This window comes from Ambystoma mexicanum, chromosome 5p, assembly GCF_040938575.1.
Source record: "Ambystoma mexicanum isolate Mex_15411 chromosome 5p, UKY_AmexF1_1, whole genome shotgun sequence".
Taxonomy (NCBI): Eukaryota; Metazoa; Chordata; class Amphibia; order Caudata; family Ambystomatidae; genus Ambystoma; species Ambystoma mexicanum.
Genome location: NC_090930.1, coordinates 203,037,928 through 203,182,106, shown reverse-complemented (window position 1 = coordinate 203,182,106; position 144,179 = coordinate 203,037,928). Strand labels below are relative to the sequence as shown.

General features: G+C 45.0%; 1 protein-coding gene across 1 annotated transcript; it reads right to left on the bottom strand.

Annotated features, from left to right (window-relative positions):
- Positions 1-77,814: 77,814 nt before the first annotated feature.
- IRS4 (insulin receptor substrate 4) lies at positions 77,815-138,736 on the bottom strand. Its single transcript, XM_069612626.1, has 2 exons — positions 135,292-138,736; positions 77,815-80,418 (listed from the first exon to the last, which is right to left on the bottom strand). Exons 1-2 carry the CDS (start codon positions 138,560-138,562, stop codon positions 80,411-80,413), a joined length of 3,279 nt encoding a protein of 1,092 aa, XP_069468727.1. The 5' UTR covers positions 138,563-138,736; the 3' UTR covers positions 77,815-80,410.
- Positions 138,737-144,179: the final 5,443 nt, after the last annotated feature.

The following is a 144,179-nucleotide window of genomic DNA, read 5'->3' as shown; positions in this document are numbered from 1 at the left end:
TGCCTGTTGTGTGTGTTCCCCATGATCTGATCCTCCATCCCTCTCACCCTGGGCCGTGCACTCCCATGAAGTCCCTTCAACTGTCCTGGTGAGTTAGAGTTTGCTGTGCTCCCCCTCTCGTTACCGGTGTGTCAGTCATTGTCAGACCCTACGTCCATGTTACTACAGAAATCAATTGAAAAATTCAACTTCCGTGATGTTAAGTTGGCGTTAGGCTCTAACTCAAGATCAATATCAATTAAGTTATACTTGCTCTCCCCTTTCCATGGGCATATACGTGTGGCGCCACTTCCAGTTGTGCTACCCGCATGTGTCTCTGTGTTGCTCCTTTTCATTCTCTCCTCTTCCTCCCTCCTTTTCCTTCCCCATTCTAGCGCAGCCTGTTTATCCGCCGCCCTTATAACTGTCTCATCTCTCTCCCTTTGTGCCCGTTCCCTTGCCAGCCTGTCCAGCTGTAACTTCCTCTGTTTTCTTTCTTCAAACTTGCTTGTTTTTTGCTCTATTATCTGCCTTATCCACTCTGCCAGCTCTGCCTCCTTTTCTTCTTTCCCCTTTTACTCCCACTCTTCCCTCTGCTTCATTTCCCTTTCTATTCTCTCCTTCTTCTCCCTCTCCATTATCTCCAGCTCCTTCTCCCTTCTCTGTTCCCTCTCTTCCCGTTCCAATTTCTCTTCCCTTCTCCTTTCTCTGTCCTCACATTCTAACCTGGCTTCCTTGTCCCTCGGTCATTGCTCCTCCTCCACTTGCACTGCCCAGTCAAGCTTCCCTGGCTCCCTTTCCAGGCCCTCTGTGGCCTGTTTTGCCCCTTCTGCTACCCCTGTTGTCTTCCCTTTAAGCTTCAAGAGTATTTGTGCTGCTATCCATTCCTCCTTACCTATGCCCTCGAATTCTGGTTTGGCGCGCTGCAGTCCCTCCTCGTTTGCTTCAGGGCTGCTGGCGGCTTGCCCTGCACCTCCCGATTTCTCCTCTTTGGTATATGGTGGTGGTTTATAGGTTAGATTTGTGTATCCCTCCGCTGCCCGTAGTTAGCTTAATGGATATATTCCCTGTTCATCATCTGTGCCATCGGATATTACACTAGGAGGAGCAGGGGGAAGTGCAGAAGTGTCAGACCCCTCCAGCTTCGCCTCCTGCTGGTTCATCATCCATATATGCTCTATTTTACCCTCCTGAAACATGCACCATAGTTCGAATATGGCCATGTGTTTTTCCAGCTTCTTCCCCTTGTAGGTGCTCTGTATGTGTGTCAGTAGTAATTGCTGCACGTCTCTGGAGAAACTTCCGTTAGGCGGCCATGGCCTCAGTATCTTCCCTTCTGTGTTCCTGGACCACTGTTTACTGTATTTAAAAATCTTATCTTTAAAAGACATTGTCCTAGATCTTCAATCAAAAGAAGGAAAACTAAGGGTAAGAAAACCAGGTTATGTAAAACCACAGCTGCAGATTACTGTCAGGGTACTGTCAATAATACCTGCTGGTCACTGTAGCTGTCTCTTTGAGAGCTCACAATCTGATAAACCACCATTAGGAGGAAATAAATAATTTTTGTAAAGTATGGAAAATTGAGTAAGCAAATAAATGTTATAACATATGGAAAATTGAACCTGGAAGTCTGGGCTTAACAACAGTTTTGTTTACAAGTTTTAGTCATCTGTTATATGGCCTGTTGGAGGCTGTATTGTTACTGATCAAAGATTATACTATTTACATCAAACGTAAAAGAGACTTGTTTATAGAAAAGGATCCATATTGAAGTCTTCATTGAGCCCAAGTGGTGCCAATGAGTCAGGTTTATGAATCCAATATAATTCTCACTGTGCAAGTCGTTTTGCAAGGTCACCTCCTCTTGGTAACTGTTTCATAATTTCCAAGACAACCCATCTGATTTGGGAAATGTTATGTCTGTTTTCATTAAAATGTCTAAAGACTGGGGATTAGTGATTGCATGTTCTTATATTGGATTTGTGCTCTGTGAGTCTCTCTTTGATTTTTCTTGAGGTCTTGCCTACATAATATTTACCACAGGGGCATTTGAGAGCGTAATTTTTTTTTAAAATTTGCTAAATGAATCCCTTTACTGGATTGTTCTTAGGTACACCTTAGATTCACCCGCTTAACTTGCCGGTCATTACTACTTGGACGCAATGACTTTCCCCATTAGAAATGTTCTTCATGAAGAAGTGATACCTTCTCAATAGACCATCTTCTATAATTTACTAACGACTAGGTGGTAATTTATCACCTTATTGAGCCATAATTTATTTTACGTATATTTAGATCTCTTCTCTTGACTATTCTTTCTATTTTTACTTTTTATTTTCTGAACAGTTTTTATTTGACAAGGGCTACACAACTTATTCAGCGCGTTTGTAGAGGAGACTTGCAGCTTTTTTCCTTGTGATGAACAGCCAGCTACTCGTGACTAATGGTAATATTTCCATAGGTCATTTATTTTTCAATACAGAAAATTTCACCATGTTGTACAATGAAGAATACAAATAATATCAAAATGTTTTGTACGAAATGTACGGTACGATCTGTTTGACTTATGTCCACTTATAAGGTGCTTGAACTTTTGGAAATTATATTTGAGGTTTTTCCATATGGTGTTTTGTTTCTCTTGAAATTATGAAATTGATTTAGACTATTGGGACTAATATGTACTTGCTTTAATATTATGTTTTCCAGATTTCTTTAAGAAAAATTATGCAAATTGCCCTTGAAGAAATGAATTCTTTCACGAAACGTGTTGGGCTTCCAATAAATCATTGGATTTATTCTTAAAATACTTAACTGTGTCAATGTGTATTGATATATGTTACTAAGTAAATCACCTATTCTTTGTGCATATATATTTATTTAAGATCACCACTAAACAATTTATCAAACATATATAAAAATAAGGGCTCCTCACAGAGCCACCCATAGAGTGCAGAGGACGGGAGTCCCCACATTTGGGAACTTGTTCTATTGTGTACATTTTTGCAACCCATATGCCAGGGTTGTTATTTATCTCCTCCGCACCTTAAAAAATTCAATTCTCAGTGTACAATTCTACAACTACTATTGCGTAAAAATCAGGAGTGCAGTTTGATTTGTTCTTGTTCAGTCCTGGACAGAAACCAGACTAGAAAGGATTAAAAAAAATAATTAATCTTCAAGTAAAATACAAAAGTAACATGGTGACAAGTGATTCCAAAAACTTCTTCAGAAAAGTAAGAAGAGATGGGTTGATAATTTGCAAGCAGAAGAGGCTCAAAGGCAGGCTTTTTCAACATTGTTATTACCAATGTGTGTTTCAACACTGAGGGATTAGAGCAAGAAGAGATTGAGTGATTCACAGCAGGAGCAATGACTGGGGCAAAAGTAAACATGATCAATTTCAGCACTGAAAGAGGAATCAAATCCAAGGGAGAAGTTCTCAACTTGTTTGTAGCTTTTATGTCGTCAATGGAATTGAAAGGAGGAAAAACAGATCAGGAAGGAGATTGACCATTCAGCAAAAGTGGGTAGCAACGTTAAAAGAGGAGACTGATGGATTGCCAGAATTGTATCAACAAAAAAGGAAGAGAGTGTGGCAAAGGGACTGAGAGAGAGCTACTGAACTGTCAACTGAGATAGAAGATAGTAATTGCACAAGCCGAAATAGCTCCGTCAGTTGATTCAAGGCGGCTTTGATGCGAGGAGTAAAATACAGGTGCTTGGCCTCAAAAATAGCATTATGGTAAGTAGAGAAAGCTTTGCAAAATAAAATCCTTGTAGGAGAGCAAGCGGTCCACCATTTTTACTGTGCCTGTCTGCAGAGGAGCCATAGCTCAGTTAGCCGAAGAGTGAACCAAGGCTCAGAGGGGCGAGAACATGATATAGAGGGTTTCAATGGAGCTAATTGGTCTGCAGTGGATGTAAATACCTGAGAGAGTGTCTCCAAATTGGTAAAATTTGTTGCTAAAATTCCATAATCTGTGCACCAATATCAGAGTGCCATTTGAGCCGAGGAGGGAATGGGGGGGGCAAGAGAGCACTGTGCGCTAAAGGTTTAGCTATGAGAAAAGGTACAATGAAGTGATAAGTCCATAAAACCTGAAAGCATGGAAACACAGTCACTAAGGAAGTAGTGGCGAAAATAAGGTCAAGCGTGTTGCCGAGTTGGTGAGTCAGTTTGCTGACAATTGAGGAAGCTCAAGGTTGCCCATAGCTGAAACAAAACGGGTGATGTTCTGGTCAAAAGGGTCATTAAGATACACGTTAAAATCACTAGATATGATGAGGTCGGAAAAACAGTTTTAGATCATCAGCTAATTCAAGAAACAACAGGGCAATAGAGGGCTCAGCAGCAGGGGAGTAGTAGACTAACAACAAGTGCAGAGTCTTTACAGCAGATATGGAAATCCGAACTAAGAAGGCCTCCAATTAAATATTATGAGATAGAGGCAACAATTAACAAGTGCGGGAGGAATGAAAGATTACTTAGACCAGCACTGGGTATCAATAAAAGGGACCACAATTCTCAGTCCAGGAGAGAGGCTCATTGGCTACCCATACAAGCGAGAATACTTCACAAAACGCTAACCACCACAAACAAATGTATCACCCATAACGCCCCCATCTATCTCAATGATTGTATTACCCGGAAAACCTCAACCAGACTCCTCAGATCTAACACTAGCACTCACTTACTCATTCCCCGCTTCAAGAACGTCGGAACAGGTCAGTCCAGCTTCCCGGTAGCAGTCCACAGAATATGGAATTCACTTCCCAAAATTATAAGCAATGAGCCCTCCTATACCCTCTTTAAGGAACTTTTAAAAAACATGGCTATTTAACAAAGTCTAACTTTTCTGTTCCTTATGACTTGTGCATAACCATATGGCTGATGATACTAACCCGCTGTAACTGCTAATGCATACAATTGTCATCCTCTTGTACTGTAACCACAATGTAATTGTTTTGTCCTGATACTCAGAATGTTTGTTTTACTACAATTCTGTAACTACGCCGTGATACCTCTGGGTTTGGGCCTATAATCAAATGCAATAAATAAAAATAAATAATACTGCAAGCCCTTTGCCCGGCCCAGAGGATCCTCTGTCTTTGTAAAGGATGTTATAGTTAAGGCGCAGGGCTTGAACTAGATGTGGGACCATGTCTCAGTCATGCAGATTATATCAGGCTGATGTTTGTGCAGTAATTCATAGCATTGGGTGGCATGTGCTACCAGGGAGTGAGCGTACACTAAAATACATTCTTCAGGTTTGAGAATAGACTCGTGGGTAGCAGCAGTATTGACAGGGTCTAGGTTAACATTCTAAGGGAGAACAGTGTAAGGAGGGTCCAGAGGCAACAGCGGGAAAGGATATTAGAAGAGGAGTGCACCGGCGAACATGATGGCGCTGTCCACAGCCCACCTGAGGCACAGATGAGCACGACTTCTGCATTGGAGGCCCGTCTCCACTGCAATCGTCCACTGCACTTCCGGGAAGAAATCGGTATATGTAGACATATTGTATCGCCAGGAGCAATCGGTGATGACGTCAAAGCGTCATTCACGTTTGGCCCGCCCCATTTGTAATTTAAATGTGTTAATGGCTCTTAATAGCTGGCTTCATTGCAATGCAAATGGTTTGTCCTTGGGAGGTGATGGTCACATTTTTTAACTGCAATCCTAACCACCACGACCCCAGGAACAAAGCATTAGCATTGGAATGAAGACAGGTGCCAGAGCGTTAGCAGCTCGGCCTGCCAGCTCAAAAGGAGCTGGAGCCGCAGAGCCGCACAGAGAACGCAATCAGCAGGTTGCAGCGCCGTGCTGTGTAGACGGCCACTTCAGTTTGCAGAGTGGCTGTGCGGGACGCAGGTTGTCCCAAGTTGCTGTCTCCAGAGAGTGTAACTCCAGGGAACAGATCAAGTCGGGACAACCTGCGTCCCGCACAGCCACTCTGCAAACTGCGGGACAGAGTCCCCAATTACGGGACAATCCCGCAAAATACGGGACAGTTGGCCACCCTAATCTGACCCTACTCAGCCGGTCTCATCGCTCCTCCTGCAGTCCAAGCCTCCTTTCTGCCATGCCCAAATCAGCCTCATAGCAGCTCCCTTGACCAGTGCGGGCTTCACTGTAAGGTTGTCCGTTGTTGGATTTTATTTCATCATGTCTCCGAAGGCGGCGGGGCCAGCAAGCACCATCGCGCAGACCCAGGAGTGCTGTGGCACTTCCTCAGAGCAGCGCCCTTGGCCAGTGAAGGCTCGAATCATGTCCGAGTCCCAGTTTAAAAACAAAAAGAATCTTTAAATTATGCAGAGAGCTTTCCATTTCACCAGTTCAGGGTTCCTTAGGGATACCTTTAAACTATTACCCCGACGGTGCCTACGTTCAGTCAGCATTCCTAAACGTCTATCTAATTTAAGGAACAAATAATGGAGGCTGATGTTTTGCCAATCAAGCCACCTCTCCCTGGAACATTCTGCCATTACATATCACATCAGATCAGATCATTGTGCATTCAGAAAATTGCTGAAAACTCAGCTCTTCTCAACCTAGAATCCCTTATGGCTTCTGTGTTTCCACTCACTAGTAGCACCACAAAGTCATTCCAGAGTTGTTATGCTCAATACAAGAGCATAGACCAGTGAATGCACCTTAAAAAGTGATTTAAACTAGTTAAAGCCCTCGAATTTCAGGCAAATAGAAAGAGTTTTACCAATTTCACCAAAATAAGTTCCTAACGTCAAAGGGCAAAATTATTTAATTCATATGATCCTTTATTTTAACTTCTTCCACTGTTCTCATGGTAAACAAATGACTTTTTATTCCTATGATGAGGGGTTATCATATACTGCTGCCCTTGTGTTGATATTCTCAAAATTCTTGCCACACGTGGCTACGGATACTGAATATGAACTATTCCTTTCAAAAGGGAAACGTTAACATGCACTATCACTGACAGATGTGCCAACAGCAGGTCAGAAAGAAGACAATAGCAGTGCACCAGAAACAGCCATTAGTAAAGCCTTTACATAGCCTTTATAAAAAAAGCTTGGGCCTCATTACAACTCTGGCAGTAGCTGTGCCCTTAATGAGGGCACGGCTGCCGCCGGAGTTGCATTTTTTCCGGCACCCGCGAATGGGCAAGAACCGGGTCATGCTGAGCTCGGCGGACCCGGTAATTGCCCATTTTCGGGTGCTGGAATCAAGGGCCTCCTCATCCCCATTCTGCAACATAGGGCTGAATGGGAATGGGGACGTCGGATGCACCGGCACATTCAGAATTGTGCCGGTGCATCTGACGTGCTCTGCTCGCTAGTGCCGTTACACCCGCCAGGAAAAACCTGCCGGGTGAAACGGCACCCGCAAGCAGAGTGCGTAGTATGGCGGTCCGGGAACTACGGTACCGGCATGCTTACCGGTACCGTAGTTCCCGGACCACCATGGTTGTTATGAGGGGGTCATTACGAGTTCGGAGGCAGCTATGGTGCTATTAGCGCAATGGCTGCCTCCAAACTCGTGTCCGGGTTCTTTGAATTGGGACTTACCGGGTCATTCCAACCTTGGAGGACCTGGTAAGTCCCCATTCAAAATACCCATCCCCATTCCCATTCGAGCCCCCATAGGGCTCAATGGGAATGGGGAGGGAGCTAATAACGGGCCCGTTATTAGCTCCCTGGTCCCTTAGCGGCTCCCGTTAAGGGCGGCTGGTAAAACCAGCCGCCCTTAGAGGGACCCGCTAAGGGACCTCGTAATACGGCGGTAAGGGGTTAACTGCACCGGCATCCTTTCCGGCGCTGTTAACCCCTTACCGCCGCACTCGTAATGAGGCCCATGGAATATATTGATTTGACAACGATCATAAAAATAGGTCAAGTGTCAGAAATAAAACTAGGCAGAACTGTGGACATTGACTAGTAAAGGCCAGCGGTGTGGGTTGCACACCCTTAATCAGGCTCAAGAGCCAGAGCAATGTACAATAATGGTGTCAGTTTTCTTGTTGTATTCGTAGGTTGAAAAAAGTACATAACTACAGATTATTGTTGAAGCAAAAACAATGGCAAAAAGCATCATCAGGACCCCAAATAATCAGTGGAGCTAGGGCAACCCCATGCTGATAACAGAAAGATACATCAATAGTGAACCGAGTGGAAATGTCGCAAAAGGCATTTAGTGGTTACATCCCGCCACCGCAATTACATATTCACTATGTCAAATAGCATGGTTAAAAAGAGACGTCACGTAAATGTCAGTGCTCACATGGTCCAATAAGACAATAACATTGTGTAGTGGGCATCAATAAATCAAAGCAATGAGAACAATGGAAAAGGGAAGTGAAATGGAAGGTAGAAAAAATAAACAGAGTGGAATTATGCAATGAACCATACAAATGTCACTGCTGTAACTGACTGGAAACGAAATGCACAAGTGTGGCTAATGTTATCAATAACATATATTGCAAAATTTCATCTACGTGGCACATAGAAGGCGCATGGTGGTCAGGGTGTCACAATCATCAGCTTCCCATCTAGCTGCGCACCCAGTGGCGTGTGCTTGCCAGTGAGAGCAAAAGGTGAATCCTAGCGCATGTCGTGACTAACTGCTTCTACTGCTGCAAGTAAGGTAACAACATTCCACAATGTTATTCATACAGTGCAACCTGCACTCAAAACTAATAACCCGTTCCGGGTACGACATAGCTTTGCCGGTGAAAGCAGTGGGGATGTGTACATCCGACTCGCCAACAGAGAAGTGCCTCACCTGTAACCTGCTTTAAGTGTAAAATGTGCCTAATCACGTGATCATGAGGATGACTCCGTAGTGGCTGCAAGGTCCCCTTGAGGGAATGCTAAGCAGTGCCGGTTCCGTGTGCACATGTAATCATGAAGGTGACTCGGTAGACACTGCAAGGGTCGCGTGAGGGTGTCTTCAGCAGGGCCTGTCGCGTGTGCGTAAGATAATGTGCATGGAAAATACAATGCATATGCGGATAGTGTGGAAACCACAATGGTTAGAACTGAAGGCTGGAGTGAACTAGTCAGACTGCCAGTGCAAATTACGTGTAGGATTTGTGCAATTATATGCCCAATCAACTAGTAGGGTATCTGAATGAGTCAAAAGGTGCCTTATCTTAGAATTAGATTGGTATGTTAGTGCCTCATATGCAGACTAAACTGCTGCTCGAAGGTGCAGTGGTGGGTAACCTAACTCACTGAGGGTGGAGTAAATAGTGGTTAGGGCATTTGGTCAAACTTTGAAGTACCGGAATAGTTTTTGAAGGTGATGTCTAGTTGGCACAAAGTCTGCTCACCACACTGTGGTAAGGGGGCAGATTGTCAACCTAAACAAACATATTCTGTGTGCCAGGAACAGAGTAATAAATCCCCAAACTTATGCTCAGTACATTTGTGTGAGGACGGTGACAATCAGCAAATGTATCACTGAATAAAAGATGCATATTACAGAAAACAGTGTAAGTTCAATTGTTCATTCATACCCCCAGGTGCTAAGGACTCAAGCCTGTTCACCCAGTGCACTCTGTGCTCTTGTCTGGGCAATGTCTCCTCGATATCCTTTAGTGCCTATTACTTCTGGCACCTCGAATCTCATTTGCGCTAGGGTTTGTCCTTTCTCATTGAAATGGCGGGTTACGGATGAGTTTGCGTTCTTTGTGTGCATGTTCAACTTGTGCTCGTTCCATTTGATTCATGCTTGTCTCTTGCTTTCTCCAACGTAGTAGCTTCTGCAGGGACACCTAATGCAGTATATAACATTCTCAGAAGCGCAAGTGTCAAAATGGTATTGGCATAGTTGACCTAATGCCAACTTGACCTACTCCCATTTGACTGCATGTTTTTGACCTAATTCAGCAGGTCAAATGGTACACTTTAATCAAAAAATAGTTGTGCAGTAAGGAAAAAGGTTGAGGTGGAGGCGGAAGTCGGGGGCGCAGGGGATACCCCCCACATTAGGGTGGTTGCGGTGGTGTCCCGCCACAGTAAGTCAAAACAAATTAGGTCAAATGGGCAATAGGTCACTTTTTTAGGTCAAACAACCCATATCCGGCAAAATCTCTGAGTTTGATGCGTTCACATGTGCGTGGGTGAAAAACGTCAGTGCCTTTCATGATGTTATTGCAATTCCCACAATTAAGACAAGGGTAGGCATCCTGCCTTCCTGTACTGGTATTGTTGGATTTGGGTTTCCTGGTGCTCACTAGCATGTCTTTCTCACTTCTATGGTAAGCGAAGATAGGTGGTTCAGGGAACGGTTGCTTAGTTCTCTCATCAGGATGTTCTAGTGTCTGTTTATACTTTGTCTCTAAATTCTCAACTCAGAGCAACAAAGTGAAACAAAGATCAACGAGGGAGTCGTCCTCTTAGGTCTGGTCAGCAAGAGTTCAGTGTGTGGTTGCATGGCTGTTCTGGTGATGGCTGCCTCAAGATCTTCTGCTGGGTAACCCCTTTGTCGGAATTTGTGTACAGGTTTACTGAATTGCACCCTGCATTAATCAGGATCGCTAACGATCCTTTTGATCCTAAGCAGTTGACCATAAGGAAATTTCCTAAGCGTGTTCGCTGGGTGGAAACTCATACGGTGGAGTAGAATGTTTCGGTCAGTGGCTTGGTGTACAATGTACTAGAGATTATGTTAATGACCTTGATGTTAACGTCCAAGAAATCTACACAAGGTGTCCCTATCTCGGCCATGAATTGGATCCGAGAATTTATCTCATTAATGTAGGTAAGGAAGTCTTGTCTATGTATCAGATCCATTTGACCAGGTAGTTCCGCCAGACCGAATGGTGTAAAATTTGTTGGTATTCAAATTGATGCAAAAAGCAATTGGTGTATGCAGTAGCCCTTGTGGCACCTATGGAGGTTCCATTCTGTAGAACCATTCTTTGTATTTAAGTAAGAATTCTGAACAATGAATTCTAACAAAATCACGAGGAATTCTTTTGCAGCGCCTATTGTGTTAACTTGTAAAAGCAACCATTCTACAGCCTCTTGGCCTAAGTCACGGGGAATGCAGATATATAGACTGGTGACATCAATAGTGAATATTAGGTCTTCATCTGTGAGGTTGATGGTTTCTAGTGTCTGGAGAAAGTGTGTTTCACATATGTTGGGGTATTTTGGATCAAGGGTTGTAGAAAAGGGTCTATTTGGTGCCTAAAGGTTGCAAGAGACCACCTGTGGGAGCAACGAAGGGTTTCCCAGGGGGGCGAGATTGACTAGTCTCTTGTGAATCTTGGGTAGCAAGTAAAAAAATGGGTACACATGGATGAATGGTTGTCAAGAATGCTTTGATTCTTTGTGTGATCCATTCAAGCTCCTCGGATTTGTGTAATATGCCATCTCTATTCGATTTGATATCTGGTGTCAGATCGTCCATAACGAGAGAGTACATATTCCAGTCGCTAATGAAGAGGGGTGGGGAAATTCACCCCCTCCTCAACCTCCTATAAGATACATGACACAGAGAAAGGCCAGGCTATACCGTGAACGCCCATACTATTGTGGATCAATTCCTAGTGCTCCAATGATAGATAAGTATGTCAAAAGGTACCCCCTCAGCCAGCCTTACAGGCCAGGTGCAGTACAAGTCTGCCTCAAAGTGGATTAGGAGCCCCAGCTGCAACTAAAGAGACCTCAATTGACAGTATTGATTAAAGAACCATGAAGCCACGTTACTGATGTCGTTAGAGACACCACGACTTAGCAGTGTTAGACATGAAGCGCACGTGCCATCCGCACATCGGGACACAAACCCGCATACATGAATAACACGAGCATACAGTTATATAGTTAGAGGACAGATACATATACATACTGTCATTGCTTTTATTTTATCATTAGCTGAACGCAGTAACGCAGACACTGCAAGAGATCCTGAGTAAAGCTTGCAGATGCTTAAATGCAAGTTCTGTATTTGTTTATTATTTGTATCGCTCTCCAAACCCTCAAGTAACTGGGCGCTGGAAAACTTAAATGTTACAGGCATAAATAAGTGACGACAGAGTTGAGATGACCCATGGTTACAGATAGGTCTGACAACAGACATTGCAAATGAAAGCGACAGTAGGGGAGACCAATGGTTACAATTACGTCAGGGGACAAACATTACAAGTAAAAACATGTGAATTAGACGATCCTAGGAGGGACAGCCTAGAGGGGCAAATAAGCATAGCGTCAGAGGTCAGTAGTATCATGGGAGAGGCTTGTCGTTAAGCCAAGTTTTTACACCAGTTTTGAACGCAAGGAAAGCTGGTTGTAGTCTGTAGGAGAGAGGCAGGGAGTTCCAGCATTTGGCTGCTTGGACTGGGAAACAGGCTCCTCCTGCAGTTTTTAGGTTGAACCTTGGTAGTGAGAGGCAATGGGTGTGAGCAGATCTGGTTGTCCGAGATGGTTGTTATATACTGAATTTATCAAACAGATATTTGGGGGCAGTGTTAGACAGGCATTTGTGTGTAATTGCTAGAGTGCGAAGAGTAATTCTATCGCGAACTGACAGACATTTGGCTTCCCGTCTGATACCTGAGATATGGCTGGATCTAGGAAGGTTGAGTACTGCTCTCAAGGAATTATTTTGTAAGACCTGTAGCCTATTTAGGTTTTGTTCAGTGGTTCCTAGGAAAAGTGTGTTGCAATAGTCAATCTTTGACAGTGCTAGGGCTCTGGCTAACGTTATGCAACTGCTAGTGGAAAGATAGGGTTTACAACTGTAGAATAACTTGTTGGTTTAGGCTGTAGAGGACACCACAGAGCTGATTTGTTTCTTTAGGGACAGCGTCAAGTCAGGATAGACTCCCAAGGTGTTTATTTCCTTGGCAACTTTGATCATGTTCCCATCAATATTAAAGGCTGAATATCTCTCGTCTAGTTTATTAAGGCGAGCTTCGGTGCTGACCAACAGGTGCTCTGTCTTTTCATCATTGAGACAGAGACTGTTGGTAGCCATCCAGGCCTGGATTTCTAGGTAGATTGCATTAATTAACTGACTGATGTTGAATAAATGAGACTCTGAGCCAATGAGTAGTTTGTTTGGATTAGCAAGAGAACCCAATTCTTTTATTAACCAGTATTTCTTTATTTTTCTTTTGTTTTTGTTTTAGGCAAAGGATATGTCTTCAAGGAATCTTCTGTTCTCTGCAACTGTAGAGTTTCAGGAAATGTTCAGGTAAGTTCTGTGTTGCTTTCAATGTTTGTTTGTTTGTCTGTCAGTCCTTATTTCTCCTGAGGAGTCTTCTTCTCTTTGTTTTCTGTCTATATTTCTCTTTTCACCTTTAGCAAGCCTTAGGATCTTTAACCTTGGTTCTCTCCTGTTGTCTTTCAAGCGGTGCCTCAATACAATTGTCTTTTATTGTATGAAGGGGGTCTTCTAGAGGTAAAACTAAGAGTGGCACATTTTGTATTCATTTCGCTGAACGACTTCCTCGTGGTTGATGATTGTACTTTTGATTCAGGCTAAAGCATGCTTACACTCAATTGGGCTTCTGTCTTATCCCATTCTCCCCTCGGTGAACACACACCTGCTAATTCACTATATAAGAAGTTCTGTCTTCAGTAACTTTAAACTTGCAACTTTCAATCTTTCTCTTCCCAGCTCTTCAGCAACACTGTCACACGCTCTGAGGTGTTTGACTCAGCCCTGCTTCACTTCGACTCCTCCCCTTTCAGTTCGTATGAAAATTATCTCGTCTGTAACGTTATATTCGAAGCTAGTGCGCACTTACAGTATCTGCTGATGTTGACATTGAGCGGCTGGTACTGTGGGCGCTAGGCTCTCTCGAAGCGCAACGGCTCTTCACTCTCTGACGTCCGTCAGGCAACAGCAGGCGATTGTCTTTCACAGGACGATCCTTCTCTTTCTCCTCCGCAACGGCGCTCTTTCTCTCAGCTTCGACCGGCGACAACGATCGCCTTCACGGCCTCACTTCTATTTCATTAACGAGCGCAACAGCGCATCCAGTCTATAACGATAACATGTGACAACGATCACCTTATAAATATTCAATTTAACTTCTTTTGTTAGCACAACAGTGCAGTTCGGTCATCTGCTCTCAGCTGTTCAAGGCTTCTCGACCACACTTCAATAAGCCCAACTATAACCGCCGTTTTCTCCTTCGTCTGCCTCATTCCCCGTCTCCTAGCAACAACAACAAAGCAGAGCCAAGCTTATTAGAAAAGAGAACCTACTACAGTGCTCTCTGCACAAAGACACTAAAAAGGGACTGTACTTCAATAGTACATTCAGCTTTCTACACGTTTCAATGTGACCAATTTATAGATGTAATTACTCACTTCGTCACAAGCGGCCAGTGAGCGAGATGAGTACCTGGGTGTCATCTGCATAGTTGGTGCAGATGACACCCATGTTATCCAGGTGATCGAAGAGGAGCTTCGTGAATATATTGTATAGCGTTGGTGACACGCAGGATCCCTGAGGAAACCCGCAGAGAATTGGTATTGGGTTTGCTGAGGGTGAGAAAACTCTGGTGGTTTGATTGTATAAGAAGGATTTGATCCAATTGGGGCGTTGCTGAAGAAGGCTGCTGCTGCTGTAGTCAGATGTCCAGTTAGGATTTGATGGCCAACTAGATCAAATACCGCAGACAAGTCTAGCAGCAGCAGGATTGCTAGGTTGCCTTTGTCCTTCGCCTCATCCATCTGGATTTTCAAGTCCAGAAGTGCTGTCTCATTTCCATGCCTTGGCCTAAAACCAGATTGTCTAAGGCCTAGTAAGTTGTTTTCCTCCAGGTGCTTCTGGATTTGCAAATATGCAACTCTATCCAAGATATTCAAGAGGAAGAGGACGGTAGTAATAGGCCTGTAGTTTTTGGAATGTTAGGGTCTAGGTTGTTGTTTTTTTTTTTTAGGAGAGGCATGACCCAGGCCCCCAGGCCTCCTTGAGATTGTTAGGTACATGATTAGTCTCGAATGAAGAATTTATGAGTGTGGCAACGAAAGGGGATAGTTCTTTCGCTCCTTCCTTAATGATGGAAGCCGGGCAAGTGTCACCTTGACAGAGTGTTGGTTTCAGGCTCTTAATGATGTCTTCCACTTCTTTTGGAGTCACTTGAGAGAAAGCAAAGGGTGGGCATTGGGGGAGTCTTTGCTCAGGCGCTGGTTTGGTGGGGTGGGTACTCGAAAGCCCACTTTTTTGGATTCTATTTTATAAATAACCTTAAGGAACTGCAGGAGCACCTAAGGGGACCTGACAGAGCCAAGCGTGACTAACATATGGAGAACATAGAATAGCATGGGCACTGTAGGAACTGCATAATAGTTTAGGAAAATTACAGCAGGCTACAAGCGTCTCAGCAAGAGCTGAGCTAACTTTAATTCAGACTGGACAAGAGCAAACGTGTAAGACAGGACCCGCTGCCGAGGCTACCAATTACGAGTGACATTCCATTCCCTGAACAGCAGTAACACCAACTGCAATAAATGCAAATAATTCTTCATAATTCAGAGCTCCAAATAATGGTTTCCAAAGTTACAGTGCAGACACTTTGTCGTCCTTATTACCTTGAGAAGGTACACCAAGAGCTGAGAAACTTTGCAGATCCCTGACGCGGGGAGGTCAGCTCTAGCCAATCACAGGTCAGGCTCCTAGGAGTGGGTAGCAACGGGCAAAAACCAATGGTAAGACCCTCACACTGCAACATTGTTAGAGATAGTAATTTGGGAATGGACCAGGCCAGCCACCTGACATGCGAGAGCCAGTAGATTAACATGAATAGTGTCCACTATAGGTGGACTATTACTCAATACCCAAACCAGTGGTTTGATAGGACCCAGGTTGTGACGTCACTATGACACAACTTTAGGACAAAACTGGCATGCGAGCCAGGAGACCTTGAATGGTCCACGCATTTCTTCTATCCTTGTACTGATCCCTGTTGGTTTTGCTGTAATAAACCGCAGTTTGAACTTGCTGTCTGACTGGGCCTACGTCCCTTTTGGGGGAAGGTGTTGGGCCTTCCAAGAGTCTGTAAACTCCTAGTGGGCCTCAGACCTACCTGGGAGTTCGTCCCATCACTAAGTTTTCTAGTGCATTCAAGGTGGTAATTGCTGGTGTTCTGTGTGACTAATGCTTCACCCTTGTCTGCCAGGTGTATAGTGATGTTGGGGTCTGTGTATAACTAATCTGAGATATTTCTCCTCTGTTGTGTTCGAGTGCTTGGGTTTCCCAAACCTCGGACATTTAAGGTCAGTCATAACCATATTTTGAAAGAAGTCGATTGATGGGACTGAGATGGGTGGCATAAAGGTGCTCTTAGGTGTACACTCTGTGTGGATGTCTTCCTCTTCTGTATCACTTATGTCAGTAGTGCCCTCTATCGGGGGTAACTCTGCAAAGAAGGTTTTCAGCTTACACGTGAACTTGACTAGGGCACTTCTCATTGAACAAGTTGGAGCTATAGGTGGGAAGATATTCAAGCCCTTTCTTCAGTGTGTGGGTCTCGTTTGTGGCGAGTGGTCTGCTGGACAGGCCGACAACTCAGTTCTCTGCATCTGGAATATGGTCTGCATCCGGGGGTTCCTTCAACCGCCTCCTCATCCTCATCCTCTTGTGCCTGTTTCTAAAAATAAAAGACACGTCAGGTTGGTTCTCTCTCCTGTCGTGCCAGAGGTATGAGCCCCTTGCATTGCTGGGGTAGTTGTAGGTCCGTCTGTTTGCTTTGTCTCAGAGCTGCTCAGGTCTGATCATGAATATCCTTCTGTTCTTATAGGTTGTTGCTGATATTTATCAGTGCAAGTGGAGACTTCATTATTAGTCATACGTGTCCCTCTTAAAGTCGAGTTTATGCTCAATGGGCCTCATTACAAGTCAGGCGGTAAGGGGTTAATGGCGCCGGTAAAGGTGCCGGTGCCGTCAACCCTGTACCGCCTGATTACGAGGTCCCCTCGCCGGACCTGGTCTGCACGTCTGGTTTCACCAGTTTCACCAGACGTGCAGAGCGGGTCCCACGAGGGGAAGAGGGAGCAAACAATGGGCCGCTCGTAATCGGCCCTATGGGGGCTGAAATGGGAATGGGGAAGCCTGGGTTCCCAGAGGGAGGAATTACCGGGCCCTCCGAACTTGGAATGGCCCGGTAATTCCTCATTCTGGGAACCCGGACCCGATTTTGGCGGCAGCCATGACGCCAATAGCGGCATGGCTGCCGCCAAAATCGTAATGAGGCCCAATGTGTGAGGATTTCTGTGAATGATTCAGCACTGGTCAGCCCAGTGATCTCCTTTTCTAAGTCGCAGATGTGGCCGAGTTCTTGAATGGTGAGCAAGATTAAATCAAGAGAACATTTGTTGAGGATCTGGTCCCACTTAATTATAAAGTCTCTGTTCTCCTTGCACAGAGTGGGTCAGTTAGTCCTCTGGGAATACGCTGTGCCTGATAATATCTACCCAGTGTTTCAGCATGTAGTTTACAGTTTCCTTATTACATGTGTAGAGGAGGAACCAAGCACCTCTACCAGAAGTCCTGCCCCCATTCTGCCTATATGTTTGCAGCCGGAAATTACAACATGCGCAAAGGCAATAATGGTACCTAAACCGAGAAGGGTCCTTCAAACAAAGGATCCATTGAGAAATCCCTATATGTATCGGCAGAGAAGTGATAGTCTTCTGAAGGAATTCCAGAAGAAGTGTGAAAACGAGTGAAAGAGAAGACTGATGACATCACATAAAGCATAAATGACACACCCAGAAGAGATGCCAATGAAGAAAGAATATAGACCTTATAGAATCTGATGACAAAGTATGATAGGATAGGTCATTTATAATGTGCTTAATACCCCGAGGTTTCTAAGCACGGACCCGGGGTTCGAACCCGTGATGCTCCATGTCGTCTTGCTTCCATGGCGAGCACGTTGCCCCTGAGCTATCCTCCCGAGATGAATTAAGCAACATTTCTGGAGCGAAATGAAGATTGCACGTGCAGAGAAGCAGTGAAAAAAATGCAAAATTATTTTACAAATGTACACAGCAACGCAAGTAGTCAAAGTAATCATGAGGCTGGCTACGTAGTGAATAGATTGCAGGTGGTGCCACCAATGTATGTGTATGTATATATATGTGTGTGTGTGTATACATTACACAGCCATGGCTGTTTCCATAGGAAGAGCACTTTTTGGGTGGCTTATAACTTCGCTCCCCCTGGACGAATCCTCATCAAATTGTGCAAAAAAAGTATAAGGGTATAGGGGCCACTGTGAATTTATTTGCAAAGTTTGGTGATGTTTGGTCCAGGGGGGGAAAAGTTATAGGGGGAGGTCCCAAAACGTCTTTTTTTCCCACAGACTGAATTGGGGAAAATTACCAGGTTACTCACCGTAGTGACCACCTTACTCCTAGTCCATAGTCCCCTTTCCTCCATACTTATGGGACATCTCTCCGTCCTGTGGGATGGGACCGGAGCACTTTGTAAAAAGCATCACATTTTTTTTTTCAAAAATGTGTCCCTACTCTCTTTCCTGCGCAGGGCCCGGCACGCGGCCGTAACCCCTCCCACTTTGGCTCCGCCCCGCGCATCGCCCATCAGTCCTTTTCTATCGCAGGGTCAAAGACCCATTAGCAGTAACAGAGGAACCTTATTAGAGGGGAGGGCGGGCGGGCGTATGGAGGAAAGGGGACTATGGACTAGGAGTAAGGTGGTCACTACGGTGAGTAACCTGGTAATACGCCTACGTCCCGTCCCCTTTCCTCCATACTTATGGGAGATTCCCAAGCACTCCTTACAGGAACTATGGGTGGATGGAAATACCCCTTACTGAAACAGGTTCTTCAGCACAGCCTGGCCAAACTGAGCGTCAGCTCTAGAGCTCATATCAAGGCAGTAATGCTTACAGAAAGCAGGTGGGGAGGCCCAAGTAGCTGCTTTAGTGATGACTCCCAGTGAACATACTTCTGAAAAGCAACCGCGGCTGCCTTGCCACGCACCAGGTGTGCATGGATACCTTTAGGAGGTTTCAGCTTTTGGACGGTGAAAGACTCCGTGATACAGGCGGCAATCCATCTGGAAATAGATGCCTTAAACGCCGGCCTGCCCTGAGGGTTACCGAAGGTCACAAAAAGTTGAGAAGGACTCCGAAGCTCGGAAGTCCTGTCCAGGTAGAACTTAAGAGCTCTTCGGACATCCAGGCAGTGTAGAACCCTTTCCGCCTCCGAGGCAGGATTCGGAAAAAAGACCGGAAGGGAAATCGACTGATTCAGATGGAATTCGGTCACTACCTTTGGTAGGAAAGCTGGGTTTGTCCGGACTACCTTGTCCTTATGAAAGACCAAGAAAGGATGCTCCACCGACAATGCCTGGAGCTCACTCATTCTCCTCGCTGACGTAACAGCGACCAGAAAGGACACTTTCCAGGACACGTACTTGAGGTCAACCGTAGCCATTGGCTCAAAGGGTTTATGGCACAGCGCCGTCAGGACTACATTTAGGTCCCAAGGTGGGTGCGGACTACGAACCGGAGGGTAGATGCGTGTCAAGCCAGCAAAATGTCTCTTCACCACCAGGTTAGTTAGAGAATAAGAACACCGGTCTGTAGAGAGGTAAGCGGAAACCGCTGAGAGATAAATCCTGCAAGACAGAACATGAACCCCTGACTCTGCTAGGGAGGATACGAAGGACAGCACCGTGTCAATCGTTGCCACCCTCGGGTCCAATTCTTTCTCCAAACACCAATGACAGAACCTGAGCCATTTACTCTTGCATTGGGATCTGGTCGAGGGTTTCCTGGCTGCCTGGATAATGCGCATGTTATCCGCAGACAAACCCAAATGCTCTAGAGACTTGAACTCAGGCACCATGCCGCCAAGTTGAGCGATTGTGGGGAGGGGTGCCACATCTGTTGTTCCCCTTGGTGAAGAAGATTGGGAGTTACTGGTAACCTGATCAGCGGACACACCGACAGGTGTTGAAGTTCTGAAAACCAAAACCTGGCCGGCCACCACAGAGCTATCAGTAGAAGAGAACAGTTGACAGAGCTCTTCAACTTCCAAATTGCTCGATGAACTAGGGGGAGAGGCAGGAAGGCGTAAGCTCTCATGTTGTGCCATGGAATCTTGAGAGCGTCCCCCAGAGAGGAGGCTCCCAGCCCCCTTCTGGAGGCGTACTGAGGAAGCTTCTTGTTTACCGCCGTGGCGAAGAGGTCCCCCTCCAGTGTGCCCCAACGCGAGAAAATCCATGAGAGGATCTCCGCCTTCAACTCCCACTCATAGCTGACCACTGTCCGCCGGCTGAGGGCATCCACAGTGACATTCAGCTGGCCCGGGATGTGCACTGCAAGCAGCCAGACCCCATGAAGCACGGCCCACTCCCAAATCTGGATGGACAGGTCCACGAGAGGGGGAGACTTTGTTCCCCCTTGCTTGTTTATGTAATACATTGATACCACATTGTCCGTTCTTATGCGGACCACCTTGTTGACAATGAGCGGTCTGAACGCCTTAAGTGCCAGAAAAATCGCCAGAAGCTCCAAATGATTTATGTGCAGGAGCTTGTCCTGAGGCGACCAGAGGTCCGAGACCTGAAGAAGATCTAACGTCGCACCCCACCCCAAAAGGGAGGAGTCCGTCGTGATCGTCACCATGGGGGCTGGGTCTTGAAACCCTGGGCCCACTGACAGGTTGCTGAGAGATGACCACCAGTCCAAGTCCGCTCTCATGGAATCCGGAATCATTATCCGCTTGGAATCGGGGTCCACAGCCTGACGCCAGGAACTCCGAAGAGCCATCTGGGTCTGTCTCATTTTGAGACGAGCAAGACGAAGAGCCAGCACGCACGAGGCCATGAGGCCCAGAAGCCTCTAGAACCACCAGGCCGACATGCTCTCCGACTGCGCAAACATCTGACACGTGGCCAACAGATCAGCCATTCTGTCCGCGGTCAGATACACTCGGCAGTCGATCGTGTTCCAACGGAAACCCAGGAAAGTCAGGTCCTGTGAGACCGTCATGGAGGATTTCCGCCAGTTCACCGACAGCCCAAGATGGAACAGGAGCTGAAGGAGAGACTGGAGGTTTCCCGCTGCTGCCAACGGACAAGGGCTGCGTAGGAGCCAGTCGTCCAAATAGGGATACACATGGATACCCTGGAGACGAAGATAGGCCGCAATCACCAACATCATCTTCGTGAAGACACGCGGCGCCGAACTGAGGCCAAAAGGAAGCACCCGAAATTGGAAGTGCTCCTCTCCCAAAGAGAAGCGGAGGTATCTCCTATGTGGATTCCAAATCAGGATATGCATGTACGCATCCTGAAGATCCACCACGCTGAGCCAATCGCCCATCTGCAAAGAGGAGCAAATCTGGCCGGGATCTAAGGGAGACAAGGTGAACGCCCCAGAAAGCACACCCTTCTGCGGAGCGGGTGCCTCGGGCACCGGAACATCTAAGAAACTCATCATGTCCAGTACCCGGTCATGAAAAGCTCTGATAGAGCGGGGAAGGTCCTCGTTGTCCTGATCGCCTTGAGGGTCATCTGAAATGTCAGGATCCTGCTGAGCCATGTCAGGCACTGCCTTGTCCACTGGGGACAATGGTGGCAAAGGCGGAAGCGCAGGGGGAGGCACCACGGGCAAGGGAGGCACCGGCGGGACCACCAGAGGAACGGGTGGGGCCGGAGGCATAGGTGGACATATCTCCTTGAAAAGCCCTTTGAAATATTCCCTCATGGGGTCGGTGCGCATAAGCGCTTGAAATTTACCGAAAAAAGGCGTCCTCAGGAGATTGTTTCGGAACCTGAGGAGGCCTCTCATGAGGTGGACAAATCCAGGGACATAACGGGGAAGGGTGCCACACCGGCCCCTCCTCCGACATATCCACATAAATCAAGGGAGCCGCCCCCGCGGGCAACGAAACATTGTGCGGAAGAGGCATCCGGGCGTTCCAATCATAAACCGGCCGGTAAGGATGCGCACAAGGGACCTTAGGTTCACCCAAAGGACCGAACCCTACACCAGGGGCCGATGGCGTAGTTGTAGGGGTAGTACCTAAAATGGCCGCTGTGGTAGTGGCGGGAACGGCCGCCATTTTGTCCTCATCTGAGGAGAACTGCGGCACGTGAGGAAGTGAGGCAGGGGTACCCATCGATGGGTCAGGGGTCTTAATTTTAGCCTTAACGTAAGGAATCTCGGCAGAGCCGGTACTATGAGGCCTGGAATGTTTCTGCGACATACCAACCGCCAACTGAGCCTTCGAAGGAAGGGCAGATCTGGTATCACCACAAGAGCGGGAACGGTGAGCAACCGCTTTCACGGACAGGGCCTTGCCCGGCCCCTCAGAACTGTTGGTAGCCTTAGCCTCTGTACGAGGGACCTCGGACCGGTAGAAGCCTTATCGGCACGGGCCTCGAACATCCGTTCGGTAACCTCAAGCCCAGCCAAGGCCTCGGGCGCGACCCGGTTTTGTTTTTGAGGGAAGCCGAAAGAGCGGCCTCAGAGCAAGCTCCGGTACCCCACGACTCAGTAGAACTGGGCCTACAAGCAACCCCCACTGGAGGGGCCTCGGAGCGTACTCCGGTGAACACAGGCTCCTTACGGAGACCCTCAGAGAAAACTCTGGTAGAATTATTAGGCCCAACAGGCACCTCAGGGCGAACCCCGGTAACAGAGCGCTCAACGCCCCTCCCGGCCCGAGAGGAACCCGGGAAGGTATCCCCTGGCCGGGGTGCTCTGAAAAGTAAAGAACTTACTGGGCGTTTCTTCTTCTCAGCGATGAACGCCTGAAAATGAGAAGGAGGAGTTCGTCCGAACACCTCCTCCCACCACTCCAACCGACGTTGAAGTGCCCGGACCGAAAGGGAGTGACAGTAAAAACAGGAGTCCCAACGGTGTTCCGGACCCAAACACTCTAAACAAAGAGGATGGGGATCCGCCCTCGCGAAGCGACGGTGACACGATGAACAGTCTGGAAAATCTAGTTTAAAAGACAGACAGACTAGTAAACGAATGCTAGCGCGAGCCAGAGAGGAAAACAGGGAAGAAACTCTTCCGAGAATGCAAGTGCATATGGCCCCGATCGTGGGGAGAAAAGAATTGATGGGCGATACGCGGGGCGGAGCCAAGGTGGGAGGGGTTACGGCCGTGTGCCTGGCCCCGCGCAGGAAAGAGAGGAGGGACAAATATTTGAAAAAAAAATGTGGATGCTTTTTCCAAAGGACGGAGAGATGTCCCATAAGTATGGAGGAAAGGGGACGGGACATAGGAGTACTTTGCGTACGTCTACACCCCAAACCGATGGACGGATTTTCACCAAACTTGCGGCAGGAGCAGGACCTTGGTCCCAAAAGCGTGCTTTTGTATAATTTGGTGGCAATCCGTCCAGTAGTTTTATTTAAACAACCAAAAAGTGTGTCTCAAAAACGTAGCGATATCTATGTCCACTCCGCGGTCACACTTCTCTGTTCGCTCCGCGGTCACACTTCTCTGTTCGCTCCGCGGACAAGATAACAATTGGCTATGGGGCTCGCGTCATGACCACGGACACGCAACATGTCCTCCGATTGGCTGGAGTAAGGCATGATGTGGGTCAGATTGTTTGGATGCGCCCGACATCTTGGATCCGACGACAGCGTGGCGCGGACCAGAGGCGAAATGCTGTTTTGGGGAGTGTTTTGGTGTGTCAGAGTGCTTGGGGAGGTTCAGAGAGTAAGAGGTGGGTGAAATACTGTATTTGTTTAGGCGGCAAGTGCTAATGATGTATTCGCCATGCCCGTGCTGTCCGGGATGTTTTTAATTACTGAAAATGAGGGGTCTCATAAGGATAGTATTTCCGTCCCAGCTGTGCGCAGGCAAGTTGAAACTGTTCTAAGGACACGTGTGGTGTTAGCGAATATTAAAATCGAGTACAAGCCGCAGTTAAAATTTTTGTTTCTATGGGTGTGGTACTGACTTATAAGCCACCATGGGTGTGATATGCTGCGGTGGTTGTGGCCAGGGCTTAGAGTCTTGGGTTCATGGCCGTAGGCCATAGGCCATACTCCCAAGACTCTAGGCCCTGGCCACAACCACCGCAGCATATCACAGCAATAGATACACCCATAGTATCGAATATCGATCAGGTGGTTGTGGGGAGGGCCTAGAGTCTTGGGTGCATGGCCAAAGGCTATGCACCCAAGAACAAATTTATAGTTATAAGTTATAAGCCACAATGGGTGTGATATGACTCTAGGCCCTGCCCACAACGACCACAGCATATCACCACCATACAATCGAATATCTATCTGGTAGGTGTGGGTAGGGCCTAGAGTCCTGCGTGCAAATTGAGTATATGCTGCAGTTAAAATGTTTCATTGTATGGGTGTGAGAATGATTTATAAGCCACCATGGTTCTGATATGCTGCAGTGGTTGTGGCCAGGGCCTAGAGTCTTGGATGCATGGCCGTAGGCCATATACCCATGACTCTAGGCCCTGGCCACAACCACCGCAGCATATCACACCCATAGATACAGCTATAGAATTTAATATCTATCAGGTGGTTGTGGCCAGGGCCTAGAGACTTGGGTGCATGGCCAGAGGCCATGCACACAAGACCAACATTCTAGGTACTAAAGTTATAAGCCACAATAGGTGTGATATGTTGTGGTGGTTTTGGCCAGGACCTACAGTCTTCGATGCATAGCCGAAGGCCATGGACACTAGGCCAAAGTTATAAGCAGTGCAGTTATAACCAGTGAAGTTGGAGGCATGGCCGAAGGCCATGCAACCAAGACCAAAGTTATAAGCTGTGAAGTTATAAGCCAGCATGGGTTTTATATAATGTGGTGGTTGTGGGCAGGATGTAGAGTGTTGGGTGCATGGCCGAAGACCATGCACCCAAGACCAAAGTTGTAAGTACTGAAGTTATAAGCCACAATGGGTGTGATATGCTGGAGTGGTTGTGGCCATGCACCCAAGACTCTAGTTATATGCACTGAAGTTATAAGTCAGCATGGGTGTGATGTGCAGTGGTTGTGTGCACGACCTAGAATCTTAGGTGCATGGCCGCAGGCCATGCACCCAAGACCAAAGTTATAAGCAGTGAAGTTATAAGCCACCATGGTTTTGATATGCAGCGGTGGTTGTGGATAGGACCTACAGTCTTGGTTGCATGGCCGCAGGGCGTAGGCCGTAGGTTATACATCCAAGACTCTAGGCCCTACCCACAGCCACTGCACCATATTACAGCCATAGATCACACGTAAAGATTTGAATATGTATGAAAGGTGTGAAATTATACTTACTGTTTAATTTGTTGAGATTCAATATATTTCTTACATGACTTTAGTACTTGGAGGAAATATTCTTTTTCAATTTCTGTGATAAAAGAAAAGAGCATGTTAGTGTTTGTATTTTATAAAGACTTATTATATTGTATAATAGACATTTTAGCTTTTTTTTACCCTCATATTTAGTTTACAAACCAGTGTACTGTGCATTTTGCTCAGTTTCTGTGTTTGTTTTTCAAATCATTGGGTCTGGGGGAATAGAAAATCCTTGTTGGATTAAAAAAAAACTTTCTTTGCTATGCTACAAACTATTTATTTGTTTCCTTTGAGTGTTCACTTGTTGTTTACGGTTAATGTTCTATATGTCGGCTTGTTGCAGATTTTTTAACAGTTAAAATACCTGTTGGCGTATTCTAAATGTGTATTTTTTGTTACAATTCAGTGGTATTCATTTATCTGTGTGGTTGTTATACAATCTTGGGCAGTTAGATACCTGTTGGCGTATTCTAACTGTTTATAGTCTTTTAATTGAGTTTTTGTTAATGTTGAAGTACACATTAGTTATTAAAATTTGGCTTCAAGAAGATTAAAAAAGCGTTTGTAAGATTTGCTGGTAATCTCTGCTTTAGAGTAATGCTACTATCATTACATCAGAACCATCCACATTTCTTTTTAATACATGCAGTATAGTGACCTGCATTGGTTGTGGCTCCTGCGTGGTAGATTATACCTATTGTTGTGAAGGTTTTCTTACCAAGTGACACTTGACCGTGTGTGAATCCAGTCAGCTTGCAGTTGTTTTTGGTACCATCTGCATTGTAACGTAGCAGCATTAGTATTACGTAGTTACTATGTGTTTGTATCAGTAAGGTGGAGCGATTATCTGAATTGCAGATAGTACATAATCTGCCATGGTTTGCATTTTGTACAAGTTGTTGAAATGGATTGGATTCACAATTAGGTATGGATACATACACAAATCGCTCATTAGGGATGTGTTCCTGTGTCACATTGTTGCAGAGAGTGCATGTATGTTTCCACATGTATGAAATCTGGAAGATTTCATGTATAAGTATGTTTTTGTTTTCGAGTACTTGTAGTAAGTACATTAGAAATTCTTGTGGATCTTCTTGTGAGTTTATAGTGAACCTCACCATTCCAGCACAGTAGTCCGATTCTTGTCTTATTCCGTGAACACTATACGTGTTGTCAGGATTGTTTGTTGCGTTTCTATGAAGGACTAACATTTGCAAACACAATTGGTCTTTACTGTGTAAGTAAATGGTGTTAACAATTGGTAGCAATTGAAATAGAATATTCATTGCTACATTTGCGTAGCAACTTACACCAGTTTCATTTGAACATTTGAATGGACCAGATAGTTCTGTGTACGAGTGATTTTTTCGGAGTTTGTGTTCCTTCTTTGAAGAAGTACCTGATTTACTACTAATAGGTTCTTCTTTGCTTGTGGTAATTGATGAAGTATTAGCTTCTTTTACTCTCTTTGAAGGATTGTCGGTCAGATCCTGTTGCATTTCTGTTTGATTTAGTTTTCCTTTACAACGTTTTCCATTTTCTGGAACAGGATATGATTTCAGATGGGGGGTTTACAGTGAACGTAGTCTATTGTATTCTAAAATGAAAGGAATATCAGCGTTCACTTTACTTGCATCAAAGTTGATTAGAAATAGACCATCTAGTGTACGTAAGCATGATAGTGCTACGTAGCTCATGCCTTCTTTAAAGACTGTGTTTCCAATATCTATCAATGCTTTGTCTAGGGTAAGACCTTGGGATTTATGAATGGTGACTGCATATGCAAGAGTTAGTGAAAATTGTTCTCTATGTACATACATGTCTTTGAAGAGAAGGAATCGAGCTGTTGAGCGCCCTATCCTTTTTACGTCAGAAAGTTTGTCAAAGAGAATATTGACAAACTGAATGTTGTTGTCACGTGGGTATGTTTGAAAGCCAACAACTGTACCCAGTGCCCCATTAACTAGTCCTTGCTCTACATCAAGGTTACGTTTAAGCATTACTCTACAATTTAAGGATAATTTTAATATTTTTTCCAACCCAGCTGTGTTGGAGATGGAATTTTGTAAGGTATTTAGTATTGTTGCGGCTTGCTGACACATGGGTAGTGTCATACCATGTACGTCCAGTTTGTCTGTGGAGCAAATTTCAATTATTGGTTGCATTTCTTTTTTTAACATTGTTTCATTGAATTTGGAACAGCTTGCAAGAGTTCGCATTAAGGCCATACAATTGACATTTTTGTGCGCTAATTGTTCCATAACATCAGTAGCACATGCGTTATCGCCATTAAGTGCAAAGGATGTGCCGGTTTTTCAATATTGCTTGTGCTTCTTGAGATAGTACACCAATTCTAATACTTTTTAAAATGTTGGCGTAAGTGAGGTCTGCAGATTGACGCATGTTTTCTGTTAATTCTCTGTATTGGAAATGTTGCCAAAGGTTGATATTTCCTATGCTGCCAACAGTTTTACGGCAGAGTTTGTGTCCTAAGGTTTTAAAAATAGGTTCACCTTTCACTGGTGTCAATTGTAGAAGATCTCCGAAAAGGATAATGTGTTTTCCTGCAAAGAGTTCTTCGTAGTTTGTTTTAAGTACTTCTTGCAATCTGAGGTGAATCAAAGCCAACATTAGGTTGGAGACCATGCTCACATCATCTATTAGTAGCATTTTCATTTGTTTTAATACTCTGCGTAGTTCCATTGCAGCTTCTGTAGAAAGTTTGTAATAGTCTAATTTGTTTTGGTGTTCTACTGGAAGGAGTAGTAATCGGTGTAAAGTGACACCGCCTATGTTGTAGGCAGCTAAACCAGTGGGGGCAGTTACAACAGCTGACAGTTTGTTGTTTGTCAATTGTTGAAGGAACTTGCTGATGATTTTGATTAAGAATGTTTTGCCTGAACCAGCTTCACGACTGACGTACAGCAGTATAGGTTTGTAATTTTGGCAGGTACATTCTTTTTTTTTCGTGTTGTACACCATGTGAAATTTCTTTTCTTACTTCTTCAAAAATGGTGTGCTGGTCTTTGTTACGTTTTGATTGTAGTACAGTTAAGTCTTCTGTATCTTCTTCATAGTGACAGATAGTGTTTTCCACTTCTGTCATAGCTAATTCTGCCTCATTTGCCATTAGTGGCTGTCCTAGTGGTTCTTGGCTTCCTGTTACAGAAGGTTGACTACTGTCGGAAGTGTCCTTATCTAGCTGGGCCTGGAGTTCTTCTTCATGTTGCTGATCTTTGGGCAACATAGATTTGTACTGCGTAAAGTTCACATCGGGGATAGCGCTTTCATTTGCTTTGAAAGGGTCTTCATAGCAGTCATAGTTATCTAGTATCTCTTCTTCTTTTCTCCATGGTTTATAAAGTTGTAACAGGGACATGTAATATGTTCTTTCTGTTGAGGAGTTTTTAATGACAATTTGACATGATTAATTAAGCTTCGTTTGGTAAGTTTCACTAAGCTGCCTTTACAATCTGTCACTCTATATCTACCTTTGCTTTCATCGGGTTTTATACTATTTTTGTATGCAAAGCTTTGGGCTATGTGGTATAGACACATGGTTTTCAAAGTGGTACTCCTGTTCGGGTAGTATGTGTCTAGTAAATTGTGTTTCAAAATGTCTTGGCTGTTGGGATCATTTTTGGCTATTGTTTCTATGCCCTCATATGATTTGAGAACTCTTTTTCTAGATTTAGCAGGACCAAGACTTAGCCATACTATATTTTCAGATTTTCCATACAAAGCAGTACCGGTTAAACAATCTGCAGCTTCATAGGTGCCACATTCTCTATGAGAGAGCATTTTTATACCTAGGCTGTACAATTTCTGAGATAGTGTTTTGTCTGATGATAGGTCATTCCAGAGGTCTTGCAGCTCTGTTTTTTCTGCTTTTGTTAAGTAGGCTTTAACATATCGTGCAACTGCAGTGGAATTGTCTGCAATGTACTGCACATCTATGTTTGGATTCCATAAGTGGGCAATGATTGCATTGTAATCATTTATATATTTTGATTCTTCTGTTCTTTTTTTGTAATACGTGTTCTTAGGTGATTTACCTTTAACACTATGTCGAACTGAAGACATGAACTTGTTCACTTCACCTGTTTCTGTAACTGGTCCAGGGAAACCAAAGCAGCATTTGGTGTAGTATTTCCCTTTGCTTTTGTATTTGCGACGACAATATTTGCCACATTTGTGTCTTTGAAATTGTACAATTTGTCCATGAAGGTCACTATGTTCCCTTTGTGAAGGGATTTCACAAGTGACATATTTTTGGATGAACTGTAAAAACAGTGGCATCACTGTCCTGACCAAATTTAGGTGCACCTTTAATCCATAAAAGCATGTGGATATGTGGTGCTCCTCTGGCTTGGTATTCTTTTCTCCAAAAGAAGTGTTGCACTTCTCCGAGGGGAGGAACAGTTTTATTACAAATAAAGTGTAGCATAGCAATAAAACGATGGTGGAAATATCTTGAAACATTGATTGATTGATTGATATTTTATTTCTATTGCGCTCATACACAAGTGTTTCAGAGCGCGACAAGGCAATGGAGGGGAACTAGGGAGAACAAAACAGCGATCTTACTAGGCCCAGTGACATTGAGAACGTGCAAGTGCATGGGAGAGGGGGTAGGGGAAAAGTGCATGGAAGGGGAAACATTAACAGGATCTAGAGAGCAAAGTTCTCCAGGTGTTAGTATATCTATGTTGGTTTTGTTGTTGTTTCATATGCGTAGCAAATCATGTAAATCTTCCCATGCATATTCTGCCCAACTTAATGTAACAAACCAAGTTGGTGGCCCAAGGTTTCTGATCATACAACGTACATCTCCATGACGTCGGAACCAGTATTCTTTCATACCACGCATGTTTGTAAACAGATTTGTTATGCTTGATTGTAAATCTTTTTCTTGCACTTTTTGTATTAATTGCGTAGCTGACATATTTTGAAAGTGGGTTCCAGATTTCAATATGTGTGCAACTCCGTAACATAGGGTTGCTAGTTCACTTTCAAAGAGTAGGTGGAATATGTATTCCACATTTTGTCTAAATCTGTCATCTTCAGAATACATTCATAATGAGCGGTATTGTGATGCTGTTATTTGAGTGGGTCTATCATCGTATCTTCCTGCTTTGCCAGTAGGAAATAGTAGTGGAAAAGCATGTGCTTCTATACTTTTTTCCCATATGCTCATTGGTGATCCTTTGGTTTGTCGCATTTGGTAAGTTTCTTGTGCATCATCTATGCTCTCATTAGAGTGCAATGGATGAATTGTATAATCGTCCAAAAGAGTGGATACTGCAGCAGTATCCAGAAGTTCAAATTGACCAGTTTTTGATGACTCTTGAATTATTTCAGTTGTTTCCCTTAAGCTTTCTTCAGTATTTATTTCTTTGTAGTATTCATTATTGTCTTTCAGATATTGCAAGGCTTGTCTAACTTTATGTAGGTCCACAAGTTGTTGCCAATATTTTTTGTCTTTTGTTGGTACACCATTTACTAAGACAATTAAAGAATGCTCTATTGGACGTTGCACTCCTAGAGTGTGCACAATTTCTTTCAGATCTAATGGCAAATAAACTACTTTGCCACGAATGCCTTTCACCAATTCAAAGGGAGGTAATTTTGCTGTTTTTGGTTGAAGGCGTATTATTGCATGAAATGGGTGTACTGTTTGAATATGATGCTCTCATACAAATTGAGTTGGTGCAGGGGTTTTGGTAGTGGGAACAATTCCAAATTATTTGTGATAGCACGTGGAGTTTGGTTGTTGTCACGTTTTGTAGTGCAGTAACTGCAACATATTAGGGGTTCACTTATTTCGTATTTGTCTTCTGCTAAAAGGTAGAGAGCTAATTCAAACCATTTGGAATCTTCATTGTCTTCTATTTTGTATGTTACGTTTATAGTTTTTGTGTTACTTTTGTAAAAAGTTCTGCGGCAACAAATACACACATAGTTTGGTACTTCAGCTGACGTTTCTTTTTTGTATGTGTGTAATAGAAGGTTGCCATGTGCAGAATTGTTGCTAGTCTGTTCTAAAGCTATTGCATTTTGTAAGTGGCTTTCACTTCCAAAATATTTTCTCTGGATACGGTCGATTTCTTCTTGTAGGTATTTGGGTGTTCCATACAGAAGAGTGTTATTTAAATTGGCTAGTTCTAAAGCTGGACTTTTAGCATAGTACAGTTTATACACTAGATTTCTTACATTTAAATGATGTGCTGATATCATTTTGATATCATAGAAGGTGCTTTTGCAAATAGGTCCTGAATGCAGGCTAATGAATGTCCTTGTAGTCCTGTGTATTTGCGCACTGGACAGGTATCCATATTTTGCGGCACTTTCATTTTGATTTTGTATTTACCTTTCACATACTGATTGAGGAACTGGCGTAAAGATTTGAAAGATTTGTTGGGAATGTTACACATTGACGTGCAGGGCCATTTGTATACTGGACGGTCTGGTTTAGTCGAATTGAGAGGTAATTCTGAGTTTTCTGGGGATCATTTTGTAAGCAGTGTTCCTTGTTCCATGATGGTATTATTGATTTTTTCATATCCTGGTCCACTACTATGGATGGCAATTGTGTTTTTTTGATTTTGTTTGTATGCTTCTTCATTAAAATATGGTTCTGTGGTCGTTGTGTGACTCCATTCACCTCCACAACTATTTAAGAAGTTATTTTTGTTGACATTCCGTTTATTGAGAAGTTTCTTTTGTAGTTTAGTACTTAGTTCTGTTAGTGGTTTCATCCTGTTCAAAACTAAATTAAATAACTTCCTTTTGAGAAGGATTGCACTGTCTACGAGAGCTTGTAGGATTAATTTTCTACGGTAGGTTTTAAGGGTTGTGATGATTTCGCTCCTCTTCTTATTAGATTCTGAAGGACTCTGTGGTGGAACAGTTTTGCTAAAATACTTTTTTTAATATGGTTTCTTGCTAGTATATGAGGATTTATAGGAGCAGTATTAGGAGTAGTGGTAGGCGAATTCTTGTTAAGCATTTTCTGTTTCGTGCGCATTTTGATAGAGGAGGCAAAGTTTCTGTAGTTGAAGCTTCCTTTGTTTTGCTAGATGACTGCGTTAGCTGTTTTGTTTCAAAGTTTTGTACAAACTCTGGTAGAGATGGATGCTTACTTTGGACACTTATTTTCATTTGCTGTATTTCTGCATTCCTTTCTATGGACTTGCTTTTTGGTAGGCATTCTTTGGGATCTGTGGGAAAAAAATAAGGTATGGGTTGGTCTGTTTTACAATGTATGTGTGCTGTGTGCATGCGTGTATGAGTTTGATGGGGAAGATGTTGGTGGTGGTGTGTGAATGTGCATTGGGTAGTTACAATGAGTTGGGAAGGCTATTTTTCTCTTTGTATGTTACTGCACTGTGCTTCAGATGAGAGTAGAAAGTGAGCTAGTGGTTAGGAGAAGCATTAATAGTAAACGTAATGGTATAAAATTAAAACAGGTATTTGTTTTGTAGTACTAACATTCTAAGGCTTGTGTATGTTATTTGTGTTCCAAAAAAACGGGGATTTGTGTGCCATTCTGCCTGTTAATCTTTGTTTAATAAATGGGTATTTGTGGGCAGAATGGTTCAGAAATCAATGTTTTTTTTTGGTGCGCAAATTACATAAATGACCCACACAGTCTCTTTGAGGAACAGTAAGAATATAAAAGGTAGTATTGTACTTACTTTTTTTGTTGGATGACCAGGTTTCTTCGGATATGTTGTTTGTAGTGCAGATGCTGTTGATTTTCAGGAGAGTGGTCTACACTGCAATTGTAAAAGGAAGAAGTTAGTAATTTTGTGTGTTTAAAGCAGTGATTTTAATGTACACGTTCTTTTTTAAGCTTTCGTGGAAGTATTCTCGTTTGATATCTCAACACAGTGTATGCGTGTATTTCATTTGACTATGTGCAGCCTTAATATGTTATTTGCCGTATATTAGTTGAACCTGCTTCGCAAATGAGTACAATTTTAAGTTCTTGAAATTCCCTTGTTTTTTTGCAGCTGTGTTGTAGACAGCAGAGAGGTTTGGAAGTGATAGGTCATTATAGTAGATGGGAAAAATTTGAATACTTTCATATTATAAGTAGTAGAATGTAAAAAATCAGGAGCACCCGAGAGGGAGATGTCACCACAGCAATCGGGAACGTTTATTTTTCTCATACGATCGCATTGGAAGTAGCATTAATTTAGGCGGAAGACAGTAAAAAATTGTGAGATTTTTTAATGAAAAAATCGAGTTTCCCGTGTAAATCGGGAGGGTTGGTACATATGTATAGGTTATACGGGAGATAGTAAGAAGTAGTGCGATTTTTCAATGAAAAATCGGAAGTCTCGTGCTTAAAGCGGAAGCGTTGGTATGTATGTATTGGCTATGCAGTTTTAGTGGCATTATCTTGTTTAAATGGAATCATAAGAGTTGCACATGTGCTCTGAATAAAATATGCATACCTGTACTTTGTAATCATGCATGTGTGCATGCATGGAGCTGTAAGTAGAAATCCTCGAGACTTGCACAGTAGTTTTTGTAGTAGGTGCTTTGCAATGATATGAGACTTCTATTCAGAGTGATCAACAGTACATTTGAAGTGCGGAACTCTGATGATGGAGTTAGATGTAGAGGTCTTGGATGTGATTGGTGGATGGTTGTGTGACTGCTTTGCTGTGTCCAATGAGGGAATGGATTCACGAGTGATGTGGAAAGGGTAGAAGGGCTGGCTAAGGGTTACGTGCCGCACGGACACCGCGCCTGTTCGCGGGTAGTGTGTGCCACATACAGGGTTTTACAGCAAATCCAGCATGGCAAGGGGACTGTAGGGATCAGCCAGTCAGATGTTGACATTCTTGATTTGTGTAGAAAGAGAGTGTGTGTAGTGAAGATGGTAGAGGTGGAGACAATCAGGGTGCTGGTGCTCAGAGATATTTTTGTCTGTGGTTTACAGCACTATTCTGAATGTAGGCATGTGGCAAACAATTTCGATGTAAGAGGAGTGGAGGTGGTGTGGAGCGCTGCGACTGACTGCAATGTAGAGGCAATTCTCCAAGTTTGCAGAGATATGCGTAGGATGAACAGTCCCCATGTGGTAGTTTTGCACTATGGTGCTTTCCATTTGGGCTACGTGAGTTCACCTACTTTGTTGGGAGATTTTGAACAGTTGGTTCAAGCAGTCATCAACATCTTTCCAACTGTGAAAGTAATTTTTTCTGGCTTACTCCCTAGAGCAAAATGGGACAACAGTTCTGTTTTTTGTCCTGATCAAAGTATTGGTAAGTGTGCAATCAATCACAGCATGCATGCTTTCATGTTAAGAGCTGGTATGTTTTTCTGTAGCCACGAGAACATTGTTTCCAGTAATGTGGCTTATTTTGAAGCAGATGGTGTTTCTTTATCTTTTTTGGGAAATGCCATGTTCTTTTGGAATGTAAAGCTTGCTTTGGAGCAGGTTATGTGATGATTGTAGAAGTATACTAAGAAGAAAAAAAAACCAAAAAATACAAAATAACAGGTGTCTGTCAGGCATCTGCAAAAAGAAACAGCTCTTTTCAGAGCCCACCTTAAAGGGGAAATGGGGAACACTATTTAAATGTACAGTCGTCACGCTCAGATCCTCTACATGTCCGCGGACATGGCGGTAGTCTGCAGGAAGCGCGTATTACATACAAGGATTCTGGGGTGGAGAGGCATGCAAATGAGAATGAGCGGAGCTAGGGATTGGTCAGTAAAGTTCAGTGGGTGTGTTGTGAACAGAGAGATTTAGTGAGAACGTCTTTTTACTGAGAGGAGAAATGACAGCTATGGCTGTGTGTGCTCGAAAACAGATTATCTGGATTTTGGGAGACTCATGGATATATTGGTTGAAGGTGCATGCAGAACGTTGCAGTATATCTGCAGATCTTGGATTCCCTCATGTGGAAGTGCACTGGCATGGAGTGCGTGGAATAAAGTGGCTGGACTTGGCACCTCTATGTGCTACTTCACAGACAGAGCGTCATCCTGATATAATTATCATTCATTGTGGAGGAAACAGTTTAGGGCATATGTCTGGAATTTCTTTGCAATTTGCAGTGAAGGAAGGACTTGAGAAGGTCATGGAGATGTTTCCAAATTGCCAAGTAATTTTGTCTCGTATTGCGCAAAGACAAATGTGGCTCCGTTCTTCTTTATTTGGTCCACTAATGGAAAAAGCAAGGCACAATGTCAATAAGGCTGTTTGTGCCTTTCTAAGAGATGTTGGCATGTACTCTTTCCACAATGAAAATATTATGTTGCGTAGCACATTCATATTTTGCAGAGATGGGGTCCATCTTACATATGCTGGCTATCAGATTTTTCTTCGAAATGTATAAAATGCATTGCAACCTTTTTTGAAATTATAGTCACCTATTTTGCATTACATGTTGTCGAATCCAAGTTTTTCAAACACACAAAACACCACCAAAAGGCTCTTTTCAGAGCCACCACTTACTCCCAGAGAAAAGTGCATTGGTTTTGGTTTTGCTAGGGTTCACCCTAAAATTTTGTCTGTCCTAGGACTGTCCGCTGACTTTTTGAAAAATGCACCGCGGGCCTACACCGTTTACTTGTAGTTCCATTTTTAAACTGAGAAAGGAGGCTCTGAAAAGAGCCTTTTTTTAAAAAACAAATTGTTTTATATTTTTGGGGATTCTTTACACACGACACACTAGGAGAGGAGGGGAAAGGAGGGTAAGGAAGGGACACCAACCACGGGGATAAGCAAGGGCAGGTGGAGAAAGATTTAGGGTGGGCCTTATTTAGGTAGGTAGCAGCCCTTCTGGTGCTCCATGACCGTAGTCTCGAAAACTATCCCCCCTGCAGAGCACTGTGTCGCAGTACATACACAATATTGTAACCCACGAAGGGTAAGGGTCAAAAGCATCGTGAATGGCCTGTGAAGCAGCTGGAGGGATGCGCTCTCCCACAGGAGTGTCTCTTGTGGTGAGAGGATCGGAAACGGAGGATGCTGCGGAGGAACTCAACCTACTACGTTCTTTACATGGTACAATCTTGTGAATGTCCGCACCGTGGAACGAAGTTAGGTGTCGCTTCATGGTTGTCGTACCAAAGATGTAAGCACCAGGTCTCCCACGACTCAGCACCAACTTGCACTGTTTACAGGTGACCTGGTTAGCAAATGCTTTTGGTTCGTTACCATAAATGGTAAACAACCACCACACACCCACGACTCCCGGTGAGTGCTGGTAGTAGGGAGTTCCTCCACCTCATTCTCTTCATCCTCTTTTTCCTCGCTCTCTACATCCTCACGCGTATTCCCCTCTGCAGGCCCTTGGGGAGGAGGTGGTGGTGGTGAAGGGTTTGGTGGTGGTGCTGAGGCTGATGTACCAACAGCAGCCATGGATGCCATCAGAGTTGGTGAGGTAATCTCCGCTAGAGCACTAAAGGCAGCAAAACTCCATCTACAATCGCCAGAAGTACAATGCAGATGAGCTTGGGGGTGTGGCCTTTTATAGGGGTGGATGGGTGCGCCTCGTGACCATATCGATCACTCAAAAGCGTTCAAAAAGTTCCAAACAATATGTAGAAAGCTAGGGCCATTGTATGGGACATGTGAAATGGTGATTTTGTATTGTAAAATAATTTGGCTTGTCTGCATAAATTCTTTTGAAATGTTGCGGAAGCAGACAAAGTGCGCAAATTAGGACACACGCTCAGCATGGGTATGGTCACATGATGACATTGTGAACACATCCGCGAAGGAAATGGGTGCCCGCAGGACACCAAATGCACAGGAACGGTCGTGCACATGTGCGCGGGTGTTCTACAGACAGTGTTAGGGTCCTGAAACTAATTAAAAGTGCGACACAAGTGAGACGGACAGTTGCGTAGATGTTCTGCTGACTGTACGGCCAGGTATAGTGTCCTTAAGACACCTCCATTTTGTTTGACTATGGACATGCCAGACACCGCGCCTGATCTACGGACAGTTTCATCTTGGCTGCAGATGGTACGGACAGGTATAGTGGTCCTTAGGACACTCCCATTTTGTTCATTTACAGACATCCCTAACACCTGGTGTGTTCTATGAACAGTTTCTTCTTGGTTGCAAACAGTACGGAGAGGTATAATGTCCTTAGGACGCCCCCATTTTATTGATTTACGGACAGCTGGTGTGTTCTAAGAACAGTTCCATCTTGGTTGCGAATGGTACGGGTAGGTGTATTGTCCTTAGGACATCCATATTTTATTAATTACGGACAGGCCAAACAGGCGCGCTGTCCGCGGACATTTTAAATCTTTTTTTTTTTAAATGAGACGCAAACAATTCCATTAAAACTACCATAACATTTTTTTTATTAAACACATATACAGCAATTAAGGGAGAGACGGGGAAGCAGACACAAACAAATATAGGGGAATTAGGGGTTTCCACAGGCTGGTTGTGAGGGGATGGAGGTTTTGTCAAAACGTTTATGTTGTTCTTGAGGGTTTGGGGATAGTTCACTAGGAAATGGAGAAGGGGGACAGGTACAGGTAGTAGAGTGGTATCTAATTTTTCCTTTGACGTGGTCCTCCACAAATTGCCTTAACCCATTAAAATTCTCTTTCAGCATGTCCACTTTCTCTTCTATGCGTTTCAAGGTGTCTTGTACTGTGTCTTTTGCTGGGCTTTCTTCAATTTTAGCATGGTCTGTTAAAAATAAATATATATAAGTTAAGAACACATAAAATACTGGCTTTTAATTTGCTTATGCAAAGAAGTGTGCACCATTATTATCGCTATCTTCTGACATTTCGCCATGCGGAAAATTCTCCTCCAGCCACTCCAAAGTACTGCACATTTCTGTGTAAAACAACAGAAATACATTATTTGTTCTGCACCTCATACAAAAAGTATACCAACATATAAGAAAAATGAAGTTCACTTACTACTTTCTTGTAATTTGTATTCGTTGTGTTGTGTCCATCTACTGTCGCACCTAGCTGTGCAGTTTCTGTGAGGTAATTACGTTGGAGGCATATCTTTTTTTGTTATGCTATAATCCATTTCATTATACATGGTATTTAAATGGATGGGTCATGTGTGAGACGTGTAGGTTCCAATGCTTATTTATTACTACTTATGTGTTTATGTGCTGCTTTTTAAACTTGTGCAGTTTTTATATGGCATGATAGAACAATTTCAGATACCCCCTGAGTGTTTGGGTAGTGTTGATCTCTCCGCGCCCGTCCGCGGACATTACCTCAGTCTGTGCCCTTTCAATATCATTAGCGACGGGGTTCAGTATGTTCTATGTTACATGTATATAAAGTAAGGGAATCCTAGTAAAGATCTCCCAAATTCACGATGAAAGTGTATATTCAGTAATAAAACTTTGTTAAAGGTACGTTATGGTTCGAAGTAAAACCGAAAAACCCTTGAAATTCCCCAGTTGTGGTAAGCTAAGCAACTATAACTCGCACCAGCGCTAAAACTAACACCCAGGACATCAAAGATGACATCAGAAATGTCATTGATGACATCACTGATGACATCACATGTACATTTACTTTGAATGAAAACTCTGTAGAAGGTATTCTTATTATAATGTTGACCAAAAATTGTCAAGGATCATTGGAATAAATATCAAGTGCTAATTAGTGCATTAAGCAATGCGTTGATATACGTAGCATTCTATTATGAAGTTCTATGCAGTATACGAAGGTACTCATGTAGAAACATAGGCATTGTGTGCAACATACATGATGGAGGTGCAATATTCATAAGCTTGCCATGTTGAACAGTGAAATGATAACTGTTTTCTCATTAGCGTTTTGGGTACTGTGAAACATGTGATAAGTAGGTAATAAAAACCACTTACTACATAATTGCATCATTATAGACAAAACACAAAGACACAACATCACATACAAATATGAGTATATACACGGAAATTGAAGGAAAAAAAACAGCAGTAGTAGCAGAAAGCGTTCACAACCTAATTACCTTTATGCAGAGAAATGATTGCTCTGTTTCAAAGGTGCTACTTTCCCTATGCATATGTATCACATGATTTGACTGGAACGTAAGGGAATTACTGTAAGAACATACTTGAAGGATAAGTCTACAAATATAGTACCTTTTCTATTTTTAATTCCTGACTGATACTGAAGAAAACCATGTGGCCTAGATATGTCAGTAAAGGAAATAAGGGGGAGGCAGACATGTGATGTCATCAGTGAAGTCATCAATGACATTTCTGATGTCATCTTTGATGTCCTGGGTGTTAGTGTTAGCAGTGCACAGTGGCGGCGCGAGTTACAGTTGCTTAGCTTACCATAACTGGTGAATTTCAAGGGTTTTTCGGTTTTACTTCGAACCATAACATCCCATTAACAAAGTTTATTTTTGGGAATTTCATAGGTTTTTAGTAGCGCAACTTAACCATAACGTCCCTTTAACAAAGTTTTTTTTACTGATATATATATATATATATATGTATAGAATCTGGATGTTCCACTACGCATTTTAGCAAACTCGGATCATGTGAATGAAACGGCTGGAAGTGTGGCGCAGTTGAATACAATAGCTGACAGCGAAGGAATATTCAAGAAGGCTTGCCTGGCCCAGTGTCAAGAGTCAGAGCCGCCAAGTGCTTGGTTATCTACTCGAGAAGATACAGTGAACGTGAAGCGAGCTGAGCTCCTGTTTGAGGTGCAACGGAAAATCACTAGGTTTCTTCATTTAATAGCATTAAATATAACGAAGGAGCTCAAAATATGGTCTCTAGTCACATGGTCAGATGAAAATAGACGTTGGGGCGAGCTACACATAGACCAGAAGATAAGGCCATGCCTTCACTTCCTTTTATTCTCAGGCATGGTAAGCCTTCGCAAGGCCGAGTTCAAACGAAGTAATTGGATGTTAGACCGCAGGAGTGATGATGGATGTTGGGCTAATTGGGGGGGGAGGCATGACCAAAGCCAACCCCCAGCACCTGGGGTACCAGCTTGTGTGTTGCTAGTGAGTGGAACATTCCAGAAAGGTAATATAGTGCCAACCAATTGTAGAGGGCCACGTAGCAAGGAGCCCTATAGCGCGAGAAGCCAATAGAACAATACAACATTGTGTATTAGTCTGACACAGAAGATGACTTACACTTGGGGTGGGCTTAGTTGCCCACCTGACCTTAGAGACCCAATCACGATCCCCAGCCCTACAGAAAGTATACTTAGATGTTCCCTTTAAGCCTATCACATCCCCTACTAGGTTTTCTTATTTTGCCACGTAGTATGACATCACTTATGACAAATATTTAGTCGAAAGTTGTGCTTTTTTAATTAAATGTTTGAGCGAACATCCGTTGATGTCTGTTGTACTCCCAGTTTTAGATAACTGTTAATAAAACAGCTGTGATTTTTGCCAAACTTCCTGAGTTGCTCTGATTATTGATGTATGAGTAAGATACTGTTACCTCGTCTTAAAGGATACTAATGGGTTCACTTGGTAGCAGAGGATGGTTCAGACCCATCGGTCAGTATGCTTTTAGAACTTTCAGAATATCGGGCATCATCCGCCATTTACATGGAGGATCGCGGGAGAGCGGCCGTTATAGAACTCTTGCAAGAAGACTGATACAGGTGGGAAGGGTCTCTCTTTCACCAAATCCCTCCTGGTTTCCACAGGCGCTGAGCAGACCGAAGGCGACGGTGGCTGGTTGGAGGAGACAATCCCAAGGGTCAGGAGCCGAAAGGCGAATGGTGAGTAGATTGAGGGGGCTGGAAAAATAAGGCAAATGGGGAAGTACAACGTAACACTGGGTTGTTTGTTATATGACGAGGAGCATCTGTATAGCCCAGAGTCCTAAGCTCAAGGAACTTTTAGAAGGAGTCATTTCAGAACCCAAAGTGTGTATTTGGGCGGCACATGGACAAGGTCTGTGAGAGGGAATGATTCAAACGCCTATTGCACCATTTTAGGGGTAAGAGCTAGCAGCAAAAAGCACTGAAGCGATGCATGTTAAAGTCGACTAGTTTGCCCGTTTATGTATATTGTGTACTGAAAATGTGAAATGTCGGAGAGCAACAAAGATGTTGAGTAGCGATCAAAAGTTAATATCTATCTTTTTTAGTCATGTCTGCACCGACTGAACAGGTAGATTGGAGCAAACTGAGAAGTAGAGGATTTGCGTTGGTGCGCGCTCATATTTGTTATTTTTCGGAAACGCATTTTGTGTAAATCAACTGTGTATTGACAGTCAATGGAGACTTGTCACAATGGGGGATGTTACTCCATTGATGCATCTTTGCAAGCAACTGCCAAAACGCGCACCCAAGCTCAAGCAGTATAGTGCGGAATGGGTTAAGGGTACAGCAGACAAGATGTTCATGCCATGGCCACAGGGGGGGATCGCTGTCAAAGGCAGTTTTGCAACACAACCACATACTTGTATGCTGCATACACAGGGAAGAAATTGGAGAAAAGGCTAGCTAGTTTAGAGCTCTGGAAAATGTACCATGAGGAACAAGAAGATCCACCTCCTGAGGACTGGCTGCTTAATCAGTGTAGGGAGGAAGGTGTTGAGCCTTCTACTCCCCTTACCTCGCCTGAAGTAAATGGCGATAGTGCAAAAGACGAAAGATTCTATCCATTAAGGGAACTAAAGGCGGAAACAGGATATAGTAATGTGATATATGAACCACCTGCTTATAGCAGTGACGCGAGTCCAGAAAGGAACAAAGGAGAGGAGGTGACCATTAAGGCCTTAGAAGACAAAGAGGAGAAAAGTGAACGACCGAATGTATCTCTAGATATAGAACGGGAGATTAAGAGATGAAAAGGATAAAGCTGACAATGTAATGCTTGTGCAGGACAAATGGATGGGTGGACAGCTACTGCTCAAACTCAATGGGAAGAGGATCGAGGAAGTAAGGCAAGGGGAAGATCAAGACAAACATGATAGAAAAGGCAGGGAACGAGAGAAACCATTGAAAGATGAGCATAAATAATAAATAAACAAACATAAAAGGAAGAGTAGACAAAGACGAGAGCAGATGTATCAGGAGGAGCAGCTAAGAAAGGAAGAACGGTCAGAGGAGCAAAGGAAGTATGACAATAGGCAGAGAGCAATTGAAGAACAAGACAGGTCAGAAGAGAAAGAATAGGAGAAATTACAAGATAAAACAACGCAAAGAAGAAGGGACGAAGAGGTGCATAGAGCAAACGAAAGAAGGGAAGAGAAAAGACAGGAGGAGGAGAGAGTTAGATGGGAAGCAAGGAAGCGAAGGGAATTGGACAAAGAAATGGAACGAAAAAGGAGACAGAGGGCCCACAATATGGTTGCATTGAGAAAGTGCTGATGGAACCGAGTCCTGTAATATCATGGGGCAACAGAGGAGTTTCTCGCGTCGCGAGGAGCAATGCCAGGATCGTCTAGGGTAAACATAGATGAGAATTTCGAGATGGGAAGCATTGCAGATAGGATTGATAAAGCGTATCAGGAGATGAGAACAAAAGGTGAATCAGGAATGAGGGAAAAAAAGAATATCGATCTATGGTTGCCCAGTCACGGGGCAAGGAAGAAGCCCGTTTAGTTTCGGGCATAGAGCCTCGTCTTTAGACAGGCTGACTTTAAATAGGGATGAGAAAGATGAAAGCCATACCAGTTGGGGACTGGAGATGTCAGACGAAGACAGAGAAACATTCCGTGGGGAGGAGGGAGAACGTGCATGCAGTCCAGAGAGAGGTTTGCAGACAAATAAGGAAGTGAGATGGTCGGATTTAGACCAAGCTAAAGATAGGTCGCCAGATCCCATGGCGTAGCCAGAGCAACCTAAAGGACGATCACATAGTTAAGAGGGGGGGGGAATCCCCACCATATGTAAACAGGTTGAGGTCATTGTCAGGGAGAAGGAAATCAGGAACCATTGTCCCCACTATGGATAGGTAGACAATGGGAGCCAATTGCGGATCTGGGTTCACGCAATTCCCCTTATTGGAGAAAAGAGTGGCCAGATTGCAGTATATCCCTTGGCCCCAAATGGACAAAGATAATCTAAGATGTAAACTCCCTAGTTTAATGCCGAGTGCAGGGAAAATTGATTCATGAGTTTGAAATGACAGGAAGAAATACTCTGGCCATAGAAGTGTCTCCTAGCAGCTTTTCTGGGGAAAAGTGCTGATGACATTTGGACGAGAGCAGGTTACTCAAGTGTCTCGGCACAGAATACAGCTCATGATGAAGCACCATTTAATAATTGTAGGGCAGCTGTCTGGAAAGCACTCAGGGTACAGTATCTTGATACATCAGATATGGGTGCAATTATGGCACATAAAATGAAAGCTGGCGAAGATCCACTTGCTTATATTCCAAGTATTCAGGAATGCTGGACTTTGGAAATGAGAGAGCCTTGGGGGAAATAAGTGACAGTATTTTACCACATTCTGTGCCAGGGATTGCCAGAACAGGTAAAGAGACAGCTCAGGAAACTAGTGGGAATGGAAGCGAAGCTATGGGCAGAGATACAATTGACTATCGCACATCGTTGCCAATTGCTACAAGAGGAAGGAATATGCTAGGAAACTCGAGGAAGCTAAGCTAGGTCAGAAGAAATTGTCTAAATATGCCATAGAAGGGCCGGTACCGACAAGTGCTGAACGGTTGGGAATGCAGCAAGCAGTAGGTACATCACAGGCGAATAATTAACGCCAATCAGATCAAGGCGGGAATGGGTACACGCAACAAGGCAGAGAAATGGGCTTCCGAGGAAGAGGTGGTTTCCAGAATAATCAGGGCTGCTTTCAAAATAACTATAGAGAATTACAATCAAAATATGCAAGGAGGGCACATTAGAAGGCTCCGTCCAATATGTTGGACATGTGGCATGACGAGGCAGATTGCGCGTACATGTGGGAGCCAAGGGTCTGAACAGAATGGTAGGGATGGGGGGGGGGGAACTTATCCCCCAGCATATAGCTCACAAAATAGGGATGTTTGCCCAAGATCAGACATTGTACCAAGCACAAGCGCCACGAACACAACAAGCTTTGCAACCTCAGCAAGCACCATCGAATCTGCCACAAGGGCAGTCACAGCACGCACCCATGCAAATACAGCAGAATGCACACACAGGACAGTTATTGACACCTAGAGTAGGGGGTGTCACTGTCATGGGAGGAAGTCCTTTTACAGGTACAGGGATAAATATGTACCCACAATAGGACAGCTCACAGGGTGACTTGAAGTATTCAGTACTATCGGTGACAGCAAACCCTCAAGAGGAACCGAGGGTTGATGTTACCATAGGAGGCACATCTTTTTTGTTTTTAGGAAAAGACACTGAGGCAACTCACTCATGTATACAAGAGGGAAACTATCAGTTATGGGGAAATGCCATGAATGCTCAGGGCTTCTCTGGAGCTACAAGTAGAGCTCCTTTTACGGGTCGCCTACAAGCAGATAGCCAATCACTTGGAAAGCTTCCCAATAGTCAACTCCCGTCAATCTGGCTTCAGAGCCGGGCACAGTATGGAAACTGCCCTACTGGAACTTAAATCCAGGCTCCTGGCTAACATTGATAAAGCAGAGGCCTCCCTGCTAATGCTGCTGGACCATTCCGCCGCTTTCGACCTGGTTGGTCACCAGGCTCGTAAAAGTGGTGGCATTCTCCTCTGAGGCTTCGCATTGGGTAGCCTCCGTTCTCCATAACAGGGAAAGCTGTGTATGCTCAGAAACAGTGGAAGCTACCATGGTGTCGATTGAATATGGGGTTCTGCAAGGAGCAAGACTGTCTCCGTATTTTATAACATTCACAGCTACCTGCTTTACCATGCTTGAACAAGAAGGCATTTGGTTCATCAACTTTGCGGACGATACGCAGTGTATCATTCCTTTGACTGGCGACCATGTGCAGGATGAAGCGAGGATAAACAAATAATACACATGTATTGAAAATTGGATGATTATGAACAATCTGGTCCTGAACAGGTCCAAGACCGAACTCATGATTGTGGGGTCTCACAGTACAATTTCTAAACTGGATTCCCAGTATAGAGGTTTTCAACTCGGTGATGTCAATATCAATACCCTTAAGAAAGTTAAGTCCCTTGGAGTTATCCTAGACCAGCACCTTTCTATGAAGGCCCATGTGGGGAGTGTAGTCTCAGGGGCAGCATACGAAGACTCTTTGCACTTTTACGTCCTCTGATTTCTCAGATGAATGCAGAAACGCTGGCACGGGACATTGTAGGTGCAAAATTGGACTATTGTTGCAGCCTCTTGATAGGCATTAGCAAAAGCCCAAATAAATCGCATCCAGGTGATTCAAAATGGGGCAGTGAGGGTCATTACGGGGCTGGCAAGAAGCGACCATGTTACGCCCACGCGAAGAACCCGGCATTGGCTCCATGTGGAGGTGAGAATTTGTTATCACTTTTTGTTGCCCTTCAAAAGTATACCGGGTATCATGCCCTGCTACTTAAATGATCTTATCGCGATTAAGTCTTCCTCGCAATCTCTGGGATCTAATCAATCGAGAAGGCTGGTGATCCCCAGAAGTAAATCTAAAAGGTGGCTAAAGCATCTTTTGCAACAGCAGCAACGGCAGCCTGGAATGGTCTGCCGCTGGAACTGAGGTTGGAATCCAACATAGAACCCTTCAAGAAAAAGTAAAAAACTTGGCTGTTTGGCTAACCGCGCCACCCCTCGTTTCTTTTCCTCTTGACTTCCGCAGAGATTCCTTGTTGTTTTTGTCCTCTGTGTCATCCACGCCAACATGCCTCCGGGTCCAATGCTGCGCATTATAAATCGATTAAAGTAAAGTAAATGAATTACCAGTATCTATAGGAGAGTGTGACATGTCTGTACCATTATTGTATTCAAAACAGACACTGGTTAAATATGACGATTTCCTTCACTGATGAAGGCATAGTGTGTTCCACTCCAGGAATACATTATCTACACGTGGGTGAATTTATCATGGCGTTTACAGGGCAACCAGCTCTGAGAGGGATCCCATTATAGCCAGAAGTCTTTCAGTACGGGGTATGCATTTTGTTGACATGGCTACCCAGCTTAGTGGGCAAAATTATGAGGATTCCGGACTAGTTCTTGTTCAAGCCACAGGTACCTATGGATGAAGGGGGGTGGGGCAGATTTTTCCCCTAGAGTTACAGGCAGCCATAGTGCGAGGGGAAATTCTCAAAGGAACCGATGACGAGGGCAGGCCATGGAGAACAGTAATTGCTATTGGTGATGGGTATACATTGACTGACGTTACAGATGAAGATATGTTTAGAGATGTTCCGTCAGATGATGAAGTAGTATTCGAGAGGCGCATTACATATTGGATCAGAATAGAGAGAAGGTAAATCCCACAGCGAATGGTGATAGTGCAGTAGCACCCAGCTTTTTTTGACGAGGACCTGGAAAAAGTGCCAACCTCTATATGGACTACAGGATCCTACAACGTAGGCCTATTGAAGGGGGTGGGAGAAGTTAAGATCAAGCTGAAATCATGACCAATTATTTACCTCGAGCAAGGCAGTACCCGATGTCTCGAGAGGCAGATGAGGGTATTTTTAAGATTATCAGCTATGATGGAACAAGGTATCTTAGTGACGTCAGAGTCACTGTCTAATACTGCTGTGTGCCCTGTGAACAAATATAAAGGGTGGGTCATGGAGATTAATTCAGGACACAAAACCAAATAACCAGATTGTAGAGGCAGAGTTTCCTCTAGATCCGAATCCTGAGATGATTTTATGAAGTATCCCCACAGAGGCACACTATTTCACAGTGATTGACTTGTAGAGTGCATTTTTCTCAATCCCGTTGCATAAGGACTCTCGAGAGCTTACATCATTCACGTTTCATCTAAACTGAAGAGTACTTGTTTGCCCCAGGTGTACTGCGAGTCTCCATCAATCTTTAACAGGGTCCTGCAGATGGACCTAAGCAATAGTGATTTGCAAAGTGTTGTGCTGCAGTACGTAGATGACATTTTAGTTTGCAGCATGACAGAAGATGAGTGCAGACAAGATTTGATTCAGTTAATGACTATCCTAACAGACAAGGGATATAATGTAGACCAGGACAAATTGCAATATTGCTAGGAGGCAGTGTTGTACATAGGCAGGTAAAGTAAATCTTGCATGAAGAAAAGAAAGTTACACCTGACAGAGCGGAGGCGATTATGAAAACACCAAAACCGCACACAAAGCAAATGCAGCAGTTTCGGGGATTATGCAACTATGTTAGAGAATAGTTATTTGATTATAGTTCATACACAAGACCCCTTTTGCAGGCTTTGAAAAAAGCCCTAGTGAACAAGGAAAAAAATAGAATGGACTGACAAAGGATGGTTTGCAGAATTGAAAAAAGCTATTTGTACAGCTCCTTCAAGAATTCCCAATTATTCTGAGGAGCTCTTCCTGTTTTCACACACGAATGGGACAGTCATGACAGCGGTGCATACAGAGGACTACACTAGGGTATAAACCTCTGGCATATTATAGTGGGATTCTAGATCCAGTTATGAGAGGACACTTTCCTTGCGAACAATCGCTGGCAACAGCCGCATTCGCTATTGAGAAATCTACAAGCATTGTGATCGGGTGTTCCGAGACTATTTGTTGAGCATGCATTGTATGCGGTGTTGGAGAAACCTAAGGGTACACGGACATCTCAGAGGGCTTCTGCGTATGAGGTATTTATATCGAATCCAGGGATCAAAATAGTCACATGTAAACTAGCCGAACGTATGACAGCGGATGAGCAAGTGCATGATTGCTCCAACTACCAAGAGTTTAATGACGAGATTCCAAGGGAAAATGAGAATGCTCTAGCAGGGGGTGAGGGGTGGTTCTCTTTATTGACAGAACAAATGGGGGTCTGGGAATCTCTCTACCAGCACGAACACAGCCCAATGACTTGTTCTTGGGTGAATAACCCCTGGGAGAGACTCTACCAAGTCTTTAGCTCACTGTCCCTTTCACAGAGAAGAAATTTCCCTGCATATCAGCCTTTGTCCTGCCCAGGGGCAGTCCAGCGCCGAAATGCTAGGCAATTCTCCTCTGAACAAGAGTACCATCAGTAACCCCATACACGTGTTTCAGCCTTGTTGGGCATCATCAGTGAGGTGAAACTTTTGCCTCTCTAAGAACAGTGAGCAAGGGGTCCACGTCTGGATCGCCCTGTTAACTTAGGGTGAAACCCAAAGTTAATTTATTCAAAACAAAGGGGGGTCTGGGAATCTCTCTACCAGCACGAACACAGCCCAATGACTTGTTCTTGGGTGAATAACCCCTGGGAGAGACTCTACCAAGTCTTTAGCTGACTGTCCCTTTCACAAAGAAGAAATTTCCCTGCATATCAGCCTTTGTCCTGCCCAGGGGCAGTCCAGCGCCGAAATGCTAGGCAATTCTCCTCTGAACAAGAGTACCATCAGTAACCCCATACAGACGTGGACCCCTTGCTCACTGTTCTTAGAGGGGCGCAGCTTCACCTCACTGATGATGCCCAACAAGGTTGAAACACGTGCATGGGGTTGCTGTGGTACTCTTGTTCAGAGGAGAATTGCCTAGCATTTCGGTGCTGGACTGCCCCTGGGCAGGACAAAGACTGATATGTGGGGAAATTTCTTTTCTGTGAAAAGAACAGTGAGCTAAAGACTTGGTTGAGACTCTCCCAGGGGCCATCCACCCAAGAACAAGTCAATGGGCTGTGTTCGTGCTGGTAGAGAGTTTCCCAGACCCCCCTCTGTTTTGCTCTTTATTGACAGGTCATCAACAATTGATCAAACTGATGGAGAAAGGCATTCAGGGTCAGCTGTGGTAAGGCACAGAGCTAATGGGGAATTTGAAGTGGTAGCACGTCTACTTTTTGACATAGGCTGCAGAATTGGCGGCGCTTATTGTCACGCTCGAGAAACACGAAGGCCAGGGCATAACAGTGTACACTGACTCCGCCTATGTGACATCAACTGTCCCCACAGAGCTAACACGTTGGAAAAGTAAGCGCATCCTCTGAGCAGATGGCACTCCAGTGCAACACACTGCATTATTGGACAGCCTTATTAAAGCACTACAACTCCCAGTAGCCATCGCAATCGTTAAATGCACAGGACATACTAAGAGAACAGACTTTACTTCACGCGGAAATGAAGCCGCAGACGAAGAGGCCAAAAAGGTTGCATATTCTCCAGATAATTCTAGTTTTGATACTCCAGATGGGAAGGAAAAAGTGGTCATGATTGTGATGCTGGAAATGCATCGAGGGACAGGGCCTCCGCGTCCTTGTCCTTTACTGCTTTTTATCGTGTGTTCCATCATGTTTTCCGCGCAGGAATTCATGTGGGACTCCTGGCGGTGTAGCGCTCGCTCTCTTTTGGTTTGGTGAACAGATCTGTGGGATACCCTTATGACACCCATGGTTAGGGGTACAACCCTGTGCCCCTAGTGTATGTTTTTGGGCACCTGTGTGTGACCCACAGAGCAGGGTATGGGCTGGTGGCAGCTACATGCTGAAATGACTGGCACCCTGAGCGTCCTCCATTTTGGGATGCCCAGGCCCTGTCATTGGAATCGGTAGATTCCTGATGGAGACAAAATGGCCCCCATGGCCTCTTGCCTTCCATCACCTGTTACCTTGATCTTCCCGAAGTCCTGGGAAGCCCTGCCTCTGTACCTTCCCCCTGACTGGCTATTGGGTGTAAGTTCTGTATATGTTAGTGTGGGGGAGTGCCGACCAGACTGGCTGGAGCCTTCTCAACGACCGTATGTTGTGGGTTCGCCTGTGGGTGGGACCTGTGTGAATGGAGTGTGCCACGAATATACATTTTATGTTGTGGCTGTCTAGTATCTGGTGTTTGACACAATGGTTGAGACAGCCCTGCCCGAAACCGGTATGAATGCAGCTTGGAGTGTTGAATGGCTCGGTACTTGTCCCAATACACATAACTTGTTGTGAGTGTCTGGAGAGAAGTGAATGGCCTTAATACCTTGTGTGCCTGATTGGCTGCCTACCTGCATGAATGCCCGTAGTCGTGATTGGATGTTTGAGTGTGACCCAGCGGAATGAATGGGAGATCAACAGTATATCTGGGGACCTCTCACTGCTAGGAATCGTGTTCAGAAGCTGAAGTCCACTACAATGAGTAACTGAAGATTGATCCTGAAGCCCTGCTGGACGAGAAGAATTGCTGTTGCTCTTCTTCGCAATCTGAAAGCTGCTGTGCTTCAAGAACTGACCCAGAGAGGACCTGGTAAGGCGCCCTCTTCCCGAGCTACGAGGGACCATCGTGCACAGCTGATCTTTGCCCAAGATCCCTGGTAGACAGACCTTCGACAGGCTGCCGAGCCGATACAGGGACTGCTGCGGAACTCCAAGGAGAAGCGCCCGGACTGTTGTCTGCCACTGTCGACGGCCGCCGTCGTGCTCCCGTTGCCTAAGAACTTCATTGATCCAAGGACGCTCTCATCCGCATCGTCGCCGCTGTATCCTGCTGGAGGCCTGACCGTGGACGCGCCGAGGAGCATACACCGGTGTGTTTCCCACCACCCAAAGACCACAGAGATGCCGACGACTCGACGCCCTTGCTGGGCCACAGTTCTTCAACTCTTTGCGGTCCAGAACTATCGACACCAAGGTGCCCCGCACTGTTCTTCCTGGCAGGACGTTTACGCTTCCCCATCAACGAGCACCGCTAGGAACGACACAGCCGCTTCACCATCATAGCTTAACCTGTTCTCCGTTGGACGTTCGACTACCCGTGACTCCTGCCTGAAAGGGAGGACACTCAAGAAGAGTTGTCGATTTCCCCGACTAAGAACGCTACAATGCCAGGTACTTTGGGGTTGCAGAACTATTGGAAAGTCTAGTGGGAACAATATATGGACTGGGCTTGTATCTTTCTCCTACAGGTTGCCCAGGAGGGGGAGGGGGGGTCTCCACACAGAGCTGTGTTAACAGTAGTTACCAGTATTCTGCCTATTTCTAAACCATCTTGCTTTCCTTCCTCTCTCTACTGCTGGTTTCCTCTTTATTTTGATCTGTGTGTCATTCTGACTGTATGCACTTTAAGGAGATCTAATAACGTTAGTGGTACCAATTTAGAATTATACATATTTACCATTGTTGATTTTTGGAGTACAAAGTGAGTTATCATGTATATGACCTTGAATATTAATCATATAAAGATTGTTATAACCGATACAGTGTGTGGACATTCCTTTGTGGGTGCTTGGGGAACTACACTGTACTTAAGAACCAGCTCGCATCACCTCCCGAGAAGCTAGGCCTTGATTGCTCGTCCATTGCTACTGTAATAGAGAATCTTGGCAGGGGTCTCTGTGCCTCCCCTCTACCATATAGAGAGTGGAAGTGCAGACCCCCCCCCCTCCGGTCTTTACAGCTGGTGGCAGCGGTGGGATGCTTATGGTTTTAAGACTCAGTGTATAACCCTGCCACTTACAAAGGATATCTGCACTATGTTAGATTGAGGTTTAGTCGTGTACAAAATAACTACATTACAAGCAATAAAATCTATTGCGAATGGTAAATTGACTCGGATGAGCTTAGAGGCTCTCCAGAGTGCTTGTGAAGCCAGGGAATTAGACTTTGTGGATAAGGCTAGGGCTGAGCTGATAGCTGCCCTGGTGGACTACCAGATCGATTGTGAAACTCTTGAAGGGGGGTATGCAATCAATGAGGACTCTACCCCGGGGGTTGTCGCTGAAACTGATTCTGGGAATGCCACCATTCCTGCTGCCTCTGTTCCGAAACCCAAGCAATTCTTTAGAGCTCGAGTTATGAGGTTGAAGTTAGCCTTTGAATATTGCAAGTTGGAACTAGATGCTGAGCTTAAGAAAGAGGAGTTGGCACAGCAAGTGGAGCTCAAGAACCAGGATCTTGAGCTAAAAGATAGGGATCTTGAACTCAAAGATAAGGACATTTAACTCAAGAACCAGGACACTGAATGTCAGCGAATCCAGCTAGAAAAAGTTCGAGTGGAGACTTCAGCGAAACCAGTTGTGGATGTCAGGTCCCCAGCAACCAAGTTTATGAAAGATTTGGTTGGTGTGTATGCGGAGGGTTCCGATATCCTCCAATGGATTGAAGCATTTGAAATGGCTTGTGCAATTCACAAGGTTGATAAGAGAGATTGGGCTAAGTGTTTGTTAAGCAGAGTACCTCAAACTGGATATGACTGTATTCTGAAACTGAGTGTGGAAGAAAGGGGTCAGTATGAGTGCATGAAGTCTGCTTTAATTGCCAAATTTGGCAAGACACCTACCCAATATCTTAAACGGTTCAGGGATTTAAAAAACCGAGAGAATGGGTCTTGGATTGACTGGGCGAGTGCTGCGCACATGAACATGATGGGGTGGATTGATGGTTACAAAGTGAAAACGTTTGTTGAATTCTCACCTCTTGTTTTTTTAGCATTTTTCAGAAGCCTGTTCACCAGAGCTGCATCAGTATGTTGCTGACCAGAACATTTTAGACCCCTTTAAGCTGGCTAGGTTGGCTGACAAGTGGGTCTCCCACCGGGTGTCCCCTAAGGACTCCAGTGGGAAGGACAAGGACAAAGAAAAGGGGGCCTCTCAGAAGGCTGAGGAGTCCCAAAAGCAATCACAGTCGGGTAAACCAAAACCTTCCTCTCCGAAGACCCAAAAACCTAGTGCGGATAAGTCTGTTGTGGGTGGGAGTAAGAGTAGTGGTCCGCCTGGTGCAAAGCAGGGTCCCAGTGGTTCCAGTACCGTACCCCGCATGCCCGGCACATGTTGGGATTGTGGGGCTATGGATCACTGAAGGAGTGACCCCAAGTCTAAGGGTAAGGCACTTGGAGTCCAGGGTGTCAGCCTGACCTATCCCTACTCCGTACCTGAGGTGGAGGCCACTGTCCTCCCCTCCTCTACTGGGATCATCTTCGGTGCTCCTATAGAGATTTCCTTAGTGTCCCATGGGGCCTGGGACCAGTACGCAGAAGTACTGGCGACTATCCCACAAAACACTTGTAGGTTTTTGAGAAGTGTCCTCTTGAATGGTCAGCCTTCTACTGGTTTGAGAGACACTGGGGCAAGCATGACAGTGGTGGACAGGACACTGCTCAAGCCAAAGGACTATGTAGGTGCTCCTCTGAGAACCACCAGGTTAGCTGGGGGGCCTCCCAAATTATCGCCTGTAGCCTTAGTCAACATTACGATTGGAGACAAGATAGCAAAGCTTCCGGTCCTGGTTCAGGACAACGTGCCTGCAAACATTTTGTTGGGAAATGATTTGGTCGAGTTGGGGGATGATCACGGACGGTCTACCCATGGCTGCTGTGGCAGTCACCCGATCGCAGGTCACACAGGGTCTGGCTGTGAGCCTGGTATCCTTGCCGATGGGGAAACCCAAGGCACGAAAGAAACGGAGGAGTAAGAAGGCCGTCTCTGTGGAGGGAGCCCCTGCTCTTCCCGCTGTTCCGATAGCACCCATTGGGATCCATGCTCCGGACGGGCTGGGTCCAGTGGCAATTCCCATCTCGACTCCTGTGGGAGAAGAGCCAGAAGACTTTCCGGTAAGAGAGGCTCTCAACCCGGAGGATCATCCCGACCTTCAATGCTTGTTAGCTGAAGGGGGACCCTCCCGGGCAGACTTCGGTAAAGGACAGAGTGCCACTCTCTCGAGGTTCTGAGGACACAGGCCCTGTCCCAGGCACAAGGAGAAGTGCCTAGGACATTTCGGATTTATTGGGAGGGTGAGCTCCTTGTTAGTTAGCCCACTAAGCCTGAACCTGGTGCCCTCAAGAGGTTGGTGTTACCCCAGGTTTACAGGCCCTTCCTGCTGCAGTTGGCACATGAGGTGCCCTTGGCTGGTCATCTTGGTACCAAGAAGACAAAGCAGAGGCTCTTGGCCCATTTCTACTGGCCCTGGATGGGAGTAGACGTGGAGTCCCACTGCAGGACCTGCCCCACTTGTCAGTTGTCTGGTAAGACTGGAGACAGAGTCATCGCCACACTGCAACCGTTGGCAGTGGTTGGCACACCGTTTGAGAGAGTGGTCATCAACATCATCAGTCCCATTGACCCTCCCAGTCAGGTGGACATCGGTTCATCCTAGTCTTGGTAGATCATGCCACCAGGTACCCTGAGGCTATACCCCTTCGGACGCTTACGGCCAAGGTGGTTGTCAGGGCTCTCCTGGGTATTTTCACCCATGTTGGATTCCCTAAGGAGGTTGTAGAAGATCCAACTTCATGTCGAGTTACATGAAAACCATGTAGAAAGAATGCGGAGTAACTTAAAAGTTCTCCACCTCTTACCACCTCTGGACCAACAGTTTGGTTAAGAGATTTAACAAAACTCTCAAGGGCACGTTAGGCACTTTGGAAGAGCCCCTCAGGAAGAAGTGGGACCTTCTCCTGCCGTGCCTGCTGTTTCCTACAGAGAGGTACCTCAAGAGGGTGTTGGTTTCAGCCGCTTTGAGTTACTCTTTGGACATCCCGTGAGGGGGCCCCTTCGCCTTGATCCGAGAAGGTTGGGAGGCCACCCCTCCAGGTCCTGCCAAGCAAGTGGGGGACTATGTGTTAGGCCTCAGACAGAGGATAACACAGATGATGGGTCAGGCAACAGCAAATCTTAAGGCCAGCCAGGAATTGAATAAGTACTGGCATGACCTTAAAGCATCGCAAGTGGATTGGACTCCGGGACAGGAGGTCCTCGTGATGGAGCCTACCAAGCCTCGGGCTTTGGCGGATAAATGGACCGGACCGTTCAGGATAATCTCCAAGATGGGGAGGTCAATTATCTGGTTGACATGGGAGCCTCTGGGGTAGCCCCTCAGATATTCCATGTTAACAGGCTCAAGCCTTTCCACAGGCGAGCCGAAGTCTCATGTCTCTTGCTAGCTTCAGGGCAAGAATAGGATGAGACTGAGCCCCTTCCTGATTTGCTGCATAGCAACCCTCAGGATGGCTCAGTGGAGGGAGTGCATCTCTCTCCCGATCTGACGACAGAGCAGCAGAAGGCCTGCTGGGCTTTGCTCCGGCCGTACGCCTCTCTGTTTTCACTGACAGCAGGCCTTACCCCGTGGTGTAGGCACGAGGTTGACACTGATGACAGTGTGCCTGTCAAAAGCAGGTGCTACCGTATACCGTCAAGAACCACATCCAGGCTGAGGTCGCCAAGATGTAGGATCTAGGCGTTATTGAACCCTCAACCAGTCCCTGGTCCAGTCCTGTGGTCCTTGTCCCCAAGGCAAGTTCCCAGGCAGGTACCAAGGATTGGAGGTTCTGTGTGGACTACCGAGGAGTCAATGCCGTCACCAAAACTGATACGCACCCTTTGCCCCGGGCTGATGAGCTCGTGGACACCATAGGTGCTGCCAAATTTGTGAGCACCTTTGACCTTACCTCAGGCTATTGGCAAATAGCTCTGACGGACCATGCCAAGGAAAAGACGGCATTCTCAACACCAGAGGGACTCCACCAGTTTGGAGTCATGCCTTTCGGGTTGAAGAACGCCCCTGCCACTTTCCAAAGATTAGTCAACCATGTGCTCAGTGGGCTGGAAGCCTTTTGTGTGGCTTACTTAGATGACATTGCCGTCTACAGTTGCACCTGGGAAGAGCATTTTACTCATCTGGATAAAGTGTTGCAGGCGTTAAAAAGGGCTTATCAAGGCCACCAAGTGCCAGATAGCTCAGGGGAAAGTCACCTATCTTGGTCATGAGGTAGGAGGGGGTCAAAACCAACTTCTCCCCAGTAAAGTACAGGATGTACATGACTGGGAGACTCCCACTACTCAAACCCAGGGGAGGGCCTTTTTGGGCCTCACTGGGTATTATTGCAATTTCATGGCAGACTATGGAACCATAGCTGCACCCCTGACAGCGTTGACTTCGCCCAAATAACCTAGGAAGGTTAATTGGACTGAAGACTGTCAGAGGGCCTTTGATGGCTTGAAAGGAAGTCTGTGTAGGGCACCCGTGTTGTGCGTGCCCGATTACAGCAAGCCCTTTATTGTTCAAACTGACGCCTGCGACAACGGAATTGGAGCAGTCTTGTCCCAGTTAGATGACAAAGGAAGAGAACATCCAATCATATTCATCAGTAGACAATTTAATGGTAGGGAACTTAGGTGGGCTACTGTTGAATAGGAATGTTTTAGTATTGTTTGGAGCCTTAGGCATTTTAGACCTTACTTTATCGGGTCTACCTTCAAGGTCCAAACCGATCATAATCCCCTGAAGTGGCTTATGCAGATGAAGGGTGAAAACCCGAAACTGCTCAGGTGGTCCATTAATCTGCAAGGACTAGACTTTACCATTGAGCACAGACCAGGGAAGAGTCACGATAATGCAGATGGCGTTTCCAGAAGGTATGTTGACCGACTGGATGAGGGGGTTTATCCCGTGGGAGATTAGGCACCCTCCACCTCAGTCAGGGGGGGGGCACTGTGATGCTGGAAATGCATCGGAGGGACAGGGCCTCCGTGTCCTTGTCCTTCACTGCTTTTTATCATGTGTTCTGTCTTGTTTTCCATGCAGGAGTTCATGTGGGACTCCTGGCGGTGCAGTTCTCTCCCTTTTGGTTTGGTGAACAGACCCGTGGGATACCCTTATGGCACCCATGGGTAGGGGTACAACCCTGTGCCCCTAGTGTATGTTTTTGGGCACCTGTGTGTGACCCACAGAGCAGGGTACAGGCTGGTGGCAGCTCCATGTTGAAATGACTGGCACCCTGAGCGTCCTCCATTTTGGGATGCCCAGGCCCAGTCATTGGAATCGGTAGATTCCTGATGGAGACAAAATGGCCCCCATGGCCTCTTCATCACCTGTTACCTTGATCTTCCCGAAGTCTCGGGAATCCCTGCCTATGTCCCTTCCCCCTGACTGGCTGTTTGGTGGAAGTTCTGTATATGGTAGTGTGGGTAAGTGCCGACCAGACTGGCTGGAGCCTACTCAACGACCGTATGTTGTGGGTACGCCTGTGGCTGGGACCTGGGTGAATGGAGTGTGTGACGAATATACATTCTATGTTGTGGCCGTCTAGTATCTGGTGTTTGACACAATGGTTGAGACAGCCCTGCCCAAAACCGGTATGAATGGAATGGCTCCGTACTTGTCCCAATACACAACTTGTTTTGAGTGTCTGGAGAGAAGTGAATGACCTGAATACCTCGTGTGCCTGGCTGGCTGCCTCCCTGCATGAATGCCCGTAGTCGTGATTGGATGCTCGAGTGTGACCTAGCGGAATGAATGGGAGATCAACAGTATATCTGGGGACATCTCACTGCTAGGAATCGTGTTTAGAAGCTGAAGTCCACTACGACGAGTAACTGGAGAAACTGAAGCTTGATCCTGAAGCCCTGCTGGATGAGAAGAATTGCTGTTGCTCTCCTTCGCAATCTGAAAGCTGCTGTGCTTCAAGAACTGACCCAGAGAGAGCCTGGTAAGGAGCCCTCTTCCCGAGCTGCGAGGGACCGTTGTGCACAGCTGATCTTTGTCTAAGCTCCCTGGTAGACAGACCTTCGACAGGCTGCCTACCCGATACGAGGATTGCTGCGGAACTCCAAGGAGAAGCACCCGCACTGTCGTCCGCCACTGTCGACGACCGCCATCGCCGACTGGAGCCGCCGTGCTCCCGTTGCCTAGGAACTTCATTGATCCAAGGACACTCATCCGCATCGTGGTCGCTGTATCCTCCTGGAGAAGGCCTGACCGTCGACGCGCCGAGGAGCATCCTCCGGTGGGTTTCCCGCCACCCAAAGACCACAGAGGCCGATGAATCGACGTCCTTGCTGGGCCACAGTTCTTCAACTCTTTGCGGTCCAGAACTATCAACACCGAGGTGACCCACATGCCTCTTCCTGGCAGGACGTTTACGCTTCCCCGTCAACGAACAACGCTAGGAACGACGCAGCCACTTCACCGTCGTAGCTCAACTTGTTCTCCGTCGGATGTTCGACGACCCGTGACTCCTGCCTGAAAGGGAGGACACTCAAGAAGGGTTGTCAATTTCCCCGACGAGGAACGCTACAACGCCAGGTACTTTGGAGTTGCAGAACTATGGGAAAGACTAGTGGGAACAATATATGGACTGGGCTTGTACCTTTCTCCTACAGGTTGCCCAGGGGGGGGGGGATCTCCACACAGAGCTCTGCTTACGGTAGTTACCAGTATTCTGCCTATTGCTCAACCATCTTGCTTTCCTTCCCCTCGCTCTACTGCTGGTTTCCCCTTATTTTGATCTGTGTGTCATTCTAACCGTATGCACTTTAAGGAGATCTAATAACATTAGTGGTACTTCTTTAGAATTGTACATATTTACCATTGTTGATTTTCGGAGTAGAAAGTGAGTTATAGTGATCTTGTATGTGACCTTGAATATTAATTATATAAAGACTGTGTTATAACTGATAGTGTATGGACATTCTTTTGTTGGTGCTTGGCGACTACACTGTACTTAGGAACCAGCTTGCATCACCTCCCAAGAAGCTAGGCCTCGATTGCTCGTCCATTGCCACCGTAATAGAGAATCTTGGCAGGGGTCTCTGTGCCTCCCCTCTACCATATAGGGAGCGGAAGTGCAGACCCCCCCCCTCCAGTCTTTACAATGATGATTGTAAATGAAGGGTTTAATCATTTGTCCAAAACACAGTTGATGCAAGTCCAAGGCAGTGCTCCTCAGGAAGAGAAAGAATTTTTTACCCCCCTCTGAAGCATTGTGGAAACAGGACTGCACTGGAAAGCCGGTGATGCTTGTAGCCTTAAGGGTAGCGCTAGAACAGCTAAACTACCCTGCGCATGTAACTAGGGAAAGCCTCACAGCAGCTATTGCGGAGGACGAGTTCATAACAAATTTGTTAGAACACATTGCCTTTTATGTAGTAAATTGCATCCTATATCAAAGGTTTACCACTGGGCACACATTGCAAACAATCAGAGCAGTAGTAATTCCTCGACCGAATGGTCCTTTTCAACTGCAAGCATCTAGTGTATATAGGTATACTATAGTGGTGGTGTGCCCCTTTTCGAGATGGATTGAAGCAGGTCCATGTATAGACCCCGATGCCACTTGCACTGCGAAGTTTGAAGTTCGAGAAGTCTTTCCAAGATGGGTAGTATGTGAGGTTAATATAAAATAACAAGTTCTCTTCTGCTTATCACCCGCAAGTGAACGGTATTTGTGAGAGACTCAACGGTCTTCTCAAAGAGAGAATTGCGAAGTTGAAATGGACACTGAAAAAGGGATGGCTGTATTGCCTACCCCTTGCAATATATGCATTAAGGAATCAGCCCGGGTCGGTCCACCACCTTACACCCCATGAGGTAGTTACAGGAAGGTGAATGAGCACGCCCCTGTCACCTCCATCAAGTAAACGTGATGCCCAGACTGCAGAATTGTTAGGAAATTAGCTACAAGCGTATTTAGATGAAGAAATTAGAGACTACGTAAAGGCCAGTATTCATGCATGTGAAGGAACAAAGTTCCTGTATCTGAAGAACTACAAGTAGTATGTGGGAAGATGGGTTTACTGTAACCTAAATGGACAATGCAGTCTTATGACCTGGGGTGTTGATCAACATGTGAAATCAGCAGGATGCCTCAAGGGAGAAATAAATATTTGGACTCCAAAGAAGCACTTCTTCAGACGAGGATGTGTAGATGAGAAGACTGATGGGAGAGTGGTCGGTAAATCAACCAGAGGGGTGGGGGGGGGGTGAAGAGTGTAGAGGAGGAGCAAAGGACCTCTACCAGATGTCCCGCCCCATTTCTGCCTATATGTTGGCAGCCGGAAATTGTGACATGCGCAAAGCCAATAATGGTACCTATACCGAGAAGGGTTCTTCAAACAAGGTATTCATTTAGAAAACCCTATATGTATCCGTGGATAAACAATCGTCTTCTGAAGGAAATTCCAGAAGAAGTGTGAAAATGAGTGAAAGATGAATGACGTCACATGAAGCAGAAATGACGCACCAAGAAGCGATGCCAATGAAGAAAGAATATAGACCTTACAGAATCTGATGAAGTAGCGAACTAAGCAACATTTCAGGAGCGAAATAGAGATTGCACGTGCAGAGACACACTGAAGAAAATGCAAAAATCATTTTACAAACGTACTGACCCAGTAACGCAAGTAGACGAAGTAATCACGAGGCTGGCTACGTAGCGACAAGATATGGGATACATTACTCACCGTAATCATATTTCTGATGCTTGTATCTGCTTAGATTCGCATGCTGTGCATAGGCCGACATCTAGTGGAAGCTGCGGAGTATTAGTTTGTTTTTCGAAACTCGAAAATGGCCATAGACATAGGGCGTGCCAGTAATACTATCCCTAGTGTGACGTCCACTGTACCCATGATCCCTCACGCGTCTAGGACCCTCAGATTGTATTTTTTCTGACATGAGGTAGCATGAGGAGTAGCGCGAGTACAGATTATCCAAGCAGATAGAAAGATAAGACTACAAGCATCCATGCGCCTTTTCTCAGAGGGGAGGAAGGGTGGGTCGCATTTGAATCTAAGCAGATACAAGCATCAGAAATACGATTACGGTAAGTAATGTATCCCTTCTGAGGCTTGTGGAATCTGCTTAGATCACAGGCTGTGCATAGATTAGCGAATAGTGTTAGAAGAAGGAGGTGGGATGTGAGAAGGGTCATGAGCAAATAAATATCTAAGAACAGCTTGTCCCACTTGAGTATCTGTCTTGGAATGAGTGTCAATGCAGTAGTGCCAAGTAAAAGTGTGAATAGAGCTCCAAGTAGCTGCTTTGCAAATGGTGTCAAGGGGTACATTTGCAATGAAAGCCAGAGTGGCCCCAATTCCTCTTGTAGAGTGGGCTCTTGGCGTGAAAAGCAGAGTTTTTCCAGAAAGGGAGTAACACAGCTGGAAACAATTTATAATCTATTTAGAGATGGCACCTTTAGAGACGCGATCTGCCTCTTTGCCTGTAGCTACGGAGACAAACAGTTGAGCGGCATGGTCTTGTCTACATAGTATGGGATCGCCCTACGCACATCTAGGGTGTGTAGTTTCACCTCAACCGAGCTTTGGGGTTCTTGGAAGAAAGCCAGAAGCTCAATGGACTGGTTTACATGGAATTTAGAAATAAACTTAGGTGAAAACCTAGGGTATGTTCGTAAAAAAACAGTTTAATCTTTATGAACAGTAAAGAAAGGATCCTGCACTGACAGTAGCCATTACATCGATAAGAAGGGTCAGTGAAATTCAGGCTCTAAGAAGGCAGTTTTATATGTCAGGTGTCCGAGACTGCTTTTCTGCATGGGCTCGAATGGGGGGCCCATGAGTTTAGTCAGCACCAAATTATGGTCCCATCCTGGTGGTGGGTTAGAAATTGGAGGGTGGAGTCTTTTTTAACCCTTCCATGAAGGTTTTAACCACTGGTACTTTCCACCACGATACCTTGTTATGGGAGGACGTGTATGCTGACAGAGCTGCCAGGTGTACCTTTAGTGAATTAAATACCAACTGTGCGTCCAGCAGGTGGAGCATGTAGGTGACAATAGTGGAAGGAGTGCAATCAACCGGGTTGATTTGCTTATTCTGGCACCAGATAACGAATCTTTTCCATTTGTCAAAATAACAGTGCCTCATGTTGGGCTTCCTAGATTCCTTTAGGATGTCCATGCACCTCTGTGGTAAGTTGAGGTGTCCAAACTCTGACTTCAGGAGCCATGCTGCCAAATTCATTGAGCTGGGTTGAGGATGCACTGTCTGACCTTGGTGCTGGGATAGTAGGTTGTACCAGCACAGTAGTCTGATTGGTTCGCACGTTGCTAGCCTGCGCAGGTGTGGGAACCACAGTTGTCTCGCCCACATCGGCGCAACTAGGATGAGCGCCATCGACTCCCTGTGCATCTTGTTGACCACCTACCTCATCAGAGGAGTTGGTGGAAAAGCGTAAGCAAACATCCCTGACCAGTTCGTCCACAGGGCGTTCCCCTTGGAGCCTGACTGGGGAAACCTGGATGCGAAGTCTGGGCATTGTCCGTTTTCGCTTGTGGTGAATAGGTCTATAGTGGGGGGAAACCCCACTGTGAGTAGATGTCTTCTACGACTTCTCTGTGTAGAGACCACTCGTGTTCTCTTGGGAGAGGATCTCTGCTCAAGGCGTCTGCTAGAGAATTGAGATCCCCTGGAACATGTCGAGATGACAGGTAAATGTTCCGTCTGAGTGCCCATATTCAAATTTGTTGGGCAAGCTTGGACAGATTTGGCGAACAAGTCCCTCCCTGCTTGTTTATGTAGAACATTGTTGTGCTGTCTTTTAAGATCTACACTGACAGGTTTAACAGGTGGGGCTCGAAGCGCTCTGAATACTGCTAGAAGCTCTAGCAGGTTGATATGATTCTTGGCCACTGTGCGAGACCAGAGACCCTGAGCTGTGTGGTGAAGGGGGTGTGCTCCCCACCCTGACAGGGATGCATCTGTAGTGACTACAGCCTGTACTTCTGGGTCGTAAAAGGGTTACCCCTGTAACAGGTTCTCTCTTGTCCACCAGTGAAGACTACCAGTGTTGGCGAAACGACCACTAGATCGTCCCACTGACCACTTGCCTGAGACTACTGTTTTGCCAACCATTCTTGCATGGGACGCAGGCGCATGTGGGGGACCAGGTAAATACATGACGCCATCATGCCTAGCAAACGCATCGCTTTGCGCACCGTTATCTGGTGACCTGACTGATATTGAGGAATCTGCAGTAGTATATTCAGAATTCTTTCCTCTGATGGAAAGGCCAAGCCCTCTTGAGTGTTTAGTACAGCTCCTAGGAACTGTTTGGAGGTGTTTGGCACCAGGCTTGATTTCTTCTCGTTTATGGAGAAACCCAATTCAAAGAGGAGGTCGATCGTTCTTTGAATGTTTAAACGGCAAATTGCTGGGGTCTCCCCTGTGATGAGCCAGTCGTCCAGGTAAGGGTACACTGGGATTGCCTCCCTGCGTTGGTGTGCCACCACCACCGCCAGAACCTATGTGAATACCTTGGAGCCAAGGCTATACCGAAGTGCAGCACCTTGAACTGGTAGTGCTGACCGTCCACCTTGAAGCGCAAGAATCTTCTGTGCACTGGGAACATGGAAATATGAAAATAGGCATCTTTCATGTCCAATGTTGCCATGTAATCCCCCTTTTTTAGGAGGGGGGATTACCTCTTGGAGAGTAGTCATGCGAAACTTTTGGTGCTTGACATACTTGTTTGCAGGGCGTAAGTCTAAGACTGGGCGCATTGTTAGATCTTTTTTTGGCACAAGGAAGTAAGTTGAATAAATACCCTTGTTTACCTGTTTGCCCGGGACGAGTTCTATCGCATCCTTTTCTAGAAGATTGACGATCTCCTCGAGGAGGATCTTCTGGTGGTCCAAGGAATGTACTTTGTCGTGGAGGTGGTTTCAGGAACGCTCGAGCAGTTCTATGCAGTATCCTGCGGACACTGGACAGCACCCATCTGTCTGATGTGATCCCTTCCCAAGCTTGGGTGAAGTTGGTAATGCGTCCTCCTACTGGAGATGCGTGGGAAGGGACCCTGATCTCGGCGTCACTGTTTTGCGGGAGGCGTGCCGCCTCTGCTGGGGCGGTCTCTTCCCTTATCACGGCCCCTCGTTTCCCCCCTTTATAACTTTGGGTAGATTGCTGGTTATTACCCCATGATGTACCCTGCCCCTGAGAATAGTTGGAGCCTCTGTGAATTTTGGCCACGTGGGCGATGAAAATTGCCATTCCCTCTTTGATTAGGGGGCTTGTTGGTCAACTGTCCCAGGGATTTCAGAGTCTCATACTCGTCTTTGGCATTTTTCAATGGGTCCTCTACCGCCTTACCAAACAGTAGATTAGGCTCCACCGGCATGTCAATTAAAGATGCTTGTGTCTCAGGTTCAAACCCTGGCTTTCTTAACCAAGCATGCCTCTTAATGACAGTGCTCTCTATTAGCCTGCCGGCGTTATCCGCAGCATCAAAGGTTGCCTTAAGGATGCAACCGGACACGGCTCTCCCCTCTGACGCAACCTGTGCCAACTGGCCCTTTAAAGGTTTCGGTGCGGAGTCTATAAGTGCAGCAACTTGCTCCCAGTGGTGGCAGTTGTAGCTGGCCAGCAGAGTGGTGGAGTTGGCAATCCTTGCCAGGCAGGCGGAAGTGGAGGCTACTTTCCTTCCCAACCCGTAGATCTTCTTGCTCTTTGTTGGGGGGGAGCCTCAGACGAAGATAGGGGCATTCCCGCCTTCTTTCGGGTATTAGTTACTGCCAGGGAGTCCGGTTTCAGTTGCCCCCTTATGTAAAGCGGGTCCGATTGGGCTGGCCTGAACAATTTTTTTATTCTGGGGTTTACCGCCCTGGTGAGGTTAGGATTGATGAAGGAAGGATCAATTCTCATCTGTATAGACTTGAGAATAGGGATGGCCTGAGCAATGGCTCCCTTTTCCCCTACTAGTTCCTCAGCAAAGTCCCTCTCCTCCTGTGCTCCCTGGGTGTCTATGCGAAGTGTTCAGCCCCTCTAGACAAAACCTCATTTAGGAGAGGTTGGTTGTCGACTGGAGAGTCGGTAACCTGAGGTTCTTTGCCTACCGGGGAGTCTACTCTGTAGACTGCTGGGTCATCTCCCTCTTTGTCCTAATCATCCCCATAGTAGTCCACTCCAGTTTGGTCGTCCAACGTTACCAAATCTGGATCCTCTTCTTGTATCTCTGACTATACTGAGTGTATGGCTGTACGTAGAAAGGGTCAGAAGATCGAGCTTGCGTTGGTGCCTCAACTCAAGGTTTCTTACCAGGGGGTAACGGGTCCCTAGACCCTGAGGGAGTAGCCCTGTCAGGGGTATAGGAGAGGAAGTGATCTGGGTTCTTGGCATAGAAGTCTGCTAGGGATGACATTCTAGACATAACCATGTCTATATCCTCACTGGACCATTCTTTGGAGCTGGGGATTACCCTTTCCTGAGAGTGTTTCCCTGCTATAACTGTTTGTCATAAGACCTAGCACTGTCTTTATGTACCAGAGGAGTAGAAGAAGGCTGAGAGGATTTCTCCGCTGTTTTCCCCTCTCCCCATGAGTGGAAAAGTGATTCCCTGGTGTTTTCACCTTCTCAGGTTTTCGACGTCTGGCATCAAGATTCAGGGGTAGTGTCCCTTTCCTTAGAGTGAGGACGTCGGGAAATGCTGTCGAGCGGTCTGCTGACACCGACTCCTGGAGTGCGGCCTGGGGATGGAGGTCAGCTACATCTTCCGACGATCGTACCTCCATTACTTTGGTGAGTGAGGCACTCTTGGCAACAGTGGATGGTTGCCTGGTGTCATGCGGCGATCTTGACCGAGAACGCCCAGAGTACACCGATTCGGTGGACCGTTCTTTGCGTGCCTCTTTCCGAGAACTCCACATGCGCGTCGAGTCTTGGTTGGCCTTCGAGTGTTTAGTGAAGTGGTGTGGGTAGCGCTCTCGTCGCCGGGTGTGCTCCCCATAGCTGCCCTGCCAGACAATCTTCCGAGGTCGGGGACTTGCGCTTGGCTGTCTTTTGACGCCAAGTTGTCCTCGCCGTCCGATAGTACGGCATCGATGCCATCACTGAAGGTGCCCTCCGCTTCCATGGCCTCTTGTTGCCTGGCATGGTGGGCCCAACGTTTTGTCGAACGGTCCTTTAGAGTCTTAGCCTTGAACCGGCTACATGCTCTGCAGTTCGCCTCGGTGTGGTCCCTCGGCAAGCAGAGGTTACAGGTGGCGTGTCTGTCAACCCAAGGGTACTTGCAGTTGTACTTGGGGCAAAATTGGAAAGGGGTACCCTCCATACGCACCCTGTGGCAGCGGGCTAGTGTGTGCAGGAATATATATATAAATATATGTGAGCGTAGAGTATGCATCACCCCCCACTCTCCCTACTTGTAGGGCCGAGGCCAGAGGCCTTCCAAGGCCCGGGCCGAGGCCTTCCAAGGCCCAAAGTCTGTTGTGCAGCTCTCAAAGGTCATCTTCTCCGGGCCGGCGTCGAGCTTCGATATTCGGTGACTCGACGTGGGGATGGAGAAAACGGGGAAATATTATAATATTTGCAAAATTATGGCTAAAAGCCAGGGAACTCCACGGAATGCTTCCGACCAGTATGGCGCAAAAAAACAATCTGATGGTCCTAGACACGTGAGGGATCATGGGTACAGTGGACGTCACACTAGGGATAGTATTACTGGCACGCCCTATGTCGAAACCCAATTTCGAGTTTCAAAAAACAAACTAATACTCAGCAGCTTCCACTAGATGTCGGCCTATGCACAGCATGTGAATCTAAGCAGATTCCACAAGCCTCAGAAATATATATATTTGCAATTTTGCCTTGCGGGCAAAAGATTCAAAGTGCACTCTCCACAGCAATTAGCAAACCAAACAGATTTGGAAAAATAGAGCCGGGTCCACACCACTGTAATCCAAAAATGTCTTCCTTTATTCTTTTAACCAGGGAAAAATCATAGTATCGGCAAAACATGGAAATCCATTAAAAAAATGCAAGAGACCAAAGTACATAGGTCCTCCCAAAGTGTACCAATTATATTGCTGAGACGTTCACGCATTCCCCGGCCAACTCACCATTTGCTCACCTATATGGATGTTCCACTACACATTTTATTTTTTATTTTTTTTTATTTTTTTTTTGTTCCTTCCCACTACACATTTTAGCAAATTTGGATCCCATGAATGAAAGGGCTGGAGGTGTCGCGCAGTTGAATAAAATAGCCGACGGCGAAGGAAGATTCAAGAAGGCTTGCCTGGCCCAGTGTCAAGAGTAGGGGCCATCAAGAACCTGGTTATCTACTCAAGAAGATACAGTGAATGTGAGCTGCGAGCTGAACTGATATTTGAGGTGTAACGGAAATACATTAAACGTGCCAAGGTTTCTTCATTTAATAGTATTAAATGCAACAAAGGAGCTCAAAATGGTCTCTAGTCACATGGTCAGATGAAAATAGACTTTGGGGCGAGCTACACCGAGACCTGAAGATAAAGCCATGCTTTCACTCCCTTTTATTCTCAGACACAGTGAGCCTTCGCAAGGCCAAGTTCAAACGAAGTAATTGAAAGGCAAACCGCCAGAGCGATGATGGCTGTTGGGCTAATTGGGTGGGTAGGCATGACCAAAGCCAATCCCCCAGCCAGCACCTGGGATACCAGCTTGCGTGCCGCTAGCGCGTGCCAACCAATTGTAGAGGGCCATGTAGCAAAGAGCCCTACAGTTTGAGAAGCCAATAGAACATAGTGTATTATTCTGACACAGAAAATTACCACTTGGGGTGGGCTTAGTTGCCCACCTGACCTTAGAGACCCAATCACAATCCCTGACCCCTACAGAAAGTATACTTCAATGTTCCCTTTAAGCCGATCACATCCCCAAGTAGGTTTTCTTATTTTGCCACATAGCAAGTCACTTATGACACATTTATAGTATAAAGTTGTGCATTTTTATGAAATGTTTGAGACTTGAACGAACGTCCGTTCATGTCAGTTTTACTCCGTTTTAGATAATTGTTAATAAAACAGTTGTGATTTTTGCTAAACTTCCTGAGTCAGTCTGATTGATGTTTGAGTAAGATATGCATCCCCATCCATCAATACTGTTACCTCGTCTTAAAGGACCCCAATGGGTTCACATACTGCAGTTGTTTGATTTTTTTGTGGGTCACCTCCTTTGGAGAGTCCTGTGTCTTTCATAAGATCGAAAATGGCGATGGCCTCATCAGCTGTAAAGCCAAGTGCGGTAGCCCTTCTATTTGTGAGATGTTCAATGTCTTCAAACGATATTCCACAGTCAACTGAGGGGAGCTGGGGCCATTTAGCTCCTGCTTATAGCCTAGAAGACCCTTGTTAGCTTAAAACCAATGGCCATCAGGAGTTACTTTTGGCTCCCCAGGCTAACTGATGCCGAACAAGCACAGCTATCTGAATTTAATTGTGCATTTGGGGGCAATCTATAAATAAACATTAGGACACAACTATAAAGCATAATGGGTCATACATAATGAATCCAGATATACATTTGGATTTTATGTGCAAGTTATATTTGGATAAAGCTATGTACACTAGCTCCTCGTTCCCCAGTGGTAGCTCCCAGTGAATGGTTAATGCTGGATAGCCAGGAGCTGCTTGTAGCTCCTGCTAACCCAATCTAAATTTCGAGCCCTGCATTCTCAGCATGACACCACTCAGAAAAAATGTGGAACAAGACTACACAATTTCTAGGTGTGAGCAGGCACAGCTATGTTCAGTATTCTCAATTGCTTAATGGTTATTCTGGTAAATGTCAAAGTGAGGGGGTGCATACCCTTTGGAAAATGCCTTCACAAGAGGCTTTCAAGATAATGGCCGAACTGTGGACCGTGGCTAGTGCAAGCCAGCGGTGTGGGTTGCATAGCCTTAGAGTAGCTAAAGAGCCAAAGCAATGTACATTAATGCTGTCAGTGATCTTAATATATTTATACGTTAGTACAAAACTACAGATTGTCGAGACAAAACAATGCTGCATTCAATGTGTTAACCACTAAGCTGCACACAATGCCAAAAGGTTACAGCGCCACATCTGGTACAGGGGGGCAGCCAGAGAGTCTGGGACTTTCCAACCAAGTGACCATCATGTTTGGGGTGATGGATGGGGGGGGGGGGGGGGGGACGAGTCGGTGGGAGTTTTGTTCTAGCCATGAGGCTGCTATCGATTCTTTTGACCTTCTGTTTCTCAGCAGGCACTTTAAATGGCTGCAATAGGTTACGCAGGTTGAGATCTGCATTACATACACCAAACGCTACAGCTGGAACGCTTGGCAAGAATTACAACCAGAAAAATTCCTATGAGCTGTACTGGTTTTACATCACTGTCTTTACAGAAGTGTACATCATATGCAAAGCCCTCTTAGCCCTGCACTGTAACGGAGCAGTCCAGCCAAAACTTCAAGGAACACAAGCACACCTAGGTCTGGTCAAGGGTGAAAGCAACTCCAGACTGTTACAGTGTAAATCAGCCTGCAAAAAAGTTTACACAGCACATCCGTCTCCAACTGCTTGTTTTACCATGCAGAGGAAACATGCCACTGACAGAGTAAGGAGATGGGTGTCGGAATTCTCCAAGAGACCCATCTGGCTACCTCTATAGGCACACCAGGTCCAGTCCAACCTGAGGCCTTGACCTGGCCCTCGCCACACAGCTATGATGGCTGCAAAGGCATGGAACAACCTCCCATTGGCCCGGCGAGCCATGAATGACCATTCTCTGTTCCACCGCTCTTTAAAAACATTGTTCTATGATTTTTGGCTGTCGGGTGCCTCTGTCCCTCTTGCTCCACTAGCGCCATGATGCCCTTGGGCATACGTGCGCTGTAAAAATGCATACAACAATCCTTACCTGCTTTCCAAGAAAAGTCATAAAAGCAATTAAACACCACTTGCTGCCCTCGATCACTCCCAATAGGTACTAATTGCGTTTGAGAATGCAATATACTCATTACAAACCGGGTACACCACCAAGATGTAATGGACCAGTTAAAAGCACATTTGGCATCAGAGTTGCTGTAGCACTACTGGCAGTCATCTTTTAGAAAATTCCTAGATAAATATATACTTGTTGTGGAAACTTTCTCCAAGGGGCCTTACAGCTTTACATGACAACTTGTCTTATGCGTTTAGCAACCACTTTCTTCTCACAATATGTACAAAGGATCACCATACAATGTGCAGTACTGATTATGCCATTGAGCAGTCTTTCCTTAGTCTGTTGGATTTTTGAGAACACTATTGGCCAATAACACTTTGGCCATTTACTGCAAAAACACAGAAAATAGGTACCAACCTTATGGCATCAGCCTTTAGGGTTGAAGGAACGTCAGTGGAGCCCCCACTGCAGTGTTAAAGTAACACTGCAGTCCTGGACAAGCAGCTTTAACAAAGGGGCAGGGGGCAGGTAGTGGCCATAAAACCTGGGGATTATAGGCAATGGACAGTGCAAATACTAGGGACAGCAGAAGAGATGTACACAATTTGAGATAGTTCATTGGAGTTAAGTACCAATTAGTTGAGAGGGGTGGTGTGAACATGTACAGGGATCCGACAGGTGGAGTACACAATGGATCCCAAGGGGAGGGTCAAGCCTTCCCCCTGCCATGGCCAGCATGATCCGCCTTGGCCTTTTGTTGCGCCTGGTAGCTGGTGGCAGCAAGTTGCATACTAATTCAAACAGGCCCACATGGTCCTGCTGCAGAGGCTAACAAAGGAGACGGGAAACCCCCAACAACCATTCATATGCAACTGTCACCCTGAAGCCAGCTCCCAGCCTCCATATTGACAGTCAAATGTCATGTCTGGGACTGTGCGTTTACAGTAGTTGCCCCTGCAGGGAGACCCCATTCAGAAGGTATGTGGTTTGCCAGAGCCAGAAAGTCTGGTCTCGCTGTAGCATCAAGGGAGACCTGCCACTGTAATCAGGAACCCTTTATCCACAACAGACAGGCAGATGAGTGGTACTTCCTATTACACATTTTCACCCCTTTGCCTTTTCTGTTGCAAAGCAGTCTGGTCATGACCTCACACACACAGGAGATTGTTAGTGGGGACCCAGGATAGGTTCAGGATAGCACCCACCTGCAGCTCCAGAACTGGTACCCAGCCAGCGCATGGTGTGCCCTGCAGCAAGTTTCCTAGGTAGGACGTGCCAGAGAGTCTCTGAACCCAAAGGCAAGGACAGAGCAGCTGCCTGCAACACCCTCCTCAGCTTTGGGCTGTCCACCTTAAAGGACGACAAGCCCAGTAAAGTAGCTATGAGAAGTGCCTCGACGAGTATCTGTCAACGTCCACCTTAAAGGACATTTGAGCCAGTCGAGTCCCCCGAGCTGCAACAGACTGCAATGCTGCATTCACTTAAAGACTTCCAAGACACCTCAAAAAGTGCTTCAGAATCACTAGCACAGAGATAATCATGCCTGAGCCCAAGCCGCTTGGTAGGCCAGCCTGCAGCCGCCCGTCCAACTTTGCTTGAACTGCCTGCCGTCTGATACCCACAGCTGTCTCGCATCTGGAACTAAGCTGCAAAATACCCTGAAACTGACTCGACCCGGTCAAGCACCAAGAGTTCTGACAGCACAAGGTACATTTTGGTTCTGTCCCCCTGTTCCGTCTTTGAAGGCCGCTAGAGAAATTTTACAACTGATTGCTCTTTTTGCTGAAAGTAAGTATGCTTGAACTGTTCCAACCCTCCTGTCAGTATCCAGAGTTCATTCTTTTTCCTTCTTTTGAAATAGTTATGTCCTTTGCATTCCTTTACAGGGTGGGTTGTATTTTATAGTGTTGCTAGAACTGTACTGTGATAAAGTAGATAGGCTTATACAACCTTGACTTGACAGTGCCTTTTATTACTGGGTAATAGATTTTTCGCTCTGTTGCAACTAACCAACAATCCACAGCCTTTCATAGAGAAGCCTGCCGTTCCATCCACCTTACCAAAACTGGACAAGGAGGTTCACAATTCGCTTGTTATTCCAAGTTGTTCACATCCCTTCTGGTGTACGAGAGGCGTGGTGCCGATTGATGGTTTATTAACAGCTAGTCAATCCCTGGACCACTGGTGGCCCAGAAGTTTATTAGCCACAGGTGTAATCCACGATAAAGTGGCTGAAAAGTCAAAGTATTGTTAACGTGTTCACAATTCAAAGTTAGAGGCAAGGGAAGTTTCAGTAGAGGGACTGCTGCAAAAACCAGGTTGAAGAGGGTCACTGAGCTCATTACTGTCTAGGCAGTTTGAGACCACTCGAGATAAGGAAAGGAGAAATAGGCCAATATTGGGCAGGCTTATTGGTGCCAAGAGGACTTCAGGATTGGTAGAATATGGTTACTACTATGAAGCAGGCAGAAAATCTCAAAAATAAGTTGAAGTGTGATGAGATAGGATAGGCGCAAGTTCCTTGACAATTTGTGGAGCTAACTGGCCACCAGGGGGCACAGAAGGTTCTGACAGCCCCCAAGATCGAGGCCAGCTCAGAGGCAAGGAGCGAAGTTGGGAGAGGTAAGCCTGGTGGAGGGGTTGTCAAAGATTGCCAATTTTAGATGCAAATTGGAAAGGTCTTCAGCAGACAGTGAAAAGATTACAGAAGGGCGAGTACGAGCCAGCATACACTGTAGAGCAGTGGGAACGGCCAAGTAGGAAGAATCAGCAGAGAGGAGGGCCATAGTGAAGGAGAGGAGGGTGCTCTTATAGGAGGGAGGGGAAGTGGGCCTGACTAAGCTAGATCCTTACACCATTTGCAAAGATTACTTTGTAGGTCAATCTAAAGGAGAGAGATTTGAGGGGTGATTCGGGGTCTGAAGGTATGAGTGGAATAATGTCATGGGGATGGAGGGGTTCAGAAAGCCTGGCTGAGAAGGCCTGGGGGAGAAACAAGAGAGAAGGACAGACCAGACTTGGGCTACAAAATGGTGCCCAGGTTCAAACTTGCACTTAGAGAAAGGTAAAAAGGGCGATGGAAAGACATCCAGGTGAATGGTGCTACTGAAGGGTGCAAAAAGTAAAGTTGCAAGCTACTAGCCAGCCATTAATTAGCCACTTGACACCTCAATTCTATACATCCACACGGTACAGCATTTCTTATTCGCCAAGAGTCAAATGGCACTAGCCAAATGCTAGTGCAAACGTTGCACCCTGCTTAAGTGAAGGATAGAGTGGTCAGATGAGGTGTGCAATGGGGAGTTGAGGAGAAGACAAAGACATGGTCAAGAGAGTTGCCCTTGAAACAAGTGGGAACAATTGTGGAGTGTACAGAAGCTGTCAGAAGGGAATCTGGGAATTAGCCACCTACTCAACTCCCTAACATGGCACTTCGGCACAATCCATTACTGAGCTTCCTTTGTGGAAAGAACATGTATTGTTTACCATTTATATTAAACAGCTTGCATCATAAATTGTGCGTCAGTTATTTGTAAAGTAGGTATTGTCAATAGTCCCCGCTCTAGCCTTATGTGCGTGAACCGTCGCCTTGCTGGCCCTGGATAAAATCTCATTAAGGCCCCAGTTCATGGTCACCAACGCCCTACAGTAGTATCTGAACTGTGTTCTTTGGCCTACTTCTACCCCTCATTCTGGCTCAAGGACACACTTGCATCAATGGTGTATTGGAATATAAAGAATTGTGGTCAACCAAAAAGGAAGAAGAGAAATTGGTTTTAGTAGCCTATCCAACTAAAAAAAAAATCATAAATAAAAATAAAAATGGAAGGTTGGAGAATGGCAAATGTTCGATCAGTAAACAAATTATAGCCTTTAATAGAAGCAAGAATCTAAACGGACCAGATTACACGTAATGTTATCAGATTGAGGACACCAGAACAAAAAAAATTGACAAACATGGGGCATCGCGCCATTAAAGGGTCGTTTGCTATGTGTTAATACTCCTGTTGCGCCCAAACAACGAAGAGTACGGAAGTCGGCATTGGACTAACCAACCCATGGCGAGACAGCCAAGCTTTACCAACCGCAATTCGAAAATGGTGATCTATGGTATTTGGTGCCCCTGCAGAAAACTATACCTAGCAGTGAAACGGTCAGGAGTGAAGTTCACTACTTTTTTCTATTTACCATTCCTCTACTTTTTACAACCATATTCACCATTCTATATATAGGATTTGGACATAAATGTCCTTGTGTAAGTGTAAAGTTGTAAGGGAGCCTTAGTCACTTAAGACTACTGCAATGCCCCGGCCGCAACGTCTTGTCACATGTCTATGCTTCTGCCTGCCCTCTCCCCTGCCGAGACCACAGTTCCACTACTTTTTTCTGTACACTTCTACCACTGATGGGAAAACACCGATACCTAGGGAAAACTGAAAAGAAGATAAAAATAAGAATAACAGAACACAAACGCTGCATAAGAAATCGTGTACAGAATGCATCACACTGGATTGGATTCAATTAATCCATGTATTACAGTAGAATAAATGAAATTGACAGTTATTTTCCAGTTAAAACTAGGACATGACATGAACAACGATAAAGGAAACGGATAGTTAAAGAACAGTTGCTTTTTTTTTTTTTAGCGGAAAGGTCTTAATGAACAAAACTAATTCGTATGAAGATTCCACAACTAAATGACATGTATGGCTAAACAATGCATTTCAAGCTCCCAGCGAAAATAACGTAATAAAATCAACACGCGCGATATAAATTAAGAGAATAACTACAACATATGTAAACAGCACTTCTGTAAATCTACCTCCATTTACATATTAAACTGCATCATAGTTATGACTTTAAATATACAGGGCATAGCGCTTGTGGTGCGGCCAGTGAATATAGATTTGGCAATGGTCCCGTGTTAAGAACTGAACAGAGAAAGAGGACCAACTGGTCCCAGTGGGCTTAGAGCTTGCACGAGTCCCGTGGTCAACACTGGATAAAGAAAGAGGACTAGGGATGCCTTGCGAGCAAATAGGAAAAGGCCACGCTTAAAACAATGTACATGATACATGTGGCCCGTCTGGAAAAGAAAGCTAGAGAATGCAGACAACGGCGCCAAAGAGAGACGCACTGAAAAAAAGAAGCATGACCAGCTAAAGTACACGTCGCTCTAATAGAACGCTAGGCGGACATGCTATAAATGTAGTGACGAGACTCCCAGTGAGATTAGAGCGACAATAGGGGTAGAAGAGTACACCCTAAACATGTGGCCGTTGTAGCCTTATATTTTGTAGACCCACGTGCACCAATGCGCATAGAATTAAAGGAGGAATGCACGCAATTGGCGAACACCACGGCCCAACAAGACACCCAGTGTTAACATAAGCAACAATGTGATCCCCGATCCGATACCGGGAGCAAATGTGTAACCCGGAGCATTTTGGCTTCGGTTAACTTAAATGATGCATGCGTCCACTAAAGCAGTGACGTTATTTAGAAATGAGGCTATCTACACCATTTCATTTTGTTGTTACAGACACGAGACTAATATCCAGGTACCAGAATGCACCACTAGCGATTGGAGAATGAGTGTTCATGGCTGAATCAAGACTGAAGCAGGTAAGAATAGGAACCTGCTGAAATAGTTTATAAAATCGACATGTTTCTAATGTTGAACAAAACAATCCGGTACGCCAAAAACCTGCAATACTTCAGATATAGGGATGCTATAAGCACAGCACTGTAATGTATGTATTCTAAATTAGGGGCATTTCCTATCTAGACTAATTACCTGTTCCTGAATAGGGAAATCCGTACACCCCAAATAGAAAGGGGCACAGTTGTGGGAGCAAAAAGCCAGATTACACATTAGCATTAGACTTAACCAGTTGGGAAGAGTGGAACAACTGCATTCATAATATTCTATAATGCATGACCATCTATAAGCTAAACTGGGAACCTACAGATTCATCCATGTTAAGATAAAAGGTACCTTAGGAGTAGAACTAGTGACAACATGAAGTCGAGACATATATACAAACCAAGTCAATGACAACAGCGAAAAGGTGGCATTCGCAAAGAATCACAATTAAAATGTACATTTGAAGCGAGTACCAACAACTCGTACATTATATTCATAATTAAAAGCAACCCTTGGTCATTTACATCCATGTTCCTATTGTTTCTGAAGAGAAAGTTGGGTCTGTCAGGACCGATTATACCCACATCTATCACGTTGAAGCTATTGTGGGACTGTTCTGATTAAGTAATAATATCTAGAGATTGTACACAAGAAAAGCAGGAGACCGCAACCCCCTGAAAAAGTTCCTGTAGTATATTTTTTAACAATGGGAGAAAGGAATGAAACAAGTTAGGTGAAGCATGCATTTGTATGAGAGGGTAAAATTGAGTTTCTTTTTTAATGAATGCATAGTGTTGTGTAATTAACTATAATGTACTGTAGAGCACAAAGCACTTTTCTTTTGTGTTGTGTTGTACTTTCCGGTTTGTTTTATTTTAGAGAAAACTAAATAAGAAAACGATTAGTATCTTTCAGAATTATTGAATGAAATGAGAATTAGCTTTTATATAAAGGCATGACCCTCACTCTTCTGAAATGACTCGTCTCAGTAGCATTGTTATTCAAGGTTAGTAACCTGCAGAGGGCTCGACTAACTGGGTTGCATAATTTCCCTCAATTTTGTTTAGATTACAACCAGCCGTTAGGCCTGTGCCACCAACTTCTGGAATCTGGCCGACTGACAGGGGGCTGTGCTGGATTCATAGGTGTTGCCGCCAGAGCAAAACAGTAGCCACAGATGAACCACCATTTGGGGCAACAGAGCTGGGACAAAGAGTACAAAGGGTTCCTCCAATTCCAAATTCCTTGATGTTTGAAAACTTCTACACCACCTGGACAGCAGCACTGAACATAGATTCCCAGACAGCCTTTCGCAGAAGTCAGATATTTTATTGCTATGCATCAGCAACCTATTAAGGGAAAGAGCTCCAACTCGCTTCTCAGCTTTCAAGTCAAGCATTGTGATCCAACTTATTGTCACATTCTCTGTTTTAGTTTCTCAGCTGCATCCTTATCAGCAATTCCTTATCAAGGAATTAGGCATGGTCCACCTGTCATTCAGCAACAAGGGGCCGACTTGAATCTAACTTTATAACCTCGGTACAAGATTGTGACCCAGTGGTTGAGGGGTCACCAGGATTGGTAAATCCCTTTACCTAAATCACAGCTCTCCAAAATAACTTCGACTCGCCCCCCCCCCCTCTCTGCTACTTGTAGGCCTAGCTAGTATTGCAACACAAAACGTTACATAAAATATACGTTTTCAGTTAAGTGTTTCAGCCCATTAAGAGTACTCACCTATTTTAGTCTTTAATCCATGACCAGTAAGGAAGAAGCCTAGAAGTACGGCCATGCAACCAAAGTCATTGTTTTGCCTGGCACAGGTTTATGTCCATTATTAGTGCCTAATACCGGTCTGTAACAACACCAATCACTTTTTTTCCAGAATGTCATCACAATCCATAATTGCTGTGAACCTGATAAAGATGGCCTAAAAGGGACTTTGAAGCATGACAGATCACAAAGTCATACTGAAATTCCAGGGCATGTGAAGGAACCTCCAACACAACAGTCTGAAACTCTCCAGATATTTTGGATTATGACTCCCATAATACCCCAAAACTAACTATGCTGGTTAGGGTTATTTGAATTTCTGGATGTGTGTACTAAAAACTCACAACGGGTTGCAGATCCATGCTCCAGCAGATCAGCTTTAGAAAGTGTGATTGTATCCTGACATACTTTTGAAGAACATGCAACACTAAGAAAATATTTGAGATTTCCAAGACCTCATTCATAACCTCTGTACAGTGAGGCATTCTGCATGTAAAAGTCTGAGCAAAAATAGTACAGTGACAGCAGAGCAGTTTCCAGTTATAGGTGGAGGTTGAGCTGGGCAAGCAACAATGTACCCACTACTGTATTACTAGACGTGTAAGATGACAGTAGGTTCTAAGCAGTTTTCCATCAATCCACAAGGTTGTGTCAAATTGCCATAAATAGGGTAATAGAACTTAGTTTTCAATTGTACAGCTCTATAAAGCATCGATTGGAAATAAAAATATGAATTTTTCAGGAAATTGATTATAAAAATGCAACTTAATACCAACAATGACAAATGAGCTACAATATGAATTTTAATATTTGTGAAACTTGAAAATATTCAATATTTACAATTAACAAAAAAAGTGAAAGCACAAAGGTACATGAACACATTTTTACTGCATTTAGCTCTATGAAAAGCAGGTTTCATAAATAAACACTATGCAGAGCTGTTACCCAGTCTCCCAATACCGCAAAAACGGCATTTTCAAAGAAAACAATGTTAACAATATTTACAATGGAAGACCAAGCCAGAGAATTCAGCTCAACTTTGAAACTGATCTGTGACACAAGAATAGCAAAATGTAATGAACAGTATCAACCATTTCTTTTAATTTCAAAGGACAAAACCTGTCCAATATCAAATTAAGGTTACAGGACACAACTTTGCGCCATCATTGGCTATTCCAGACTACAGAGAGTAAACCTGCAGGACGAGAATAGAACTGGCGCTATGTTTGACATATTTTGAAATATTGTTCCAGCACAATACTGAAGAAATTAGCACCCATTGTAAACTACAAATAGAAAGATTGCATATGTAGTATGCCATACCTGCCAAGCTTCCCCACAACTAAGGTTACCCACTGCTCAGCATTTCATTCGATTAGATTGATACCATTAGATCAGTGCTATGTATTGTACAATGGGCAACCATGGGACCATGCTAATGATCAATTCAAAGATGGCACATCTCAAATGTTCCCCTATAAGAAATAAAAACGCTTTATGAAGACTGTTCCACCTTTATATTAATGAAAACAAATATTAAAATGGTTTTTAAAAAAAAATAGTGAACTGCATTCTACGGTCAGCAGGGGCAGCTACTCTAAATGAATGCTTGTACCATATTACAAAAAGGGTCATGTGCTTTTTAACTGTGGGAAGTGGGGCTGGGCGGGGAGTGCAGGGAGATCGCTCTCCACACAGGGACTTGAACTACAAGAGCAAGTCTAAGTTGGCTCTGCCTTCAGATATTCCCTAGGGAGGATAGTTACCCTCCATGGCTGAAGCGGGAGACAAATTACACTTGGAAAACACTGGTGAAATTGAAGATCCTTTAGCACCCAGCTCTACAGCAGTCGCTATGCACCATCCTTTTTTTAGGGCAGTGGAAACGCCTCGACTAGGTGAGATGAATCTGGATTAGGTCATTCTACTCCACTGATCAGTACAAACTAGTTTCGCTCCTCTCAAAAAGAGGCTGCAGGACACTGGCTTAACATCCTCGTAATTCCTCCAGCAGCCAGAGAAATTGTACCGTGGGTTACAGAATAATGTTCCCTATAACGCAGCACCACAAAGATCCTAATCTATAGAGTGGACCCAAATCACGTTACAGAGCTCATATGAGGGAGAAGGTCCCCTACTTAACACGAATATTGGGGCACTATGGAGACTGTATGCAGCTAGGAAAGAGGAGAACCGTACCAATGCGCGATCGTTTAGGGGTCGTGTTGAACACTTTACATTGGTAGTTTTTTTTTTTTTAAACAGCATTTTAACTGTTAAAGAGTAGGCCATCATACACAGAAAATAAAAGCTCAATGGTGGTTCGTAAGTATCGTAGCCCATGCGAGCACGTCGAATATGCAATGTAGACAAATATCAGCAGCATGGTATGCATACATCCAAACTGGGATTTCTGCATACCAGAGTCGAAACGTACTTATTCAGTGTCTTTTTAGACTATACAAAATGTCACCTATAGTGTTTAAAAACCACTGCAGTGATTAAATAAAGTTAATTAGATCCATAAGCCACAGCAGAGCCACTGCTCTGCACAAACTGACGAAATATTTAACAAATAAAATGTTAAGCCCAACATGGTCTTAAAAAAAAAAAAAGAAAAACTTCGTGTGCCATTAAAAGTAACCCAACAGTGACGCTCTTATAATGCAGGCATTTCACATACTTTTAAGTTTATGAAATTGAGGGAATGAAGAAAAATATTGATGTTAGCAGACCGACTTAATTCTTGTGGTCCTACCGTACGTACTTTAATCCAGTTTTGCACATGATATACAGATAGTTCTGTTTAATACCATACGTTCAAACTTTTTTCCATAAATATAGAAGCGTTGAGGTAAAAAAACCTTGTATTAATATATTAGCAAAAATAAAATCCAAAAGAAAAACAAAAAACATTTATCATGTCAGATGGCAGATGGCACTGACTGTAGCATTTTTAAGTTAAAATACGATGACTGACTGAACTCCCAAAATATTGTTTTCACTTTACATGTTCAACGAGCACTTATTTATTTTCGTACCAGAAACCATATATTAAACAATGTACCATCAATTACAATCTGAGAATATACATGTTTCTTCTTAGTCACACTAAAGAAGAAACTCCTCTTGGGCATTCTCGTCTACATTGGCATGACAATTCCATCACCAAAACATTTCAATAGTTATTAGTTCCAAAGTGTTGCGGTCAAGCGGGCTACCCACGCTGATCTACGGGGAAATTAAATTATTGAGTGTTCATGTGAAAATATGTTTGCTGCCAAGGTGGTTTTGCACGTCTGTTTCAAAGACACCAAGGTTCCATAGTTCCAGCAGACAACTGGGACAAGTCCTCCAAAAATGACATCCACAGCAATGCAGTTAGTCTCCTAAAGAAAAAAAAAAAGAAAAACAGTGTCAATGATAATTTTGCACAGCACAAAAATGCTTCTGAAAATATTAACAGTACAAACAATGTCAAAAGAAAGTGCTTGCGTTGTTCACATGTAGATGTCCTGCAGAAATTCCAAAAGGACAAACATCTACATAATTTGGTCATTATTTTACACGACTAGAGGATCCAGGTGACAAATGACATGCCCTAAACCACTGTAGTATATATAGCACACAAACTTACAATCCATTTTAAGTATAAAACTGTATAGTTTATTTCCCAAGAGTAATGGAGGGTCTATAACTCCAAACGAGGGGCCTCATTGAAAACAATAACAAGTGAGCTAAGAAAAACAAACACTGGCAAAGGTTTTTGTAATACAGTATGATCCTCGGACACCTGGAGTAGGTTCCATCAGTTACTTTATTCCAAGTACATTAAGTTGCTACAAGATGACAGTCTGAACCACTGACTCCCATCCCCCAGGAAGGAGCTCTTCAACTGATTCTGGAACCTTCACTCCAGGCATTCCTTCACACACCTGCACTTGTGCGATCTCAAAGTCACCAGGCCTAGTAAGATTGTTGTTTTTGTCCTCCCTCCATTTCCCCTCCCTTGCCTCGCGCCTTGAAACACTTTGTTTAGGCGTGTTATAAATGCCATATCATATCAAAACATTCTGACACCAACATGCTCTCTTGCATCACCAAGCACCTGCATTCACACCCAGCACTAACAGTTTTGTAAAGGTTTGGTCTAATATTTTCCAAAGCATCCACAGGGGCAAACTAGCAACGTTCAACAAATCTCCCCCAAACAGTTCCACTTGCTACAAAAGGACAGCCACAACAGAGCTTACAGTAGGATTCACTCTACACCACAGAGCAGACGGTCATCAGGGGTGCTCCAATGCATAAGAGTTTAGGTAGAGGGCTAAAGCTCCCAAGCCAGACCCTAAAAAGGACTAATTACAAAAACGCCAATAAACATTTGAATTGAAGTCAAGCAAAATGGGCCTCTGAACTTGGCATGTTTAAACTAAACCGAGTAACAAAATCTCTACAATGCAGTCAGTAAATCATCCAAAAAAGTGAGGTTCACCTTGGAGGACCTTAGCATGTCCCACTGAGGACAACGCAGTTTGGCGTGTAGAGTGCTGGAGGAGTGGGGCAGGGGTTGCATAGCTAGCCATTTGGGTGCTGTAGGGGAGGGGAGCGTGGTCAGCTAGGCGTCCAACACATTTCTACAACATCGCATAGCCATTTGTGGGGATGGGGTTTGACGAGAACAGACTATGCAGAAGAAAAAAAAAACGCGAACTTCACTAACACAGGAACACAAATGGTACTTTGCTACATGCATACAGAATAATCCAATTTACATTTGCGGACCATAGTGTGCAGAAAGAATGGGGGAGGGGCAATTGGAAGGGTTTCAAGAGAGAAGCACAAGGGCAATCAGGCGTAGGGTAAGAATAAATCAGAAATTATGAATTTATTGGGGGTGGGGAACGGGCAGGAGCAGCATCATTTCACTACATACTATTATCAAACAGCTAGATACGATTTCTCCGGCACAGCCATCAAAGGGCTATGTGTGTACTGCCATTACCATGAATTGCTACCATGGGCTCAGCTGTCAGCGTTTAAAAAAAATATGGCAGGTATTAGCATATGTAGACTTTCAAAGCAGCAAGCAGACTTTCAAAATCTTTAGCCGGACTAATGTGCTACAAAACAAAGAATAATGAACCATTTTACTACCTTGTCTAAATGTAGATGGTCAATGACCAACAATCTTAAATTTAAGGTAGTTGCATTTAAGACAACGTTCCTCAAGTTCCCGAACAGAGCAATTATCACAGTATTAGCAAGAAAATCCATCAAGAAGGATTTGCAATACTGAAAACCCAATAATACTGAACAAGCAGGGAACAATCTATATTGATCCCAGACCAAAGATTAGTCAGAATAACGAGCCAAGTACAGGATTGCAATAATGTTTAACTGGTAGGAGGAGATTAGCAGTAGTTACGGTTTGCAATATCGTTAATGAAATTTAACGATTAGCCACAAGCCCTCCTTGAAAAGCCCAATTTTTACAACTCTGCACACTAACCAACAAACCACTCCCACAAACATTACAAACCAATCCTACTACACATTCACCCAACAGGCAAAGCAACACCATCGAGTCAAATCCCCAAACATACAACTCCAAATGTACTAGACAACTGCCACACCTGGTATGCCAGTTGGCAGCATAGCCCCATATACCAACAAAAACAATGCATGTTTTGTATGGCATTAGTTACATTTTCTTACAGTCAGAAAAGAAAAAGGATCACCCACAAGCCCTGGACCACTAAAAAGCAGAGCTGCTACAGTCCACTGTGTTCTACAGAGGGGCACAGATGCACAATTTGATGCAATATTTAATGTATAATGGACTTTTCCCATAAAGGAGCTTTGTGACCGATCTTTAGTTGAAAAGGACCCTTTATTCTACTGGGAACCAGCGTAGTCTCCTCTCCTAAGTAAAGGTGATATGGTCCCTTTTGATCTGTTGCGGAAACAGTCATGGCAGCTGCATTTTGTATTAACAGAAGATGGTATATGGTATGTTTCATAGCTCCCACCGAGTGAGTCACAATAAATCTAGTTTTGCCCTATGATCGAGCAATAGGGTCTCAAGTTGACACTGCAGGAAGTGATAGTAATTAGCAACACTCATATGGAATGGATGTGTCCATGATGGGCAACAATCCCATACCTAGTACTAGTGTTTACTTTTAGTTGTTGGGAGATCTCTACAATGATAAACTCAGAATTTATAAATTATAGCTTTGCAATATAAATTATAGACTGTATACATGGATACCAACAGGAACATTTTGGTTCAGAGCATGCCACAGTTAATCATGGGAGTCTTCCACTTGACCCAAGACATGGCATGTGCTCAAGGTGCTGGATTCGCCACCTCCAGCTATGTAGAAAACAATCGGCATAGCTCAGGAAAACCACTCGCAGCTTATTTAAAAAGTGACTGGAGGTGGCTTCATGCAAAACCTGGGCCCTGCAATACTGCACTGGTAACCATTTCTGGTGATGATTTACAAATTCCAATGTTCACTTTGGAACATAATTTTCTAGGAAAGAGTCAACCCAATTGAATGCACCCGATATCGTCAAAACTCTGAAGCAATATGGTGTGGTCAAGGGTGTCGAAGGTATGCTGCTGATCAAGATATTGTTTGCACCCGACAATTATATATAGGAGATTCCCTGATGTCTAAAGGGACACCTTAGACCCCTCTATTTGGGTGAACTATTGCCAGTCTTTAGACTTATGGTTTTCATCTTGTGGTAGTATTGCAAGCCCCCAGGAGCAGGAACTCCTCATCTTCCCGTGTGCTGCTGGAGCAGCGCTCACATCAACTGATTAGTCGCCGCGTGAGGTAAGACTTGTGCTTATTAGCGGAACCCGATCCTCACCATGCTCTACTCTCCGTCCCTCATCTCAGCCGATATAAAATACAGTTGATCAATACCATCGAGAAATCGCCGACACGACGAGCATTTCTACAGTGGAACAGAATCTTTGTTATATCACAAACCGCAAGGTTTGCATCTGCTAAAATGGCCGCTGCCAGAAAATAGCACCTCCAGGGCTGTGTTGATGCCCGGTGCAGCTGATTGGCCTGCCTACAACCCTTAACCAATCAGAGCCGACCAGCAGGCGCAAGCCGGCCCGCAGTTAAGGCACAATAATAAGGCACCCCCCTGACTGAGCCAGACCGAGACGCTGTGCGCCTCGGCCAGGACCCCTACACCAACCGCCTTCGGCTCACCTGTGGCACCTATTACACGAAGAACATGCTCCATCCCCTCCGGCCCGGTAAGCACCCCTACCCACAACGAACCTTTGCTCAGTGCGTGCAACATACCTTTGAACTGTAAATGTCTCTTGGATTACCTCTCTCAGCGTCCGCCAAGCCGCCCAACCTTTAACATTGAAATGCAGCAACACACAACCGCCCTCAAATAATTACTACCGCTAACGAAGACCTCCGCCCCAATAGCTCAGCCTGCATCTCTATCAGGACCATGCCCAGATTTTCACGCATGTGCTCACTTTGTATTGTATCTGCCGTTACCTTTATTTACCTAGTGCCTCAATAGGTTGTACTGTACACCCGCCCTAAACCATATTGTATTGTACCCAATCGCTCCGTTTTACAAATGTCTTTTCTTTACTGCACCCGCGTATCTTGCCTTCTATTCGAACGCACCATTACTAGTGCATGACCTATCCATACTGCACCAGCTCAAACTGCACTATATGTAAACGCACCATTACTAAGTGCCCTGCTCTATTCAATTTGCACCTGCCCCAATTACTTTGTATCTGCCAGCCTCACTACTAGTGACGTGCTAACTTCTTCTGGCACCGGTCCATACTATACTGCACCAGATTGCTTTGTTTGACTGCAATATTACCATGTGCCCCACGTAAAACTGCATTGCATACGCCTAAATTCTACTATTCCATGCAACTAGCACCATGCCCAGACCATATTACACCAGCCTGCCCTATTAGTGCCCTGCTCACACTGCCCTTTACCTGCGGTGGCCAGTTTCAAGCCTAGCACTACATCTAAACACACATCTCTGCCTTTCACGCCTATTCAGCCACTAGTATCCGAGCTATGATGAATACCCCGCGGAGAGAACCGGTCACCATGGCAGATATCCTACCTTCATTCCTCACAACACCCACCAAATTCCTTCCTGCCTTTCAGTCCAACCCACCTCTAGAGACTAAACACCCAGCCACTGCCACACATCTCCCCTGCTGAATGGATCACCAGTTTTGCCTCCCCGTCTACTCCTCTGATCACATGCCCTCTGGGCTCTCGCTTCCTCGATAATATGATGTCACAAACCGCCTCTGTCCCACAGAACCCGCACACCACTAACCCTAGCCACCTACTCAGGAAAAATCAAAACAAGGAATAACATGGCACCCACCAATCTTCAATGTGGTCCGATTAATGCCAGATCCCTCCCAGCACATGTCACCAATCTTGACCTTCACATCTTAGCAGTCAAGGAGGCCTGGCTCCATGAAGCTGGTTGTCCTGCCCTTTCGCTAGTCCTCCCACAAGGACACTCCATCTATAGGCAAGATAGATACACAACCAAAGGTGGGGGGCAAGGGGGAGTAGCCCTCATAATCAAAGACTTCCTAGCGGTTAGAGAAACCCCTTCTAACCTCAGGAAGAACATTGATTCTCCTCGCAGTTAAGATCTCCATCTCCCCCAACACCACTGTCACCATCCACTTAGCCTACCGACCACTAGGTCATATAGCGGACTTCCATGATAACCTCATCCATCTCCTAGGTGAAAAACTAAACAGTTCTCTTATGTGATTTCAATCTGGGACTTAATGAGCAGAATAGACCTTCCAAAGCCCTGGCCCAAGCGCTACAGGAGCACGGTTTCCTCCCAAAAATCCTCACATCTACCATTGCAAACGGTGCACCCTTGATTGTCTGGTAGACCCCAACTGTGACTTAGACGTCAGCTCAACACCCCTACACCTTGGTCTGACCATCTTATACACTTCTTCATACAGACCGTCACCAGCTGCCTATGAGTCCATCCCATTCTTGCTCAGAATCTTGGACAAGGTGGCATACAATCAAATCCAGCTATTCCTTGAAGAAAACGATTTTAGGCAAAAGGCAGTTTGGCTTCCGCCCAGGCAATGGGACAGAACCTGCCCTACTGATCTCAAAATCCAACTGAGCGACATTATGGACAAAGGCAAACCAGCATTATTACTTCTAGATCGGTCGGCTTCCTTGGAGCTCGTCAACCAAGATACTCAAAGAAACAAATAAACGCAGCCCACTTCTCCCCACAAGCCACAGCTTGTTTTGCGTCCTTCCTCAAAGGAAGGCTCATGAGAGTATTCTCTGACTTTGCGTGTGCTTCTCCCACAGAGTATATGTACTGCACCTACCCTGTAGAACATCTTCCCCCTCCCTCTTTTCAATGACTCGGATCGGCGTGACAGCCTACATAAACTATGCCGACGACACACAAGTCTTACTCCCCCTAACCAATATCTATACAGCCATCCAATCATGGATGGCAGCCAATGGCCTCTGTCTCAATGGAGATAAAACAGAGATCCCCGAGGTAGGCACTAAAGAAGCTATCCCCCCAATATAGCACCTTCAAGATCGACAATACCACTATTACTGCTTCTTCAGCAGTAAAAACCCTAGGAGTGTACCTTGACTCCTTGACTATGACACGCCAGGTCAGTGCCATAGCCTCCAACGCTGCCCTCACCACAAAGATAATCAATGCGGTCAAGCATTCCTGTCAACAACAAAACGACCATCAATTGCCAGAGCCACAGTCGGAACCAACCAGGACTACTGTAATGCACTTGGCACATCTGCCAAAAACCTCAAGCTCCAAGTGACACAAAATAATGCCCTTAGAGCAGCATTGAGTATTCCCAAAAGGGAACACATCTCCCAGGCAAGGAAAGACGCACACTGTCTACCGATTAGAGAACGCATTCCCTTTAAAACCATGGCCATTACACACAAGTGCCTGTCACATAACAACCCTCCCTACCTTTCGGAGAGGCTCACCCTCAACCCCTCATCCAGACCCACTAGAACACATCTCTCTAACAAAATCTATGTCCACTCATTCAAAAGGACAGCAAAAGCAGGAGGCTCCAGCTTTCAACACCTAGCCCCCAAAAGCTGAAATGCCCTCCCCACTGCACTTAGAAATGAAAAATCATATACCGTCTTCCGCAAATTGCTGAAAACAAAAAATTGTTCAATTAATCATGTCATTTCTATTTAACCGCCAACACTCTCATTGGCCCGTTATGCTGTTGGCCTGTTATGCTGTTCCTCTGTAACCAAAGAACACGCACCTCTTCTGTCTATACTGTCTGCATTGTTGATCCACATATCCAAGTGTGAATAAGCAAACATTTCTTTAACAGCGCCACGATGGCCCAGGGCCGCTGTGTGCGCTATATAAATTCAAATAAATAATAGTCACAACTTTATCCAGGAACTTTAGTAGAACGGGCACACTGGCTATTGTGCGATAGTTTGCACGTATTGCTGGATATGAGATTTAAGTGCAGTAACGCAAGTCTGCTAGAACACTGATGTGACTTGTGTGGCTAAATGAGATGCTAATCCACAAAGACTATGCCCAGGTAATCTGTGTCGGTCCAATGTGTAGTTTGTGGGATTCAGGCATTTATATAGGTGATGTGCGCAAAGCCAAAGTAGTCCTAGTCTGCCAAGGAGAGCCATTCATGCTATGGGTAATGAAGATATTCTTTGATCAAGGTTTCTCTTTCTCGAATACAGGTTTAACGTTATCCATTAAGATTGGATTTGGTTACACCAACTGGCCAGTGGGCAAAAAGTAGGCGTTACTAGATTTTACCAGTCCTAGGTCAAAAGGCCTTTTTCTTTTTTCTGAACGGAAAAAAACGATTTAAGACCGCACTGAGACCGCTGTGACCGCACTGAGCAGTCTTTCTAAGTCAAACTGTCAGGTCCCTGCCGCACACAAGTGCGCCCAGGGACTGACAGGCTCGGTGTGCCCCAGCAGACTCGTCGCAGCAGTAACAAGTATGTTTGAAAACCTACCCTCCACAAAACACTTCCGATCACAGGTGCATGGGAGCTTAATAAAAGGGGGAGGACGACAGGATGACATTTTAGTCTACTGGATAAATTTCCCTCTTTAGAACAAAAAGGTCTGGGTTCCAATTGGGCTTTTAGACTAAGTTGGGTGATCTTAAGGGAACCATTTTATCTCCCTGCTCTTCCGTTTGTGAGGATGTTCTAAAAAAGGGCTACACTGAAATGACAAGGTTATAATCCGGTCCTTCAGGTCAGAATGTAGATCGAATGTTGTGGCTAAATCATGGGGGCTGCAATGTCCAGCAAGTCGGTACCAATCGCTTTCTACCTAAACTAAAAGCACACTATTATACATCCTTGTTTATTAAAATTATGCAGCTTTAGGCTTCCAATAATTATTAAGGAGCATGCATGCAGTGGCCCATCATTGGGTAAACGTTTTATTTTTTAGGTCTCTTGATATGTCATTCGTAAACAAGGGATAAACGATTTTAAGGCAACTAATGCAACCATTTCTACCACTTTTCCGAAATTGTGTTATTTTGTGCAGATTATTTCCCCATCTGGTTCAGTTCTCTTATCCGATAAACGTGGAACAGTTTCAAAGTAAACTGACCACCAGTAGAAAGTGCCACAGGGAAAAATGTTCAAGGAGGCAAAAGAGAAGAACATTTGGAGAAATTAAAAGTTTGTTACTTTAGGCTGCAAATATCTGGGTATGCGCTGGTTTAACTTGTACTAACCACCACTCCATGCCCTTAGGTCATCCTTTTCTTATGTAAAGTCAGGGGTGTTCAGTGCACATTAGTAGGTAACCATAACCGCTTGCAATTTTCAAGTGGTTCAGTGGCTATCGCCCACTTTTACCATCTGTCATTGTAGAAATGTGGGGCAGAGAGGGACTGCGTAAATCCAGTCTAATTTTGCTCACTCTAGGTCTGTGCTCTCGAATCGTGCAATAATGGACGACTAGCATAAAATCATTCTGATTGGCAAGGTTGGTGCATACATGCCAACTTACTCCCACAATAAGTCGGTTATGGCCATAATAAGCAACCTTTGTTCAGCAACATGCCAGGAAGGGATGGCAGGTTAAGACACCAGGAAAAGGTGGTGGGCAGGCATAGCCGGAAGCAGCTTTCTAAGGCCCAGTTTTTCAAACGTATACCTAGGTGCTGCCTCATGGCCAGATAAAAGGTATATGCCTAGACCAGTCGTGTATGTCTATGCAATGTCATCATGACCAGAGGCAAGGCATAAAATTCTCAGGAACTGCAACAATGGACAAATATATTGGTAGGATTAGGTCCGTTACTCTTAAAAGGTAGCAAGTACAGTCATATGCCCTGGTGCACTCTAATATTGCAGGTATTCACATCCCTGGTAAATGTTACTCCCACCAGTCAGCACCCATCAAAGCCATCTACACGCACACTTGACAAATTGACCCACGTGCCCTCAAAAATAAACTGATGCAAGCAAATACATACCGGCACACGTGTAGGCAGACATTCATCTACGCCAGGGGTTTGTAACCTTTGCTCTCCAGGTTTTTTGGACTACAAAATCAAATCACTACCAGTAGCCAGAATAGTCAATAGTGAGGAATCATGGGAATCCCATTCCAAGCCGCAGGTTGCAGAACCCCCGATTTCCACAGAGTAGGGCATGCTGCACCAGAGACCTGCTGGCATCAGCTAGCTCATGCTGAGAGAAGCTGCTTAAGTTGAAAGATTCACCAGGTCAATCTGGTAGTGGACAATGGAGGGCAGGAGAGGATAGTGCCGAAGGGAAGGCCTAGGCCATTGTCCCAGGTTCCTCCCTTCTCTTGCAATGCTTCAGACTCCCGAGGGGCCCAATTAACTTTGGCAACAGGGGTATGTGGGAAGAAGAAAGAGGTCATCTGTGTGGCAGTTTGTGAACTGTAAGGGCTACCTGTGAAACGCAATCCCCCTACCCACAATCAAATGCTTCTCACAACTGGTTCCATGCGTCACTAGCTTAGCCAAAATAGCTGTCGGGCACTGAAACTATTCAAACCTATGTAGACAGTGCTCTCTTAAATAATAAGGGCTAATTTCTGGTATCTGCTCTACTGGATTCTACAAAAAAATTAGCAGACATGGATATTAAAAAAAAAAGTCTTATATGCATGAATGGGAAAATATTAAAATTGGAGACCATGGCAAACAAAGGACAAACAAAATACTAGAGTGGACACTTGGGAGTCTATTCCCTCCCCTTGAGACAAGGCATCAATCTGTGGCTATCATCTGCTATGAAGAGTTACATGTGCATGGACAGGATGCCCAATTTCGAGTAGTAAATTACTAACCAGGCAGAAAAGTTGCTCGTCACTCTGAAAGGTAGAAGTGGCCGGTTGCTGCCGCTCTTAACACCATTTCCGCCCTCCTGATGTCCCAGTGCCGCAGAGACATTACAAGTCCCGGCCGCCCAGGATATCAGGCGATGGAAAGTGCAAGTCCCCATTCCCATGGAGTCCCCTAGGACTCTATGGGATTGGGGACACAGAGGCACCGGCACTGTGGCCAACTGTGCCAGTGCATCCGTGTCAGCTCCGCCTACCGGGGCAGTTGCCCCCAGCAGGTTAGAACTGCTGGTTGCGATACAGCCCAGGAAAGCATGGTTAGAGTATGGCAGTCCAGAAATAAGCGTGCAGTTGCACTGTACCGGAACCCTTATATCTGGACCGCCACACTTGGAATGAGGCCCAATGTGTAAACATGGTGACGTTTCACACAAGTGCCAGCAATTAGTTAATGTCTCCATTACAAGCATAAGCACCTTTTTGAGACCGTTCGTGGCCCATCAGCCCATCTGGATAGAAGACAGTCAAAAGTAGTCTGTAGGTGCCCCGATTTCCTCTGCCTTGCATACTGCAAACACAATGAAGGTTTGTGTAACACAATGAATGTGTTGACTTTGCTCCCTCTGTTCTGGATCTTTTCTTGTGGCATTCCTTGTTTAGGCCTACTTTACTTCGTTCCTCTAGGCAGTGATTTCTTTGGCTTTCATATTGCGACACTGTATGGTTCCACTGCCAATTGCTGGTTCAATAGGCAAGTGATCAAAACAACCGTCTGTCAGGCTACCTGGCTGTTCAAATACAATTCCAGGGGTGTAAATACTAAATCCAGTTAGTCCAGATAATCACCAGCACACTGTTAAAAGCAAGACAAAATGATGACAGGGATTTTATGTTATGTGCTTGCTTATAACGCGCTGGTAGCCCGCAGGCATCAGGGCGCGGGAAACCAAGAAAGAACTAAACACGTAATTCAACTCATTAAGATAGATAGATAGATATCCTAGACAAAGGAACAACATAGCTCATTGAAACAATGAGGTTTTTAGTAATTTCCTGAAACTCTGGTAATTTGCTTCAAGCCCCAATGCCATCGGCAGCTTGTTCCAGAGGTCTACTGCTTTCGCCGGGAAGGATTTACCTTGCCTAGATGCGGGCTTAGCACCAGGGGTGTTCAAGGTACCCCTTTTGGCTGATCTTAGACATCTTCCGGGGGCATAGAATGAGATGTTTTTTTAAAATAGCTGGGGGCCTTTCCATATAGGCATCTATGGATTATTATCATGGCCTTAAACTTGACTCTCTCCTCCACTCAACCAATGCAGTGCTCTTCTCCCTGTTGACACATGTTCGCTATTCTTTATATTCTTGACTATGCAAACTGTCATTTTGTATGACTTGGCACTTTTGAATTTTCCTTTTTGTAGCTCCTAACAAGAGAGCGTTGCCATAGTCAAGTCGCGACAGGATGATGGCCCTGGCGATAGTAGCAGCATTAACTTCATTGATGAAGGTTCTTATTGCTCTCAGGAGACGTAAATAGTAGGCATTGTTTTTCTGCAGGTAGCCTACCTGTACCTCCGAGGCCACCGATGCTTCCACCATCATCCCGAGAGTTTTGACATGCGGCATCACTGGGATATTTGCGTCCTTGATGGTGAAGGACTTCTATTAATTCCCTAATTTGCATCTGGCCTGTCGCGTGCCGAAAATCAGCAGCTCCGTTTTAGTATTGTTTAAACACATCCAATGATGTTGCATCCAGTGGTCTATGATGTTATAAACATCTGAGATTTTTGCACTGTCAGTAATGTAATCACCCGTAAGTTCAAAAATAAGTTGCGTATCATCGGCGTAATTCGTAAAGAATACGCCAATGTGTTCAAGGAGTTCGCAGAGCCTTCTCAAATATAAGTTGAGCAGGAGGTGACAAACTGGCACCCTGCGGGACTCCATAAAAGATGGGAGCGGCCTTGGAGAAATTGTCACCCCAGTGTATTCTAGCACTCCGATCTTTAAGAAAGGATGATAACCAAGCCAACGCCTTAGGAGAACAACTTGCAATGTTGGCCAGTGCCTCCTGAAGGAGCTGGTGATCCACCAAATCAAAGGCAGTGTTTAAGTCGAGAAGCATGAGAATACCCGTTTTGCCTTCATCTCTCAAACCCAGCATATGCGACTGGAGGTCCAGCATAGCGGATTCGGTGCTGTGGGATGCCCGGAAACCTGATTGTTGATTGTGCAACAGCTTCAAGTCTTCCACATGTTTTTGCAATTGGTTTGTGGCAATTTTATCTAGCACCTTCAATACGAAGTTCGAATTAGTGTTGGGCCGTAAATTCCCAGGATCTTTAGGGTCCAGCCCTGCTTTTTTAACTAGTGGGGTAATAGTTACCTCCTTAATGTCCTTGGGCACCACGCCTTCGCTGAAAGATGCATTTGTTAAGACCGGTGAGAAGAGTGCTTTGTGCTCCAAAATAATTTATAATTTTGGTTGGCAGAATATTCTCTGCACACGATGTCGGTTTCATCTTGTCTAGGACCTTACATAAATCGTCCTCCGATATGGGTAGGAACTTAAAACTCTTTGCTTCCACGTTTGTGGCTGCAACATGGGTAGCAGGTCCGTCGCCCTCTGTTCTGGCTGTGATAATATTGTTTCTGGCCTTCTGGATCTTGTTAGCAAAGGCTTCTTGCACCTTGTCACAGTCTTCACTGGTAAGTGTATGTGGTGGTGTGCTACCAGCGCTCGCAAGTCACTCACCCCATTTAGATTAGATGTGCATGGCCAAACAAAACAAGGATCACATTATCAAAACATATTGGTCTCAAAGCTTTACAACTACATGTTTTTTCTGCGTGAAACAGCTATGAAAGATATTACAACCTGTCAATAGAAATCAAAAGTAATGATGGGTTAAAAAATAAATAAATTAAAAAGCTTTCTACCTGAAATTTGAGAGTAGAAGCCATTTCAGCTAACAAGTGCTTATTAGGTGGCCTATTCTACGAATTAAATAAATATTTTAAACCCACCATAACTGTGTTGGTTGTCGGTAAAGATGCCCCAATGCTCCAGTCATTGAAACTGTGGGGGCGTCCTGCCTGTTGCTGTAGATAGTAGCAATTATTTAATGCAAACTAATTCAACTGTGTGATATAGCAGTAGTAATCAGAAGTACATTATTCAAACATACACTTAACTTAAGTGGTGTTATTCCGCTTTTTATTTTGCTGTACAACACTATTTTTGCAGGGGGGTAGCGTAGCTATTACCCTCTGAAAGAGTATACAATCCAAGTGATATTAAACAAAGGTGGACAACAAAAAATGAAGGGGACGTCGGCAAAGCAATACATCATAACATAGATTGTGGACGTTACGTTGAGTGTATGTTTGAATAATGTACTTCTGATTACTATGTGGCGAGAAGTAATGTTTGCCTTTGGTATATCACACACAGTTGAATTAGTTTGCATTAAATAATTGCAACTACCTATCGCAACATGCAGGACACCCGCACAGTTGCAATATATTTATAGCCCATAGTCCTGTCCTTGGATTGGGCCGTCCCTCCAGTTACCCTCGAATGCTCCAGTCACACACAGGTCAGCCTGTACCACACTGAAGGTCAAGTATGTATATGGTTATCTGAAGCTTTCAGAGCTAGATCTTGGGTTGATAAAGCAACGCATTAAATAGCACTGCCCTATAAGACAAAGACGTTTCTCACATGGAGCAAAAATGTATCCTTTGAGCCAACTTGCATACCCAGAATGCATTGCTCAGTAGTCCAGAACTGGGGGGTGAACTTTCAAGGTTGTTAGTGGTGGCACTGTGAAGCTCGTGGTTGGGAGCTAAAATGGGCCATGCTAAATAAAATAATGGCAATCGTTTTACCAAAGCAGAATAGGCTGTCCTGCGAGTGCAGGTTTAGGGAGTGCTTGTTCTGGTTGTAGCAATGCATGTTCGTGCCACGTTTCTGAGAAACTGGCATAGGAGATGTGCAATTTGCAGCCAGGGCAAGCTTTTCAAATCTAGGCTCAATCGCAGCGAATATCTTTTAATCCTAGGAAATCGCTGTCTATTAGATGATCAAATCCAGAGTGCATAAAACCGGGACCACCAGGAGGTCTTGGTTAAACCAGCCAGTCCATTGTGTGTAATGCACAATGCCAACTCTCAACCGGCTGACCAAATGATGGGACTCTGGAAAAATCACCCACTCTTAGTTTGCCTAGAGTGTCTGGGATCAACACCTTCTGTTTTATATTGAAGAAACCAGATTTACCCAATCCCTTAAACATGTTCCGCTTCAAAAAGGGATTGGAACAATATAAGTTTTAAAATCACCATTTCCAGTAGTCTGAGGCTACCATTGTTCCAATTTATAAAAAGGAAGATAAGGAGCAACCTGAGAATGATCGCCCAATCTCCCTATTGGACAGTGCTGGCAAGACAATTAAGGCAAGGTTTTGCAAACCAAATTACAAAAGTGGGTAGACGAGACAGATGTTACCTCCAAAGCTCAGGCGGGATTTCGAGCATGTAGAGGGATCATCACTGTTTTCTATTGTTCCTCATAGAGAAATATACTAAACTCTTTTGAATTAAGCTATACGTAATCTTTGTTCATTTAAGGATACCTTGATTCGGCCTCAAGGGGTAAATTCTGGCAGTTTTGAGAAGAGGAATGTTCCCCAAACCCTACTGAATACTATTATGCTTCTTTATGCTAACTCCCCTTCAACAGTCGGTTATGGGACAGGAGGCGGACATACCAATAACTTCAATGGGAAAAGAGGGGTTCACCAAGGATCTGTCCTGGCACCCCTTCTCTTCCTTTTATTTAGTCAAAGAATTGTTAATGCATTGGAAGTAGGTGCTATGGACGGCCCTAGGATTGGTGTAACACAATGGCAATGTTTAGGATGATGCTGCAATCCTTGCTACAACCCCAAAAGGGTCTTGCAGCATCATTGGACATTCTTGAGGTTTGCCTGGCATTTCGGTGCTGGACTGCCCTTGTGGGCGGGACAAAGACATATGCAAATGGATATTCCTCCTAAGTACAGTGAGCTAAAAGAAGTGGCTGCAGGCTTTCAGTGGGTCTGCTCCTTTTTTTGCACATTTTTGTGAAGAACATGCAAAACCTTTGGTCTGGCAGTTAATGTCTCAAAGACCAAGGTCATGGTTTTTAAACTGACTTACCAAGTCACATTGAGGGTTTCAGTTAATGACCAACGCCTAACAGGTCAAACAATTGATTACCTGGGAATAAAGTTTAATGAGGTATCAAGTTAAACAGACCTAGTGGTGAAAGCTGGTGTTACCCCATCTAAATACGAGGGTAGAATTATTTCCCCTTTCTTTTGGAGTAGGGGAAGTGGGGCGATCTCCCCCAGCAATAGAACTGTTCAGGAGCCAGGCCCTGCCTGCCACAATGTATGGTGCCGATGTTGGGTATGCTCCCACTAAGGGGCTGTCTGAGTGAGAACATTTTTAAAAATAACTTGTTACCAAAGAATGCCCCTACCTCTTGGTTTTTTATGGATCTGCAAGTCTGGCCTGCGGCCAATCAAATATCCTTAAAACCTGCTCTATATTGGCTCTGTGATCCGTTGCCGTACAACGAGGCTTTAGTGGAATTCTTGAAATTAAATGGGGCTGGAAACTGTGGATGGATGTGGCATGTTAGATCCATGTTGTTGAGGTTGAATGCTAGCCAAATGTGGTCTTCCCCAAGGGAGGGTTGGGCATCTTCGAAACATGCTCTGAAATTACTGGCCAGGGCTGCTTCCAAAGAGAAGCTGGAGTCTTCAGCTATCGCATTAAAAGAATGGGCCGGACATCTGCTGCATTTGCTGGGAAAGGTTTTTGATATGATCCATCCCCCGTACAAACGTCTTTTCGTACAGTACAGATTTGGCTTTGTGCCCGTTTCAAGTTACACTCGTTCTTGGTCTTACTGCAGCTATGGAAAAGATTAACGATCTGTCCTGTTACAAGAACTACTGGTGAGGCAATGCAACTCTTTTCGCTCGGTTGACTGGAAGGTGGTGTACACCATAGCAAGGTATGTCCACTGTGCGCGGCTGCTGCGATTGAGATTGCTTAGCAGTGGGAGCCCTAGTAATAGTGTGTGAGGGGCTGAAAGTTCTTTCCCCCTACGTGTACTAGGATTTGTCCGGTTATACTGAATAAAAACAGCCTATGAGTGTTACAGGATTTTACAAATTTTATGGCTTTTCTTTTTTACAGGTAGCCACAAATTGTCCCTTTGGTATTATGTAGATTCCAGCTCCTTTTAAAATTTTGGCCATTAGGTAGTGTTTTAGTTTAAAGAGTACCCAACCCATTGTTTCTAGTTTTATTTAGGAATGTCATGATTTTTGTTTGTTATTCACAGTAATGGTGCCAGCTGGTGTGGGAACTAGAAACAGTTGTGTAGTTTACAATTGTATGTTAAATGAGCCAGTCAATTTATTGGAGTTGGAAGTGTTGAACTAGATGGTAGACATGGAAGAACTTTAAACATTCCCCAATTTGATCTCCATGAAAGAGACTGCATGGCCTCTCATTTCATGTCAAAAAGTGCATGTTGCACATTAGCAGTTTCTTGAATTCTAACCAATGAAGACTTAGTAGAATGTGTTGGTCGACGTGGAGGGCAGCAGACATATCTATACATCACACATCCACTAAAGAATTCCCGTGGGAGAGCTTCCAGGATGGACATCACTACTGATTTTGTTTCCTCTGAGGCAAACTACCAATTTGTACATAATCTAGTTATGTGCTGCAACAACTACATCTATCTCCATGATTTTTGCTGGAGAGGTTGATATTGGCTCGTAGTGGAGACATTTTCATTCATTTCCGCCACAGGTTTAAGGATGAAGGCAAGGCTGTTCTCAGTTAGTCAGCATCTTACTTGTAATCAGATAACATTTTAAAATCTCTCGAAAGCAACAGACATAGGTTTTAAATAGACCGGATACGCACTTGTTGTTCCTCCCTACACTTCCCACTATTGCCTTTCCGAATGAAATGTTGCCCAACATATGAAGTGCCAAGATGATATTTGGCTCATTTGTACGTTTTTAAAGACATGTGCAGGAAGATACCCGTGTGGCTTTCTATTCACACACCTTTGTACAATTGAGTTGTTACTGTTTTCTATGAGAGACTTAAGGGGTTAATGGGTGAATCACTAGTCCACCATGTAGTAAGGTTACAGGATTTAAGTTTTGAAAACGTTCATATGTTGGAGATTTTCCAATCTAGTAGGCTTTTTTTCATTTATCAGGTTTGATCAGTTTTGTGTGATGACAATTCAATCCTCTTGTTATCATTTGGCATGTGGTAACTCGGTCAAGCAGGAATAACACATGATTTCTACCTAATGTTGTAGGGGTCATTCTTTTTGATCAAACCATACCACAATCCAGACAATGAAAAAGACCGTCAGCAGTGTCTACAAGCCACGGTCAATCAGATCAACTAAAATGTGCTGCTTTAAGTCATTTCCATGTTTTACGTGTGGTATGCTGCTGGTCGTTAATCTGTGGGGTCAAGTAGTCAAGAAAAATAAAATAATTCCAGCAGGTCAGATTGAGATGTTGCTGCCCTATTACATGCTTATGCAGACAGTCTAGACACAGCAGGTTTTGCAAGAGTGTTTGGCATCTGGCCGATCTGGCATTGCAGCCCACATATTGGATTATACTCGAAAGATTGTTGTAGTGTGGGTGATAACCGAGAGGACGTCGGTAGCTCATTAATTTCAAAATGCGGCATTTGATAAAAGAAATGTCCTGTAGATTAAAGAGAAACTATTGAATGCAAAGAGTAGTTGCAATTATAGAACAGCAACACTATCCTGCACGTTGTTGTGGGAGTTCAACATTTTTTAGAGTCTTTATGGATCAACCCTAGGACTTCACTTGGTCAGTCCAGGTCATTTTTAAAACTCGTTGAGACAAATTCTGGGATTAAGGAGCAGGAGTCGGTGATAAAGAGTGTCTCTAAATCTACTTTATTCGATGAAATAATCTCTCTGCTCCATGCTTCATCATCCAGCCTGCATTTAATTTTAGGGCACATTGTGTTGACATTGTATAACAAATGAGGCTCTCACAAGATTACCGTCATTTTGTTTGGAAGGCAATATTACCTTCACGAGAAAATTCAACTGGTATTTTGTAAGGACATGGTGTTTGGAGCACCTGTTCAGCTATCGCTACGCATGGAGTTGGCTATACTGGACTTGCTCTTGCCCTGAAAGTTAACAGCAGACAGGATTTTAAACCTTAGTCCCCCGTTTTAGGTTTAGCCTAATAAGCAACATTGCGAGTGCTGCCTAGAAGCCAAAACCATTTGTGGAAGTCACCTCTGAAATGTGATGACTATTGCAGGGATATAAACCAAGTCCTGGTGTAATAAAAATGGCAGCCTGTAGTATACGTAAACAAGGGTGCCTTCGGCCACTTGAAACGCCCAACAAATTGCTTATAACGCGATTACTTGCACTGAATTCCTGTTAAAACGAAGGGAAATTGATTTGCAAAGCCAACAATGAAGGTTCTTGTACAGGTATTGGACATTTGCCAAGCACCGCCATGATTCTCCCTTTCAAAACATTCGAACTTTATTTATAATGCACTTCTACTCCCATCTGCAGTTGTAGAATTAAACTAAAATGTTATGGAATACACGCTTGTACGTTGTGGTTTACCTTAATCTCTGTTGCCACTTGGCTTTTGATGCCAACATGCGCTATAGAAATCAACCTTAACATCAGTTCACATCACAGGGCGTGCACAGGAGAATTGCAGTCTTCAGCAAATCAGTTTGGACAGGGGCACCGCACAACTTCAAGGCAGAAGGGTTGGCAATCACTTCCCAGTGAAAGAGGCTGATGTTCCATGGATTACAGCAGGTAGTTCGAATGTAGATTCGTGAGATGATCGAAAAAGTGACAAGTGCTCAGTCTAGGAGAATACATACAATGTGATCTTGAAGCATGATAGACCGTAATGACACAAGTGATTTAGTTTTCATATGTGAAGTGAAAAAACCGAAATGGGTGAAGAGTCCTTATTATAGAACCAGATGGGACTGGAACCTAGGATGAATGCAGTTTTGCATGACTATGATAAATGGCTGTAACTTTAACGACTGGACGGAGTGACGTTAAAACGTGGTAGGCAGTGTTAGGATTATTTGGAGTCTAAAGAGAAGGTAATTTGGAGTCTGAAAGAGAAGGTATTGATAAGTTTAGCGGTAGAGCTGCCATTTGGAGGCACCCGTGGTCATTGGGTGGTGCCGTCTACATACGAGAAGTTTACAAATAGTTTTATATTTGTGCTGGTTTCAGCATCACAGCGACCAACAGTGCGGGGATAGGTGTGGAGGGAGGTTTGGGTGAAGTAGTCAGGTGCCCAAAAAGGTTTGAAAAATAGTTGGCGTCAAAGCACAGTTTCGGGTAAATAAAAGAAGTGTGCAGTAAAGTGCTTTGGCATGGGTGCTGGGATGTGGGTGGTGTGAATGTGTGGTATATAGGTCTAGACTACGGTGGTGTGTTCACTGTACAGCTCTGGTGGCTCAGTTAATTATTGCAATACTGTGATTCTGATTCTTCTCCACTCAATCAGCTACAATAAAACGCAGGTCTGATCAGACCAGATGCAGTGATGAAATGGTAGCGTATTGAATTCTTCCAATTTCCCCGACTAACCATCGCCCAGTTAAGAGGAAATAGCTACAGTGCAAGCATTGCCCTAAACTAGGACTGGTCAGATTCTGAGTCCTTATGTATTCTTCTAACCTGCACTATTCACTTTTGCTAATTAACTATTTGCCTGGTGCCACTACAGCGATGACACACTCACTGAAGCATTTTTCAGATGAGTAGTGTGAAGTTAGCCTTTGGGTCTCTCCTCTCACTGTTTAGATCCCTAGTCCTTTTGGTACCCCAACTTACTTTTGCTGACAGACCTCTACTGATTTGGGTTCCAGGGTGCTGCTTCAAGTAAACCACAAGGCTACTAGGGGAAGGCCACAAAGTGCCCCATTTGGTTGCAGGGCCAAAACCCCCCACATCCCGCCCAGTCACAGCTTCTTACTCATTTAGCCGACAAATGGAAGCCATCCTAGAACATAGACCCAAGCACAGAGAATCATTAGGTGCTCGAATATCAGGTCCCCTGCATGAGAGTGAACAGCACCACCACTCCGGCCAGGACCCACACAGCCCAAAGAATTACAGGCCCTCGCGCACAGGGACGCATGCACCCTGCAAGGTCATGAGAAGGGAGCAGCGCACATCTTAGCAGTACCATCCTGTGAGACAGAAAGCAAGGCCTCCTGCCCCCAACTGAGACCCCCGATAGCATCAACCAGACCACCAACCATAAACCCTTTACACCCATCGATCGATCCCTAAAATCAGAAGGCAAGACTATTGCAACTTTAGAACTAGGTCACATGATCTGTGCACCGAAGTGCAGAGTAACAACTAAATTATAGCCCAAAAGTAAGGTGGAGGACCTTCGGAGTTGCATGGGAATAAGTGAAGTGTAGGAGTTAGTGTGATCTCAGCTCTTTTACAGCCCATCGATGTGTGTGCCAGTTGTTTGCAACAAGGTAACAGTGCATAACAGAGCAGCCAATTAGCATTAGACCAGCCTCTCCACAGATGACGAGCGCAGCAGTTGGACCAATGGCCTGGCATCCCATATGGCGCAGAGCTATATGTGTAGTGCCCATCCAATTGGGATGGTAGAATTGTACTGTAGAAAAGGACATCATGAGTGACGCGACGCTGTCTGTAGTTATAACAGCACGTGCTCGCGAAGGGCAGAACGTTCTCGTGCAGCAGAGTCCTTTGCTGGTGTTTTTTCTGTGTGGAAATAAACACTTGTTACCTTTGCAAGCGCATCTGGCATTCTTCGCTAGCGGGTTGTATTTCTGGTGAGAGCCGTTAGGAAAGATTTCAGAATTGTATGCAATTTTCCCTCCATGTTGTCAACCCCAATTTTTTGATGCTGTTAAGACACCATTCACTGACTTTGCCAGAGAAGCACAGCCTTCATCAGCACTCCTCTGGGCTTTCGCTCACTTTTCATGGGGAAACTGACATGCCCTTAAGACAGTCAGTACTGGGAGACTGTTTCCCTTGGTACTTTCCTCATGTTGCAGCTTTTGTGCAACATGTAACAAGTGTGCAATGTATCTTCCCATACAGCACTCTTGGGTTTATAGTCATTTCCTAAGGCCCTAGATACTCTTGCTGGACTTTTTATGAACTGTGTAGATGTGTCATGGACAGGACTGGTGGCAGCTATCTTTTCGCATTCTTTTTAACCCTTTCCTGCCATGTTAACCGCGTTTGGCACAAATAGGTGGCCTGGCTCCAAAATGGCTATGCCACGAGGTTCTTGGTCCTGTCCTTTGGCCATCTTCCCCAGGTCAAGTCGACGCGGGTCCATCCTTATTTGGTCATGCACTTTCCCGCGAATCCCAATGCTTTCGCGGGCTTCTGCATGCCTTGTGTGTGCGCCTCCGGGATGTGGCCTCGAACGTCTGGTTCCAATACACATCCTGGGTGCCAGAGTGCCCTGAATGACTGGGACCACCATGGTCCGTGATTGGTCCACATATGGAGTGTGTGTTTGTGAGCAGATCTTCCATTGGGTCCTCTTCGTTTTGGCATGAAGGGCACTTTGGAGAAGAGGAGGCCAAAAACACCCTTACCATGTCGATCTCCTGAGTTCACTGAACAAAGGAAAGGATCCAAGAATCCTGCAACAATGGGTACTCGAAAGTGAAGGCATCAACGACCAGTGGATTGATCCGCTGTTTTCATGCTGAAAGACAAGAACCATTAGCAGGGGAATCCTCTCCCAAAGTCCTCACCTTTTAATTAACCCTGCATTTGCATCATGCCTTTTGGAATCGTAGTGTTGCCGTAACACAGAAGGCTAAGAGAGGGAGGTGCCATTGCCTGCAAAAGCACCAAAGAACAGCAATATAAGTGTATTGATTGGACGAATGCCGACGTAAGGTGAGAAAATAAAATGGATTTAACCATCCCACGAATGAGCTGGCGACTAAATGTGCACAGGTGATACTTGTTTTTCCATGGTAGAATAGACAACCTTTCAATCCACAGATTGCCCTACTGTCTGCTTTCCCCTTCTCTCCGAAATACAGGACTTCCTGGCGCAGTATCCAGGACCGACTTTGTAGCAGCAAAACAAGCTAAGAGGCAAGGCAGCTACCTCTACACCCACGAATAATGTACTTAATGCCTGGTCTGGAGCCTGCAGATGAAGGGCAAAGACACTTCTCACGCATGCTCCTCTGCATCCCAAATTAATTCCCCATGATTTAAGCAGCACTCTCCTTCGGGGCACATCGAGGTTAAAGCAAGCAGAGAACTTGTGGCTCATGTGTAATATTGACAGCACTACCTACGGTACCCTGTGAAGACTAACACAAAGGCCACAAGGACATACATGCCAACATTTGATAGGGACAGACATACAAATCTGCGGGCCAACTCTTTGGGCTAGGACGCCAGAATGTGGCTGTAAAGTCTGCAAAAATTCCAGCAAATACATCCAGTCCTTGTTCTTTTCTGCATTCTGGAACTTATAGTATCGTTTTCACATTTTAAATTCAGGACTACAGGAATGTAATGAAAAGGGACATCTGGAATACTTGGTCAAAAGTCTTGGGGAAACTCGAGTGCCCTTTGCAAGATTGTCTTGAAAACTGTAAATTAAGTAGTAACATATCTTGAAGTGACTTTTGCAGGAAGGTGCCCAACAAACCATCAAGGTTGTTGTCCTGATAAAGATACCATTAAGAAAGATACCATTAAGAAAGTTCAACATATAAAACATGGCAAACAAAATAAACGTGTTTATAATAGCATGATGAATGCGCATTTCCTTTTGCTCGTCAAGGCTTAGCATGCCGCTTACCCTAGTCCTCATACTTCAGCCCAGAGTCACTTGTTGCTGTGTCTGATTGTGCATGCTTTGCACCCTGTCTTCGTTTAATGCACAAATTTACAAATTGTATATGGCTTTATAACCCTTACAATAAAAACATATTACATAAACCAATGAGTTGGGTTCCTTCAAGACAAACTTAAATTATGATTAAAGCCGAAGTAATGCTCCAAATGTCAAAATGGATTGTTACATGCCATTGCATAAACGTCAGACGAAAAACAAGGTTTAGCTGTAAAACTGGGTTCCTTTTAAACGTGTGCAAACCTGCTTTGGCTAATGCAGATGCTGTCCCTGCACTGTTTCAGGGGGAAAAGTGTGGGTGTGATGCCACAGATCAGTGAAGGCTGACAAGAATATTCTTTTTAGTGTGGACTTGTGTTCATGAAACAATTTCAGGCAACGTGGCCTGTTTCTGCTCCAGGTGCTCAGTTCACCCTTTTTGCCATCTTTCCGTTACTGCTTACAGGTGGCTACTGCGACAGATTCAAGTGACTAGGTCACAGGGGCATCAGGGTCGAGTGGTGTGCCCACGTAAGTAGGTAATTATAATGGTTAAACCAGAAAAGTGAGCTTTCACACCATCTCTAGCGAGCAGACCAGATTGGAATATTTATTCTATTTACAATATTATTTAAACATCAGAAATACTGTTTCTAAGCGCCCGCAGGGAGGGAGGGTACATTACAACACAATATTAAGAGCTCTGGGGAAGAGGGACGAACCTACTATGCCTTTTGAGTATTGAACGTGCAAGTGTAGGGAAGAGGGGGTAAGTGCGAGTTTGTGGTAGAGCCATGGAGTGCTAGGAATGTTGAGTGCTACCCCGCAAAAGTCGCGGGAGGTGTAAGTGTGAGTCTTCAGAGCGGAGGGTGTGCATATGCTAAGTGCTGTGGATACAGGAGCGGGGAGTAATCGGTGAGGGAGGTCAAGGCCTCGAAGATGCATAAAGGCCAAGGACACAGATTCAGCAACCGTGGGACGAGCAGAGGAGAGAAGGTGGGACGGAGGACGAAGAGGAAAGTCTTAAGGAGCTTACGGAATTTTGAAAAGGTCCTACTCAAGGTGCAGGGGGAGGCTATTCCAAAGAAGGGAGCCTGCAGAAGAAAGTGAGCGACCCCCTGCCCTCTTTTTAGCAAAACGCTTTACACACAAAAGTGTTGGTGCCAGAGGAGAAAAGCGTGCTAGTGGGAGAGTATTTCTTGAGAAGAGTTGAAGATGGTGTCCCCGGGCCCAGACAGCCTTGTGGTTGATGCAGAGGGATTTGAATTTAATCCCTGCAGCAACCGGGAACCAGTAAAGACTTTAGAGCAGGAGAGATGTGGTCCCTGGGCTTAAGGCAAAGGATAAGTCTAGCTGATCTATTCTGGATGAAGGGGGGGGGGGGGCCGCTGAGTGGAGGAAGGAAGATTCAGGAGAAGGCTATTACATTAGTTAGGTCTGGAGAGAACTAGGGCATGGGTCATCTTGAGCCTCTGCGGGAAAGTGAGAAGAGGTAGAATTTCTTTGAGAAGGACGAGCTGGTAGTTGGACTTCTTGGCAATATCCAGAGTGAGGGAGGAAGGCGAGAGAGGCGAAGATGACTCTAGCTTCAGTTGAAGGAGCGGGGGGGGGGGGGCTGGGGGTGGGAAGCACAAGGAGGAGGTCCAGAGTGAAGGGAAGAAAGAGGGAGCAGGGGTCCCAATGGGAAGGATCTCAGTTTTACACACGTTGGACTGAATGGCAGAAAGGATGATGGTGGGTGCAAGAGGGTCAGCAGGGAGTCAGAAGTGCTGCGTGTCTTCTGCGTAACACTGGAAGTTGGAGGAGATGAGGCGTGCAAGGAGAGAGGTAGAGAGAGGTTAAAGAGCCAGGGGGAGAGAATAGAACCCTGGGGGACGCCACAGGTGGAGATGAAGGAGAGGAGAATGGGCCCAGGATGACTTGGGAAGAGCAGTTAGGAAAGGACAGCCAGTGTCCAGTGCCAGCTCAGAGATACCAAGTGTATCGTGGAGCCTTTGTATGAGGATGGAATGGTTAATTGTCACATGCAGAGGAGAGATCAAGAAGGATAAGGACTTCTGGGGAGTTGGAGTCGAGAGGCAAGCACATCACAGGTGTTTAGAAGAGCAGTTTCCGTGCCTCTGGGTGCTCTGAATGCAGTGATGGTCATGGAGGCAACAAGTTCAGTGTGAGAGTTAAGTTTGGGCAAGGCCAGCTTCTCAAGAAGCTTGCCAAGGAAGGGGGTGATGGAAATAGGGTGAAAGCAGGCAGGGCAGGTAGGGTGAGGGGAAGGTGTTTTCAGGAGTGCGCACACAAGGGAGTGCTTTAGGGGAAGAGTAATTGCAGAACTCGGCGAGAACCGGGGCAAGAGAGCCAATGTTATCCTGGATGGTCCTGCATGAGCAAGGGACCCGTTTAGAAGAGACGCTCATGGAGCGGGTAACTCTACATAGCCCCAACTGCAAATGCACATAGTGACTTTGTGAGGGCCATTTGTCCCAAGTAAGATAATCAAGCCACACATTTAATGTAGTGTCATACTCGGGTCTGTGCCCTATGCAATGGCATGTTCATATTACATGGCCAGTGGCTTGTTTTTCCCCCCCCCTCTACTGCCATGATCTGAAAGGCACAGCTATCCACTCCAAGCACATCACCTCAGAACCTGACAACAGAAGCCTAATCCATCAGATTTTTAAAATCGAAAATCTGGCCCAACTCATGATACTGCTCTAAAGTGTCAGGAACCTGGCATTTTCATGAGTACTGTGCACACAAAGACCCTGCTTCCTTCACTGCAGGCCAACAGTGAATTTGAAATAAACTACTATGTTGAAGTAGTGCTGCAATGATATCTTCTGGCTCTGCAGTGCCATCTAATCGAGACAATGGGAAGTAATTGGTTAAAGAATTAACGTAAAGAGAGCATAAAGGATACGCATGGAAAAAAGAAATGCTCAAATTCACATGATTTTAGTGCGTAAAGAGGCCCAATACGCCCCATATCTTGCGGGCTGTTTGTGCAGTATGCAAGGGGGATAGATTAGTTTGGAGATTCTGGGGGCACGGGAGCCTCTTATCGGATCTAGGTGCAAAAGGGGCAGGGGTGGAAGATGGTGAGGACATTGTGATACAGAACTTGCAGCAATTTAAGGCAGAAGGCTATGAGGGAAGGAGAAGAGCGACCAGGAGGAGGAATGGAGACCGTCAAGGTGCAGGATGAAGGTTAGAAGAAATAGGAAAATAAAGACCATGAAGAAAAGGTGCAGACCGAGAGAGGGAGGGTGGAAAGGGAAGGGGTGGATGGTTGGCTGAGAAGACGCAGGTGTAAGTTGAGTTGGGTTAGAATGTGGTTATAGGAAACCAAAACCATTAAGAAGCCCAAATAGAACAATGTACCTTGGTCAGGTGAGCAAACAGAAGCTCCGTTAATATACAGAAGGATCCATACACGTGGAGGAAGAGGTCAGGTACAGGGAGAGCTCGGCTGAGTCCTGGCTCAAGCAGAGGTTCTGGACCGCGGGCCTTTCCAGCACCAACAGAGTGCGGCCCTTTGCTACTTTTGCCCTTGGCTGCAGACGCCCGGGCTAGACACCCAGGGGAGAATCAATAAGGGAGGAAGTGTGTCACACGTACCTCTGGGAGCCAATGGTGGCTGCCACACGCAGGCAGAGTCCTGCTTTCGGCCAGTGCTCTCCGATGGTACAGGCACATTATCTTACCACACTTTTTGATGTGCTCTTAAGATTTGCCTGCCTCTTATCCTGCAGATCAAGGCGATGCCTGCTGGTATTGGCTGAGTGGGAGGATGGTGTGCCATGATTACTAGAATAGCAATCATCTGCTGAGCATAGTAGGTTTCCTTTTAGGAACGCTCTCCCTGCACCTCCTCCCACCCCCCATATTGATCAGAAACATGGTTTGTGGCTAGAAAGCCATGTAAAAACTAAAAATTGGAGTTTGGTGATCTAATCAGAGAGAAGCGCTTCACGTGGCCAATCAGTCAAAACATCATGATGCAGTGTCTTTAAAGTGAATAGATTTCTAAATTAGGGCTCCTGTAGGGGGACCTATTCTGCCCAGGAAGGCTACTTCTAAACACGGATACAATTGAACAGGTCAAAAGAAGGAACACCTTCACACTCTCCTGTGTACCCTGTGGTCTAAAATAAATAAACACAGACACTCAAGTAATGGTATTTTACTCATAAGATTGTTTGGACTGTATTATACATCGTGAATGGGATTGTCATGATCTCTGCTTCCAAAAGGTCAGGGTTTTCCCAACTCCCTTGGAAGCAGATCCATAACCCAGGTTCCGAGTGCCAACCAGTCCCAATTGGGACCTTTTGGACCCAGTCCTGGCGCCAGTGGCACCAGGCTCATAAATATGCCCAGTCCCAGCGCTGGAAGCGCCGGGCTCATAATGCTTGGGTGGACTTACCTGCAGCAGACCATGCTGCTTACTTGCCTGCCAGTTGAGCCTCTGATCCTCTTCTGTTTGGAACTACTTTTCCTGTTGGGTGGGGCAGGAGCCACTCCCTAGGTTCAGAACACTGGAACTCTTCTGGAAAGCAGGAACTCTTTTCTTACCTAGGCGTGGCTGTGGAAGGAGACACCTAAGCACTACAGGAGGCTATTTAAACCACACTCGATGGATGAATCTTGCTTTGCGTTATTCTGCATCCTCTGCAGCAGAACGCTCATCGTGTCTTCTGCATCTGATCCTGGGCCTAAGGAAAAAGGCTTACCATCCTGAATCCAGTCTTCAGCAACACCTATAAAGACAAGAAAGAACAGGTTAGCATTACGGTCTTCAGTGACAGCTCTTCACTTACCTGGTCCATCGGCTGTCACCAACGCCTCGCGCTGCATTCCGACATCTGAAAGACAAAGGCTTACCTACTCTTCGTGCGCTCCGGAGGCCTTCGGCGCTGCATCCCGCATCTGAAAGACAAAACAAGGTGCGTTTAAAGACATTGGGGAACTTTAATACTCAAGTGCCATTACTCCTTTCCACATCTAACCCAGTGGGTATTCCGGCAACCTGCAGCCGCTCCGAACGTGTACCTGCAAAATAAAAAGACAGTTAGAGCGCATCGTGAAGCAGGCAACAAGCGCTTACTTACGTGCTTCCAGGCGCTTCTATTCATCACACGGGCTCCATCTTCAACTCACTTCAGCCCGTCATCCACCATCGCCGGAACCCTGCAAAACAAGAGACATCATTACTAAAGACTTTAAAGACATTAGAATTACTCGAAACTTACCGTTCGTGCAGTAAACGACGGACAGCAGTCCTCTGAAGTCAAGAGGCCTGCTCCCCTTATCCAGTGAAGAAACTGGTTACAGCACCCTGCCCCGAGGCAGATGGAGAGCACGGCGTTCACTTACCTAAGGTGAGAGCGTTAACCTTCGGGGTTCTACAGGAGAAGAGAAAGGGAAGAAGAGAGACATTTAATAACCCAGTTCATTAATCCCATATTTTCTATCTGCAGACATCTTACCCTTCGAGTCAGACATACAGTGCACAGAGGTCCAGCCCAAAGAGCCAGCCGTGTGTTACACATCACCTTTGAAGATACGGTATACGCCCAGTCAAGACCGGCGCCTCTACGGGAATCAGGTGAGCGTTACAGGGATTGATTGATGTGTCAACATTTCTTTTCACCAAACATTGCTTTCTATACCACACATATAGACCATGGAAGCAGGCACCAGTGATGCCGGTGAATGCTTCTGTAACAGAACTGGGGACAATTCAGTAATCGTCACAACATAGTGAACAGCATAATAACAAGTACAAAACAAAACGAAAAAAAACAGTGTTCTTGATACAAACAAGGGCAGGTGTATTTAGGTGCTAGTAGGTTTGTTTTTCCTACTTTGATTTTGGTTGCAGCAACAGCGGGTCTTTGTGCGTCTTCTTTGCTGGACTGCATCGCACGGAATCCTCGCGGATCCCAGTCCTGCATGCGAGGAGCCCCGACTGACGGCCTCACACACGAATACCTGGTGGAATTTCTTCCACCCAGCAACCCCACACAGACCACGTCCTGATGAATGCCGTAGTAGACACGAGGCCTATCTAGCCCCCTGAGACGGCAGAAACACCTTGGTGTAGACGCACCGCTTACCTACAGTGTAACATCACTGTTTGTATCAAGAACACTTTTTTTCGTTTTGTTTTGTACTTATTATGCTATTCACTATGTTGTGACGATTACTGAATTGTCCTCGGTTCTGCTACACAAGCATTCACCGGCATCACTGGTGTCTGCTTCCATGGTCTATATGTGTGGTATAGAAAGCAATGTTTGGTGAAAAGAAATGTTGACGCATCAATCAATCCCATTCATGATGTATAATACAGTCCAAACAATCTTGAGTAAAATACCATTACTTGAGTGTCTGTGTTTATTTATTTTAGACCAGAGGGTACACAGGAGTGTGTGAAGGTGTTCCTTCTTTTGACCTGTTCAATTGTATCCGTGTTTTAAAATAAATCGGCCACAATCACAGAGGTCTGCTGTGCATTGTATGTGGTCTGGGTGGGGCACCATTACGTTGGGGCACAACAGCAATCAAGGACCCCCAATGTCTGCAATGCTGATGGGCAAAACGTTGACTGGAGTTAAGATCAACGGAACGTTTTTCAGTATGGGAATAACAAATAATGGGGCATAAATCTGCATTGGCCACTAGCCATTGACTAATGATATTTGACTCTTGGCGATTGAGCAATGGTGTGCTGAGTGCACCTATAGCATTGAGGAGGCACGTGCTGGCGTGTAACTTGAATGTCTGACCCCGGCTAACTGCATGCTTGAGAGGAGGGAAAGTGGGAGGTAGAAAGATTGAGAAGGCAGGTGAGATAGGGATGAGATGGGGTTAAGTGATATTGAATTACAAGAGGAGAAGCAGTAGGGTGAGCACATTGCTATTACCTTGAAAACATGGAGACTGTCTCAGTGTAGAGCGAAAGAGGCATTGCTCAAAAGTGTTGGTTTGATGCATCTTCCTCCTACTCACTAGCCTGAAAAAAACTATTTTGCCTCACAAAGACTGAACAACCCATTTTATTTATACAAAGACTCCCAAGGGCAGTACCAAAACATCCCGGGACTTCACTTCGCCTATATAGATGGGAGTTTTGCAACTGTCTGTAAGGGCAGGAAGAGAGAGGGGTGGTTGGGAAGGGGTGCTCAAGGTCAGTGCGATTGTTAGGTTAGGCACTGTAAACTTGAGCATTTCTTTTTCTTATTTCGCTTTTATTTCTTTCTCTCATTTTGTTTTCGTAGTCAGTAAATAGTCATTTATAATAACGTGAGTGAGCAGCCAGTGGGGCAGTTGCTTAACAATCGTCCCCTTCCCAGCAGGGCTCGAATTGTACCTATTCCCGCTGAAAAGCCTGAGCTACTTTGCTTGGTCTGAGCTTGCTGGGTAATACTAAACTCTCGCCGCCATTGCCGGAGAAGGCGCTGCCTGGCCTGAAAATGTTAAATGCAGACAATGGTGGCAAAGATGTCATTTGCAAACGATCATGTACGTGCATCACGGATGGCGTCTGGGCCTTTCAAACTTTACAGTTGAAATTGGCCATGGACCATGAGGGGGTGGGAGGGGTCAGCAGTCTTATGCCGCTGGCTCTCACTTTCCTCGGGGTACACAGAAATGATCACCTTTTGGTCTACACAGGTTTCTTCACATAAACCCATTTGACTTAGAAGGATATATAGCTTTTCATTCGGAATTTAGTGTTTCAGCTATCTGATGGCTGGGCCGCTCATAATCTGTGGCTATAAATGCCCAGTTGTATTTCTTTGCCTCCATTATAAATTACACACCCCATGGGTGCCTCAGTCTACTGGTTTCCACTGTATGGAACGCCCCCACCAAACATCCTGTGGAAATGGGCCTCCACGAGCCACGGCACACCTTCAGCTTGGCCTTCCATTTGCAAGTGAAGGCTGTGATTTCATGCAAGGTTCGAGATCAGAATGTGCTCTGCATTACAGATCAGCATTATTGCAGATCACATGCGAGTGGGTTTTGTGCATCTCCGACATTAGCAATCAACCATGCAGATGCCCCTATACCATGCCTATCCTAAAAAATAAAATATAAGCTTTCTAATAATGCAACAACTCAAGTTAATTATTCTAAATCATGACAAAGTGAGTGAATTGCTAGCTGCACTTTTACCCCCATAAATTACACAGTGCACCTCTCCAAGATTTGCCTTTTTAATTTACAATTTTAATGTCGATTATAGGGGAAAGGAAGGAGGCATGGTCTGTGCCCCAACAGCTCCGGAAGCCTCTGCAACACACTTAAGGCACAGAGAATAAATCCCACCCATTGGTTAATGCAGCAAGAGTGTGCTGCGCCCAAAGGATTCATCTTGGATTTTTTTGTAGTAGCTTTGTGGATCCATGGACTAGGACCAATAGGGTGTCAGAGCCCTGTGTGGGTAGGGTATTTAAAAGAGGGCTACTTAAGAACATTCAAAGAACGAGAGACACGGTTAATACATCAACACCCGAAGAACAGGGGGTCTTGTAGCCCTATAGTGCACACAATGAAACCCAGTATTGTAAATTCAGAATATCCTTACATTTACAAACGTTGCGTTAACAAAAAATGAAAATTCCAGCAAAACTGCACAAGGAACTGGCATTAAATAAAACACAAAAGGAAAGGGTTCCAGTAGTAAGTAACCCAAAATAGTGCACCACAGTGCACTCGGGAGAGGAAGAAGGGAGTTAGATTTTCTCAAATGCGAAAGATGTCGGCATGTCCTGTTCTTTCCGGTCTAACCGTTATCAAATGTTATGCAAAGGTTTCTTTTTGTAACAGAAAAGCAGGCCTACAAATCGCACTAGCAATTAGCTAGTGACAATTAACTCTTGGCGAGTAAGAAAATGTGTGCTGCATAAGTAGAACTAAGGGGGGGTGAATGACTTTATGCCTGGCTAGTTTGCCAATTTCATTTTTTTCCCCAGAATACAGTCAAAACTGTTGGACCACCAGACCAGTACCAGACTCCGCCAAGATTCAGATTTGGCAAAATCGAACTAAAATAAATGAGATATAACTTCTTGTTTAGGTTTGTAGTGTGTTTTTTGTGTAAATGTCTCACTTTTCAAAACAAAGTATTTAACTGGCAGTGGAATATGAGTTCTATACCGCGATAACCATGGTACACCGTCAATAAGTTAATCATACCATTTAAAAAAAAAAAAAATGTTTTAAAAAAACATACTGTGACATCACTAACAGGCAGTGCTGGTTTTCCCCATTGACACCGCAGAAGGAGATCCCTGCTCGTGAGATACAGTCCAAATCTGCCTCACAGCAATCAGGGCCTTGCTTTTGGAATAACTCAATGTCCAGACTGATTCCAAAAATAAGAAGCTACATTTAAAATGCAACTAGCCCCGATGTAACACTAAAATGCCCTATAGAACTGTGTGGTAACTGGGAATAAGAGTAGTCTGGGAACAAGGGAATACTATTCTTAAAGAAACATAGGAGTGCAAGGATGTCAAGGTTTGTTATTTGAAAGGACAACTGAGATTTAATACACAATACCAGTGGCATTTTGTAATGTATGTTGGTACAAAACGGACAATTTAAAAAAATATATGCAGTTTAGATTGCAGGAGCCATTTAAAATCGAATCCACGTGTTCCACAGCCATGAAGCCCCAAAGCCAGACAGATTTATTAACACCAATGGGAGCCTAGTCATTCGATACATACGCAACAGAAGGTAGCTTAGCAGACTCATTCTAGTATCAGAAAATCACGCAAAGTTTAAAACCCATTTAATACCAGATACTAAAATGCACAAACCCATGTGTTGTGTGAAAAGACAAGAGGGCATTAACATTGTACCTTTTACATTGCCAGCCCAAAACCCGTATAGACTGGAAAGTTGCATACACATGTAGATTGAAAGATGCAAACATGATCAAGAAGTCCCTGCTCCACATTCAGTTTCGACGCTGTAAATCTAATAACAATCCTTATTCTGTAAATGGCGGTCAGCGAGGAAGGTTTTGATGAGCTTGAAAATGTGATCCATTTCATATTAAATGTTTGCGCAGTCAAGCATTGAGAGACATTAATTGATAAGCAATAGAAGTGCATTTAGAATGTTCTTTAAAGCTTAGTATATACACATAGAATTGGTTATGGACTTCCATGGCATAATGCTAGAGACTACCTTGTTTGGATTTGACCAATTCGGTTTACATATTATGTGGGTTTTCATACAAATACCCGTTTATTGCCCAGAATTGTGGAGCAAATGTGTGAGACCAGCTAACATACTCACATGATTTAAAAGTAAAACATTTAAAAGGTAGTTAAGAAGAGCAGAGAAAAGGTTCGAATTACCGTAAACATTGGAAAATATGATAACCCAAAGGAGGCGAAGTGATCAGTGGAATACACAGATGTGTGCATAGTGGGGTATTCGGTGAGAAGCGGTGAACCCGAGATATGGAAAGGGAGGAGGGGGATTTGGTTAAGGTGAAAGGAGTTGAGGCGGGGGGGGGGCAGCGACCTGTAGTAGTGAGAAGATTAAAGCCGGTAGAAATTGAAATAGAAGACAATAGTTACAGAAACTTGAAAGGAAGAACAAAGGGGAAGATTAGCAGAAGGCGAGAAAGTCCATGAAGAGTGAAACTATTCTACCACCTTTATCACCACAGTAGGGAGTATAAGAAAATATATTGAGAAATACATACATTATTGGGATTATTTTATTCATGTGCTCACAGGATTGTTGTGATCATAACCCTGCTAACCTCGACCCCTAAAAGGTGGTCAAAATGCACAACTGAATCTGCCATTCTGTGCAGAAAATAGAGATTTACCCAAACCAAGTCTTGGAATGAGTTGGATCTCTGTGCTTCGTGCTTGATAACCTACTACCCTTGAGCAGCTGGACAGTTTACTATTACACAGCATTTCGTGGCTACACCTAGAGCATTCTTGTACAGAATTATTACCCTTGTGTAAATAGTGATCAAGTGTCATTCATAACGTTCCTACATGTGATCACTAAAAGAATAATTTACATATGCACTATGGTGCCTTTCATACTCAAATAGAAACACCCAAATGACTGTTCTCTAGTTCAGCATTTATATTCTTGTAGGGATCTGAGCATTCTAAAATGGTATATTTAAACAGTAGGCAGTACCCAGTAGCAGCAACAATGTAGATGAACATAGTCCTAGCATCCTACTCTTCCACCACTTCTACAAATATAAAGCAACCTATAACAAATCAATTAGCAAGAATCTACAATATGGCACAGTTAATCATACAGTTATCTTGTTAGGATTGGCGAGTTAGTAAACTGGTGAAATTATTATCAATCACTGAAAACCCATTAAATGGAAAGTGCCAAAAACATGGCTTTGAAGGGCATTTATGTAAAGAGTCTATACAGGTTAAACTCATCTTCTGAGAAATTTGTGGAAGAAAATGGGAAAAGAAGCCCTAAAATATAGTAGCAGGCAAAAATTTGAATTTAAAACTGGAAAGTTTTAGGTCCATAAGATGTTACTCTGCTATGGTAAATTCTTTCAAATAAGTGATTGCTTCTTACCCAATCAGTCCAGCCCGGCAGTTCAGTTGCAGCATTCAGCTGTGGCCAGTTTGGAATCGGCTCACCAGGATACCTCAGGAAGTCTATTCGCTCTGATCGGGGGCTTGCTTTATTTAGCCTGAAAGCAAGCTTATCAGAATCCCACCCATTTCCTTGCCAGGAAATTCTGTCTTGTGGGCATTCTGAATAATCTAGTTTTCAAATTTGAAAACTGCCAGCAGGTGAGATTTCAAGAATTAGCACTGCTAATGGCACCCATGTTTAAGCCACCTCATTAAGGTGCATATGAAGGCTGGTGTTTTGGCTCCATACCCATCTATTTATACGAACAGAGACATCTGTTGATCTCTGCCTTCCCAGACCGAGCAGGATAAACTACTTACTTAGCATCTGCAAAGAAATATGTAGAAGCTGCAATTAAGGCAACAAAAAAAAAACACTTACGAGTCACGGATTGGGGAGGCTCACAAATATAAGTCAAAAGACATTTTTTAAATCTTTAAAGAACTGGAGAAACCGCTGACTATACAACAGGAAAGCATTATTAAAGATAGTGCATGGTGTTCAGATATTAAAGATGCTCGGATGGACAAAGTAGCTCAAATTAAAACCCCCAGCCATAAAGCTAAAACTATAAATTAAAAAAAAAGCTGGCCACTGCAACCGAGGTTGGAGCAACTAGAGAGGAACCACCCGAGGGTAGGAGTATCTCTGAAGAGGAGCTGATAATTATTTTGAACAAACTTAAACCTTCACTGTGTAAAGGAGATATTTTTTCAGCTACAGCCATCAAGGCATGCTCTGAAATATTGATCTGTACGATTACCAAAATTGTTAATGCATCGTTGACGAGAGGTCATGTTACCACACGACTGAAGAGTGCCTGGATTATGCCCCTGTTAAAAAAGCAGGGGCTTGATGACACAATTTCAACTAACTATCGACTAATAACTAACTCCCCTCTCCTGCTCAAGATATTGGATAGGGTAATTTATGAGCAAGTGTTTGAACACCACACCATTCTGAATAGTACAGAACCAGCCCATCTAAAAGTCCAACATGATGGAAAAGATAAACTAAAGACACAGGCGTTAGATTGGTCTGCCACGTTTGACTTAGTTGATCACCCACTTCTAAAAAGATTCCAAGTAGCAGCTAACTTTAGTAATCATGAAGTACCTTGGATGGAGTCCTACTTGGGGAAATAAAACTGAGGGGTTGGAGCAATATTGTAGAAGCTCAGCCGGCTCCGCTGAGCTGCAGAATGCCTCAGGGTGCATGCTCATTCCCAGTTGTGTGTAACATTTTTACAATGCCATTATTCCAGATGCTGGAGGAAAAAAGGATCTGTTATGCAGATGATTTTCAATGCCTCATTCCAATGACCGGGGATTATAAGGAAGTTACAAGAGTGGTGAACAAGACCTACAACCTCATCCAGGATTGGATGCGCACGAGTGGTCTTGCGCTCAACAACGATAAAACAGAACTTGTGGTTGTAAGCTCTAGCCCTAGATTGAGAAATCTGTGTGCCGATTATAAAAGCTTCCGTATTGCAGACTGGGAAATAATAACTAAGGACAAGATGGAAGACCCTTGGGGTTATTTTCAACCCCTTGTCATGAAGGCACAGGTGAGTAGTCTGGTTTCGTCCGCTGCATAATACATTAGACTTTTGTCATATACAACCTTCACTGTCCCAAAAACGTTGACAGTGGCCAGAGCGATTATTGGTTCCAAGATAGACTACTGTAGCGGCTATTGGTAGGACTTGGAAAAGGAGAAATGGCCAGACTGCAGGTTGTACAAAAATAGTACAGTCTCAGCAATAATGGGCCTAAACAAATTCGAACATGTCTTGGTTGCCAGGAGAGGACTCCACTGGCTACTCAGAGGCTAGGATCGAGTTTCGCCATCATGCAGGAATGTCTTTCAGGACAATATCCAGCCTATGTGGCGTATAGACTGAAAAGAAAAAATAATTAGCTTAAACCCCTAGAAGTGCCAAGATTCAAACTGGCCATGGTCAAAAGAAGTGATTTTGGTGGTAGCACCCATGACCTGGAATGCAATGCCTACTGACTTTAAAGTTGTGAATCACTGGAGTGCTTCAAAAAAACAAAACGGCCTATTTAGATAAGCCTCATTAATGCCATAGGGTACTTTAGGGTCTGTGTCGGTTGTTGTTGCTGCAATTCCTCAAGAGGTTATACTAAATAACACATTATGCAATGAACAAACCACGTAAAACGTAGTACACCCATACCTATACCATTAACCTAGGTCCTCAAATAGCACTACTACTAAACAAATAACTTCACTTAGACCATTGTAGGTCAGACACTCAGTCTTGCAAAGATCCTACGCGTAACGTACTGTAAGAAAAAAAAAAAATCACCACACCACTTACAGAACACCTCAGAATTTAAAACAGAACGGCATTGTTGCATGCAACATTCCAAATGTCACCCATGCAGCATCCACGGCACTTCATGTAAGATAAGAGGACCCCTGCATTCTCTCATGCAGCCGCTACTGTCCCAGAAAACAGCACAGAAAGAGCACCGCACACAGCCGTGTCGGCTTCCGGATACTGGCACGTGATCACATGGGGATTACGTCCCTTTCACATGGTCCTTTACTTAAGCCTCAGGAAGCTAGGCATTTTCACAATACGTGTCCGCGGAGAACCGAACCATTCCGCACAGCTCAGGCCACATTCGACTCCCCCATAAGCTTGTATGACGTCACCAGTAGCAAAAGCTCAGCAAGAAGTGAGGATCTCAGACTGACGAACAGTCAAACACAGGAGAAAAGGAACTTCTTCTTAACGGAGATCCCATTAGCTAAGTTCTTAGCTACTCATTTCCAAAATTTCACAAGACTAACAGTCACTGCATGACATGAGAGACACGTTTCTGACTTAAAGAGTAACACCTGTTGCCCTGTGGACAAATAGCACTTTATACCCTCGCAGGGGGGCACCCTTCCAACTGCACAGGGGATTTCCCAGCTAATGGGGCTAGCTGGTCCTTATGCCAAAGACCCTTGTTTCTTCTGACCCCAATTCGAAGCAGAACCAAATACTAGCTTATACAAAGTGCTATGGGGCCTTGCTCCTGTGCCTTTCCCTGCGCCCTGGTACAGCTTATGAAAGCAGGTACTACCAGTGATGGGCCCGTCTTCCTCCATATCCCCTCGCGCCCTGGGTGATGGGACTTACAGTTCTTGGGGGCGGTGTTGTCCTTCTCCAAAAGCTTGTCCTTCCTGCACCCCCCACAGCAGGGTCTTCTGTCCTTCAGTTGAGGCACATAGGTTGCCAAAGACCGACTCGTCGCCATTGTTAAAAAGCAGGTTCCAGGCTTTTTAGGATTAACTTCATGTAAGTTTATTCCAGCTTGTTAGTTACAATCCACATCGAGGACATAAAGCACATAGCTAGTGGACAGACACCGGCTCCCATCACCCAGGGCCAGCCAGCTGTAACCGTCACTGAATAGAACACTCACTAAGAAGATTCTATCATCCACACACAAACATTCCACACGACATCACCAGCTACATCACCAGAGACAGGCACAATACAACAAGCCTCATTAATGCCATAGGGTACTTTAGGGTCTGTGTCGGTTGTTGACTATTTAACATCTCCATTGGGACCTTGATCCTGCAACCCGTACACCTCCGGGCCATTAAAAAAGTAAAGTTTGAGATTTAGAACTGTTCCACACAAAACAAATCCTGGCTAGACATGGTATCGTCTCAGAGTTGGCCAACTGTAGATCAGGCAATCTTAAAAGACTGAAACATGTATTGCCATTGTTCTGCTTTGCAAGGTACACATTCAGCCTTTAAGAAGTTTGCACATTATAATTCTTGTGACAGAGGTTTATTGGACAGGACGAACTATTGTGTTTTCTGTGGTTGGTTTTTTGAATTTTCTAGTTTTTACAGTTGGAAAAAAGATCGATTTAATGGAATTTTGTTGTCGACATTTTATTTATGGACTCCTAGTGCAAAAGTCATTTATTTTAGATTTGTGAAAACATGTTAGGTACTAGGTTTAATCATGTGGTGAAACTCCTCCATATTGTTTGAATAGAGAAGGTTTATTACTTTGAGAACATCATTGTACTGAATTGTGATCAATTTGTTTTTGTTTTGGATCTATTCTGAACAAGGATTGTTAAAGGTTCTTTTTTGACCATATTAAATATTTTAAATAATAAAGTCTACCATGTTGAAGGCTAAAGGTCTTTCCCATAAGAAATGGTGTGCTTAGTGCATATGGAGAGACTTTTCTAGGTCTCCCTCCAGCCACCTCACTCCTATTTCTGCTCACCTCCTTTCTCCTACCCTTATGCTTTAGCTTCCTCTCCTACTCTGCCTCCAGTCTCCCATTTCTGTCAACATTGCCAGAGTTCATATAGCAGGTTGACTTTGCCCCCTGGGTAACAGCATCATCCCTGCCAGCCTCAGTGGTTTCACCAGTCCCCCCATATGGAGCAGAATAGGGAACCCCATTCCATCAACATCAGACTAGTCTACTGCCACAGTGCTCCACATCTGATCTCTGCTCAGCCGCATGCAACAAGTGGAGCAAAATGGGCAACAGATTTCTGATGTTCAGTTTTAAGTCTACAGATTTTGATCAAGACTGTCCCCAAAGGCAGCAGTGCTACGGAGCCAGGGCTTGTGAATGCACTTCACATGATATGGGGTTCACACACATTCAGGTGACAAATGGGAATGGTTGCGCAACAAGGGTGCTAGCCTTCGAATTAAGACTTGAGCAGGAGCTAAAACCAGCTCATGGGTGTCAGGCACCACACAGTATGCAGGAGCTACCGATGGGGAACCTGTAGCAAGTACCAAGAGCACTGTGAATCAAACTTCCACATGAGATGCACATTTTAACTTTCTTCCCATTATTTATGATCCATTACATTTAAATGTGTTCCAATTCTTTATTCACATTCTGAAGCATTAATGGCACATGTACATGCTTGTAAGGCACCAGTTGGCCTGGGGAGCCAAAGGTAGTTCCTGGCAACTGTTGGTTTTAAGCCTAGGAGGTTCTCCTCGGGCAGAAGCAGGAACTAAATGGTGCCCAGCAATTTTGAGCCCGGATTCAAGATGTACTATACATGCTGGTAGCCTCTTTAAAAAGGCAGGGACATTTTCTTTCCCCACACAACATGCCCCTGCCACAAGACCAGGGCATGGTGGAAGTAGGCCCATGTATCCCTCTGCACCCCTTCCTCTATGACCACCACCACATACTTGATGGTGGCAATCGGCCGTCCCATCCACTCCACCCCCCCTCCCAAATCACCCACACCATGCAGGGTATGAAATTGCCAAGAGCTATTTCACTCCTGCTTCTAGCGTAGGAGAGCCTGGTTAGCTTGAAACTAACAGCTACCAGGAGCTACCGTTCACCCCCAAGGCCAACTGGTTAAATTACAAACAATAATATAACATTGAGCATGAGAATGTTAAAGAAAACTTCGAACACATTTCCACTTAATGGATCATACATAATAGAAAAAAGTTGCATCTCATGTGAAGTTTGATTCGCTGTGTGCTGGGTAGCTCCTGGTTCCCCAGCGGTAGCTCCTGCCTACTCGGAGATGTCCGACACCCAAGAGCCGAATTTAGCCCCTGCTCATTGAATCTCAAAATTTCGATCCCCACCTCCGGGTAAGTCAGGGGACTGTCACAGAGTACAGCAAATAATGACGTGACCGCACATCAGCAGTACAGCTACAAGAAACTGAGACAGAATCAGGATTTGAGCATAGAACTACAATTGGCAAATTACTGCCAGCAGTCAGGTTAAAAAGGGTTTCACTCAGCCAGGGTTCGACATGGAGATTTGATGAGCAAGAGCTAAAACCAGCTCCTGGGTACGGACCACCCTCCAGTAGGACAGAGCAGTCACTGGGGTACCAGGAGCTAGTAAGTAGCACCTCAAATCTAAGTGGTCCATGAGATGCAAATGTACGTTTTGCCCTTGTGTGATCCATCGTGCTACCCCAATCCTTTATAAACATCCCGAAATACGCTAAATTGATATAGCTATGCTTAAAGGATACCAGTTGGCCTGTGGAGCTAAAAGTAGCTCATGGAAACTGTTGCTGTCAAGGTAACGGGGATCTCGAAAGCAAGAAGCAGGAGCCAAGTAGCTCCCAGCAATTTCGAACCCTGCTCAACCATTTATGTCTTATGGGACAACATGCAGGAGTAATGGAACGAGGCCTACGTAGGAGAACTGGATTGGGAGGGCACTTCATAACAAGGAAAATTGGGTGTAATCAAAGGATGTATGGGGCAGAATGGGTGCATCATTAAACGTGTCCTGGAAGCAGAGGATGGGACACTTTTTGTAATGGTTGTGCCACACTGAACTGCTTTAAAAAAAAAAAAATAAGTAATTCAATGTTTGAGATGCTCAAGCTTTATACCAGGAAGCAAGTACAACAGGCTTGATGGTTTGCCCTCGTGGCACATTTAGTTTGGGCTCTCCCCTTGTTTTTATTTCCCTTCAAGCCCTGGGCCTTAGAGGGGGACTGGACGCCATTTCTAGTGCACCTAATGTTAGTTTGTTATATCGATTTCCTCTCTCCCCACCTCCCTGCACTGTAACCTGCCTAGTGCAGCCGGGGGGTGCCTGGCCTGCAATGGTGTTTGGGGTCTCATGCCCGGCTGACGCAGGCTTTCTTTTTTCCTTGCATTGCGTGAAGTCATGTCTACTAGGCAGTAGACCATGGATTGGTTTCCGGCGATACCATGTGCCTAGTTACTTGCACACTAGCAAGTGCAGTAGGATTGCACCTTGTGTGCCAAAGTCGCACCGAAGTCTAGCCCATCTGTGTCTATCCGTGTCTTGGACGGGCCCAGACTCCTGTACTACCACCATGGTCAACAGCCCATTTATCTCAATAGGATATCCCTCTACTGGCCCCAGCAATTGTTCTGCTTCCTGTTGGCCTTATATTCCCTTCACTGGGAAGGCATACTTGTCTGCATGATACTCTGAATTGTTAACTGGTAAATGCGCTCTCGCTAGTGGATCAAGCAGCATCTTGCTTCGATCTCCTTCAGGACTTTCGCCTTAATTCGTATGTAATACTGAAACCTGGCCATCAATCATCTTGTCCTTCATACAAGCCCTTCCCATTGGCTACAACATTCTCTGTCCATACCAGATATCGGCCCATCCTGGAGGGGGCAGCATGCTCAATTTACAAATTCCCTTTTATTGCTACCATCCTGCCCCTTTGTTTTAATGCTAGAATCAAAGTACACTTCATATATAAATTTCTGCGTCGGTTACTTTCCACATGCTCATTATTTACCGTCCTCCCGACCAGATTTAGTCCTTCTGGAGACTCTTCTTGATCCAATTGCTAGTTTACAAGTAAGCATGGTCTTCTTACTGCCCGGCTAACATAACTATATTATGTCAGGCCACAGCTTTTTTTAATCACAGCCATTCACGAAGCTAAATGTGTCGATTACTCCAATTCTGTTGACAACTATTAACCAACCCAAGGAACTCTTCAATCTTGTAGGCCCACTGTCCTCTGACTCACCCTCTCACGAAGCAGTTTCCCCTTCACAAGATTCTCTGCGACTCTTTAATAATTATTTCGGGATAAAATAATGCGCCAGTCAGAAAATCTCACTTTATTAATTCAAGTCTGGTAAATCTATCTTGGATACCACAAGTAGATAGAACACCTTTGGTCTTGTTCTTTTTCATCAGCGTTGTCATTACTGCTACTACCAAGATGAAATCGGCCACGCCTACTGATGCAAACACCCCCCCTGAATCCTCTACGTCATTGCCCTTACAGTTGCACATCCTGTTAATCTCTCCTGCCTCATTGGTACCATCCCTCCTGCACTGAAACGTGCTTTGGTTATTTATTTATTTTTAACCTGGACCCTAACACCAGCAAATGCCCATCCTACATCTAACATTCTTAATTAAACTCCCCGCGTCCTCAATATCCCCTTTGACCAGCATGTTTTGGACCAAACTGCTCCCCCCCCCCACTCATTCCAGTCAGAGCTTCGAACTGGCACAAGGACCGGGCATTCTTTCGGTGGTGGAGGATTTGTCCAACCTTTATGATCATGGTGGTGTAGGTGCACCAATTCCACTCGATCCATCAGCTGCATTTAATATCTTCAACCACACATTCCTGCTCAATCGTTGGCAGGGGCTGGCCTTCAGGCTCAGTTCTTTCCTGGTCCCAAACTTTTTTCACAGAACATACTCGGTCTCTTTCTTTGCCTCCATTTGATTTGGCCCCATGTGGAGTTCCACACGGTTCTGCCCCATCCCCCGCCTCATGAATGTACATTCAGCCCCTGGTGCTACGCCTATGCTGCTACAGATCATCATACAGCTCAATCTGTTGCAACCGGACACAGCATCTCAGCATAGGAGTCGCTTAGAGGCAGTGGGATGCCAGATGAGTGATAACCGGATCAAGCTGAATGGCAACACAACTGGGGTGATGGTGGTTGCCACTGCCATTCCTGTCAGCAGCCTCCCTGTTGACTCCATGTTTTTAGCCTTCTGCAATAAGACAATTAGCCACCCTGGTCTTGTTTGTCAAGATTTAAGTGTTAAGCTCTCGTCTTCCCTTTCTTCTGCTGCCAAGATCAGCACAGTCTGCCGTCGCCCAGTGTCTGCCAATGTGGGCTCTCCCAACTCATCTCTAACCCACCACACCTCAAGACTAATGTAGGAAAAACGTGGACTCCTTGCACCCAATAACCAAACATTATAGTTGCCCTTACTGTGGACTGAGCACAATGGATCTGAAAAGGAGTGGGTGCGAAAAACCAGGATAGGGTTTGCTTGTAAAAAAAAGGGCACAGCTGGAAAGAGATCCGAGCAGGATTACTGTCCCCATCCTGCACTTCAGGAAGGGTCTGAAGACCGAACAGCTCCCTTTCTGTCCAAAACCCCATTTTGTAGCCCTAGAGTGCCAACAGGTTTTGCAGGTTACACATTTCATGTAGAGAAGCAATATTGCAGGCCCTGCCGGAAACCACTAATGCCAATCCCACGTGAGATTATAGTTCAGGCTGGCTATTAGTACGGATATTGCGAAGGGTCAGTTTCATCATACTGCTTATGCATGGTCAATACTGCAAATCTCCCATCTGCGGTCAATACGCCCCAACCCCACTGTATGGCCATTCATATACAAGAAAAAGGTATTTGGGGGATTAATGGACAATTCCTTTTAACCTGCTTAAAACGCAATTTTGCGTGCCATTTAAACAGACCATCTTCCGTAGCTTGGTTGGGGGAGTTAAGTTGGAGGACAAGAACATGCTTCAGTGGCTCATAAGCACTGTTGGGACTACAGTAGAGGTGGCGGTGTCTGAATTAGGATGAGGGTCTTGCATTCCCACATGAATTATCCAGACTGCGGCGACTGCCTGGAGAGCAGCTCTGTGTGTTATCTAAATCAAAAGCTTTAGGTCCCGCTACTCAAATGTGGGGCTTCAACCGGCTGAATGCACTCATCTACACATGCTAAAAAAGGAGACTGTTGGCATTGCCAATGCTCATTTTACATTTCAGGCAGAAATGGGATCCAAATGGCTAGACAGCATGTGAACATTCTGCTAAAACACAAGCAACTATTTTTAGTTTGGTCAATTTTCTTGAAACGCTGCTTCCAAGAATGCTGCTCCTTTCCGCAAGTCCGAAATGATCCATTACAACCAAGCCTAGTCTTCAGTCCCCAACAGAGTGGAGGCTCATCCAATAGGTGCAGATGATTGCGGTGGGACCAAAGCAGTCTCTTTTCTGAATTATAGCGGTCAGGAATTAAAAAAATAAAAAAAATTTTAAAAAACCAGCAGGCTCAAAAACTGGCATTGGCAAAGCCAACTTTCTTGGCTTTTCTGCTGCCCATATTTCAGCCGTATTCATATATTTCTCGTTACAACTTTCTGCAAAGCAACCAGTAACACTTCACACTGGCTTTTGCCCTTCAAACAGGAAAAAAAAAACAAAAACAATACGACCTGCCTTTTGTACTTTAATACAGAGCTGTATACATCCCTGCATCGAAGCACCCAATAGAGCAGGACAACTCTGAGACAGTGCTCAGACCATGTGCCAAATTCAGCAACACATTACTCCTGGGACTTGGAAAATCGAAGGAATGTAGAGTATTGGCCAGTGCATAGAAAGCAGAAAGCTTTTGAACTAGGAGGACAGACAGGGAATTAAAAATTCAAGAAGAAAAAACAGCTCGATTTCCCAGCATGGTGGAAGACCTCACAGGTACCTAGCACATAAAGATGCAAAATCAGGAGCTCCAATGTTCGCCAACTCAGATACTGCATCAAGTAGAGAAAGCAGAATAACCCCCCCCACCCCCCCCCCAACCACAGAGAACGTTATCTTCATTTAGCAATACACACCCAAACTAAAGGATCATGCCATGTGTTTCTCCAGTTCTGCCATCGAATGAAACTAATTTCATAAACGTGAATCTTTAGTTGGCAGTGAATTTTGCTGCTTCAAGAAGCATGCCCAAAATAGCCAATGCTAACAACCAAGGGGCTCGTTATGAATTTGGCAGATTTTGAACCACCTTTAGTGCATGCTGTAATTACAGGCGTCACAAGTACGGGTGGGTAAAACAGCGTGGAATCATTAGTGGATTTTGGGTGGGTTGAACTCCAACCGAATTGGCCTGCTCCACCAATTTTGCCTGTGGAGGAAAGTTACTCTTTTAGTTATTTTCTCACCTCGCATTTCAAGGGTCACCTTCAGGAAACAGTCTGAAATTTGTACTTTTTAACCAACAACTTCAGTTGCAGCAAAACTTGTAGGCTGTCAAAAAGGCACAATTTGTGGATGGGAGTGTGGAGAGAAATTGGGAAAATTAAAAACAGCACAAAAACAAAGGAAAAAAAATGATTGGAGGCGAATTTCATTAATTTAAGTTTGCTGCGATTTCGCCCACTCTAAACACAAGCTGCAGTGCTTACGTTATCCACGTTTTTATGGTTACTACCAGTAGAGCAGTAACGTAATACAGGGTGCACAAATTCTAGTCGAAGGCCACTAGCCAGGCATAAAAAAATGGACTTGCCCAATCATTTATATGCAGGCACATAGTACCCCATTCAATACATACAAAGTCTCAATTATCACTAACCAATCGATGGCTAATGGCGAGCGCAAATTTTAAGTTTGAATATAATCCGATATGAAAATAAGGCATGCAATATTACCCAAATACACATTATTCCAAGGTTTTCCCACCCACGTTTTTGGGAATAGTGGCTGAGCATTACAAAATGTCCCATTTTTCAATTATGTACAGATGGGTTAGTGCAGTACATTTGAAAGGGGGAGAGATGCAAGCCTTTTCATTTTTTGGGCAATGCCTGCAGATATACTACTCCTGGAGTGGAGGCATGCACAAACCCATACCCTCCCTAATAGAGAAATTGATTTTTTTTTTAAACAAAATGTTTATGTAGGATATCACCTTGTTAAGATACCATATATGCCATGCGGTTATGATAAGTGTGAAATTTCCGTTTTTACTGTTAACAGCAAACCTCAAATGTGGGGTGCCCAGTGATTACATGGAGATGCTGGGGGGCAGCTGTGGGATCGGTAACAACAATCTTAGTGTGTTCTCAGGTAGTTTCTCACCCCCTGAAAAGTTATACACCCAGTCCCAAAAGGAACCCCAACTAGACCGTATTTTACTAACTTCTCCTGGTACAAAACCTACTAGTGCTAAGTTTTGGGACTAATCGACAAAAAGTAGATACTGATAAGACTTATTTCAGACTCCTGGAACCACCCCGTTGGGTCATCAGTACTCGTCCTTTTTCTACCAGTTACCACGTACCAGTTGGTCAATTACTCGTGCTTTGAGGCGATGCCCTATACAGGTTTACCAAAATCCACCTGGATTCCACAGAACACTGCTTCCTTCTACAACCTACCTGGTAAGAGGCACCTTGGCCTGTTCAGTTCATGCTAGAATGCATCATTTTTAAGGCCGTTTGCCACCAGCAAGCACCCCATTTGTCCAACAAACTAACTTCGTAGCCACACTGGTCAGGCTTCCTGGCCCAACCCAAGAGTCCCTTAATTTAAAAAAGGGTATGTAATTCTAGTCAAGATCTCTCTCGGGACCCCCTCATTGCTCGCGTTTGTAAAGGAGCAAAGAAGGTCTACGTCATTCTTGGTTATATTCCAATACTGTAGGTTTCTAGAGCTACCGTGCATGCAGCGGTCATGAAACACCAGCTAAGTGGCCATATCGCCCATTTTCCTCCTCAGTCCTTGTTTTTCATGCACTGTTCTTATAATAATAGGAGCTTTTGTATTGCAATCCACTTCCACTATGCAAGGCTCGGCACTTGTGGCCAGGCCTGTGCTAAATTAAATACAACTGAAAAATGTCATAATAAGGCAAATATGTTCCTCTATGGCTGGTGTTCCCCTTCACAGCAAGTGTAAAAAATATAATGGCGGTTTGCTTATTCACATTCATAATTTACTTGTTTGCTGATGGTTAGCCTGATTTCAGAGATCCCCAAAGTAACGAAAAAAAACCTATTAAATTCAGCGAAAAAAAACGTTAACCAGAACGTCCTCTTAAAGTTTTCTCATTGAAAATTATATATATGTATACACACACACACACACACACACACACACACACACACACTGCTTGCCCTTTAGTTTTTCTTGACCCTATTTTGGTGAGGAACTTCTCTCACACCGCTTGCCACTACAACCCACTCCTTACTTAGGCAAGTGCCAGTCAATCATTACAGTAGGACTCTTCCCCCATTTACTACCTTAGCACTGGGACCTCTAAATGACCATTAGTGCACGGGGACCCTGCTCCCCACACTCCAATCACTGTCGTCTTTATTGGACAGTGTGTTCCAGACAGGCTGGTAGCAGTTTTTATTAAATATACCATACTGGTGCACTTCTGTGCAATCCAATCCCCCCCCCCTTTTTTTTTTAAACATAAAAGAATGCCCATTGCCTAATACATTGGCCAAAATGTCTACCCTTGTTGAAACCACGTCTTCGTGTTTTTAAGAGAAGGAAATGGACATTCATGGCAATGCCTCCTCGTGTGCTTGTCCAGGCACAGAAGGGCAGGTTTGTGCGTGGAACTAGGGAGAACTAGTTTAGGGTCTAGACAACATAACACACTCCTTCAACTTGGCCGATATCAGGAGTGCTGCTGATATGGCTACACAGGCCTGGATAACTTTGAATGGTTGAGGTTTCCTGATCAATGGGCTGCGGTCACTCCCAGTCCAGCATTGTTCATCTGGGCAAGTTTTGAAGTTGTCCTTCAATCACTAGAACAATAATCCAAAGCACTGAGAAGACATTGAAGGACGTTGGGATTGATGCCGAGACCAACCACCATTGGCATATCCAAATCCTAGAAAGCAAAAACCTGCCACTTCAACCCTGGAGAAGCCTACCATAGGTATCTCTATCCCTTGAACCAGTGGGGACAACAGGTTCTTCAACCTGGGTGTGGTAACTCCCGTTCTGTTCTCTTGTAGGCACTGCACATACTCCCATGTTGAATCTGGACACAAAGCTGCTGCTGCACCTGGTGCTACCTGTGTGACATCACTGAGGGACGACACCTTCGAGAGACTGCTGCTGATCTTGGCCATGAGACTGACTTAACCCACAAGAGAAGGTCCTTGATATCATCCTTGTTGCCAGTCTCCTAATGATTCACTGACATTTGCATTGTTTATCTCCTCCTGAAGAAGTCTTCTTTCACAAGTATCCAAGTCAAGCTACAAGCACCAAGCGTGATCCCGTTCAGAAACGGGACTGGTCCACCAGGATCAAAATTGGAATTCATAGAGCAAGGGGCTGGGGGGTGTTTGAAGAACCTGGGCGTCAGTATTTTCCTCTGATCAGAAGTTTCTCGTGACCGAGGAGCAATTAAAGTAAAATCTCTTGAATTGACTGCCTGAAAATAGAAGATCTTGCCTTTTTATTCCAACTGCTGCATGCTCCCAAAAGCAGACGTGCCTTGGACCCCTCGTATTGAGTTATGGATTGCACTCTTGCCGTTTCTGTTGAATCCTCTTGTTACGTTGCTTTAGGTCTTCCTTTTTCACATTCTCTTTAAAATGCTTTCCCTTTTATTTCTTCTACATTTCAGTAAGTTCTTCCCATCTTACTGCCATCTCATTTAGCCGTTGCCTCATTTTGCTGCAACATAACTGCTACTACAGGTTACAGCATTAAATCGGTAACTAGCTCTACTACCATCTCAGTAATGTGCCATTGCTCACTCACTATGCTGCTGCAAAATGATGCCCTAATACAGGATAGACAAAGAAAACACCAACTTTCAAATGAGTGGCACCTATAACAGAGTACAGTACGTGACAATGCCAGCTTATGTTATGTTAACTGATTTGTATTGCGTCAAAGCCCAAAGGCATCTAGGAAAAGAAAGCTGATGGGTTCCAAATATTACTCAAACAAGATGGTCTTACACAATTTCCTGAACACCAGGTGTTTTTCTTCCTTGCGCAGATACACTGGTAAGGCATTCCAGGCCCGCGCATGAAAGGCACGGCCGTTTCCACTGGCTCTTTTTATGCAATCAACTTCTAAGCAACAGGCCTTGGCAGATACAAGATTTCCTTTAGGGTGATCCTTAAGGTATATTGGGGCATTACTGAAGAAACATCTATGACAGATGGTCAACAACTTGAACTGGATGCTTGCTGAGACGGGCAGCCAATGCAGATCCCTCTGTGCCGCAGGGGTAGGTTCAACACGGCTCATCTGATGTGTAATGCGTACTGCAGCATTCTGTATTTTTTGCAATTTCTGAACGTTTACTTTGTCTGCCCACCTAGAAGAGCATTACAATAACCCACAAGTGGAAGTATCACAGTTCTGACCAGATTCACATGGTTTTCGTTAGAGACCAAAGGGGCAACTTGCTGTAACACTGCAAGATGGTAATTCGCGTTTTTCACCATTGCCTCCACATGGGCACTGCTATCTTGGCTGGCCGCCAGATAAGTACCCAGGGTCTTCACCTTAGACATCACTGTAATCTGGCTCCCGATCATGAAACTTACGAAGGCCTGCATCAACTTTTCTCTGGCATGCAGGGGCCCATAGAGCATGAGCTCGGTCTTTGCTGCATTTAAGCATAGCCAGTTAGTGGTCATCTAGCCCTTTATGGTCCTATACACCAAATACAGCTTTCTCTGATCATTTATTTTCGTAGTCCCCACTGATCTAGAGTGTGAACTGAAAATTGTCTGCATAGTTACAGAAGAAACGACTCACGTTCTCCAAGTCCATATGCTATGGCATTAATAACCTATACACAAGTGTTCCAAGGCGCGATGAGGCAAGGGAGGTGAACAAAGGGAGGATAAACAAGGATCCTTCTGTCATTCAGATTGCGAAGGTGCGTGGGCAGGGACAGTGCAGTATACAGTAATAGATAAGTTAAGTAACAGCCAGCATGTGGCAAGTGCATGGGTAAGTGCAGACAGCAGGGGTCAAGGGCTGGTAGGGGGGACTGTAGGGATACAGAAACAGTCCCCGAGTGCAGGGGTTGCCAAGCGGGCCGTGCAGGTGTGCAATGCTGGCAGGGGAGGGACCTACACAGAGGAACAATGTATATAAAGTAGGGGAGAGACATGGTCCCTGGGTTCTCCACTGGTGGTAATTTCTATTTCAAATGCATTTTCACCCCAGTAAACTTGAACGACGTCTCTCAAGGACTTTAGCCATTTAATCGCCTCTACTGGGAGACCCGCTACAGTGACCATCCGGTCAAGCAAAATCTTGCGATCCGAAGCAAATTCTTGCGATCGTGCAAATCTAAGGCCCGATGGATCAAACAGTACCAGCATCCCTGATTTGCTCAGTTGTAAGTTGGATAGGGTATGGGTTTGTAAATCTAGTAAAGCACCCTTGGTGTCATGAAAACTACGGAAGCCAGGCTAAGATGCCTGCACCTGAAATAGGTCTGTAGTTGCACCGTGGCAATATGTCTGTAGTTGCACCATGGCAACTTTATCAATCAGAAAGAATATCAGTGATAGGTCTGAAATTTGCAGCATCATTTGTATCTAAGCCTGTCTTCTTTAACAGTGGGGTGACCGCTACATCTTTTATAGACTGCAGGCTTTAACAAACCTACAGAGAAACGGAGCAAGAATGTCCTTATGTTCCAATATTGTCTTAGAAGGGAGGAGTTCTCCCGAGCAGCTAATGGGATGCATAGTTCTAAGAATATTGCGAATTTCTACCGTAGTCATCTTGGAAAACCTAAAGCTCACAGCGGGTGCGGGTCCCCCAACTCTGGGCTCTAGGGATCCATCTTTGCATTAGCACCACCCACCTCCTTATTAATGCTTCCAGTCGTAGCTACTGGATATAGATCCTGCCTGGTTAGCTCTTCCCTGATCCTTTTTTGTGCTAGTTGCAGTGTGTCTAAGAAAACTTTTTGAACTCTTATACAGTCCTCCTTTGTAGATTTGATAGCGGGTTAATGACTGGGTTCCCCCCCCCCCAAAGATCTAAGAATTTGGAAGAGTTCTTTAGTTTGGTTTCCGGCCTGGTTTATTTGATCATTATAGAAGCTACATTTTGCTTCTATAATCATAGCCTTCTATTCCTTTTCCTTGAGCTTCCAGGTTTTCTGGGGGGGTTTCTTTCAATCAGGTGTGTTCCATATGTCTTTTACTAGCTTTAAGTTTTACTAAAGCCGGGGGAAACAATTTGATGGTTAGGTGTAAGACTGTTCTAGTTTTCAAAGGAGCAGAATTATCTAACATACTTGTTATCTCCTTATTATACGTACTGATAGTCTCAGGGTCACCAGAATCCCCAGTTTTATTCATTAGGACATTCAGACACTCAAGAGATTAGGTGTGGTAATAGCTTTAAAATTATAACAACGCAAAGGTTCATGCGTTTTTGTAAAGGGGATGGGAGCTGCAATTTGCATAGGATGGAAGAACAGACCATATACATGGTGGTGTGATAAAGTCTGTAAGGAGGAGGTTTCCACTCCCCACCCAGTCTAAGGTGTGTCCTTACGTGTGCATAGGATCAGAGTTATGGATAATTATAGTATTTTTAAGGTTTTTCCTCGAGCTCTAATGCTTTTTTGTCTTTGGGGCGTCCTTTCCAAAGATTTAAGTCTTGCGCGACCACTGTGGAATTTACAATTAACATGGGAGTTACCACATTTACAAGATCCTCATTGAATTTAGATAATTCGTCATGTCTTCTAGATCTTACTAATGTAACTTCTATGCAAATTCCAAGACACAGCCATAACATGTGTGGCACCAGTTGTTTTAGGGAGTTGTTGCAGGCAGCGATTGGTGTCAAGCTAACCAGGTTCTTCTGGGCCCTACCCAGGAGCTAAATGGCTCCCAGAAGTGTCAAATCATGCACCACAGAGCCAAACCTGCTGACCCTTAAACTAAAATGACAGCAGGTACTATTGGGCCTTCTCCACTGCAACCATCAGTCCTTCCCAAACTCAATGAACTGATGGCCTTCCTCCTTGGCTCTGACTGGACTGGGCAGGCTTGCGTGCCTACCTTTTTTGTCCCCACACTTACCCCCACCCCCCCCCCGGCCATGAATACTGCAAAAATTGGTGGCAAATTATTATTTTTTTTTAAACCAAAAAAAAAAAAAAGCACCATTCCCGGACCTCGTCTTTGGGGGTGCAATCTGGAAGCAGGAATCTACTGTGTGGCCCCGTTGACTCCCTGGATTGGCATCTACACACTTATTCTAGGAATCTGTATGTAGATAATGGAACCATTCATAAAACTGTAACCCAACTTACCTTTTGACTTTACCCTACGATACTCTATGGGAAACGTGTGTATTGTCCAAAAAGCCCCTCCTGTAATAGTTTTAAACCCTTTCCACCCCAATTTCAACAGTTTACCCAAGTATGTGTTTTTCCATATAAAGTTTTAGTTGCGTCGTTTGCCGTAAAAAGATTTTCCAGTTTTGCATGTCTTAGGTGGACTAACACATTCACTGGTGTAGACTGCATGGACAACAGTTTTAGTTGAAGCATGAGAGTGATATGTACTCTAGAACAGTCTTTACTCTGAGCTTAACCAGGGCTCTCAAAAAAATTTAAAAAAATAAACACTGACTAGCCCATGAAGGGCGAGCACCATTTGCAGGATACTCGACCTTGCTGTGAGTATGGGGATGTTAGAAGCGTATGCATTTACTGCAAACACACTTTGCCAAAACAGTCAAATGCAAGTTACTGTGCATGCTTGGCAGTGATGCACTAACGGTGCTTATGGCGATATGCACCATTTAACAAAAACCACTGGTAAATATTTTGTCAACAGTCACCTATCAAGCATGTTAACTAAGGAACTCGCCCTGCAGGTCTAGTGAGATTTTTAATAATTTGCCAGGGCTGGTTCTCGCTGTACCAGTGAATTGGCCTAACTGTAGGAGAAAGCATGAAGAGCCCTTAAAGGTTGATCTCTCAAAACCTCAGTGACAAAGAACAGCCCTCAAAATGTACATATGCCACTGTCTAGTGATAATTGACTCGACTTGTAAGAAATGCTGTGTGTATATGCCAATCCAAAAATGGCACCTCCAAGGCATCACAGGGCAGCACTACATAAACCAAGTGGCTCCTGCAAGTATGCGTTAAAAAGATTGTATACTGCACCCCTCTGTAGGGGTTTTTCTGTGCCAGGGGAGGTTGTGCGGAAAACAACAGTGTCAGTTATACAGACCTTGGTGGTGAGAGTACAGGTAGTAAAACAGACCAAAAATGGACATGTGGTGCAGTAAGTGAGGAGCCCAATACATGGCAGAAAATGATTATCCACACATCAGGCGTAAACTGGGAAGAGGTGGTAATCAGGGAGTCTACATCACTGGTGCATGACAACTCTAGACACAGATTTTGATTTAACTAGTTCGCACAAAAATCGAACAGCTAAGCTTCGAAGTAAACCGTCAACTCAAATGCTCTTTGAATCACAGGCGGTAAAGGGGCTTTAAATAATCTTGTTTCGTTAAGTAGCCTGCGTTATAGCAGAAGTTGTAATAAGTAATGATTGATGCGCCTAACAAATTGAAACAAGGCTTTTCCTTAGCATTGGAAGTTGGTAATTGCGTGCAGGCTTTAAGCCCCCAACTTCCTGATGAAAACAAGTGAATGGTGGCAATCAGGAAAAGATTTTAAATGCTTTCGTGTGGTAAAAGGGTAGCTTTGACTTCATGAACACCTTTCTAATGAGGAGGCCATATAAAAGCGATCTCCAAGTGGTTTACGCACGAAGCAGGTCTTACATACAAAGGAATTGGCATCACCCCTAATGCACAAAGTGCAGCATGTTGCCAGTTTAGGAAACTCCCGTGTATGCTTGCCATTTGGTAATGTTTCCTTTGGTGTTTTGCATGTTTCAATACACCAAACACTCGCTCATTTCTGGCAAGAAAACGGTATATAGAGCCTACAATATTTGGTGATTAACATCAGAACGCCATGGCAAGAATACGAATACTCACGTGGAAACCTTTCTTGGGTATAAAAGAACAAATACCATTTTTGTTCAAATCCACTTGGAAAGGTATATGCTGCACTTTCGCCAGAGTCCCCCAACCAGCTCTAAGGTGCCAAACACCAAGCCTCTTCATTTTGATAACAGTACCACAGCTATAAGCCCCATTAGGATGCACTTTCTGGACAGACCTTAAAAAATCACCACACTAAATGATTACATATAAACAATGGCAAAGGAACAGCAGTGGCCCAAGCCATTACCACACTATACATGGAGCTAAAGTAGGCAGCAATAAAAAACGGGCCATCGTTCCTTACTTCACCCATTTGTGGATACCGTACCTTTCAACGGCACACTGACAATGTATTTTTTAAGTCAACACATGAACATTTACAAGAGGAAAACGTGACAAACACTGCATGATGTTTGAAAGGGTAGCGTTCGAAATTACGCTGTTGCTTGGGATTTTTGGTAAATTGCAGCCTCTAGACATTTACTGGACAATTCTGTCGCCACATTTTGCAATCACTCATGGGATTTAAGATGACATCCATCTGATATCAGAACGTAAAAAAGATTACAAACCTTTCCTTGTAGATATGCACTTCAGCCCATCAGTTCTAGAGAAGTCTATGCTTACATACGCTCCATTATCCAAATCCCTAGTACAATTTTGAAGATGACAGCTTTGTGTAGATGTGGTGGGCTCTCCAGCAACAGAATTATCATGTACATTCAAAGCAATATAATTTAACCCATTTTGGAAGCCAGCTGAGGAATTTCTGGACATGTTGCTCTCGCTCTCTTGCAGATCACAATGGCTTTCATCAGGCTTCAGCCAAACGTTATCAAAAGAAGCAGAGCTGTGCCGTTTACTACTTTCAGAGAAAAGAGACGTGGAAGCAGCAACTGTTGTAGAGGAAAAAGTTTCAGAGCTATGCCGCCTCCTACCCTGTGGATCTACTCGAATTACTTTGGGTCCAACAGTGGCCTCAGAACATGGCTCAGGAACAGAAAAGTCACTGCTACCCCGGAATCTGTCAACTATGCACAACCTATCAACAATGGAAGGGCTGTGGGCTTTAGATCCATTGCCGTGCTCTGCAGCAAATGGTACTGGGGCTGTCACTGCCAAGTTGAAAGTCATCTCTGTGTAATCATCACTTCCGTTTCCAGAACGGACACAAGCAGAACCACATGGGAGACTGGCATAGTCTGCACTTTGCTCCATTCTAGATACACTGGGGCTTGGATAAACTGAAATATCTGTTAATGAATTAGACAACTCATTTACTGCTTTGGGAGATTGCACATCCAAGTCAACACTCATATAATCAGAAAGTGGCGACTGTCTATGGTCATAACTTGATCCAAGCGATGATGGAGAACCTTCAGCAGAGACAGAGTAGGGGGTATGACTTGCTTTTTCAGTGAACTCAATGTTTATGTACTCGCCTGGGCTAGATGGTTCGGGTATACATACACGATGACACATTCTTAATATGTTATTACTTTCTCTCGTTTCTAAAGAAAGTCTTGTTGGTCTTGTAGCCCTATGATTCTGCTCTGATATTTCATTTACGTTTTTAGAGACAGGCATGTGCGTGCCGTTAACCAGTCGATCATCAGAACCCTTTCCACTGTCACCATCCAAGTGTAATAATTTCCCTGGGGAAGACATTGGGACATATTCATTAACATCGTTTGTATGCTTTGATAAAGCTTTAAAACTTCGCGGTAGTGAAAAATAAGAACTGAGGGTTTTGGAGACAGAGCTCGGATGAGAACCATCTGAAGCTGTTGGCTGTTTTCCACAAGTCATGTCCATATACTCGCCATTGGTAACCGGGCCGCCTTTTAAATTACTTCCAGTAACTGGACTTTGGACGGGGGAAGGGCTGGAGGTATTGGGAACCATCACCATATACCCCTTGGAGTCTACCTGATTAGAGGGCCAAGACTTAAGAGTCTGTTTGGGTGCTGAACCACCTTTTGGAGCCATCGGCAAGTAGTCTCCATTACTGGAAACAGTAGGTGCTACTCCTGGCATCATTGGCATATACCCATCATCCCTGCTTTTAGTCCCATTTTGGTTGCATGAATAATTAGGTTTAGCAGTACTTATCGTTACTGAGCGATGGCTCTCTCTTACTGTTGGCGAGTCAGAGCAAGGCTGACCTTCAAATAATACCTCTTCTAAAGTAGTACTAGTTTGTGTTTTCTGTTGTGCGGATACATTGGTTGGTTTTGTTAACGAATGTGTCCTTTTCCTAAAACATTTTTCTGCTTCCATGTAATCATCCCTTGAGTCAGAGTCCGTTTGCTGCTTGCTCATAGACATGTAGTCGTTTAAGCAATTCTCCTCTCTGATGGGTGGTGTGTTCCCAAGGGAATCTGGCGTACCACTGCGGACACGAAAGTACCTGAAGTCCACCGGGCTGGAGCCGTACTCATCCGAAGAGATAAAGCCCCCATCACTTGGGGAACCACAGACTGAGGAACTTGAAGGTCTTGTGAGGGTGTCTGATGCAGACCCGTGCCCACTGCTGGAGCAGACACTAATGGGGCTGGTAGTGGATGGGAAGTGAGAAACTGGCAGTGAGGCAGAACGGGTGTGGTAGGAGGAGGTGAAGGGAGCCCTGACATACCTGCCTGTGCCCTCCTGCCGGCTCAGGTTCATCCTGGCAGTGTTGAGGTGGCTCAGACTCCCCGTCACTGACCTGAAAGGCCTGGTCATGGTTCCTTCGCCCTCGCTGGAGGTCCTGAAACGGTAGGCGCTGCCCCCCTTGGAGGTGGGCGGAGTGCCGGCTAGGCTTTCGGTCCGTGAGCGCCTCTGGAGCCCCGTCTGGCTGGGGGGCAGGTTGCCCAACGTCCTGCGGGAACTGATGAAGGAGATGGGGTTGCTCCCCGACGACTGGCTCTTGCTGCGGGGCCGGAAGTCGGCGAAGGCCTTGAGGGCCTTCATGGTCTCCAGGAAGGTCTCGTGCATGCTCTGGGCCACCACCGAGTCGTCCACCTGCATCCACATCTCTCCGGGCCCGACGGCCGACGAGCGCCCCACCTCGATGAAGAAGAAGTTCTCCGAGTGGCCGCAGCGGCGGATGTTCATGAGCAGCAGGTGCAGGCAGGGCACGTCCGAGTTCAGGCGCACCAGGTGCACCATCTTGCTGGAGAGGCAGAGGCGGTAGACGCCCGCCAGGTTCTTGCTCTGGCCCAGGCCCTTGGGCTTGACGTGCACCTGCCACACCTCCTTGAAGACGGCGCCGGGCTTCAGGGCGCCGTCGGCCTCCTGCAGCAGCTCCTCCTCGTCGTCGGCGGCGGCGGCCTCGCCGCCCGCCGTGCCCTTGCTCTCGCCCATGAGCACGTTGAGCGCCTGGTACCAGGACTCCTGCTCCTGCTCGCTCTCGGCCGCCATGGCGAAGTACTCGTCCTTGGTGTAGAGGGCGACCAGGTGGCGGTGCTTGGCGTCGGCGCGGCGGCTCACGGTGAAGCACTGGTAGAGCGGGATGGCCCGCTTGGGGGGCGGGCTCCGCAGGCCGCCGCCGCACCCGCGGAACTTCTTCTCGCTGTCGTAGTACTCGAGGCGCGCCGGGCCCCGCGCGCTGGCCGCGCGCAGCACGAAGAAGCGCTTGTGGCCGTGCTTGTGCTTGCGCAGGTAGCCGCACTTGCGCACGTCGTCCTCCGAGCCCCCCGCCGCCACCGCCTGCGGCTCCTCCTGCACCTGAGGTAGCGAGGCGCTGGACGAGCGCTTCAGCGACTGGTAGGAGCTCTCCTCTGGCGGCTGCTGCGGCGGCCAGCAGCACTCCCCGCCGACAGTGTCCAGCGACGGCTCGGGATAATTCAGCACGCTCGCCATGGCCGCCGCTTCTCTCTCTCCGTCTGTGCGTCGCTCTCCGGCTTCCCCCTCCCCGGCCCCTGAGCACGCGCGTCCGGCGGGCTCTGCCAGAGACACTCGGCGTACACACAGTCACACACACCGGAGGGGGGATCAATAGCAGCCGCGCGGCGAAAACATCACGTGACGCGCCGCCTCTCTCCCTGCGTCACTCAGGGACACCTCCAGACTGCAGGGGGAGGGTGCAGCGACATAGAGGAGAGACAAGATCAGTCATTGACAGGCACCGTGGACGTCTCTTACTGTGCGGGCGGGGGGCGCCAAGCGACCGCCATGTCACCGTGTTTCCCTTTAACTGAAAGGAACAAACCACGCAGGCATTGAGCATATCTGTGATTAATAATACTTCGGGTAGTTCTACTATACTTAAAAGCCCAACCCGAACTTGTAAATGCATTGTAAGTTTTTATATAGTTGGCTGTCATTAATGATATCATTATTGATGCATTTTTTTCAGGAATTCGTTACGGTACTTCCTTTCAGCAATCAACTCTGTTTAATTCTGTATACAGAACCCCGTTTAATATGGCCGCACCGCAGCCCTAAATCAAAGGAGTGCAAATACGGCCGTCCTGTTTCTCTGTCTATCATGGGCGTCTGATAGGGCGTGCCCTTACAACAGCAGGACTCCATTAACTGGCTACCCGGGGTACCAATACCAAAACAAAAAGTGCCCCGCCCACTGCACGCCCCTTCCCCCCGTGAAACACACAAGCTTCCCTCCCCATCTTCTATAAACTCAAAGAGCTTGTTTTCATCTCCAGTTCGTTACAGTACATCACACGCTACAGTGAGCCACTGATGGGCATTTAGGGGAATACAGTAGCTCGGAGGCTGATTGACGCGATAATATTTCTTCCTGGAGAAATAAAACCCCTTCCATCTCATTGGCTGATTAGGGAAACGGAGAGGGCGGGGCGAGTGTACTCAAACTTGTTTATCTTTCATTTCTTACGAACCCTGGAACTGTATCCCCTTTCTGGGACTGTGATTGGACGGGAGGTCGGGCAGTCACCGCGCTGGCTGCTGCTGGGCCCGCCCTTGCCTCGTGGGCCGGGGCGGGGCGGCGCGAGGGGGAAGCCGTGTTCGTAGTGTTTGCTTGGAAGTAAACAAGTGTCTGGGAGCTGCCAGCGTTACACAATCCCCGGCGAGGCCGTGTCGCCGACGGCGTAAACAGCGGCTGCCAGCGATCCAGGCCGCTCTCCTGCAAAGCTGGCCCTCGGAAAACATCAGCTGCTCGTAATAATCCACAGAAAGTTCATCCTGGAAAGAGGCTGCCAAAATGTTAATGAAAAAAGCATATTTTTCTACATTTTTGAATGTCGTTTGATGTGGGGTTTATGTTTGGGGGCAGGCCGGATAAAAACGTCACAAGGGGTGCGATTTTGCATGATCTTCTTTACTGATACTGCCACCCGCCAAGAACGAAAAATATTAACTTTTAACAAACCAGAAAAAAAGCATCTTGAACGTGCATGGCATATCCCCAGGTGATCCCAATTGGCCCCAATCCTATAAACCCCATCGTAACAGGCACTTTACCGCTGCCAGCTTCAGCTAAGTCCATGGTGTTACCGGTTGTTTTTTATGCATACATGGCAACATTCTGAAGCACCTGGGAGGGAGATTTAGTTACGGAAAACGGGCGAAATTAATAGTCTTACAGGCTTGTATTGGGGTTAGAATTATTTCAGGCGGGAGAAAGGGAAAATAGCAATCTTTTTAATTGAAAAATCAGGAGTCTCCCGCCTAAATCGGGAGGGTTGGCATATATGCTTATACGACTTGCTTGCTAGTAGAGACCACAGAATCCCTTAATGTAGCGCACGTGTTGGCATTTCTCCCAAACCGCTTGCAGGAATTTCCCCCTTGTTTTGCAACCCGGTGCTGCTGGTGTTGCAGGCAATGTGGGAGTTGTGCTTGGTGGTGACAGCAATTGTTGGCTGCACTTCAGCACTGTTAGGAAGTTTTTTTACTTAAGTCCGCCTCTGGTAGGACTATTGAAGACAGTGAGGGATGCACTCCCTTTGTCTAGCATACAAAGATTCAAACATTCAAACATTCATTGGTGCTTGTTACATAAATTCTTCTTTGTTTAACGAAATTCACCAAGTTAAACTCAACTCTGACATAGTTTAAATGAATGGACAATGTTCTTTAATCAACCAGTAATTGAGGCAATATGCCTGTGCATTTCGGACACTGAAGTCCTTCATCATCAGAGCAGGGTCACATTCGTCCCGGGAGGATAGCTCAGTGGCAACATGCTCACCTTGGAAGAAAGCCAACACGAAGCAACACAGGTTCGATCCCGGGGGCGCGCTTAAAAACCTCTGGGTATTGAAGTGCGTTATAAATATGCAACTAAGACAACAACAAAAACACAAATTCTCTAACAGTGCCTCGATGCCCCCGGGCTGTGTGAGCGCTTTAAAAAATGCAAATAAATAAATAATTATACCAACGGAAATGTAACACGATTTGAACAATGGGGCCCCAGACCCAAAGTCAAACCGCGGCAAAGTTTGCATCAAGTAAAATTTCAATGATCCATGAAAAATGGGATCATTGTGAACAGTACATTTAAACATTGTGGCATGATATGGTTTTTAACAATGAATTATAGCATGATGTGTCATTTATAACGCGCCTGTACACCAGTGTTTCTAGCCGTGAAAAGACGAGGGGGAAACAAGGGAGGACAAAATAACGGTCTTACTAGGACTTGTGTCATTCAGATCGCGCAAGTGCGGGCAAGAGGGAAGGGCAGTTAACTAACAAGTGCAGCCAGCGGGTAGCTCATACGTGCAGAGAGAAGAGACTATAGTGTTGCAGATACAGACCCTTAAGTGCTGGGGAGCCCGGAGGTAGTTCAAGGGCAACTGGACATGCAGGAGCCTGGGCCCAAGTTCAAGTTGGAGATAGGGCGGTCCCAGGCACCAGAAAGCCTTGTGGACAATGCAGAGGGTCTTGAAGTTGATCCTTGCAGCCACAGGAGCCAGTGAAGAGATTTCAGAGCTGGAGAGATATGATCCCTGGGCTTGAGGCCAAGGACACGTCTCGCAGTCCTGTTCTGAATAAGTTGTAAATGTCGAAGAGTAGAGGCAGGAAGATTTAGAACAAGACTGTTGCAATAGTCCAACCTAGAGAGGACCAGAGCTCTGGAGACAGTGAGCTTCTGGGGAAAGTGAGAAAAGGAATAATACCTCTGAGGAGGTGCAGCTGATAGTTTGGCTTCTTAAAGATGTGAGGAGAGAAGGAGAGGATGGAGTCGAAGATGATACCAAGGTTCTTACCCTCCCATGAAGGAGCAGGAAGAGGGCACGGAGTGGGCGGCCAGAGAAAGAGAGGAAAGGAGGGAGCTGGTGTCCCAATGAGAAGGATCTCAGTCTTAATAGCATTAAGGCACACATCATTGGCGGCACACCATTCCTGAATTGTGGCTAGACAATGTGGTATGACAGAAGAAGCAGAGGTGGCTGAGGGGAGCCTGAAAAAGAGCTGAGTGTCATCTGCATACAATTGAAAAGTGGAGCAGAAAGTAACGATGCAGTGGGCAAGAGGTACCAGATAGTGGTTGAAGAGTCAGGGAGAGAGGTTAGACCCCTGTGGAACACCACACGTAGAGAGAGAGGTAGGAGAGAGGAAAGACCCCAGTTGGACCTGAGAGTGTCGGTCGGTGAAAAAGGAGGTCAACCAGGCCAGGGCTTGATCAGTAATACCAAGGTTGTCTCAGAGACGATTCAGCAGGATGTCATGCTTGACCGTATCAGAAGCAGAGGATAGATCAAGGAGAATGAGGACAGTAGTGCTGTGTTGTAAAGATAGAAGCAGGGATCCACTCTGGGAAAATCAAGGTTTAGGACGATTTTCCCAAATCAAAAGATTTGCATGAACCTTTTGTTCTAAAAATGCTACCACCAAAGGTTCGAACACCAAAAGTTCAAACCTTTGGTGGTAGCTTTATAAAAACAACAGGGGCTGCGGGGGTGTCCCCCGCATCACCCCGCTCACTATACTTCATGGTATAGTGAGTGGGAGCTCCGGGGGACACCCGCGCAGCCTTCCGTTTAAAAAAAAGAATTTAAGAAACGGGCTGCGGGGGTGTCCCCCGTATCACCCAGCTCACTATACTTTATGGTATAGTGAGCAAGAGGAGAAAAGAACCCTGCAGCGCCGGTTCCCGATCACGGAAGTGAAAGGAAACTGGCGCTGCAGGAACCCAGCGTGAAGAAGAAGGTAAGTGTGGGTTGTTTATGTTGGGGGTGTGGGTGAGGGTGTGCTGAGGGTGTATGTGGGGTGAGTGTTATGGGTGTGTGTGGTTGTGAGAATGTATGTGTGTTCGCATGAGAAAGGTGGAAACCTTTGGTAGTTCGCACCTTTCTCATGCAAACGATTTGCCCGCGGTAATTTCAGCCGTGGGCAAATCACTCGGATTCAAAATCAAGGCTACACCCCCGCCAGGACGGTTGTTTCTGGGTTCGGGTAGGATCTTGTAGCCATCGGGAAGGTGAGTGTCATAACTTGTGACAGAGCTAGCCGTGAACCAAGTCTCGGTGAGACCAAGTACATCCAAATCAAGCTCTTCCAGGAGATGGCAGATGAGTGTTGTCAAGCAAATGTAACCAAACCCACCCATCAGGATACATGTTGAAATTCATGAAACAAAAACACAAGTCAAGTGCATAACACATTGCCCATTATTGTACTTTTATAACAAATATAATGGATAACATAGCAAAATGCAGCCCTTCAGCAAAGCAAACCGTTATGCCCATCAACGTAGAGAAATGCGCGATTGATGAAGTGACGTGTGTAAGAGAGCAGAAGGAAAACAAGAAATAGAAAACAGAAAAAGAGAGAGAAAAATGGAAAATGTCAGTAAAACATCACAATTCAATCATTTGTCTTATACTTCCGTATAGCGTCAAGCTAATCACTATAACCTTCTATTCTCTGGACCACCGTGGTGAAACTGCAAACAAAAGTGAACCAAACCACTTGCAAGGTGTGCCTTCCTAGGTGAAACTCCCAGTATAACGAAACCCTTTATCCATGAAGATTTTAAAAAAGTCACCACAATCCTTGAGATTACCTGCTGGAGCCACACTGTGTCAAACATCTTAGTGTGACTGGAATACAACGAACAAACAAACAAAGATGGAAAGCCAACCTTACAATATGCTGATGCAAACATGTAGATCTCATTATTATATAAAAATACTCTATGGTTTGAACAACCACATTTTACTATGTCATCCATTGGATTTGTTATAACATTACAATAGTGGCATGTAGTTGCCCTGCAAAATAAAGAATGAGGGTGCCAGGGATTCTTTTCCCCCACTAACCCTAGCCAGTGAGAAACCAACTGCTCCCATGCACCCCCATCATTTCAGAGAGTAGCATGATGTACTGCCCAAATACCAGTGACTTTGTGTGTGAATGTACCATCCTTGAAACATACAATAATGGTGTACCAGAGATCCGGGCTGTATTCATGTACGTTGCCAAACATGTAAAAACTTTAGGTTTCTACCTCGATGCCCAGTCTAATTTAACTAAGCAGATTAACATG

What these genes read in the sequence shown, in the direction of transcription:
- IRS4 (XM_069612626.1), bottom strand. Translation starts at nt 138,562, where the DNA reads ATGGCGAGCGTGCTGAATTATCCCGAGCCGTCGCTGGACACTGTCGGC.